At 46.0% G+C, this 142,702-nt stretch overlaps 3 protein-coding genes and 1 long non-coding RNA gene across 23 annotated transcripts; 2 read left to right on the top strand and 2 right to left on the bottom strand.

Moving 5' to 3' along the window:
* Positions 1-25,932: 25,932 nt before the first annotated feature.
* Positions 25,933-30,860, bottom strand: LOC113610982 (uncharacterized). The gene is made up of 3 exons (XR_003429313.1): positions 30,752-30,860; positions 29,140-29,412; positions 25,933-26,405 (listed from the first exon to the last, which is right to left on the bottom strand). It is a non-coding gene; the product is annotated as an uncharacterized LOC113610982 (long non-coding RNA).
* A 5,202-nt stretch (positions 30,861-36,062) lies between these two features.
* On the top strand, positions 36,063-102,283 carry SEPTIN6 (septin 6). 19 transcript variants are annotated; one of them, XM_027089607.1, is made up of 12 exons: positions 36,068-36,357; positions 41,873-41,953; positions 49,944-50,058; positions 57,472-57,667; positions 74,646-74,832; positions 77,774-77,935; positions 83,821-83,917; positions 86,628-86,796; positions 89,655-89,787; positions 92,281-92,471; positions 94,537-94,581; positions 101,265-102,283. In XM_027089607.1, exons 2-11 carry the CDS (start codon positions 41,894-41,896, stop codon positions 94,538-94,540), a joined length of 1,314 nt encoding a protein of 437 aa, XP_026945408.1. In that variant the 5' UTR covers positions 36,068-36,357; positions 41,873-41,893; the 3' UTR covers positions 94,541-94,581; positions 101,265-102,283. The 19 variants fall into 19 exon arrangements, 17 of the variants coding, with proteins under 17 accessions (XP_026945413.1, XP_026945415.1, XP_026945398.1 ...); XM_027089605.1 differs by having other exon boundaries at positions 36,069-36,357; positions 99,235-102,283; XM_027089606.1 differs by having other exon boundaries at positions 36,069-36,357; positions 97,993-102,283.
* A 7,034-nt stretch (positions 102,284-109,317) lies between these two features.
* Positions 109,318-123,173, top strand: NKRF (NFKB repressing factor). The gene is made up of 3 exons (XM_027089618.1): positions 109,318-110,000; positions 119,018-119,148; positions 120,199-123,173. The coding sequence occupies exons 1-3, from the start codon at positions 109,735-109,737 to the stop codon at positions 122,154-122,156; spliced, it is 2,355 nt and encodes a 784-aa protein (XP_026945419.1). The 5' UTR covers positions 109,318-109,734; the 3' UTR covers positions 122,157-123,173.
* A 2,848-nt stretch (positions 123,174-126,021) lies between these two features.
* On the bottom strand, positions 126,022-135,645 carry UBE2A (ubiquitin conjugating enzyme E2 A). 2 transcript variants are annotated; one of them, XM_027089619.1, is made up of 6 exons: positions 135,358-135,645; positions 135,138-135,218; positions 134,719-134,744; positions 128,749-128,838; positions 127,659-127,747; positions 126,022-127,315 (listed from the first exon to the last, which is right to left on the bottom strand). In XM_027089619.1, the coding sequence occupies exons 1-6, from the start codon at positions 135,399-135,401 to the stop codon at positions 127,187-127,189; spliced, it is 459 nt and encodes a 152-aa protein (XP_026945420.1). In that variant the 5' UTR covers positions 135,402-135,645; the 3' UTR covers positions 126,022-127,186. The 2 variants fall into 2 exon arrangements, with proteins under 2 accessions (XP_026945420.1, XP_026945421.1); XM_027089620.1 differs by lacking the exons at positions 134,719-134,744; positions 135,138-135,218; positions 135,358-135,645 and adding an exon at positions 129,034-129,767.
* Positions 135,646-142,702: the final 7,057 nt, after the last annotated feature.

The raw sequence follows: 142,702 nt of genomic DNA, 5'->3' as shown, positions 1-142,702 counted from the left end.
AAAGATAGTTACTATAAGATATTGGCTATATTCCCTGTGCTGTACAATATATCCTTGTAGCTTATTTATTTTATACACAGTAGTTTGTACCTATTAATCCACTGCCCCTATCTTGTCCCTCTCCCCTCTCTCTCCTCACTGGTAACCACTAGTTTGTTCTCTATATCTGTGAGTCTGTTTCTTTTTGTTATATTCACTAGTCTGTTGTATTTTTTAGATTCCACATATAAGTGAGATCATACAGTATCTGCCTTTCTCTGTCTGACTTATTTCACTAAGCATGATACCCTCTCTGTCTACTTTCACCTATTGTTAGGGCAGGTGTGGGCAGTCCCTCACGACTGGTCTGCTAAGAGCAAGATCCCTTTGTTCGGTGTGCTGGGGGTTTGGTCCAGGTTTGTAGAGGGGCAAGGAGGACCTCAAGCTGGGCACGGGCTTTCATGAGAAGACACTGTCCCTGGGTCAGCTCTTCCAGTGGGTGGCTAGGGAAAGGGAGAAGGAGAGAGCATCGCGGCTGGTCGCAGTGCCATTGCTAAGGGATTTGCATGCCATCTTTGGCAAGCATGTCACAGGTTGCCAATCCCTGGAAGAAAGACAACCCTGCCTGACCCTGCCAGGACAGTTGAGGGATCAAGGTCAACTGCCTGCTGGGTGCACTAAGACCCTGGAGGCGCCAGTTCAGTAATCCCTGTCCCGGGGTGGTTCCCATTCTTTTGGAAGTTTAGCTGCTCCCTGAGGGCACAAGGAAGAACCCGCCCCAGTTTGGCCACCCTTTCCATTTGGCCAGCTGGCATCATCAGGAGTTCTGTTCTTAGGGTCCCCTGGCAGCCAGTTTGGCAAGAGCGGGCTGGGAAGAATAGTCAGTTGATTTGTTTCCTGTCTGCCAGAAGCTCAGAGCTGCTGGAAATCCAGGCGGATGCAATAACCCGACAGGGTTTCATTCATCAAGATCCAGAGGGAGGACACACTCCTTCCGAAGACAGATCGGGCGCACATGCCTAATCTAGCAAGTCGGGTAGGGTTCACATTTCTCCACACATTTCAAATTATAATTAAATGTCAGGGCTGCCTCATGCACCTCCTTCTGTGCTCATAGAACACTTGTTTCTCAGGGGTCCTGGGGACAGAAGATTTTATAAAGGAACAAAAGAGACCAAAATCACATATACAAGTTATTCATATTTATGAGTGAAAAACGAGTAAGACAACAGATTGGTGAGGCTTCTTTGCCAAGGCAGGAATTGGATTCCAGGCTGCGGGAATGGCAGGACAGCGCCCAGAGCAAAGCGTGTGGGGACACAAGAAGAATATTGTGCTCAGTTTTTGGGACCCATCTACAGGGGTGACCAGCAGTGAAGGGACTTCAGGTGAGAAGTGATTGAAAGTTGGGAATGTTTAGCTGGAAGAGGAGAAGGCTCACGGGGAACATGACAGCTGCCTTTAAAAAACCAGACGGCTGGGCTTCCCTGGTGGCGGAGTGGTTGAGAGTCCGCCTGCCGATGCAGGGGACACGGGTTCGTGCCCCGGTCCGGGAGGATCCCACATGCCGCGGAGCGGCTGGGCCTGTGAGCCATGGCCGCTGAGCCTGCGCGTCCAGCACCTGTGCTCCGCAACGGGAGAGGCCACGACAGTGAGAGGCCCACGTACCTCATAAAAACAAAAAACAAAACCAGACAGTCTGGCCTGTGGGAGAGAGGAGGGGACTTAAGGCAGAGTGGAGGAGTGGAAAGTGTGGGCTATGGGTTCAGGAACCCTCAGTTGAAGTCATTGCTCTGCAATTTACTAGACCTGCTCTCTTTGGTCATTTAATCTCCTTGAGCCTCAGTTTTTTCATCGGTGCAGTGGCTTGGAAGATAATACCTTCCTCCCTGTGCTGTAAGGATCCAGTGAGAGGGGGTCTATAAAAGAGTGCTTGAAATCTGCAAAATGCTTAGCAATTGATATTACTATCAGTCTCTGTGGTCCTGGAGCACAGAGCCTGGTCCAGTGGGTGAAACTGACAGAGAGGCAGACTGTGGTGCAGTACAGTTATGAAGAGGTACCTAACCACTATAGGGGTCATAAATGAAAATAACTGCTTTGGGTAGTAGTCAGTTCATCATCACTGGAGATGTTCAGGCAAAGGCTGGACCAGCATTTTCTGGGAGGCTGTGTGGGGGAATTACTGCATAAGGAAGAAAGTTGGAGTAATCACCTCTAAGGTCTTTTCCATCCCTTAGGGTTGAAGATTCTATACTGAGTTTCTGCCAAGACCTGTTGGCGCTCGATGCCATTCCCTCTCACTTACCTCAGGACCTTGCTCCAGCAGTTGCCCTCTCTCTCCTGTGTCATTTTTTCCCTCTCTACTGGATCTTTTCTATCACCACACAAATATGCTGTTTAAGCTCGAATCGAAGAAAAAGAAAAATGGTTTCCTCTAGCTATTGCCCCATCTCTCTCCTTCCCCTTTTCTAACACTTGCAGAATCATGATCTGCATTTGCTTCCCCCCACTCAGTCTATGTCCTCCAACTCTCTCTTTCACATACTCTCGAAACTGGCTTTTGTCCCCTCCACTCCACCAAAGTTGTTCTTGTTAAGATCACTGTGAGATAATAGAGAATATATATATTGCTCTCTGTCCTGGTTCCTGGCACGGAGCTCCTAAAAACCTCACAATTTCCTAAGTGATAAGAATACTCGGAGCATCTCTTGTTCTAACATCTGTCTTCGACCCCATCCATGACACAGGGCTCTTAAAACCGTTATAAATTCCTAAGTGACGAGAGCAATGAGGAACATCTTTTGTTCTACTGAGGTGGTTCTGGGTGGGCTCTTGGATGGGGGCTGGTCACCAGAGAGACCAAGCCATGATTAAAATCTTGGGATTTTCAGCTCCTCCCACATTCTCCAGAGAGAGGAGAGGGCCTGGAAATGGAGTTAATCATGGATCATGCCCATAAAATTTATGAAAGCCTTCATAAAATCCCAGTTCAGGGGGTTCAGGGAACTTCCAGATTGGTGAACACATCCATACCGGGAGGATGACACATCCCAGCTCCACAGGGACAGAAGCTCGTGCACTTGGGTTCCTCCCAGACCTCAGCCTCTGTATCTCTTCATCTGGCTGTTCTGTAGCCTTTATCATATCCTTTGATAAACTGGTGTTTCCCTGAGTTCTGTGACCTGCTCTAGAAAATTAATAAACCAAAGAAGGGGGGCATTGGAACCTCTGATCTATAGCTGGTTGGTCAGAAGCACAGGTGATAACCTTGGCTTGCGACTGGCATCTGAAGTTGGGTGTGTGTGGCAGTCTTGTGGAACTGAGCCCTTAACCTGTGGAATCTAATGCTATCTCCGGGTAAATAGGGTCAGAATTGAGTTGAATTGGACACCCCACTGGTGTCCGAGAATTGCTTGTTGGTGTGGGGAACACCCCCCGACACACACACATTTGGTAACCAGAAGTGTCAGAAGTGAAATGTTCTCTCTGTAGGTAAAGGAGACGTACAGGGAAGAAACACACAGTGGGGAAGAACTGGGTTTTTCCCTACATGTGAAGGAAAAAGACTGAGGTTTTCCCTATATGATCATCAACAACTTACATGCTGTCAAATCCAAGGGTCAGTTTTCTCCATCTTCCTGTGACTGGTCCCATCTGCATAACTGACAAAGTTGACCTTTTCTTCTTCCTCCTCCGGGACACCACACTCTCTGGCTTTTCTCCTACCTCCCCGGTTCTCAGACTCCTTGGCAATTTCCTCCTCATCCCCTGACTTGTAAATCGTGGAGTGGCCCAGGGCTGTGTCTTCAGATCTCTGTTCTTTCCTAGTGTTTCCTAGTGGTCTTATCTAGACCATGGCTTTAAATATGTACTGGATATGGTTCTTGCATCTGTATACTGGACAACTCTCACAGTCATAGTTCCACCAGGGACCTCTATCTTTTTTTAAAAATTATTTTATTGAAGTATAGTTGATTTACAATGTTGTGTTAATTTCTGCTGTACTTCAAAGAGATTCAGTTATACATATATATAAATTGTTTTCATATTCTTTTCCATTATGGTTTATCACAGGATATTGAATATAGTTCCCTGTGCTATACAGTAGGGTCTTTTAAAAAAAATATTTTATTTTTATTTATTTTTGGCTGTGTTGGGTCTTCGTTGCTGCGCGCAGGCTTCCTCTAGTTGTGGCGAGCGGCGGCTACTCTTCATCGCGCTGTGCGGGCTTCTCATTGTGGTGGCTTCTCTTGTTGCGGAGCACGGGCTCTAGGCACACAGGCTTCAGTAGTTGTGGCACACGGGCTTAGTTGCTCCGCGGCATGTGGGATCTTCCCGGACCAGGGATCAAACCCGTGTCCCCCGTATTGGCAGGCGGATTCTTAACCACTGTGCCACCAGGGAAGCCCTACAGTAGGACCTTGTTGTTTATCCATTCCATATGTAATAGTTTGCTAATCCCGAGCTCCCGATCCATCCCTGTCCCACACTCCTCTCCCTTGGCAACTACAAGTCTGATCTTTATGTCTGCGAGTCTGTTTCTGTTTCGTAGTTAAGTTCATTTGTGAGGGACCTCTGTCTTGAACTCCACGCCTGTATAACCAGAGGCCTCCTTGGCATCACCACCCGGATGTCTTGTTGCCGCATCACATTTAGCAGGGTCAGCACCAAATCCTCGATGCCTTCCCCCTAGACCTGCTCCTCCCACAATCCTCTTCATTTCCAAAATGGAGACTCCATGCTTTCAATCACTCAGACCCAAAACCTTGGGGTCATGACGGGGTTCAGGGCAGGCCACCCCCAAATATACCACTTTGGTATATTAATTATTTTGATTTAAAGTTATCTGAGAAACAGCCAGTGCAGAAAGGACCCTATGACCCTCCTCTCTGTCCCCCTGAAAACAGGAAATACACCTCCCAAGGGAAAGGTCCTCTCCCTGCACCAGGAGGTAGAGAGACATCCTTATTGCCAGAGATAGGGAGGTTTCTTCAGTTCTTAGAACAGTGCCTGGCACAGGGTAACAAACTCTGCTTAGTTTTTTCACCGATTAGTACCCAAGTCTAAGTTTCTTTGTCTTGTCAGTTCTTCACACATTTATTGTTTCTTTGTCTAAAAGGTATAAAATCTGCCTGCTTTGGTCATTTCTTTGAGTCTCATATTTCTATGAATTTCTGTAAGTACCAAATTAAAATTTGATTTTCTCCTGTTAATCTGTCACACTTCAATTTAATGACTAGATCAGCCAGAAGAACCTAGAAGGGTAGAGGAAAGTTTTTTCCTCCCCAACAGTCATTACGCATCCCACAGACAATTCCTCAGCAAATCCCGTCAGCTCTATCTGCAACGGGTATCCAGAGCCCGGCCACTTCTCACTTCTCGGTAAAACATAAATCCGATCAGATAATTTCTCTGCTCAGAGCTGCCCAATGGCTACATCTTACTCCAAAGCCAAAGCCAAAGTCCTCATCTCCAACTATTCTCCCCATCACTCACCCTGCTCTGGGAATCAGTTGACCTTTTTGTTATTCATTTAACATGCCAGCCAAGCTCCTGGCCTGGAATGCTCTTTCCCCAGATGTCTGGTTGACCTGCTCACTCACCTCCTGCACATCTTCTCGGTGAGGCCTTTCCTGACCATTCTATTTACAATTGCAGCCCCTCCTGCCATCCCCTCTCTTTTACTTTCCCTTCTCTGCTTCCCTGCTTTACTTTTCTCCTTAGGACTCATTATCACCTAGCATACTATATGTTTTACTCACTTATTTTATTCCCCCCTTAGAATGTAAGCTCCGTGAGGGCAGGAATTTTTGTGTTGTACACTGAAGTCTCTCCAGCTCTTAGAACAGTGCCTGGCACAGGATAAGTGCTCAATAGATGTTTGTTAATCTCCCAGACGGACTGGTAAGTGACAAACGCAAGTTGCAGAACAAGAAGAATCAGTGTGATCTAATTTATGTAAAAGAATACCCACAAAGCACCACTCTGTACCTGTATATATTCATGCATATGGATGTCAATGCACGGAATAGGCCCTGGAAGGAGCACACCAAAGCACTAACAGTGGTTATAACTAGGGCTCTTCTCAATGGGCCCAGGAGTGGGAGAGGGGTGTCCAAGGAGATTTTAGTCATATCTGTAATGTTTTCTCTTTTTTTCCAAGGAAAATGTATCCCTGTATTACTTTTGTGGGATTCAAAAGAAATAAAAATGAGTCAATTAAAAGTTATAATTAAAAGTTATATTTTGCAATAGTTTCTGGAAAGTGAACAGAAGAGTTTAAAGGACTCAGTAGTGCTAAAAGCCATTGTCAGGGCTGGGGCATCTAGGAGGCACCCCTCCTCCACTCTCTTCCTACCCCCCCACCCCATAAGACACATGATTTTTGTTTGCTTGTTTGTTTCTTTTGGCCACACCGTGCAGCTTGTGGGATCTTAGTTCCCCTACCAGGGATTGAACCCGGGCCTTCACAGAGTCCTAACCACTGGACCACCAGGGAATTCCTTCTTTTAAAAAATTTATTTATATTTTAGTTATTTTATTTTGGCTGTGTTGGATCTTCTTTGCTGCGCGCAGTCTTTCTCTAGCTGCTGCGAGCGGGGGCTACTCTTCGTTGCGGTGCGCAGGCTTCTCATTGCGGTGGCTTCTCTTGTTGCAGAGCACAGGCTCTAGGCGCGCCGGCTTCAGTAGTTGTGGCACGTGGGCTTCAGTAGTTGTGGCTCGCGGGCTCTACAGCGCAGGCTCAGTAGTTGTGGCGCACAGGCTTACTTGCTCCATGGCATGTGGGATCTTCCCGAATCTGCCAATGCAGGGGACACGGGTTCGATCCCCGGTCCGGGGAGATCCTACATGCCATGGAGCAACTAAGCCCGTGCGCCACAATTACTAAGCCCTCTTGCTGCAACTACTGAAGCCCATGCGCCTAGAGCCCGTGCTCCACAGCAAGAGAAGCCACTGCAATGAGAAGCCTGTGCACCACAAAGAAGAGTAGCCCCTGCTTGCCACAACTAGAGAAAGCCCGAGTACAGCAACGAAGACCCAACACAGCCAAAAATAAATAAATAAAATAAATAAATTTATATATAGAAAATATATATATATGCCACCCCAGAATACGCCTCTTTGGCATATTGATTATCTTTACCTGGTTATTTTTTATTTTATTTTTTTGCGGTATGTGGGCCTCTCACTGTTGTGGCCTCTCCCGTTGCGGAGCACAGGCTCTGGACGTGCAGGCTCAGTGGCCATGGCTCACGGGCCTAGCCGCTCCGCGGCATGTGGGATCTTCCCAGACCGGGGCACGAACCCGTGTCCCCTGCATCGGCAGGTGGACTCTCAACCACTGCACCACCAGGGAAGCCCTACCTGGTTATTTTTAAGAAACAGCAGACACAGGTGAAGCTCTGAAAACTGAGTGGAAGTTACCCTTTTGTAAGAGACTTTTACATTTGTAGGGGACGTCTCCAAATGTAAGGATGTCTCCCCCTCTGTACACGCTTCTCTAAGCGTGACTCTAAATCTCTCGAAACTCTTATCAATGCAGAAGGCAATGACTTGAATCTGCATAACACCCTTAATCTGGTTTACTGTTTACTGTGCTTTTCCTGGTAACCTCCCCAAACTGTTTCCCACACCCCCATCTCCCCAATATATTTTGTCTTTAGCTGGAGATGGTATTTAAGATGGCAGCTTGGGCCATTTCAGGGAGTTACTCCGTTTTCCTGGTTATCTCTCACGTGTACAGGAGGCATATATATTATTAAACTTCTGTTTGTTTTTCTCCTGATAATCTCTTTTATTACAGCCTGTCTCAGCCAAGCACTTAGAAGGGTAAAGGGAAAATAATTCTTCCTCCCCTACAGTCTGTAGGGAAAAACCCAGTTCTTCCCCACTGCACGTTTCTTCCCTGTGGGTCTCCTTTACTACTCATGTCAAACACTTCATTTCTGGTCACAAAATGTGTGGATTGTTTTTTTCTTTTTTATAAATTTATTTATTTATAGTAGTGGCACATGGGCTTAGTTGCTCTGCAGCAACTAAGGGATCTTCCTGGACCAGGGATCGAACCCGTGTCCCCTGCATTGGCAGGCAGATTCTTTTTTTTTTTTTTTTTGCGGTATGCGGGCCTCTCACTGTTATGGCCTCTCCCATTGTGGAGCACAGGCTCCGGACGCGCAGGCTCAGCGGCCATGGCTCACGGGCCCAGCCGCTCCGCGGCATGTGGGATCCCTCCGGACAGGGGCACGAACCCGTGTTCCCGGCATCGGCAGGCAGACTCTCAACCACTGCGCCACCAGGGAAGCCTGGCAGGCAGATTCTTAACCACTGTGCCACCAGGGGAGTCCCAAATGTGTGGTTTTTTTTCCCCACATCAAACAATTCTCTGTGACACCAGCTAGGTGTTCTACAATTTAATTCAGTTCTGATATTGTGTACCAGTGATAGCCTCAGACCCCACGGGTTAAGGGCTCAGTCTCACAAGACTGCCCCCCACCACTTCAGCTGACAGTGGCGAGCCCAGGGTATCACTTCCGCTGCTAGCCAACAGGCTAAAGGGCTATAGGTCTGGGAGGTTCCAATGACCCCCTCCTTTGGTTCAATTAATTTGCCAGAGTGGCTCACAAAACTCAGGGAAACACTTACCTCCGTTTACCGGTTTATCAAAGGATACGATAAAGGATACAGATGAACAGCCAGATGAAGAGATAGGCTGAGGTCTGGGAGGGTCCTGAGTGCAGGAGCTTCTGTCTCTGTGGAGCTGGGATGTGTCATCATCCCGGTGTGGATGTGTTCACCGACCTGGAAGCTCCCTGAACCCCCTACTATCGGGATCTTATGGAGGCCTCCTCATGCGGGCATGATCCATGATTAACTCCATTTCCAGCCCCTCTGCACTCTCTGGAGGATGGGGGGTGAGGTTAAAAATGCCAAGCTTCTCATCATGACTTGGTCTTTCTGGTGACCAGGCCCCCATCCAGGAGCCCTTGGGCAATTTGCAAAAACTGGGCCCTCTTCCTCATTCTACACAGAGGAGTTTCCGGTTTGTAGAAGGAAGGTGGTAACGACGATAATACCTACTTCTGAGGTTGTGGTGGCAATTAAATGAGTTTTGTACTGCGTGCAAAAGCTCTTAGAACAACGTCTGGCATATAGTAGGTGCTCAGTACAAGGAGGCAGTTATTTTTACTTTTATTGAAATCACCTTTTATTTAATTTACTGGTTATAGGGATTTCCCTGGCGGTCCAGTGGTTAGGACTCCACATTCCCACTGCAGGGGACGTGTGTTCGATCCCTGGTCGGGGAACTAAGATCCTGAAAACGCCCCCCCCCCAAAAAAAATTTACTGGTTATACAGCCCTGCAGGAAAGAATGAACAGAGTGGGCTTTGAAGTCAGACAGACCTGGTTTGAATCCCAGCTTGGGGACTTAACTAGGTGACCTTTGTAAGGCACTGCACGGTTCTGTGCCTCAGCCTCCTCCGCTAGATAGGTCATAATAATTACGTCTGCCTTCTAGCAGTGTCCTAAAAATTGAAGTTGCTCCTCCAAAGACAGCAAATGATGCTGGCGTGTGGCAAGCCTTAGTTAATGGGAGCGGGGTTTGGTTTTGGTTTACGATCTCCATTTGGCTGTGAGCTTCCTGTCTGGCCTTGGGCTCGCCGTCCTCTCCCTGGAGCTTGTCTGCTTCAACTGTCATTCAGAGAGTAGTGTCTGGCTCTCCCCTCCTGCAAACCGAGCCACAGCCTCGGCACGCCCCTTGGCTCCTGCCTGATGGGCTGTGACAGGCCCTGCAGGAGAGTTGCTGGCCCTGCCCACCCTCTGGCCCCCTTTCCAGCATCTGGGTCACTCAGCTCCTCCGGGGAGGGGACTTCAGCGCTCCTGGTCTTGACTTTGGTGACTAGACATTGAGTGCTAAGTCTATTTGTCACCGAGATGTCGAGATGGCACAAGTGCGGCCACCTGCAGCCCCAGCTCCTAGCTTAGGAGGAGGCGGGAGCAGGGATCACTGTTGTGCCCCCTGCCATTCCCAGGCCTGCAAGTGACAACTCTCTGCTCAGTTCACTGTCACACAGGAGGGTTCATGTGCGGTTTTCTCCAGAGCCTAGACTGCCCTCCCACCCACTCCCGCCACTCAGCTCAGCTTGTCACTTCCATCCCTCAAGCAGCGCCTCACACTGCCATCCCGATACAGCCTCAACGCGACAGCCACTGTCCTGGGCTCACTTCATGTGCCCCTTTGCCCACGCCTGCTCAGCAGCCGCATAGAGGAGGAGACTTCTCCGGGGCAGAAGCACACAGCCTGAGCTGGTTGGACCCCGGGTCCCTGCAGTGTCCTTCACAGGGCTGTCGGCTCCAAGTGGGTCCTCTTCATGAGCCCCGCTGGCTGCCAACTGGCCCACTCCAGGGAGGCAGTCCTGCCAAGGGCTGCCGCAATCGTTGTTGTGAGAGAAGCAGCTTGTCCCCCATAGACACATTGGCTTCCATACTCACGGATGTGGACATGCCTCAGGAATTTGCTTCCTCCACTCCTCGAGTTTTGAAAACTGGCTAAAATGGGCAGCCGAGGAGAGAGGGAAAGACCTTACTGTGATTGGAGCCCTAGGTCTGGCGGTGACCGGCTGTGTGATCTTGGGCCATCACTTAACCTCTCCGAGCCTCTATTTTTCCATCTGAAAAATGGACATGAAAGGAATGACTTTATTACCTCCCAGGCCTTTTGTGAGACTCGAACGAGATCATGGATGTGAATGCTCTTGGCCAGATTACAGGTGATGAGGGCTGCTGCTGTGTGTGTGGTGTGGGTGCAGCATTTCCACTATGACGCAAAATGCTGATTTTGTGTGTGTGTGTGTGTGTGTGTGTGTGTGAGAACAAGTAAAATTTGCCATTGATTCTCCTCTGAAGTACTCAAAGACTTTGCTCGAGCAAGTGTCCCCTCCTGTTCTTACATCATCAACTCCCCCCAATGGAGCATTGCCATCCATATTCAAGCATACTGTGCTGTTCCCTCTCTTTAAGAGAACCACAACCTTCTTGAGCCAATATCCCTGTCTACCCACCACTCCATTTCTTTTTTTTTTGAAGTACAGTTGATTTACAGTGTAGTGTTAGTTTCTGCTGTACAGCAAAGTGATTCAGTTTATATATGTACTTTCCCATATTCTCTTCCATTATGGTTTATCACAGGATATTGAATATAGTTCCCTGTGCTATACAGTAGGACCTCATTGTTTATCCATTCTACATATACTAGTTTGCATCTGCTAACCCCAAACTCCCACTCCATCCCTCCCCCACTCCCCTCCCCCTTGGCAACTACAAGTCTGTTCTCTATGTCTGTGAGTCTCTTTCTGTTTTATAGATATGTTCATTTGTATCAGATTTTAGTTTTAGTTTTTCGTTTGTTTGTTTCTTTTGGCCGAGACTTGAGGCTTGTGGGATCCTAGTTCCCTGACCAGGGATTGAACCCAGGCCCCGGCAGTGAAAGCGCCAAGTCCTAACCGCTGGACTGCCAGGGAATTCCCATTTGTGTCGTATTTTAGGTTCGACATATAAGTGATATCATATATTTATCTTTCTCTGTCCAACTTACTTCACTTAGTATGATCATCTCTAGGTCCATCCATGTTGCTGCAAATGACATTATTTCATTCTTTTTTTATGGCTAATATTCCATTGTGTGTGTGTATATATATGTTTGCATATAGTCTTGGCTATTGTAAGTAGTGCTGTTATGAACATAGTGCTGTTATGAACATGTATCTTTTCGAATTAGAGTTTTGTCTGGATATATGTCCATGAGCCCACCACTCCATTTCTGTGCCCTCTTTTGCAGCAGGACTGCCTGGAATTCAAATTGTCTTCTCTGGCAGTCTCTACTTCTTTACCTCCCGTTGTCTCTTGAACACGTTCCAATAATGTTCATACCCCACCAAGCCTCAGAATCCGCACTTGCCGAGGCAGGACGGGCTACACCATTTGCAGGGCCCAAGGCAAAGTGAATACGTGGGGCTCTCTGTTCAAAAGTGTATTTTTTCCCTACAGTTATCGTAACAAATTACCACATGCCGGGTGGCTTAAAAGAACAGAAATTGATTCTCTCACAGTTCTGGAAGCCGGGAGTCCAAAATCAAGGTGTCAGCAGGGTAGGTTCCTTCTGGAGGTTCTGAAAGAGAATCCATTCCTTGTGTCTCTTCTAGCTCCCAATGGCCACAGACAGCGCTTGGCGTTCCTTGGCTTATAGATTCATCACTCCAATATCGGCCTCTATCTTCACCTTCTCTGTGTGTCTTTCCCCACTCTCCTCCCATTAGGACATCTGTTGCTAGGTTTAGGGCCCACCCTAATCCAATCTGATCTCACCTCAAGATCTTTACCTTAAGTACATCTGCAAAAACCCTTTCTCCTAATAAGGTCATATCCGGGTGGACATACCTTTTGGGAGAGGGGTCATCATCCAATCCACTGGAAAAAGTTGCTTAAGAGTTTCCAGATGGCGACAGAAGAGCATTAGACTAGCGCAAGACCCTGCTGAGAGCGGACTGTCCAACTGCACAGGTTGCGTGCCCGTGAGGCAGGAGCGTGCCAAGGTCATCCACGGCCTCCCTGCCTGCTGTCAAGTCCAATGGTGAGTTCTGAGTCCTCATCTTACTGGAGCTCTCCGGGCATTTGATGCAGTCCATCATTCTGTCCTCTCTTCGACCCTTGCTTCCCTTGGCTTCTGGGACAGCAAGCTCTCCTGCTTTTCCTTTGATCTCACTAGCCAGTCAGTGAATCCTCAATGCCTTCTGCTGGCTCCTCCTCTCAGCATCCTCTAGCGTCTGGAGATTGCAGAGCCACAGGGCTCTGGCTTTGGACTGCTTCTCTCTGTGCATTCCCTCCTTTGAGGGTCTCATCTGGTGTCAGGTTTTTAAATGTCCCCCCTGCTGCTCTGAACCCTCCTCTGGGTGCTAGACAGACAGATCCAGTTGCCTGCTCGACAGCTCCCCTTCGAGGTCTAATAGGCCTCCCAAACTCAGCGCGTCTAAACTGGAGTCCTCCCCAGCTTTCCCCGGGTCTCCTCCGCGTCACTTAATGGCATCTCCAGCCTTCCAGTTGCTTGGGTGAAGACCTTCGCATCACTGTAATGCCGCACTTTCCTCTCATAACCCAACAAGTAGTCTCAGCAACAGCTCGCCATCCCACTCAGAGGGAGGTCTCCACTTCTTGCTGTGCGTGGCTCACAAGGCCCTCTGTGATCGGGTCCTCCTCTACCTCACCCACCCCATCTCCTGCTAACTTCACCCCGACCTTCACTCCCTCATGCTCTTCTAGCCCTCCCCCACCCCACCTGCTTGTTCCTTGATTATGCCAAGCACACTCCCACCTCAGGGCCTTTGCACCTGCAGTTCCCTCTGCCTGGCGTGATCTTTCTCCATTCATTCAAGATCCTTTTGCTCCCTCACTTCATCCAGTCCTGTTCAAATGTCCCCTGACCACCGTGTCTAAAATGGCACCCTCTGGTCTCTCTCGCGTCCCGTCCCCTGCTTTATTTTTATCCCTTTTGCTCTGTGTCAATCTTTCCAACTAGAATGTGAGCTCCATAGGTTTAGGGACTTGTTTTTTTTCACTGCCATCACCCCCACTACTAGCGCAGTGTGTGACACACACACACACACACACACACACACACACACACACACACACATATTTGGCCGCGCTGCACGACATGCAGGATCTTAGCTTCCCAACCAGGGATCGAACCAGTGTCCCCTGCAGTGGAAGCGCAGAGTCCTAACCACTGGACCTCCAGAGCTATTCCCGTGGCACACGTATATTGAGTCAAAGAGTGACTCAATCTGACCATGTTGCCCTCCCAGCTTAAAATCCAACAATGCTCCTTCACACCTAGGTGCCTCTGCGCATGTTGCACTCTTCTCGGAAGGTGCTTCCTGCTCCTAGTCTGCCTGGAAAACTTTTATTCATCCCTTAAGACCCAACCCAGCTGTCACCAGCTTCGTGAAGCTCCCATGTCTCCAGGCAGTTAGCCAGTCGTTCCTCGTGACCCTGCGGTACCCTGCACAGGCCTCAGTTAATGTCTGAGTCTCATGCGATTGGTCTGTCTGTCCTCTCCAGTAAGCGGTGAGCTTCCTGAGGGCAGGCGCTGGGTCTTCTCATCCCTGTATCCCCAGAGTCTAGTCCGGTGCCTGCACAGCTATCAGTAAGTATTTGGAGAAGGTTTGCTGTCTGAATGAATAAATGAACCAACAGATGAGGGAAAAAGGGAATAGAAAGGAGGGAAAGGGGAACTATTTCTATCTCAGTAGGTGCTCTCAGGGTTCCTGGGAGCCCTGTTCTCCAGACTAATCCTGACACGCTCCCCTCATCCAAAGTTTCTAGAAACAGGTGCTAACCTCTCTGCCACAGTGATTTAATTTCCACCACCCCAAATTAGGACCCACGATCTGACAAGTTTAAGCATGGGTTTTAGAGACAGTAAGACTGAATTCTTGAAATCTGTCACCTGCAGGACCTATGGCTATTCAGGTTTATTTTCTGGTGAATGTGACCAAGAATCAGGGCTTGTGGATCTAATATATATTTGCTAGAGATTATTTGAAAATACAGGTACGTGCAGGGAAAACCCATCCACAATCCTACATCCTAGATGCTAAACATTGTTACTATTTTGACATAACTTCCTCTGGCATGTATGTAGGCATCAACATATGTGCATGTGTGTATATGAAACATAATATATACCTGTAAGTGCATATGTGAAATACATGAATGGAATCTCCCTGCACCTTCCATTTCATACCAATGGATCATATTGTAGCAGATGCCTGCCCACTCTCTTCATTCCATGAGTAGCTGACAGTTGGGTGTCCACACCAGACACCCCAGGAGACCTGGCTCTGCCTAGACTCCCCATGCTGCCCCCACCTACAAGCAGGACCTCTAGATGTGCCAATGTGCCCAGAGGGCCAGGGCCAGCTGTGGGTAAATAGAGCAACGGGGGGCAGAACCAGGAGTTGGGGTGACCCTCCCACCTATTCCTCAGATCCTTCCTGTGAGGTCCAGGAGCTGAGGCAGGGGATGGAAGGAGAAGACATTTCCACAGAGATGGAAACTGGGACCCTGCTTGGAGAAATCCAGCAGTGGGGGGCTCTGCAGCCTGAACTGTCAGAATGCTGTGTTGCCGTGTTGCTTTTTTCCAGACATTTCTGGCGTATCATGCTGGATGGTGTAAGAGACACTCAGATTTTCTCCTCTATGTTAAAAAACAGGCAAAAAACCAGTAACAACAGTCTCCCTCAATCACTCTTTTTCCTTGCCTCTCCCAAGGTAACACCTTTCCTAGAGGGAAATTATGGGAATAAAAAAGATGGTTAAAGAAGATGTGATACAGGGACTTCCCTGGTGGTGCAGTGGTTGAGAATCCACCTGCCAATGCAGGGGACATGGGTTCAATCCTTGGTACGGGAAGATGCCACATGCCACAGAGCAACTAAGCCTGTGAAGCCACCACAATGAGAAGCCTGGGCACCACAACGAAGGGTAGCCCCCGCTCTCTGCAGCTAGAGAAAGCCTGCACACAGCAACGAAGACTCAAAGCAGCCAAAAATAAGTAAACAAACAAATTAATTAAAATATGCTGTACATATATACAATTGAATATTTCTCAGCCATGAAAAGGAACGAAATTGGGTCATTTGTAGAGGCATGGATGGACCTAGAGAGTGTCATACAGAGTGAAGTAAGTCAGAAAGAGAAAAACAAATATCGTATATTAACACATATATGTGGAATCTAGAAAAAAAGGTACAGATGATTTTATTTGCAAAGCAGAAATAGAGACACAGACGTAGAGAACAAATGTATGGATACCAAGGGGGGAAGGGGGGATAGGAGGAATTGGGAGATTGGGATTGACACATATACACTATTGATACTATGCATAAAATAGACAACTAATAAGAACATACAAAAAAAAAAAAAGAACATACTGTATAGCACAGGGGACTCTACTTAAGACACTGTGGTGACCTAAATGGGAAGGAAATCCAAAAGAAGAGGGGATATATGTATATGTATAGATGATTTATTTTGCTGTACAGTAGAAACTAACACAACATTGTTAAGCAACTATACTCCAATAAAAATTAATAATAATAAAAAAAGATGGTTGTTTTTTTTAATAAAGTGGAACCTGGGGGTAAGAACTTGGCTGGACACTAGGGGGCAGCAAAGTGCGCCTATTCTTGGAGGAAGACAAGAAAGCCTTTCACATCCAGCCGGTAAGGGGAATCAATCTTTAGCCATATAGCAATAATGGCTCAGGCACTGAATTTACAAATGACTGGCCATCACCCACTCCAGCGTCAATATTTGGAAAAGAAATAAGAGTTTAAATCTCAGCTGAGCCACTTAGGATATGCCCTTGGGCCAGTCGCAATCTATTTCAAGTTACTCATTCTTTTATTTATTTATTTATTTTTGGCTGCGTTGGGTCTTCGTTGCTGCGCGCGTTGCTGCGCGCGTTAGTTGCGGTGAGCAGGGGCTACTCTTCGTTGTGGTGCACGGACTTCTCATTGCGGTGGCTTCTCGTTGCAGAGCACGGGCTCTAGGCGCGCAGGCTTCAGTAGTTGTGGCGCACAGGCTCAGTAGTTGTGGTGCACGAGCTTAGTTGCTAAGTGGCATGTGGGATCTTCCCGGACCTGGGCTCCAACCCGTGTCCCCTGCATTGGCAGGCGGATTCTTAACCACTGCGTCACCAGGGAAGTCCCAAATTACTCATTCTTAAACTAGGGATACCTGCTTCCCAATATCACACCTTCTTCATATAGTTTTCTTGATAATTAAGTGGATTAACTAAGGTAATAGATAAAATGCTTGGCATAAAGCAAGTGTCCATATGTTAAATATTATTATTACCATATAAAGAACCAAGGGAATAGTTATTTGAATACCTATTATGTGTGAAGCACTTTGAATCCTTAGAGCAATCAAGTGAGGAATGATGACAAATTAAATGAGAGAGTGAATGACAGATTAGAGGTTAAAGAATATGGCCAAGGCCAAGTAGCTAGCAACAGTAATAGCAGCTAATGCGAAGCAGTCACTAATTATGCGCCAGGCACTCACTGTTCTAAGTTGCATGAATTATCTCACTTCTTACAGAAGTCCTCTGGAGTGGGTACTATGATTATGCCCATTTGTCAGAAAGGGAAACTGAGGCACGACAAGTAACTGACCCAAAGTCACTGCTTTTCCCTAAGGTTGGCTCTGTCTTCTTGATCTCCAATTCCCAAGTAAACCCTTATAAAATAATCATCAACGGGTATTTATTTTATGCCAACTATTTACAAGACATCGTGTTGAGCACAGTGAAGACTTGCACTGTTACTGAGGAACATAAAGGAAGACCTGAATGTTTGGAGGGATGCACCATGTTCAGGAATGGAAAGACTCAATATCATAAAGATGTCAGTTCTGGCATACAGAATTCATAGTTATGAGATAATAAAAAATATAAGTATTGGGCTTTGACCCAGTTGCTGGCACAGAGCTTCTGAAACCCTGTAGTTTCCTAAGTGACGAGAGCAGTAGGAGCATCTTTTGTTCCAATATTTGGTTTTTAACCCTGGTTTCTGACACAGGGCTCCTGAAACCCTTGTAATTACCTGGGTGGTAGGAGTGTCTTTTGTTTTCATGAGGCGACTCTGGGTGGGCTCCTGGATGGCTCCTAGATGGGGGCTGGTCACCAGAAAGACCAAGCCATGATTAGAAGCTTGGGATTTTCAGCCCTTGTCCCCCGTTCTCTTGAAGAGGGAGAAAGGCTGAAAATGGAATTAATGTTCAATCCTGACTATGTGATAGAGCCTCCACGAAATCCCAATAGTATGGGCTTCAGAGAGCAACCACATTGGTGAAGAGCTGGAGATGCCGGGAGAGTAGTGCACCTGAAGAGGGCATGGAAGCTCCACCCCCTTCCCACAGAACTCGCTCTGTGCATCTCTTGCATCTGGGTGTTCATCTGTATCCATATCATATCCTTTAATAAAACTGGCAAACGTAAGGAAGTGTTTCTCTGAGTTGTATGATGAGCTGTTCTAGCAGACTAATTGAACCTGAGGAGGGGGTCATGGGAACCTCTGATTTATAGCCGATTGGTCAGAAGCATAGGTGACCTGAACTTGCAATTAGCATCTGAAGTCGGGGTGGGGGGCATCTTTTGATACTGAACCCTTAACCTGTGGGATCTGACACGATCAAATTGTATCAGAACTGATGTGAGGGAGTTCCCTGGTGGCCTAGTTGTTAGAATTATCTGGGCTTTCACTGCCATAGCCTGGTCTGGGAACTGAGATCCCACAAGCCACCTGGCACGGCCAAAAAAAAAAAAAAAATTGATTTGAATTCTCAGTCACCCTGCTGGTGTCCAAGAATTGCTTGTTGGTGTGGGGAAGCACCACCCCCCACACACATTGGATTTGTGTCCAGAACTGAAATAATAGCTAATGAGGGTTTAAAAAAATGTTGTGCCAGACTGTAAATACTGTTTTGCAATATTTTTTCGTTTAACATTATATCTGAGTTCACTCCCTTTCAGTGCACATATAGATACACATACAGAGTCAGCGCTTTAGAAGGATGTATGTCAAACACTGGTAACCTCTAGGGATGAGATTAGGTTTGGAGATGACTGATGAAAGGGAACTTTTACTTTATTCTTTTGTTTTTGTTTTCTTTTTAAAATAAGAGTGGAGGGGCTTCCCTGGTGGCGCAGTGGTTGAGTCCGCCTGCCGATGCAGGGGACACAGGTTCGTGCCCCGGTCCGGGAAGATCCCACATGCCACGGAGCAACTAAGCCCATGTGCCACAACTACTGAGCCTGCGCTCTAGAGCCCGCAAGCCACAACTACTGAAGCCCGCATGCCTAGAGCCTGTGCTCCACAACAAGAAAAGCCACCATGATGAGAAGGCTGTGCACCACAACAAAGACCCAGAGCAGCCAAAAAAATAAAAATAAATAGAAGACATTTAAAAAAAAAAGAATGGATTCATGTAGGATGGACCTAGAGATTATCATACTGAGTGAAGTAAATCAGACAAAGACAAATATCATATGATATCGCTTATATGTGGAATCTTTAAAAAAGGCTACAAATGAACCTGTCTACAAAACAGAAACAGAGTCACAGATGTAGAAAGCACACTTATGGTTACCAAGGGGGAAGGGGGAGGAGGGATAAATAGGGAGATTGGGATTGACATATACACACTACTATATATAAAATAGATAACCAACAAGGACCTACTGTATAGCGCAGAGAACTCTACTCAATACTCTGTAATAACCTACATGGGAAAAGAATCTAAAAGAGAGTGGATATATGTATATGTATAACTGATTCACTTTGCTGTACAGCAGAAACTAACACAATAGTGTAAATCAACTGTACTCCAATAAAAATTAATTTAAAAGAAAAAAAGAATGGATTCATGTGTTACTTGTGCCATTAATAATAAATTTACATTTATAATATAACGATACAAACTTAGTGAATGGGAATTGGAATCAAAAGGGTTTGCTGTCCTTCTTAGAATGTTCTAAAATGTCAAGGCAGTTGCTTGTGTTTAACTGTGAACAAATAAAAATTTATTGTTTTGTACTAAAAAAAAAAAAGCATGACTCCTATGATTCTGATCTGTGTGACAGGCTAAATGGTGGTACCATGCTCTGAGAGGTGGGACACTGATGAAAATCAGGTTGAGGGTCAAGAGCAGGGAGGAGATGATGTATTTGTTCTTGAATTTGTTGAGTCTGTTTCTTTTGAAATATCTAAGTGGCAATGCCAGACGGGCACCTGCATACATGAGGCTGGAGCTGGACAGTTTGGGCTGGAGGTGCAAATATGTACTATATTGGATATTGTCCTTAACAATATTTTTTAATAGCAAAAAAGCATTTTACATGACTCTTTATTGTAATGATCAAAAGTGGAAGGTATATGGCCTTCCCTGGTGGCGCAGTTGTTGAGAGTCCGCCTGCCGATGCAGGGGACACGGGTTCGTGCCCCGGTCTGGGAAGATCCCACATGCCGTGGAGCGGCTGGGCCCGTGAGCCATGGCCGCTGAGCCTGCGCATCCGGAGCCTGTGCTCTGCAACGGGAGAGGCCACAACAGTGAGAGGCCCGCGTACCGCAAAAAAAAAAAAGAAAAAAAAGTGGAAGGTATAGCATTAGAAGTAAAACTCAGGGAAAGTGATCCTGCAAAGGTGACCAAATACACAGGTTTCAAGTGCTCTAATTTGACTGAAGAAGAGGACTTAGAGTACCCAGGAGAGTGAATGGACATCCAAGGTGTCTGACACGAAGCTTGCAGACCCAAACATGGCCTGGGAAAGGGGGAGTTGTTGTTTGTGCCTGCCTGAGATTTTTAGCTAAATTAACTAATCTAATTTACTTAATAACTAATACTTAACGGCTTTTATTATATGTCAGTACTGTTCTAAGCATTTTATAAATTTTAACATATTTCATCCTCATAATAACCCCCTAACATAGGTAATCTTATTATCATCACCTGAATTTTACAGGGAAAGAAGAAATTGGGGCACAGAGAGGTTAAGCATTTTGCCTAAGACATATAGCTAGCAAGAGACATACTGAGATTTAAACCTAAAGGGTCTGGCCCCAAGGTCCACGCTTTTTTAAAATTTATTTATTTTGGCTGTGTTGGGTCTTCGTTGCAGCATGCGGACTTCTTAGTTGCAGCACGTGGTATCTAATTCCCCGACCAGGAGTCGAACCCATGCTCCCACTGGACTGGGAGGGAAGTCCCCATGCTTTGTTTTTAAGGCCAACGCACATGAATTAGGAGGTCCCAACCAGCTTTTTTTTTTTTTTTTTAAGTATTAACTTTTTTTTTTTAATTTTTATTTATTTATTTATTTATGGCTGTGTTGGGTCTTCGTTTCTGTGCGAGGGCTTTCTCTAGTTGCGGCAAGCAGGGGCCACTCTTCATCGCGGTGCGTGGGCCTCTCACTATCGCGGCCTCTCTTGTTGCGGAGCACAGGCTCCAGACATGCAGGCTCAGCAGTTGTGGCTCACGGGCCTAGTTGCTCTGCAGCATGTGGGATCCTCCGAGACCAGGGCTCGAACCCGTGTCCCCTGCATTGGCAGGCAGATTCTCAACCACTGCGCCACCAGGGAAGCCCCTAACCAGCTTTTTTAAAGGACTTTAAAAAGTTCTAAACATGGAAAAATTCACTTGTTATACATGGAGCGCCTGCTTTGAAAGGCAAATAAGATTTAAACAATGTATTCAAGCCAAGAGAAATTTGGGGGCCTAGCTGTCATTGCCTCATACCTCATGCCATGAATTTTGCAAGTCCAGTTTACCACATGGTGGGATGGAGAGAGCAATGAAGATTATGAATTTCCTCTGTGCTCACGCCTTTAATCATGAGCAGTTTAGGAGCTGTTTAGAAGAGATTGATCCCAAGTATGGAGATTTACCGAGCTGCCATCTCCAATCAAGGACTTTTTGGAATGAGTCCCCAAGTCCAATTTGTTAGACTTCCAGTGATTCACAAGCTTATATTTTCTTATGGATGTGACAAGACATCTGAGCACATTGAACTTGAAACTGCAGGGGACAAACAAAAGCTCTGTTGATTTGTTCAAGGAAATGCAGACTCCAACTGGACATGTGGATTGGGCAGATGGTGACTGGAAATCCCTCATTTTCCATCGCTGAGCCTTCTTGAGTTCAAGGCATTCATAGATTTTGAAGAGTTCTGCACTATATTGGTGGAAAATAAGTCACCATTGTGCGAAGATCCCTTCCCTGGGTGCAAGGGGAGGGGTGCAGAGGAGAGTTTAGACCACAGGATCCTGAGAACCCAGGACTGGAGGAAGGAGCCTCTTACCTTAGTCCAGATACGCAGAGTCAGGCATCTGTAAGCCAAAACAGCAAGAGCAATAACAGCAGGGTCAGAGGCAGCTTCCAGGCCTGGGCCATGCTTGGCCGGTGCCAGGAATTATTGATTGTCCTGTATTTCGCGTAGCCCGGTAGGATGCAGAGGGCCCAGGGGAGTTTAAGGCACAGTGGTGAGGTGGTCAGAAGAGGCTGATAGGTTTTATTTTTCTCTAGTATAATAGGTTTTTTTCCTGGCCAATGCCACGCAGCATGAGGAATCCCAGTTCCCTGATCAGGGATCAAACCCGTGCCCCCTACAGTGGAAGCACGGAGTCTTAACCACTGGACTGCCAGGGAAGTCCCTCTAGTATAATAGTTTTTGTTTTTTGGTTTTTGTTTTTTTTTTTGCGGTACGCGGGCCTCTCACTGTTGTGGCCTCTCCCGTTGCGGAGCACAGGCTCCGGACGCGCAGGCTCAGCGGCCATGGCTCACGGGCCCAGCCGTTCCGCGGCATGAACTCGTGTCCCCTGCATCGGCAGGCGGACTGTCAACCACTGCGTCACCAGGGAAGCCCTAGTGTAATAATTTTAATGAGATATAATTCACACACCACACAATCCGTCAGGTTCATAGGTTTTGGTGAGCACACACAATCCTTTAATTTCATAAACAAACAAAATATACTTTATTTTTTACAATTTTATGTATTTATTTATTTATGGCTGCGTTGGGTCTTCGTTGCTGCGCGCGGGCTTTCTCTAGTTGCGGCGAGCGGGGGCTACTCTTTGTTGCGGTGCGCAGGCTTCTCATTGCAGTGGCTTCTCTTGTTGCAGAGCACGGGGTCTAGGCGCACGAGCTTCAGTAGTTGTGGCGCACGGGCTTAGTTGCTTCGCAGCATGTGGGATCTTCCTTGACCAGGGCTCAAACCCGTGTCCCCTGCATTGGCAGGTGGATTCTTAACCACTGCGCCACCCTGGAAGCCCCAAAATATACTTTAAAAGACAATTTTATGACTGTCTTGGGAGTACAGGCAGTATTAGGTTGTCATTTATTCATTTATACTTTGCTTACAACTAAATTTTCAAACCCACTACTAGTGTGTGTCAACGTTCAGCTCAGTGAACTGGATTCACCCAGAATTTTGCAGGTGAACATTATCCCAACGTCTTAGGTTGGATGGCCAAGCTCTAGACAAGGTTAAGTAAGGTCCTCCTGATGCAGCTTAGAGTGTGTTCTCTTTCTTAAAACTGCCAAAATTGAAGCCCGCATCAAGAGTCTGTCTCTGAAGTCAGCATAAGACAGCCCCAGACTGAATTAGGTCTCACTGTTCCAGGTCATTTTGTTAAGTGTCAGTGTTCTACTCTTATTGTTGAATCAATCAAAACTGACCAACGACCAACAGACTTACAAATGTGCGCTTTTGAATGAATACAGTTGGTTAAACTTTTGGGGGATGCTTTTGTATTACTGTCTCTACAGTCCATATAGTTGACCAGCCAACAAGCCATATTTCACTATTACTATCAATGTATGCAGCCTGTACATATCTCCATCTTTTATCATGTGACCTACAATGGAAAAAATGTGGATGCCACAACCCAAGCAAACTTCCCTAAAATTTCAGTTCTCTTATCTAGATTTGTGATCAGAACTACATGGCAGGGGACTTCCCTGGCAGGCCAGTGGTTAAGAATCCACCTTCCAATGCAGAGGATCTGGGTTTGATCCCTGGTTGGGGAACTAAGATCCCACATGCCGAGGGGCAACTAAGCCAGCAAGCCACAACTAGTGAGCCTGCGTGCCACAATGAAGAGCCCATGCATGGCAGCTAAGACCCGACACAGCTAAATAAATAATTAATTAATTAATTTTAAAAGAAGAACTGCATGGCAGGCCATTTAAACCTGTCATCTCTGATAATGGCTTAGCTAGTATTTTCTCTCTGTTGTTTATGGAGGACTGATCCATTTATTTTGGAAACCTATAGAGGAGGTGGTTGGTAGATATTCTGTTACGAAAATTGAGAAGCTCGACCTCTGGTCTCACCTAAATGGAAGGTCATATGCCTTCTGGAGGTGGGCCATGAAGCTACTTATAGTGAAGCCCAGATCTTCCTCAGGAAGCTACTTTGACTATTTGCCAACAGGTCAAAAAACACTGCGTTCTGTCCCTGAGTTCTACAATATGGAGCATGACATTAATCAATAACCTGCCATAATCCTAGCAGAACCTCTGTACTATTCCAGCTCAGCAAAGGTCACATATGTCCCCTCCAAGGAGTGGGAATGGGGCATTCCATATAAAAGCAAGCTTCCAGAAAGGGTGTTTGTCCTTTCTGCTAAGATCTTACCTGCACTTGAGGCATGCTTATTTTTGCCTTGCTTACTTTTTTTTCAAATTTTATTGAAGTATAGCTGATTTACAATGTTGTGTTAATTTCTTCTGTACAGCAGTGACTCAGTTATACATATACATATTCTTTTTCATATTCTTTTCCATTATGGTTTGTCACAGGATACTGAATATAGTTCCCTGTGCTATACAGTAGGACCTTGTTGTTTGCTTACTTTAAAAAGTACTTGCTGGGACTTCCCTGGTGGCACAGTGGTTAAGACTCCGAGCTCCCAATACAGGGGACCTGGGTTTGATCCCTGGTCAGTGAACTAGATCCCACATGCATGCCGCAGCTAAAGAGCCCGCGTGCCGCAACTAAGACCCAGTGCAACCAAATAAACAACTAAATTTTTTTTTTTTTTTTTTTTTTGCTGTACGCGGGCCTCTCACTGTTGTGGCCTCTCCCGTTGCGGAGCACAGGCTCCGGACGCGCAGGCTCAGCGGCCATGGCTCACGGGCCTAGCCGCTCCGCGGCACGTGGGATCTTCCCAGACCGGGGCACGAACCCGTGTCCCCTGCATCGGCAGGCGGACTCTCAACCACTGCGCCACCAGGGAAGCCCTAAATATTTTTTTTTAAAGTACTTGCTCTTCAAAGTCCCCACGCCCCATGTCTCTGCAGGAGAATGAAAGGTTCTTAATTCTGGAACCTACTCCCCCACCTGCAATATACACATCCATGCTCACCCTTGTTTTTTTTTTTAATTAATTAATTTAATTTATTTAGTTTTGGCTGCATTGGGTCTTTGTTGCTGCGTGCGGGCTTTCTCTACTTGTGGTGAGCAGGGGCTACTATTCGTTGTGGTGCGCGGGCTTCTCATTGCAGCGGCTTCCCTTGTTGCGGAGCATGGGCTCTAGGCGTGCAGGCTTCAGTAGTTGTGGCGCACGGGCTTAGTTGCTCCGCGGCATGTGGGATCTTCCCAGACCAGGGCTCGAACCCGTGTCCCCTGCATTGGCAGGCAGATTCTTAACGACTGTACCACCAGGGAAGCCCCACCCTTGGTTTTTGACTCTAGCTCAAGATAATGGACTCACACCACTGGAACCCACCTCTGAACCTTTGCTGACCATCTGGCATTTCTCCACCCATTTCTGGTTACTAGTGTTTTCTTCTTAGACCTCAGCTTGATGAGATGATCATTGCCTTTGTCTTGTTCGCCCAACTCCTACTGCCATTCAGGCCTCAACTTAGTTATCACTACCTCTGGAAAGCCTTACTTAATTACCAGAATTAGGTACCCATCCCCTGAGGGCCCCGTAGCATCCAGTGGTTCTCTTTATCACGTTGTATTATAATAGCCTGTATGTCTTTCCCTCCACGCCCACCTAGACTGTAAGTTCCATAATAGCACTTGTTCACTGCTGTATCCCCAGCGTTATGTACAGTGCTCTGTAAACCTTTATTGAATAAACAAATAAGTGAATTCATTCCACTGGCTTCCCAACCCTGGAAACCCTGGCCGTATCCATTTTTTTTTCTTTTCTTGCGGTACGCGGGCCTCTCACCGTTGTGGCCTCTCCCGTTGCGGAGCACAGGCTCCGGACACGCAGGCCCAGCAGCCATGGCTCACGGGCCCAGCCGCTCCACGGCACGTGGGATCTTCCCGGACCGGGGCACGAACCCGTGTCCCCTGCAGCGGCAGGCGGACTCTCAACCACTGCACCACCAGGGAAGCCCTGGCCGTATCCTTGACTTGATCCTGCAGCTGGTGATTGACACTATGGGATGTCTGATTTTAAGTAACATGAATTACCCATGAGCAGGCTTGGTTGAATTAGCTGCAAGTCAATATGGCCTGAGGTGAATGAATCTACTTTATCAAGTTATTTAATATTGACCAGTTGAGTATGGAAAATATGTGCTAAAGTCAATGGTTACAATTTTACTTTACTTACTTCTATTAGGAGCAAAATACTAGGTCTGATTATCTCTTGAGGTCCTTCTCGGCAGGTGATGATAGAATCATGTCACTAGCTTACTAAAAGTCCCTGAATGTCTTATTTGCCGTGGTAGGGAGAATATCTGTGCAGGTGATTGAAACGCAGATTCAAATTATTGGAGTAGAAATTTTAAAAGAGAGGGCAGGCTCTTGGCAAGTGCCTTCTGTCTTAGTATGATATCTGAAATAAGGAATTGAAAAGATGAGGTTAGAGGTGTTACCTGGCCACCAGAAGAACTCACAAGATGGTTAGTACCTTGGTGGATTCACTAAGAGCCACAGTCTGTTCATCACCTTTGAGATTTAAAACACCTCAGCCTCAGGAAAGCTAGTTCATGAGAGCCAATTTCACATAAATCAAAGCAGAGGGCCAATTTACTAATTCACAAAGAAGGGCAGAACACCAAGGGAAAAAATCATAAAGGGAAATACTGATAGATTTTGACTGTACAAATATTTTAAACTTCTTTCCACAAGTCTGCTATAAATAAATGACAGTGTTAATATCCATATATATAAAGAGCTCATATGAATTAACAAGGAAAAAAGTGTTCCAGTATAAAAGCAGGCAAAGGACACGTACAAGAAATTGACAAAAGAAAAAGGTAACTGATAAATATTTCAATGCTTTCTGCCGTTGGTGGTGTGCTGGAGCCTACTTGCAGGGCTTGAGAACGCACTCACATTGAGAGCTTGAAATCAGTTGTGGTGAGAATATTTACACCACGGAAATAAGCAAATGCTGCATATCAGGGTTGCTTTTTTCTTTTTTTTCCTTCTCAGAGAACCAGCTGTCAAACATTTAGCAGCACATTACTGCACATCTTCTATCACTCTCTCACCTGGATCCTTTCCAACAACATTCAAACCTTCGCAGGTCTTTTCTGCCATCTTTAAAGAAACTCCAACCTCCCACATCCTTCTCTAGCTACCATCTCTGTTTTCCTTCACAGCCAAACTTCCCCAAATAACTGACTATATTTCCTGAATCCATTTAGTCATTTCCCAATCGTTCTTCCACACGCTCAAGCCATTTTTTGCCACCATGTCTCCCCTGAAACAGCTCTTGTTGAGCTCAATGACCTCCATGGACCCTAAAGTCTGTGAACAGTTTTCCCTTACTTCCTTTGACCTCTTGGCAGTATTCAATTCTGTTGACGACCTTCTTGAAATCCTCTTGTCCTTGGGCTTCGGCAGCCCATGATCCTGGTTTACCTCCAACCTCTCTAGTTTCTCCTTTGCAGTTCCCTTCTCAGGTTCTTCTTCTCGAAATGCTGGTGTTTTTCAGGGATCAGTCTTGGGTCCTTTCTTTACTTTCTCCCTAGGTCATTTCATTTATTCCCATGGCTTTACACACTACCTATACACCAATGACTTCTAGATTTATAGCTCTGGTCCTGGCCCCTCTTCTGGGAGCTCCAGTTGCCTACTCGACATCTTCCCCTTCAATGTCTCAAAAGCATCTCAAACTCAAGCTAATCCCAAACTGGAGCCAAAGACTTTCTCTCTCTTCCTCGAACCTGAGGTTCTCCAGTGTTCCCCATTTCAACGAATTGCAGGACCATATAAGTCAGAAACTTAAGAGTCAACTTCGGCATATCTGTCTTCCTCGTCTCCCACATCACCAAATCTGGGTTGTCTTTACCTTCTAAATAGCTCCCCAATAAGTTCTCTTCTCTCCATCTCTACTTCTACTGCCCTAGTACAAGCCTCCATGATCTTTCAGCTGGAAGACTAAAAGAGCCTCCTAACGGTTTTTTCTTTTTTTCTTTCTTTCTTTTTTTGGCCGTGCCGTGCAGCATGTGGGATCTTAATTCCCAGACCAGGGATCGAACCTGTGCCCCTGCAGTGGAAGCTCCGAGTCCTAACCAGGACCGCCAAGGAATTCCCCTAACTGGTTTTCTGCCTCCATTTTCTTCTCTTCAATATGCTCTCCATACTGAAGCCAAGGAACTTTTCAAAACACGAGTCTGATCATGCCACACTCCTGTCACAAACTCCTCAGTGGCTCCCATTGCTTAGGGTAAAAAAGTCCAAACAGCTCTGTACAATGGCCAAGGGCCCTGATTATCTGGCTCTGTGCCTATGTCTGCAGCCTCATTTCATTCCCCTCCAGTCTGTCTGTACTCCAGGAACACCAGCTTCCTTTCCGCTTCTTTTTTTTTTTTTTCCTTTCCGCTTCTTGAACAGAGCCTTCGAACATGCTCTTTCCTTTGCCTGGAATGCCCTTCTCACTCCCGTCCTCCCTTCACCTAGCTGACTCTTATTTAATCCGCAGATCTCGATTTAAACATCACTTCCTCCACGAAGCCTCCTACACTGACAAGCTAGACTAAGTCAAATCTGCACCGCCCCCCCAATAAGTATGTCCTTAATTGCTCTTACTGCAGTTTTATTTCTTCATTTTATGTGTGTGATTATTTGATGTTTGTCTGTCCTCCCTACTAGATCATAAGCTCCATGAAGGCCAGGACCAAGTTTGTTTTTACTCACCAATGATCTCCAGCACCTAGTCTAAGACTTGGCACACAGTGGGTTATCTATTAATATTTGTGAGATTAATGAATCAGGGATCCCTGTGTACAGAAAATATGTAAAACTAAGCCAGCTAGTATTTCTCCTTTTGTTATATCTTCCAAGAAGCTAAGAATCCTATTTAAAGCTTAATCATGGCAATTATATCAACCCACTAGATTCAGCATATCTGAATTCTCCTTTTTGATACCGACGTTCTATTCCCAGTTTATTGATCCATAAAATCTGTTTTGGAATAAGACGCTGTGCGTGTGTGTGTGTGTGTGTGTGTGTGCACATGTACGCGAGCACACGCCTACATGTGCACATGTATATGAATGCAAAGCTAAATCAATACCTAAATGCAAAGCATTGACAGATTGATAAAAAAAAGACTTCACCTTAACCGATGACTAATGGTGGTGATGGTGAGGCCAGTATCTCACTGAGTGTCGTTACCATCTTGATTCCATCTCTGTGGCTCATTTCAATCCTTTCACAGTGCTGGTGGCTCATCTGTGGAAGACTGCAGGGTCACTGGGTAGAGACCTTCTTTCTCTAGATTCTGTACCATGTCTAGGGGCTGTGGGTGAATGTCATTCAACTCACAGAACTTATTGTCTTTTTAAACCTTCTTTTATCTCGTGAAATGTAACACATATCCCAAAGAGTTCCTAAAGCAGAAAGATAAAGCAAAAATCAATATTTATAAATCAAACACCCATGTGATCACCACTAGGTTAAGAGCTAGAGCCCTGGGGGAATTCCCTGGCAGTCCAGTGGTTAGGACTCGGTGCTTTCACTGTCGTGGCCCAGGTTCGATCCCTGGTCGGGGAACTGAGATCCTGCAAGCCGCACGGCGCAGCAAAAAACAAAACAAAAGAAAAAGAAAACAGAAATAGAGCATTGTATTTATTGTCTATGCTTCATATTGGATACTGCCTTAAGACACATTTGTTATTTACTATTTGACTTTTAGTGCATATATATCTCGTCTCCCCAGTTAGACAGGAACTTCCTTCAGAACAGAAGCCATACCTCATATTTCTCTCTACCTCTCCCAGTGCCTAGTGCAGTGCCCTGGTAGGTACACAACGCATTTGACATGATTACACATCTTAGACTAACTCTGTGATTCTGGGAAGACCACTGAGGACTAATTGTGGTGAACAAGAATTGTTTGAGGGGGACTTCCCTGGTGGTCCAGTGGCTAAGACCTGGCACAGCCAAAAAGAAAAAAAAAAGAATTGTTTGAGGAAACACAAGATTGTATCATTTGTCTAAGTCTATGTGTACAAATCAGGGTCTAAGGACAATTAGTATCCCTGATATGGGCAGTGTGCCCAGCCTTCTCTTGAGTTCTGGCTCTTGCCCAACACAGAAAGCCAGCCTAGGACTATGGCAGTAGCCTCCTAACTGGTCTCCCTGTCTTTGGTCTTGCCCTCATTCAATGAGTTCTTCTGTGGTGACTCAAGTGTGCTGAGTAAACATAGATCTCACTGCCATGTCACTGCTCAATAACCTTTACATGGTGGTTCTCCAGCTGCGATGCACCTCACAACCACCTGGAAATCTTCTTACACACCCATACTTCTACCAAACAAAGATTCTGTCTCGGCAGGTCTGTGGTGGGGTCTAGGCCTTGGCCTCTATAAGAAGCAGTAAGGGTGATTCTGATGCAGCTCGGGTACCGTCCACCAAGAAACACTGCTTCAAAGGCTCTTTATTCCCTACAGGGTGAAACCTCAGCATCCTTAGCAGGGCACACAAGGCCCTTAATGGGTGGCCCATTTTAAAGCAGACTCTGTTCCCTCCATGCTACTCCAGTCCCATGTCACTGTCACCATCTTTTCTTGCCTGAACTGCTACAACAGTGTTCTGGTTCCTGAGTCCTAATCGCTTCAATTGCTGTCTGCTCCAATCTTCTCCCCAACCTGGAGCCAGAGTGACCTTTCAAAATTGCAAATGTATTCATATCGCCCCCCTGCTCAAAACCCTTCGGTGGTTCCTCACCATCTAATGGACAGTTTCTCCAACTGGTTCAGGTGGCACGGCAGCTGGAAGTCATGATGGTCTTTCTAGAATGCCAGGAAATAATTGATATAGGATATCGCATCAGATGAAATAGAACACTTTTCAAAAGAACACTTCTGCTAGCAGAAAATACGTCTACATTATGTGTGTGCAACACAAAATCATAGCCACAAGCACAGATGTCCATGAAAAAAAAATAAACTGTTGAATTAAGCATAATCAGTCCTGGGATTGTCTTTAATATTCTTTTGCTACATGTTCATTCATTTTGTTGCTTGCTAGCAGATAAGAAGGAGCATCTGTCGAAGACTGAGCAAAACTTTATGGTTAAAAAAATTAAAATAGAGAAGTTTCTACCCATTAACTGATTTGTTTTTCACTGTGCGCATCCGTCTCATTTGCACCGGGCCTGGTTCCAGAACGAGCAGGCGTTGTCCCTGGAGAGCACAGCTCGAGAATCCCTACTCTTGAGCATGAAGGCTAAGCTCTTTGGCATATGACCAATGTGCCCCTTCCAGCTCTGACCCCACCTTCTCTTCCAGCCGCATTTACAACCGCTCTCCTCTCCTCCACCATTCCCTCTGGCCAAGAGTTGGAATTCCCTAAATGTTCTGTCCTTTTCTTCTGTAGTTTTACATATAGTGTTCTTCTACTGTTCCCCCCACCCCTTGATGGCCAGATAAGCTACTACTCTTTCTTCAAGATTCAATCCAAATGGGTCTTTTTTTTTTTTTTGGCCACACCGCACGGGCATGTGGGCGCTTAGTTCCCCGACCAGGGATCGAACCCACGCCCCGGAAGCGTGGAGCCCCAACCACTGGACCACCATGGAAGTCCCCAAATGGGCCTTGAGGTGCCTTCCCTCACCTCTCTGGGTCTCCACCTCTCCAAGGTCTTGCTCCTGACTGATTATATCACTTATCACGTTACTGGTTGTTTGTGGAACCATCATCTGGCACCTGGCCTGGGTGCTCCCTCAGGTCATGGCAAAGGTGCTTGGCACCCATTTTTCTTGAGTCCTCTGGCACTGAGCACAGTGGCTGATATGCAGCTCATATTTGTGGAATGAAGAGTAAAATTTCAAAGGAAGCAAAGTTTATCTTTAGAAACTTTCAGCTCCCTACAGGGGTCCCCTCTCCATCTTTCTGGTACCTCTTCTCCAACCCTAGGCACTCTGTACTCTCATGCTGCCCACTGGTAGAAATCCACCAGGATCTGCCATTATCGCTACAGCCCAGGCTTCAGAATTTTCCCTCAATATCCTGCCAAACTTTACCCAGTCCTGTGTCCCATCCCTCCATGGCTAGATTTCAGATAAACCAGTGGTTCTCAAACCTTAGCATAAATTAGAATCCCCTGGAGGACTTACTTATTCAAAGGGTCCCAGTCCTCAAGGTTCTGATTCAGTAGGTCTGTCTGGCCTGGGGCCTGAGAATTTGCATTTCTAACTTCCCAGGTGATGCTGAGACTGCTAGACAATGACATATTTTGAGAAGCACTGGAATAAAATAATGTAAAGCCAGGGGCGACAGGTAATGATGCACAAAGGAATCCTTACTTCATCCTGACTCAGCCCTTCACTGAGTTTCTGGTTCTATCAGCACTGTCTGCATTTGGTTAATCTCAGATCATTTTCCCTCTGCTTCACCCTGTCCTCTTCCTCCAGCTTTCTGAATTTACTTTTCAGATGCTTCTCAGAGCGTCTCCACTTTAGACCAACGCTAGTATCCTCTTTCTCCTTTCATAAAGCCACAGTTTCAGGACAAAGCCCTTTGCTGAGCTCTTAGCTCCACTTCACGGCCCTCCTCCCCTGCCCTGTCCCCTTCCCCCATCCAGTCTGAGCACCCCCTGCCCCAGCCGTCAGGGTGACTTTGCTAAAGCTTGACTATAATTAGGCCCCCTCCTATCTAGCAGGGAGGGCCATTTCCCCTCCCCGGGGAGTCCGGTTCCACAAACAACATTAGCAAATTAATGACAGTCACCTGCTGGCCTGGGGAAGTCGCTGCTTGCTCCAGCTTCCTTAAGGACAGTGGAAACACTGAAAACACCACATTTACAGGCTTCCGTTTATTCATTCACTCAACAAACATTGAGCACCTGCCAGATAACTGTGTTGCGCCCAAGGGACCCCACCAGGACACATCGAACATGAAGACATGTTCATGGCAGGGCCTGAGGGTCCACAGTGCCTCTTCAGGAAGGGGATCTTTTGGTCCCACTCATCAACAGGGACAGACATGCAAGAAAGCAACTGACCACTCGTCAGTTGGTCGGAGCAACTGACTCTTGCCTCGGCCCTCCCGTGTCTGCTCCGTGCCTGGGCAAGTGACCCAGCACCAAAGACAAACCCAGCGAATTTCCAAATTTCTTTGTTTTCATTTTATTTTTTCCCCTCCCTCCCTCCAAGCTTCTTTGTTTAAATAAGTATTATAATCCACAGCATTCAGTTACTGGCCTCCTGCATTGAGTCAGGTAAGGTATGTAAAGCCCAGAACGCAGTGAGCTAAAACCTCTCTACACATACGCACACAGCCACTGACACACACATTGACATGTACACACACACACACACACAATACTGGCACGCACACCTTCTCATACATACCAACACACACCAAAAATTCACACTGACACACACACATCGACACAGACACACTCACTGAAACACACACACTGGCAGGTACACAAGAACAAATACAAACATAGGAGTAAGCACATGCCCGTACACACACACACTGACATGCACTGAAACACACAGACACAGCTGACGCACACTGACACAGACAAATGCACGCCTACTCACACATCAACAGCAAGCCACACCCCACGGAAACCGGGAAGCCCAAGCCCCGGGAGGCACTTGCAGACGCAGGTGACAGGTCTTGCAGGGACCAAGGGGTTGAGGGAGACTTGAGTTACACACTTGGTTCCAGTCTGCGAGGTCTAGCGTTTTGGAGGCGGAGGCCTCCGCGAGGTTCTGAGGGTCCCTAGGGACAGGTGGGCAGAGGGGGGCACACTGGCGGGGCACCAAGGGTTCCCCGCTAAGGTACCCCCAGCGCTGGGCCGAAATGCACGGAGCTTTGGGGAGCGTGGAGCGCTAAGGCGGGAGGGCGGTGCTGCTGGGGGCAAGCAGGATTCCCCAGGAGCCCCGCAGTCAGCCAGACCAGCTCTGCTGGGCCCTCCGCCGGCTCGCCGAGGCTCCGGGTATCAGCTCTCAGCTCTGCTTTCCAAATGTGCGCCTCTCGTCCCGCAGTCACCCAGATCCCACGTCCGGGTCAGAGCTAATGAGCTCCAGCCCCTCCCAGTCCTCCATGCCCCAGTCTTTGCAGGGAAGACCTGTCTCCCTGCCAGACACCCAGTCTGGAAGCGGCCAGTCCCCTCTGACTCCCCGCCCCCATCCGGTCCCGGCCCAACCTTACAGCGGTTCCTCATATACAGCCCTGCCCCCGCACATGGCTGCCACCCCAATCCAGGGCCTGGCGCCTCGCCCAGGCCCTGCCCCAGCGCCCTGGTGGGCCTTGGAGACAACAGCCGCCCCTCTTCTCTGCCACCACCGTCTGCCCTGTGGGCCTGCGCTGTCTGTCTACAGAACTCCCCTGTACTGTCCCAGATTGTGCCAGGCCCTTCTCTTTCGGCGCCTCCTAGGTCTCCAGCACAGTTGGCACCTCCAATACTTGGCTCTTCTGTCCCTACAGTCACCTCTTGATTGTGTCTCTTCTTTCTTCTGTACCCCTCCTCCCAATCCAAGTCTTCTGCCCGCTTGTTCAGGAAATGCTTAATTGGGCGCTTGGTGGATGCCAGGCCCCGAACTAGGCACTGGGGGACGCATTTTGCGGAGTCCTTGTTCTCAAGGTTCACACGCACGTAAAGAGCTCCCTGAGACAGTGTGAGCAGCACTGTCCCGGCAGGTGGACACTGCCAGGGGAGCGCTTCATATGGCCACCCCAATTTCTCTGCCTTCCCCCCTCCCCGCGCGCACGGGCCTCTGGGTTGGGTCCCTTCTCCTTCTCTCTCGTTGGTTCCGTTTTTCTTCTTTCCTCCCTCCTGCCCCCGCCTCAGCCGCTCCCGCCTTGGGCCATTTCCCACGCTGCATCCCAGCCCCCTCGCGGGCCCAGCTTTCGCCCATGGATCTGTCTCCCTCCGCGGTCCCGGGTTCCACTCGAGGGTCTGAGTCCCTCTCCGAGACCAGGGCACCTGTCCTCTTAAGGAGTGGAGTGGAGTGGATTGTCCCGCCCGCTCGGGCCTCGGGCACGCCAAACCTGCCAGGGTTCGCCTGTCACTAGAAGCTAACAAGGGGCCACTCCCAGGAGAGGGGGTGCGGGGCGACAGGCCGGAGACGGGGAGAGGTGCCGAGGGCAAGGGAGGGGACCCGCGGTGGCGGTGGGCCGGGAGGAAAAGGAAAGCAGGCGGGCAGAGCCTCTGCCTTCGGAAGGTCTCCTGCACGCCGCGGCCGCCTAGTCTCGGGCTGACCCAAGGTTAAGGGGAAATCAGGGGGCGGGACAGAGTCACCGGAGGCAGCTCCGCGCTCCTCCCCAATATCCCCTTCAGTTGAGCTGGGAGCCTTCAGCCCCAAGCCCCTCCTCTGAGACTCCCCGGCGGTCCAGGCACTACGAGGGAGTGAGTCGTCTGAGCCTCCGTTCACACGCTGAGCGTCTAGGGCTCGGTGGGGAGAGGAGGCGTGGGGTCCGTTTGTATGAAGTACCCAACGGTGGTGAGCTCGGAAATGACAGCCCACAGCACCCGCCGCGTGGAAACCCCAGGGCAGAAGGGGCGTCTCGTCTCAGGACCGCTGGCCTCGGACTCCGCAGGTCACAGCTCAGCTGCTGGGCCCGCAGTGCGGCTCCCCCCAACCGCCTCCTTTCTAAGCTCCACCGTGGGGCGGCAGGTGCCGCAACTCGCCCCCGCCCCAACAGCACTCCCTGGCCGGGATGGGGGAGGTGGGGGGAGGTGTGGTGGAGCAGCGAGACTCCAGCGGCGGGCGCTCCCCTCCAAGCACCCAGAGATCTCGGTGAGGAGGAAGAGGGGGTACAGGGGGCGGGGATGAGGGAGAGGAGGACCGCAGGGCTCTGCCGCCGAGTTGTGCGCGACGGGGGCGAAGGGCGGGGGCTCCCTTCCAGCCTCCGGGGTCTGGGGACTCAGGGATGTAAGGCGAGAGCAGGGGGGTGTGTGACAATTCAGCAGAGGTCGGGACGTACCACGGAGCCCAGTGGCGAAGGGGGGGGCAGAGGACGTGGTCACCGAGGGGAGCCCCCGCCCCCCTTCGCAAAGGCCTACAACTGAGGCTGCAGGGAGAGCCGGAACTAGGCTCGCGGGAGAGGGAAGCGGCGCGTTAAATCCGCCCCCTCCCCGCACCCCACTTCCGAGGGGGTGGGCGATAGAGGAGAGGTTGGAGCCGCGGTGAGGGGGCCCCTCCCTTGCACCTCCCCCCACCGGACTTGGTCGCGCCCGAAGTGTAACACTTTCTCTTTGTCGGAGGAGCTCAACGGTTTCCTGTAGCTCGCGCTGAAGCTCCCGTTGCGGAGGCGCCGGTGGCAGCCCTGGCGGAGGCAGGAGCGATGGCAGCGACCGATATAGCTCGCCAGGCGGTGAGTGCGGGGCGTGGGTGCCAGCGCCGGGGCCGGGGGCCTCGGAAGGACCGAGGGGACCTGGCCGCCGCCACCTCCACCGCGAGGAGGGCAGTGGGCAGCGTCCAGGAGCCAAGGCGCGGGGTCAGCGACTCAGTCCCCTAGCCTCCCGTCCCCCAGAACCGTGGTGGCTGGCGTGCGGGTGGGGGGCCTGGTCCGGGTTGCGGGCCAGCGACTGAACTTGCATTGCCCAAGAGCTGCAGTCGGCGCCGCCGCCTCCCTGGCTGCAGCTGCGGCCCCGCCGCTGGGGCGTTGCCGAATGAACGGCCGCACTGGCCGCCAAGCCCTCCGGGTCCCGGCACGCTGGCCTCGCTCCCTCCGGCTGCCGGGCCGCGCCCCTGCGCCCCGCAGCCCGCCGGGACCCGGGCCTCCTCAGCCAGAGGGGCTCGGGGCTGGGGTGAGCCTGGGGCAGGAGGCGGCGAGTGGTGAGGGGGGCGGGGAGGTGACTGGCTGGGGTAGGGTTTCTCCATATGCATTACATATGTGACTGCGTCTGTGTGTGTATCACTGTGTGCGTATGAGTGCACGCGCGCGCGCTCCTGCCTCCCCGGGCGGGCGGCGGTGCCCGGCTTGTCTGTGACCCTAGATGAGTCCGCCAGTTTCTTGGAGTGTGCTCGCCTCTCTGGTGCTTGTCCCTGTGTCCGGACGCTTCTCTCGCCGTCTGCTTGTGCTGTGTGCCTCTGGGTCCCATTTGTGCGTTTTGTGGGGTGCAGTCCGCTGGCCTGTAGGTGGTTGGCTGCGTACTTTGGCGTGTTTCTGAGCACCTGACCAGGGTTTTGCGGGCCTCTGGGCAGGGGGATCTGTCTCCGGTGCGTGTTCAGTGTAACTGGCTTGTGTGCCAAAACCTGTGGAGCTGGCTTCTTGTTATGGGGACTAAGGAAAATCAGTGCGACGCTTGCAAAAGCGGTGCCCTCTCTCTCTTTTTGTTGGCAGTCGACTCTGGAAAAAAAAAAAATCTTCATTTAACGAACTGAAGTTTTCCAGACTGGGATGTGCAGAGAAATTATACTGAAGTGACCCGAGCCTCCATGTTTGTTTTTTTAGACCAGAAGTTTCGTTGCCAAGGGAGGGGATGATTCCATTTGAGGGAACAACCTAGCCTTTCTATTCATCCATGGGTATCTGGGATTTTAAGAAGCCCACAATTACCAGCACCCTGAGGTGAGGAAGGAGAGTGAAGTAGAGGAAGGTCAGATCCCATGACACTACACACACATACACACACATACACACACACACACACACACACACACACACACACACACACACTAAACCTTGTGGCTTACTTATTTAGGGAAATACTCCATGCAATGCAATTTCAGTGCAAAAAATATACATAGCCTCTAGATATTTGGTGTAATTGAAACTGATTTGTTTTCAAAATCTGAATCCAGAGTCTGATAGCATTTCCTCTCCAGGAAATGGATACATTTATTCCATCCTCTTGTTCTTGTTTGGAAGGGCAAGGTGATTTCTTTGGAACCTCCCCCACCCCCCTGAAAGACCCCAGCATGGAGCTCCTTATGCAGTCATGATGTGGAAGGACCAGCAGAAGATGGGAGGCAGTGCTCTGTGATAATGGAATCTGAGAGAATTCTCTTCTCCCCAAGATTGGCACTGTAATATGTATTGCTTTAGTGTTTTGAGGGTTCCCAGAGTACCTTTCTGCTCCTCCATTATCTGCATTTTAGAGATGGCATGCCTTAAGTAGAGGACTTAGTCTCCTGGATTACACTTGCTCCATCCTTAGTGACCAAGAAGGACACTAGTGATTTTTCTTGTCAGCTAATTAATTTGCATCGACCTGCCCATACTCTCTCACCAGTCCCCCTAACCTGAATTAAGATTGCAGGGCCGTTGTAGCAAAGGGGAACATTCCAGAAGGTTGTGTTTCACCTCCGGCAACCCAGAGATCCCTTTGTTCTGCAAATGGAGGTGGGGGTGATTTAGGGCCACTTGGTTTGCTTTGGTTGTTTCCAGTTTGCTCTGGCGGGCCTTGCCCTACTGTATGATGAAGAACATAATTGTATGCCAGATTCTGAAGCTGAAAGAGCAGCCCGAGCACTTGAGACCTTGTTATCGTGATAAATGGGTTTCTGGGAAAACTGACGTCACTCTCCATGCCCCCCTCCCCCAGCTAGTGAAGCCCTTGTTTATGTGTCATTTGTCTCTCTGCCTGCCTTTGTGTCTGCAAGAAGTTGTAATTCACCGGGGGAAGATGGAATTAACTCGGGAGGCCTTTGGACGTCTGGCTGCTGATTGTTTCTTCCTGGGAACGAGTATCCAGGATTTGGGAAAAGAAGACTGGAGACTAAACCTAAGTGTGCCTGGCTTAGGAGTTCTTTTTAATGAGCTCTGAGACATGGTGCCCTGCAAGTAGTGCTCTGGTGTGTGTGTGAGGGATGGGCTGTCCTTTCCAGAGTCAGTTGAGGGTCACTGGCTTGTAATGTAACATCATTAGTGACAAAAACAGACCTTAGAGTTGCTGGATAGGATCCTTATTTGGGCATGCATGCAACTTGGAAGTTCAGCTTTTGTGTACATAATACAATCCCATCCCATCTGAATGAACACCACAAAGATTCTGTAGGACAAAACTGTTTCTTCATCATGTCCACAAGTGTTTATTTGATTAACTGCTAAGTGTCCAGCACTATGGCTGGCTCCGGTTAACTATACCAGAAAAAAGTAGTAGACATAGTTCCTGGCTTTTACGCTTATTGCAGTCTAGTTGGAGAGGCAAATTGTGGACACGGTGAAATAATTAGAGAACTATAGAAGATTCTTGGGATGTTTCCATCCCCAGCCCCTGCCTGTGAGGTGGCTTGGGCTGCTGTTAATATATACTCTGAGAGGTTCCATGACTTGTCCAAGGTAACTTGGCAAGGCACGGTGCAGCCAGGTAATGGTCTTTCTCCCTAAAGAAAGAGCTTGCAGGGCCTAACGCTGCCCTAGCTGTGCTGGTCCTGGGGCAACTGTCCCGGGGCAGCTATCCCAAGGCAACCGCCTGTAGGTGGCTGCACTCTGGTCTTGCTATCAAATGACACTTAACCTTGATTCCCATTGAAGTGCCCTGCCTCAGCCATCTCCCCACCTCGCACTAAAAGTCATATGGTGCCCCAAGCAGGGAGAGGAAAACCCCAATATCCACCCATACCTCTACTGTGAATACAGCACTGAAGAAAATTTGCATGGCCCCAAATATTAAAAATTCTTGAATCTAGGTCGTGGGTATATGAATGATCATTGTACTATTTTCCAACTTTTCTGTGTGTTTGAGACTTTTCAAAATTAAAAGTTGGAGGGAAATTACAATGTCCACCCTCTTCCCCACAAATGCACATGGCCCCTGCCCTCCGGGAGTTTACAGTCTAGTAGTGGAGGCAGACACAAATAATTATAATTATCTTTGTGATGTGCTGCAGAGGAGTGCTACTACCCGCTAGGATAATTCATTACAAGGGGACCTGATCCAGCAGTGGACAGGGGCGGTGGGTGACAGGAAAGGCTTGCTGAGGGTTTTAACTAGGAAAAGGGTAGGTGTGAAGATGGGTGAGATCTCACTTCTGCTCCCAGGCTGGGAACATTTCATTTGTTAATTCACGCACTTTTATTTTCATTCATTCCTTCAACATGTGTTTATTGGGCACCGACTCTGCCAGGCCCTGTGCCAGGTGCTGGGGATATAGTGGTGGACACGGCACACACGACAGCCCTCTCAGAGCTTCCCCGTGAGAGGCCGGTATAAGCCCCATTTCCTCTTCATATCCTAAAACCTGGAAATGTGAGTGTTCGCGGCATTATTACAAAACTGCATTACAGCCGAGCGATTTGTCTGTATAGTATAATGAGATTTTGATCTGCAGTCATGTGCACAGCATTTACTTTGTAGAGTCTCTGCTGTAAATTTTCTATTAATTGCTGGCTTTGTTACCCAGTATGGCCCCTCACTTTTTGTGCTGTAAGGGAGCGAACCCGTTGCATTAGCCTGAGCAAAACTAATTAGAAAGATAAGTCCCCTGGATAAAGGTATTCCAGAACTAAATAGGACTGATTTCTGGACTTGCATGGGTTTCTGGATTATCAGAGCCTTGGTTTTGTATTATCGTGCGCAATTGAGGAGCGCTTTCAGTTGCATTTACGTTAAAACCACATTCCAGAAAGAAAGAGACAGAGAAAAGAAAAGAAAGAAAAAGAATACTGTAGATAAGTGTAACATGTCTCTTTCAACGATCTCAAAACGCTTCCATCTGTATGATTTCATTTTCCCCAGCAGCTTCCTGGATGAGTATTACTGTTCTTTTCATTTTATGGGTTCAGGAAGACCAAATGACTTAGTCCAAAGTGTTACTGCTGGTCAGTGGATGAAGCAATGAAACACCTTCCAGATGACACAGATTCTTTTTTTTTTTTTCAGATTCGTTTTTATATAAAAAAACTCTGGCCTTTTCATCATGTTTCCAAGAAATAAAAATCCTGCCATGTCCCCTCTTCCCCCTCTTTTCACTGCGACACCCCCACCCCCACCTCAGTATACTCATGGAGGTTGAGAAGAGTATACTTGGGTGCTTTGAAGACTCTGATGTTAAAAAAGATTCTCAGCTTAAACCCCAGACAGCACAGTCATGGCTATGTGGGCTTCCTTCCTTCCTCCCCTCCCTCCCCTCCCCCCCCTCCCTCCCTCCCTCCCTCCCCTCCCTCCCTCCCTTCCCTCCCCTCCCTTCCCTCCCCTCCCTCCTCCTCCCTCCCTTCCTTCCTTTCCTTCCTTCCTTCCTTCCTTCCTTCCTTCCTTCCTTCCTTCCTTCCCCTCTCCCTCTCCTCCTCTCCCTCCCTCCCTCCCTTCCTTCCCTCCCCTCCCCTCCCTCCCTCCCTCCCTCCCTTCCTTTCCTTCCTTCCTTCCTTCCTCCCTCCCTCCCTCCCTTCCTTCCTTCCCTCCCCTCCCCTCTCTCCCTCCCTCCCTCCCTCCCTTCCTTCTTTTCTTTCTTTCTTTCCCATACTTTAAATAAAAATCTTGGAGCCACCAGCCACGTAATGATGGATTATTTTAAGTAACAACTGGAGGAGGCGCGCAGAATAAATTTGAAACACAGACCCTTCCTCCTCGGTGTGGCAGGAGGAGGCTTCTGCTGCCTGCACAGAGGAAGGACCACATGCTCGGGAGGGGGAGATAACGTTCCCGCTTCTGCAGTGTCTTCTCATTAGAGGCAGCCATCTGCTGAATTATGCAGCACGCTCTCCGCTGGCCCTGCAGTGGGGTCATCCCTTCCACTCACTTAAAGGTGACTGGGCAAAAGATTCACGGGCCTTCTCGGGGACAGGACCCAGGGCTCAGGTTTCTCCTGCCAGGGCCCTCTCGGGAGCAGAGCTCTGCGCTTTCACGGCCCTGATGAGGTGTGAGGTCGTGTTCAGTTTCCTTTCGCAGCAGAGGCCCCCAGCTCTGAGCACTGGCGCTGAGGCAGGAACTGGGTTTCTTCAGATCCCCTTTAAATGAGACCAGATGGAGGCAGAGGCAAATTCAGGCTCCCCAGAGGACAGCTGGGCGTTCATCCAGAGGCCTGTGAGTAAACCTTTTTTTTTTTTCTCTTTTTAACAGATTGGAGATAACAATGACCAGAACACCTAGGAAACTCTAAATGGCCTGATTTGAAGGGAATCTGTCAGGCCTTTGTGGGAAAGTTGACCCACCCTGGGCAAGGGTCACCCCTGGCTGAGGTGGAGCTATTTCACCTAGAATCTGGCTGGCTGGGTTCGGTAGCCCTGGGGCTCTTGAGCAGAGGCCAGGCTGAGGCTCAGGCTTGAGTCAGCAGTGAAGGAAATGGGAGCTAGAGGTGGGAGAGAAGATGCAGAAGAGGGGCACCAGCGTCTCCTGGCCTCCACCGCCTCAGTTGCCTTGTGTGGGCCAGAGGTGCCTTGGTGAGCCCACGGGCTTCTGGGTCATTTTCCATGACCCTTCTCCTCCCGACTGGCATCAGCACAAGCCCAATGTCCCAGAATTCTAGCAGCAGAAAGAAATCTATGCGCCACTTGAGTCAGCTTTTCCATTTGAGAGCGGCGGTCTGCTTGACAGGGCCCTGGGTCCCAGCACCACTCTCTGCCACTAAATCACTCTGTGACTCGGGACAAGTCACTTCCTGCCTCTGAGTCTCTGTTTCCCTTTTTGTCAAATGCGCGGGTTGGATTAAGTGATCCGTAAGGATGTTTCCAGCTCTGACATGGTACACTTCTTGTGTTTCCTCCAGCCTGATTTCTTTTAGGTCCTTGCCTGCTTCTGCTTCTGCTTCCAAACGAGGTGGCGGAATTTAACTCCACCCCTTCCCTGCTTTGACTCCTTGAGCTGGGTGGGGAGACGGCTGTAGAGAAAGCAAGTCTGTGCTTTTAGCTCAGCAGGGTCTCTGGAACTGGAATAGAAACAAACAACCCTTCGCATATTGTCTGTCCGTCCGTGTAGGTGTATATAGCTATTGACTTCCTATAAAGGTACGTGACAGCTGAATTTTTGTCTGTTGAATCCCCTTTTACATGCACTAGGAGAGCTGGCTATCTAATAGCATCCTGCTGTGAATCCTTCTATAGAATGAAAAGCCACTCTGGAATTGATCCGGTGTATTAAAATCCAGAGTTCCATCTATTGGATTTGCCAAAACTGGGCCTTCTCCCTGTATGGTGAGGATGGTTTCCTTTGTGCTTCGTCAGGATCCCCTAAGCTGCTCCCCCACTGAAAGGTACTGGGGCCCCTAAGGGGTGCTGCTAGCTTTGGCAGGTTTTATTTCTCCTCCGAAAGGCCCCCAGATTTCTCTCTCCCAGTTCAGGGCATCGCTACTACTGTCAGTTTCCTCTCAGCTCAGCTTAATTGGAGCCAGGGAAATCGTGACGTTTGATGTGTTAGGCATACTGGAGTTGTTGTTGTTTTAACCTCTGGGAACTTAGCAGTGCTCTTGTGGTTCTTATGGCTGATAATATGGGATAATAAGTGGCATTCACTCCCTTGGTAACACCGGAGGTAACAGATAGGGCTATCATCCACCTGATTGTTTCAGCAAGACTTTTTGCTGCATGTTTCAGGGTATGTGATTTGACTTTGACTTCTGGTTCACATGAATCTTTATAAGAATAAGGCATACTGTATAATAATGTTATATTGCATATAAATATGTTATAATAAGAAGAATAATAAGGTTTTATTGTGTTATTGGGAAAATAAATGTTTTATATACAATAAAACTGCCAGAAAGCTGAATACTTCACCAAATTTTCTGGTTATCTGTACATAAAGCAACTTTTTGGCTGTAACTAAAGATTTTGCTAAAATATCTGAGGCCACTTTCCTGCCTAGGAAAGTATCATCATAGAATCTTAAAAAAATAATATTTTAATTCTGATTATAAAAGTAAAATATGGGGCTTCCCTGGTGGCGCAGTGGTTGAGAGTCCGCCTGCCGATGCAGAGGACACGGGTTCGTGCCCCGGTCCGGGAAGATCCCACGTGCCGCGGAGCGGCTGGGCCCGTGAGCCATGGCCGCTAAGCCTGCGCGTCCGGAGCCTGTGCTCCGCAATGGGAGAGGCCACAATAGTGAGAGGCCCGCGTACCACAAAAAAAAAAAAAAAAAAAAGGTAAAATATGCCTACTGTAGAAAATTTGGAACAGAAAAGCAGCAGCTCCTACAGCCCCTCCAAGCCAAAAGCAACCATTCTCACCATTTTGGTATATATTCTTCCAAGTTTTTAAAAATGCATGCATACTTTTTTTCCTCATGATTGGGATGATCTTGTATACACAGTTTTTTATCTAACAGTATTTGGTGATCATTTTCCTATGCCATTAAATATTCTTAGAATATGTTTTTATCAGCTGTTTAATATTCCATCATGCATCATTGAACTATTCATTGAGTTTGAGCGTCCTGAAGATTTGCAGGGTCTCTCAGAGATTGATAGTCAGAGCTGGGGAGGGAGATAGAGGAAGGGAAGGTGTGAGAGATCGGGCCCACCAGTAAGTGACACATGGGGCTGCCGGAGATAATCCTATTTCAGTGTTTCTGTCCTTTCCTAGCATCTTTGTGCCAAGGCCAGAGGAGAAAGTTAAGGACAAGCCCGGTCTTTGGCCATGAGTTCCAAACTTTTTGTTTTGATCTTGTCCTTCAGAATGACAGCTACTAACTTGGCCACCCCGGTTTTAAACGGAGGCCAGAAATTCTCCGTCGACACAGATGCGCCCTCGGTTTCCGGAGGCTTCCTACATGGCTTGCGTCCTGTGCCACAAAGGTTGGAAGGGGGGAGGGGGGCAGGGGTTGCCCACTTGGGTGCTTATGGGACCCTTTATTTTCAGAATCACAGCAAGGGGAAAACGATGCACAGCTGGAACTGCCCTCACTCGTACTTCATAACACGAACCTCCGACTATTCAATTAAAACGCGCAATCGGTGTGTCCTCGGGGGAGGAGGCGGAAGAGAAAGCGTTGTTTCTGCCTGTGATATGAAATGTGGTATATAACGTATTTCAAGACCGCAGGTGACTGCAGATGAGGAGAAAACAGGAAACGTAATTGGGGAGGGGAGTGGGGCCTCTCCCAGTTCTCAGGAGCACGCTTTCATTTTTGCCTGCCTTTTAGCTCCTCTCAGACGCTGCAGCCTAATTACCCCTGCTGCAAAGCTGAACCAGAACTCGCTTTTCGTGTATTAAAAATGGTTTTTAAATTACACAGGTAATGTGTGAATACATTCATGCTGTAAAAGAATCAAACAATGCAGAAGCACACTGACTACCCCCCGAGGAAGCCCCTAGTTCCAGTCCCCTCCCCTGAGGTACCCTGAGTTCTAGGTGTGGTGGGTGCCTTTTTAGTCCCCTTTCTCTCACATACATTTAAGTGCAAATACACGCAGAGGTTTTTTTTGCATATATGGCCTCATACTGTGCTTATTGTTCTGCAGTTTCTTTTTTTCTATATTATAATATGTCTTGGAGATATTCCGATCAGTACTGCATTCTTTTTTTAAATTATTAGACCTACTGCATTCTTTTTTTAAATTATTATTGGAGTATAGTTGATTTATAATGTTGCGTTAGATTCAGGTGTACAGCGAATGAATCAGTTATACATACACTTACATCCACTCTCTTTTAGATTCTTTTCCTATATAGGCCATTACAGAGTATTGAGTAGAGTTCCCTGTGCTATACAGCAGGGCTTTATTAGTTAACTATTTTATATATAGTAGTGTGTATATGTCCATCCCAGTCTCCCAATATATCCCTCCCCACCCTTACCCCCTGGTAACCATTAGTTTGTTTTCTACCTCTGTGACTCTGTTTCTAGATCTACTGCATTCTTCTTAATGGCTGAGGAATATTCCAGAATATGCACGTACCATAATTTAGTTAACTGGTTTTTCTGTCACAACATATGAAACACCCGAACGAACTTTTTGGCCAACCTAATATTTTTTCCCATTGTCGGACATTTAGGTTTTTTTTTTCTAGGTTTTCAGTATTATAAATAATTCTGTAATGAGTTTCCTTGTACTGTACGTGGACCTTTGTACAGGCATGTGAGTCTCTGTAGAGCAGATCCCGAGGGGAGGTTGCAGGTCACGGGAGGTGGGCCATTTAACATTTTGGTGGCTGTGACCTTTCTAGCCTCTCAGTTCAAAGCGTCAAACGTGGCACCACCTGCTACTCAAGATGATAACTTAAGGTTTTAGTGTCAGATGTCCTGGGCCAAGTTGCCAGTTCCATCTCCTTTTGTGCACTTTGTAATCCAGGGAACATTCAATTGACTGCAATCAAAGCAGTCAGGACCTCAATTAATCAGGCCACGTTAAGGAGAAAGAGGAAAGAGATAAGCTATCGGAGGTTTAGAGAGGGAAGAGGGAAGAAACTTCCAGGGGCTGTCCAGGGGTCAGTGTCCATTCAGCCCAGTGTCCTGTCGTTTTCACCATTACGTATTTACCTCTGAACAATGAGGACTGATGTTCATAACGGTGACCTTGACATCTTCTAAGATTCATCAAAGCAGAAGTGAATGGTGCTCGCTAGGCAGGATTTCCTAAAGCAGGAACTGCATATACAAATTCATTTTCGAAGCTTTCTCAACTACAAGGATTGAGACATACAGTTTGCTGCTTAAATCTTGATTAGCAAGAAAGACGCATTACCCAGATTCCATGTTCCCTAGTCCCCAAACCTTCCAGTTAACTTAGGTGTATTGGACACCGGGTAAAAAGATACAGAAGAAAAAAGGATTCTAAAAGTTACCAGTGGACTTTACCAAATCCAGACCAATGGTCGTTTCTCTGTAATTCTTCCTGACTTCAATCTTGGCCTCTGGTGATAGAAAACTACTGGGTCATCTCTTACTTTTCTGATCATCCCCCCACCCCTTGGAAGAATTCTCTTCATCTTCCCATTCCTTACTTGTGGGCATTGCTTATATTCAGTCCTTAATTCTTTTCTCCCTGTACTGTCTCTTGAAGAACACATCCAGTTTCATACCTCTCACTGCTAAATTTATATCTCAGTCCTGAATTCTCCCTGAGCCTACAATCCCATATTGCTAAGTACTTAGTGGGTAGATGTGTCACCATAAAATCAAAACTATCTTGTTTTCTTTAGTATAGAAAATGCTTTTACAAATCCAGAAGAGAAAGACAAGCACCCATTTTAAGAAAATGGACAAAGACGTGAATAGTTAACTCGCATATACATAGACACAACATACATATGTAGTTGAACAATAAAAAAAGTTCACTCTCACCAATAAAATGCAAATGAAGTTACATGATGCCATTTTGCAGTGATTCAATTCACAATGGTTAAAAAGCCTCAAACTCAGTGCTGGTCTAAGTATGTGTAAACAGACACTCTCGCATACTGGCGTTAGAAATAGACATTTGTAATATTCTCTGTTGAACGATTTCTCGGTGTGTACCAAAGTCTTTCCAATGTGTGTGGCCTTGCACCCAGCAGGCTTTAATTCTAGGAATTTAGCTTAAGGAAATAATCAGAGACTATGCAAACCTGTAAGAACAAGAATTATTACTTATAATGTTGAAAACTTGGAAACACGCTAAATGTCTAGTAGTGGAAGACATTTCACTGGTTGAGAAAATGTGGTAAATTCCCACAATGGAATTCTATGTGGCCAAAAAAGTAATGTTTTAGAAGTATACTTAATTACTCAAGAGAACATCCATACTATATTAAGTGTCCGGTTATTAAGCCAGGTGATGAAAAGGAATATACAGGATTATCCCTATTTTGTAAACAAAAAAAAAAAAGAAAAAAAGTATTATATATAGACTGTAGGGAAATACATGTAAATACTAATAGTGACTGTCTCTGGAGAGTGATATTATGGGTGATTTTTATTTTCTTCTTTATAATTTTCCATATGTTTTAAAATTTCTACAGCGGACATGGATTACTCTTATAAAAAACCTGATAAGTGTAATTTTAAAATAATGGCTATTTAAAACTAGAATCTTCGACTTTTCCGCTAAAGCACCCTCTCCTGGCTTCCCTCTTTCTGCCCTTGGTGCCATCGATCCAATCTCCCAGGCGCAGGACCTTGCAGCCTTACAGCTTTGATTGCTCCCGCACTCTCTGCCCAGTCATTCACCGAGTCTCATCCTTTCTTTAGGACGGCTCTCAAATTTGTTCCTCCCTCCTGAGTCCCAAGTCAGATCAGTTCACTTCAAGCAGCATTTATCGTCACAGTGCCTGGCTGTCACTCTGCCAGTTCAGCGTTATTGGAGTCCTCTCCTAATATGTCTTCCTGCCCCTTCTCCCGCTCTCCTCCCATCCATCAAGCGCCCTGCAGCTGGAATGATCTTTTGAAAAGACTACTTGTGTCATGGCCCTTCCTGCTCAAAACACTCAAAATGCCCCTTTTAAACCCCATTGCCTAGGGAATAAAGGCCATACTCTTTCTTCTGCTATTTAGGGCTCTCACAGCACTGGGCTAGGTGGGAGATAACTGTGGGCACGTGGGAGGTGCTTGGGTGAGACTTGACAATGAAATAAATCTTTAAGAATAAGATGTGGAGTTCTCCCCGCTGCCCTTCACTGTCTTCAGTTTGAAAATTCCCTTTCCTCATCTTTTGGCACTTGGACCAGACGCCCTGGAGCACTTGAAGTTTCATGGTGCTGAATTTGGACACAGGAAGAGGCAGCCGGGGGTGATGATATATGGCTCAGGAAACCTCAACTCTGAGTCCCTCCCAATTTCCGATGCCTGCTGAGTAGGAGACTCCATCGAGAAAGCATATTGGCTCTTAGGTTTCTGTCTCCCCTGCAGTCTTGAGGACCAAGAATGAACAGTGGGAAACTTACATCTTTTTTAAAAAAAAAATAATTAGTTAATTAATTTTTGGCTGTGTTGGGTCTTTGTTGCTGCGCGCGGGCTTTCTCTAGTTGCGGTGAGCGGGGGCTACTCTTCCTTGCGGTGCGCGGGCTTCTCATTGCGGTGGCTTCTCGTTGCGGAGCATGGGCTCTAGGTGCGCGGGCTTCAGTAGTTGTGGCATGCAGGCTCAATAGTTGTGGCTCGCAGGCTCTAGAGTGCAGGCTCAGTAGTTGTGGCACACGGGCTTAGCTGCTCCGTGGCATGTGGGATCTTCCCAGACCAGGGATCGAACCCGTGTCCCCTGCATTGGCAGGCGGATTCTTAACCACTGCGCCACCAGGGAAGCCCCTTACATCTTTTTTTGATTGCTTTGATAAAAAGATGGCGAAAAGGGTGAGGGAAAGCAAAAGGGGGTGAATGTAGCCCTGAGTGATGCAGGCCACTCATAAAACCCAGCTGTCTTCAGGTACCCCTCTGGGGCCCAGAATATACCACCCAGGACTGAATGATGGCATATGGTTGTCTGTTGAGACTACTCCACTGGAGGGTGTGGGGTGAGATATGTGAGGGTAGCAGTCTTGCCAGATGGCAGTCACGGGCATGAGGGATCTTTAGTTGTGGCATGTGTGTGGGATCTAGTTCCCTGACAAGGGATCAAACCTGGGCCCCCTGCATTGGGAGCGAGGAGTCTTACCCACTGGACCACCAGGGAAGTCCCAAGAAGAGAAATTGCTTTTTGAAGTCCCTTTGTCGTATTTACTGAACACTTATACATATTCCAGGCATTGTACTAAGCTCGTTACATGTGTTGGCATATTTGAGTCTCCCAATCATCTGTAAGGTAATATTATGTCATTTGACAGATGTGAAAGGAAACTGAGTCTCTGTGAGGAGAATTAACCCAAGGCTGGGAACCTTCTCATCCCCTGACCTCCCCCCCCGCCCTCCCACCCCTTACAAGCCGCCTCTGTAGTTTGCTGTGTCTGGAACTATGTGACGTTCATTATGGAGCCTCAAGGATGACTGTACCCAAGAATCCATGATTTCTAAGCGAATGGGTCATTTTGCTTTGGATCAGGGACTAGCTAAGGGGAGATGGGCCCCAGTGGGTGTTAATTCCTAGCACAGAGAGCATTTGGATGGGGAAGTGAGACCCAGGTTGCTTTTAAGCACATTTTCATTTTCTCCCCTCCCTCCCCTTCCAAATTAGGGTGAAGGTTGCCGAACTGTCCCCCTGGCTGGACATGTGGGGTTCGACAGCTTGCCCGACCAGCTGGTGAATCAGTCAGTCAGCCAGGGCTTCTGCTTCAACATCCTGTGCGTGGGTGAGTATTTCCATAGCAGGAAATTCTATTACAGAATATGGATCCTTAATGGCTGGGTGTGGCTCTGCAGGTCATTAGGTTCAATAGTGTGTCATTCTGATCTATTTGCAGGAATTTTTCTGCCCCTCTTCTTCTTTTGTCCCTCTGCTTGTTTTGGTGAGCAGCTGGCTGTAGTTACATTTTTCCCTGCCCAGACCAGAATGCGGGGCCATACCTTGGGGGGAGCTGAGCTGCGTGACACCCAGTGGAAATTCTGTAAGGGAGCTGGCTGGCTCAGCTGCTCTTATCAGGTTTGTTCTGACTGCAGAAAATAGGAGCCAGGGCAGAATTGGGAGGGAGGTAATGGCTGTGGAAAGATGCCTGCTTACCAGCTGTGGGCAGTGGGTTGGGTCTGTCTGTTTCCTCTGCAGCCCTGCTGTGCTTGGTACAGTTTGAGCTCTGTGCAGGCACCACACAGCTGTGTGCCAAGTTCTTTTTATTCCCTTTAAGTGTATCTGTGCCTGGACCTTTAGTCTCAAGTGTGGGAACCATGTCTTAGTCACCTCTACTGTGCTAATTACAGCACAAAGAGAGTTCAATAATGTATGTGAAATGAACGCATGAATTATCCCCGCAGGAACCACTCACTACATTTCTCAAACACTTTCCCATGTTAACAGTTTGGGTCCTTACTAGGACTCTGGGAAGTGAACAGACCAAGTGGCATTCATATCCTCATGGAACAGACGGAGACCAAGAAACTCGGGCGGGGGGGATAAGGGACTTAGCTGAGGCAACACAGAATAAGTGGCAGAGCCATGACAGGGACCCAGGTCTGCCTGACCCTTTGTCCCTCCCACTGCTTTGGTAACCGCTGCCAGAGACATCTCTTGAGAATGCAGAGGCACTTTGGAAACTGTCAAGCACTAGTCAAGCAAGTCTCAGGAACAGCGGTTCCTTGACATTCTTTGAGAATCTCTCCTTAGACCTTAAATAATCCCAAATTTGCAAACACGATCACAGTGTAAAATTTTCACTATACAGTGCAGCAAGGCGTACCTGCATATTTTTAGTGACATACCTCCAAACCTTAATGATTCTATAAATACCATAATAATGGCAGTTTTCATGCCCGGTCGGAACACTCAAAACACTTTTGCTAATTGCCTTTTCCTGTTTTTGTACAGAGCATACGGGGAATTCATTCATACTGAGGGTGTGAACCACTACTGAATTGGATATTCTACTCTCTAATGTAGTCTAAAGTTCTGTTTTGTAACTAAGGTCATTCATTTTCTTGGACTCTGTTTTTTCTTCTCCCTCCCTGGCACTCCTCAGATCATTTTCTGTCGGAGAATTAGCTACACACTCGAGGACAAGTAGAGAAAACAAAGCCACTTCTAAGTATGGTTGACAGGCAGTCAGCTAGGCTCACTCACTAGTGAAATGACTCACTCTCACGCACCAGCTTTGGAACCTATGAGATGAAAATATGTGCTTCACGGATTTACATATCATGGGCCTGAGAGTCCAGATCTAGGCTGTTAATTCTTCAGATGCCAAAAGTCTACCCATGGTTACGATGAGGTGCTATTAGGAGAGGGATACAAAATAAACAGCAGTCATGGTGATCGACATCAAGATCGAATACCATCACGTCCAGTATTAGCACTGCCAGATCGCTCCCATCTTTGGCTGATGGCCAACTTATTTCACATAACATTTGATTACTGAAAACCTTCCACACAAACATATTGGAGTCCCTTGGCATTCCTCCCAGAGCTCCGGGTGACCTGCATTGAAGCTGAGGGGGTGAGAAGTGAAGTGACAGGCCCACCCCCATCAGCCTCTCAAACCACGTGCAATTGGGTGGGCTAGTAAAGCTTTAGGAGGGAGGCCGCATAGGTCAGGATGGGTCTCTGAGGGCGGCAGCGTAGGGTAGTTGGACATGTGGTCCACAGGCTCCCCTAGGGCCTGGAGGAAGAGGCAGCCAAGCTCAAGGCAAAGTGAGTGGAAGAAATATTTCTTTATTTCTTTATTATTTATTTTTATTTTTGGCTGCGTTGAGTCTCCGTTGCTGCGCGCGGACTTTCTCTAGTTGCCGCGAGCGGGAGCTACTCTTCATCGCGGTATGCAGGCTTCTCGTTGCGGTGGCGTCTCTTGTTGTGGAGCACGGGCTCTAGGTGTGCAGGCTTCAGTAGTTGCGGCTCGCAGGCTCAGTAGCTGTGGCTCGCGGGCTCAGTAGCTGTGGCGCATGGGCTTAGTTGCTCCGCGGCATGTGGGATCTTCCCGGACCAGGGGTGGAACCCGTGTCCCCTGCATTGGCAGGAGGATTCTTAACCACCGCACCACCAGGGAAGTCCCAAGTGGGAGAAACAGTAAACCCCTACCCACCCAGGCATCGTACATATGCAGCTGCTTCACTGTGCACCTGCAGGCATGGAATCGCTCAACTGCCCAGGACAGACCCTCCAAGAGGGGAAGGGTAGAAAGGAGACCCTCACACCCAAGGAGTCCCCTTCCCTTTCTCTCTCTACTTATGAAGTTTCAGGAAACGGCTGCTCTAATAGCTCCCCTCTTAGCCGTGCAGGTGCACCCCTTGCATGCACCCGCCCAGGCTGGTTAACTGCACTCCCCATCCCTGATCCAAAAAAGCCTGCAACTCATGCATCCCCCGCTCTGGCTGGGCTCAGAAGCCTGTCATTGCTCTGAGAACCCACAATTTGGGCCAAAGTCACAGGCGGCTTACGGTGGCTCTAAGGCTGCAATCTCAGCCCAGCCGTGGGACTGGGTAGCGTCACCGACGTGGCGAAGGATCCATAGCTTGGCTGCTGAAGGTGATCGTTTCTCTCGCAGGACCTTCAGCGACCATACTTTCATGCCTACTGCCTGTGCATAACGGTCAGCTTTACTCCCTTAACGACGATTATAAAACGGTTCTGTTTTGGGCATAGAATATGTTTCCCCAAAGGATTTTCTTTTCTTTTCCGATAGGGCATTTTAAGTGTAAAATTATGGTAACACTGGCTTTGGTTATTAACAGAGATCTAGAATATTTTTATCACCGTATTGTTTATTGTGGTGCTGGGCTGCCGATCAGAGGCCCCAGCCTAGCGGAGTGAGTACCCTCCGTGTGTAAGTGCGCATGTGCATGCTGGCATGGAGAGGGAGAATTTTTATGAATCAAGAGTGTAATTTATGCATAAGGGCACTGATGATGACACCTACGATCATTATTTTTAGAGGGCCAGGCACATGGGTGTGAGCATATTATGGCTCCTCTCCAACAGACGCTATGGTTGACAGTAATTACCGAGTGGGCTGAGGTCCCCCTCCTGTTCTAAAAAGTCTACTAGCCCACTCCCAGTCTACTAGCTTAGCTTTGGAAATCACTCGGATCCCAGGATTCTAGATATAGCACAGGAGGCGTTGGAGGAACGACTAGAGTCAGCAGTGCAAACGTTCTGCTGGGAAAGAGCCCCAAAGAGACTCAGCCCTCGGAACGTGCCAGCAACAGAGAATGCCTGACGAGCGCGAAGGGTCATAAGGCTAATATTTACTTTGAAACTGCTCAGGATTCCAGGCTCAACTAGGCTCTGTTGAACTTGGAAAAACAAAACATACAAGAGAAGCAGGATTGAGGCTCAGTGCAGGAGGAGGGGAAGGGCAGCTAGCATTCTCTCAGGGTTAGGGAGCGATGGTTTCTTCTCTCCATCTCTGGGAGAGGCAGCCGTCCACCTGTCTGAGACAGGCTGCCAGCGGTGGTGTGCTGGTCAGCGTCAAACCACCCACTCTCAGGAGAAAAGTTGCCGTGGTTTGTAGCATTTACCAATTTTTGTGCTGTCATTATTCCCACCATAGCTGGTTTTAAGCTGCCAACATGACATCACTGCACATGGGCTTGGGAAGAACTGCAGGAAGCCGGGCGAGCCGGCTCCAGCACACCCCTGTTTGCCAGGTCTCTGCAAGATCAGGAAGAAGTAGAGGGCAAGGTCACAGAGCCAGGCAGGACCTCGCCCCCATCCATAGGCTCCCTTGGCCAACAGGAGTTCCTGGAGAGTTCCCTTTTGGACACCTTCCGGTTGAACTCAGAGACGTTTCTCTTGGTTTATTCCAACGTTCGGAGCCGGAAGAGACTAGCTCCTGATCATTGCTGTATCCCTGGCTCCTAAACCTGCGCCTGGCTCCTATTAAAGGTTCTAAATATTTGTCGAATGACTGAATGAAACAACATATCACACCTATGGGACGCACTAGAACATGCATGGGCTCCAGTGTCAGACTGCCTGCGGTCAAATGCTGGCATTGCCACATACTACTTTTGTGACCCTGGGCCAGTTTCTTCCTCCACATTTTATAGATGAGGAACGTGACGTGCAGAGAGACTGAAGAGCAGGGGCACATTCACACAGCTAGGAAGTGGCTCGGTTAATCCACCTGTAAATTAAGGACAAATAGTAGTATTATCTAATACACAGTCTTATTTTAGGGAATAAATAAGGGAATATATGTAAGGTATTTACAGTGGTGCCCACGTAGTAAGTGCTCCAGGAGCAATAGCTGTTATTATTACTACTCAAACCTGCTCATTTTATGGAAAAAGAGACTAGAGTCCAGAGAAGGGGAAGGGCTAGGCTTAGGTCACAGTCATTTAGTGATAACCTGCCTGGGACTCTGCATTTCATCACTTGCAAGGACTTAATTGCACAAGGTACCAGAGGATGCAAATGTTAACAGCAGATGAGGAAAAGGGCTTAAGCTTTTCTTTGTCACAGTGGTTTTGAACTCCCGGTAGAGAGGTCAACATCAGACTAGCCCAGGGAGTATAGTTTGAAAAAGCAGATTTCATATTCCATGTTTTAAATTGAATTCTTTTTTAAAAAGCTGGTGTTTCCAGGATCCTATCTACATTAAGTCAAGTGAGAGGAAATCCTCTGGGCTGGTGGAGATAACTTAAAAAGGGTTAAGAAACCCCGCTGTACACTCTGAGGAGGGAGGAGGAGAGAGAAATTGACCCCTCGGGACTCCTCAGGTTTCCTGCTGGAATCTAATTGCCAAGTCCCTACCTTCCTGCAGGGGTGTGGAATCTGCTGACCTGATCTGAGTTGAGCCGAGAGTGGCTCCCCTCCCCCGCTCAGTACCGGGCCCAGGACAATATCCCAGGCTCAGGCTGGGTCTGTGGCAGCCATCCAGAGAGAGAACTCCCACCCCTCCCCGCCCCCGGGCTCCACATTGATGGAAAACTGGAACGGGACAAGCACACTTGATTTTCTGCCCTCTTCTCATGCTGCATTTATCACAATTCCCTAGACACCCGCCGGGTCTTTTCTTCCAGACACTCATCATTGAGCATCTAATTTCCACAGCCCTTTTGCACTGGCAGGCGTCCGGGTGGTCATTTTCTCCGTTGCCCTGCCCTGCCTGGCCCACCCGGCCTGCCTTTCTACAGCTGCGCAAACAGGGCGGGCCCTTCCCTCTGTGGTACTGCTCCTGAGGCCTCTGTGTGAGCCTCTTGCTAGGCGCTCCGGGGAGTACCAGAAGTTGCCCATTCCCTGCCCTCTGGGAAGTCTTAGGATCAGGGAGTCAGGGAGCCAGCTCTGGGTGCTGGGGAGTCAGGGCCCGCCACGATCTAGGAGCTGCGGGGCGTTCAGCAAAGAGCTCACAGAACGGGAGAGAGGGTCTGAAAGTGGGGATGTACATGGACACTGTATTAGGCACGGACAAAGACCGGCGAAAATGTAGCTTAAGCTTCAGCGCCCAGAGGGAAGGCGAGTTAGGGAGAGGCAGCCACCCTGTGTTCCCGTTTCAGAGGTGCCGGCCCCTTTGCAGTGGAGCGGCACCGCACCTTGGGCGGGGAGGGGGGCGATTTCTTCCGTTGCTTAGCCAAGTCTGCCACTTCCCATGGCAGCCAAGTCTGCCACTTCCCACCTCACCAAGTTTTTCTGGGGACCCAAATACTTCCTGTTCCTTTAGGGAGGGAGAAAAGGGCCTCTTCTGGGAGAGTCTTTGCTGCTAGTAGGTATAACAGGCCCTGGCTGGAAGCAGGATCTGTGTGAGGAACCATTTCCCTGCACCCTGGCAATCAACCACATTAGTCAGACCTGGCTATGAAATCGGGCTGGGGAGCCGGGTAGCCAGGCTGAGTTGAATGTTCTCCTTGTTTTCTCTCTCTCTCACACTGATCCCTCCACATACAGAAAGCTCTCAGCATAGACAGCTATTTTTAAAAGCACCTCCTGTATTCATAGCTCATTATTCCGGATAAAAGAGGTTTGCAAGATGCAAAGCTAGACACACCCAGAGGTGGGAGGGGAGATGGACCATTTACGGTTATGGGTTGTGCAGCTCGAACCCTAGCCCTGGACTGCCCTGCAGATATGTGCTGTCGGCCACAAGAGGGGACCTTCCAGGCCAGGATTTGCCCAGGGCAAACCCACTCCCCCCATTCCCAACTGGGAAGGTGTGCCAATTCCCACATCTAAAGGGTTGTGAGCAGGGAAAGGGAGAAGAGGGGTGATGGTAGCGGAACAGCAGGGTAGCCCGGGTCTTCAAAGCGCAGTCCTTGGTTCCTGGCAGTGACTTGACATCCTTTGCGTCTCTCAGGAATAACCTCCACAAACCTTCACCAGTCCCCGCAGCCCTTCCCCGACTCGTTGCCCTGGTGCGAAAGCCAGTGGTTTTGAAATTCCAGGGGTTTAATTCATTAGTATCCAGCAGCCTGTTAGTTAAACAAACAACTGACTGGCTTGTTTGAAATTTAAAGGGAAGAATAGCTTGCGGCCTGCTAAATTCCCTCTCCATTAGCTAAAAATGGTCTCCCCACTGGGATGCGTATGCGGGTGCTGTCTGGGCCTGGCTGGGAGAGGTGGGGACTGAGAGGAGAGGACACTTATTTGATGAGGGACTGCTGTCCCTTTCTTGTAAACTTGAAAATAGCCCTTAAATTTTTATTATGAAAGCTATACACGTTCCTTGTAGAAAACTTGGAAAATAGAGAAAAGCATAAAGAAAGAAGTGAAAAGCGCACATAACCCCACCACCCAGACATGACCGTTGGTAAGAGTACATTGTACGCCCTTCCAGTGTTTTTCTAGGGGTAACTCTACCTCGCCATCACTGCCTTTAACACCGTTTATTTTTCTGACTATAAAAACAATGCATACTCAATTTTCAAATAACACAAAAATATGAAGACTAAAAGAAAAATGACCCCAGTTCCACTGTCCTGAGATGACTACTGCTAATATGTTGGTGCCGTTCCTTATACTCTTTTCCACTTAAGTGAGATGAAATAGTCCATGTAGTTCTACGTGCTCCTCACTTAGTGTCTTACCGTGTACATTTTCCCATGTCAGTGAATATGCATCCAAAACATGTGTAATGGCTGCGTGGTCATTGTGTGAATGCATCATAATTCATTCTTTTGTTTTTCAGGAGAGACAGGTTTGGGCAAGTCCACCCTCATGGACACCCTGTTCAACACCAAGTTCGAGGGGGAGCCAGCCACCCACACACAGCCGGGTGTCCAGCTCCAGTCCAATACATATGACCTTCAAGAAAGCAACGTGGGGCTAAAGCTCACAATTGTTAGCACAGTGGGCTTCGGGGACCAGATCAACAAGGAGGACAGGTAAGGGAGGCGGTGGGGTGGGGAGGCTACTGGGAGGCCACGGGGAGGAGCTCACCACTGGGGTCCCGCTGGACCTCTCAGATGACGCAGGCAGGCAGCAGAGAGCTCACTAGCGCCGCCTCCGCCCAGGGTCCCCGTCTATTTCAGTGTTCTACTCCACACGCTTTGCCAAAAGCAGGCTGTTTTTCTATTCCATTCGACAGACATTTATTGAGCCAGGTACTGCCGTGCTCCAACAGTCTAAAAAGGAATGACCTTGTCTCTGCCCTTGAGGCAAAGACTCACGGGAAACCTGGTCTTAAACAAACAAGTTCCTTTGAGTGTGACCTGCTCTGTAAAGGACAGGGTACACAGAGGTAAAGGACAAGCTACAATGAGAACATGAAGGAGAGAACAGTCAGCTCCATGCAGGGAGGTCAGGGAGGCCTGCACAGAGGAGGTGCCCCTGAGCTGGCCTTTGAAGGGTGAACGATTTTGCTGGACAGACAAGGGAAGGTTGGGAACCCCATCCCGGGCAGGGACAGCTGCTTGTACAGAGGCAGAGGGATGTGGAAGACTGTGGCATGTTCTAGGGGACTGAGCTTGCTCTGTTTGGCTAGACCAGGGGTAGAGTTACTGTGAAGCTAGTGAAGCTTGTTTCAGGGCCCTCAGTTGCTCACGCACCTCCAAAGCCCTGGAACTAATTTCTAGTCATTGTGTTGTTTGATCTTTCTTGGAGGGCCCTTCAAATCGTGTAAACCTAGGGCCCCGCAATGCCTGCTGTGCCCCTGGGCCGGTGCTTGGCGTGAGCTGGGGGAAAAGTGAGGGGAGATGAGCCTGAAGAGGTAAGCAGCGACCAGATCATGGAGGGGTTTGTAGAATGTGTGGATAAGGAGCCACTGAAAAGCTTTATGAAGTAGAACGATGTAGTCGAATTGGCCTTTGAAGAGGGGGCTTTGGGATAGTATGGGATGGGCTGGAGAGCAGAAAGACCAATTAGGAGACTGTTGGACCAATTTGATCGAGGCCAGCGATGACACAGGTGCTGAGACAGGGAAGAGGAGACAGATTTGATAACTACTGAGTAGGTAGACTCAACAGGACTTGGGGGTTGGGAGGGCAAAAGAAGAACCTAGAATGAGGCTTGGATTTCTGGCTTTGGAGGGTGGACAGATGGTTGGCAGCATTCAGTAAGAGTTGCCATAAGAACCAGGTTTAAGAAGAATCAGCTCTGTTTAGGAAGTGTTGAGTTTGAGCTGCCTGCGGACCATAGAGGATAGGCAGCTGAATATGCAGGGTTAGAGGTCAGGAGAGGGTCTGCGCTGTAAACAGACTTGGGTTATCAAGGTATAGGTGATATGTTCCAGCCACAGACACACGTAAGATCATCCAAGGATTGGAGCCGAGTGAGATGAACGCTGGGCTAAAGATAAAAACCTGAGGATGTTAAGTCAGCAGATGGAGGAAAAGACATCCTGGAAAGAGACCGAGCTGGAATAAGCAGAGAGGTAGGAGGAGAGACTGTGGGTGGTTGAGAATGGTGTGCCAGTGAGGGCTGGAGTGAGGCTCAGATGAGGACGAGATGAGGGCTGGGTTGAGGGAGGGGGAGGGCGTCAGGCACCGTCTGCATTTAACTAAAAGTCACATGGTTATCACAGGTGCTCTTCACAGAAAAAGTCATTCATCATTTTGAGCAGTGCTCATCCTTTGAGGATTCCCTTGCTTCTCAGATGAACTGTATCCCAAATTCTTCTATTTCTCCCTTAAAATAACAACAGCCATACTCATTTCCTTATAATGAGTAAATATATTTAGCTCCTTAATAATTGAACTGAATTCTGTTTTCCATTTGAAATTCTAGACGAAGGACACCTCTGCTTTGTATAGGTCTGCTTATTGTGCTAATCTTGTTTGGTGGAGAATAAATTAAACCCTGGGGAAAGGGGATATTTGGGTCACAATATGAGTGATTAATCTCAGCTGCAGATGGCTCAGCATCTCGTCCATTAAATTTTTCACAGTTCTCAGTAACATATAGTCGACATATCTAACATTGGAAAACACCTGCATAATGATTTTTTGGGAGGGCCAAACTGATAGAGCCCCTTAGAGGCTAATCTACTTCTCTTGCCCCTTAGAGGCTAACCTACTTCTCTTATATTTTTAATATCCTTACTGTTTTTCCCGATTATAAATGTGATACGTGCTTATATCAAATAATACAAACTCGCATAAGTAAAAATGAGAAGCCTCCGGGAAATGGACTGAGGAACAGAAGTGGAGTAAGCTCCAGGGATTTGTAATAAAAAGCTGTGTTTTCTCCATTCTGACAGGGCCATGAGGACATAGATAGGTCAGTGCAGCTGCACTGAAAAAGAGCATCAGAAGGCCCTGCTTTACCCAGGGTGCAGGGGCAAACTGAGAAGAGCAGTGACGAAGGCCATATCGTGAAGGGCACCATTTGAAAGCTGCTGAAGCAAAAGGAACTCAAGAGGGAGACAGAGGACAGGCTGGAAAGGGGTGTGCTTACGAACTCAGGCTTTGGTCTCAGACAGACCTGGGTTCAAATCCCATCCTGCTACTTATTAGCTCAGGGATCTTGGACAAGCGTTTTGTGCTGGTCTCGGCCTATCCATAACCAATGTTGCGGCTGGACCGGCCCTTGTGGTTCTTATTATGATTGCAAGACGCCCTCAGTAATAACCGTCAGGAAACTTGGAGGGGAAAAAAGGGTTTATTACTCACAGGTTCTGGAAAGGACAAGGCACACCCAGGGCTACACAGCGAGGTCGAGGGTAGAGAAAGAGAGAGAGAGCACCTGGGCTTGGGGTTCTGCTTTCATAGGGATCGAGGGTAGGCGGCCTGTGGTTTTGCGGGCTTACTCTTTATTGGTGAATGTAAAACATAAGAGCGGGAATTTAACACGTGGGGAGAGAAAAAAACAAGTGGCCTAAATGGTCAGTTATAGAAATCCACCAATATCTTTAAAACAAGGACGCCTGGGGTGGGGGGGTGGACGGGGCTGGTTCCTTATCTTTCTGTGGCTGGCAGTGTGTTTATTCGTGATAGCTGTCCTTGAAGTAGGTGCCTTTTTGAAGTGGATGCCTCCGAAATCAAAGCTTAAATCAGACACTTGGGTTACAAAAATGCAAGTTACAACTGTCAGGGCTTACACTACAACTAGGCACTTAAATTCTTTATGCCTCAGTTTCCTGTGAAGTGGGGATGGTGATAATACTGATATCTACCCAGAGGGTCATGGGTGAGGCATACTCCACGTGTATGGCATAGGAAACGCTTAAACAGTGCCTGGCACGGGGTAACTAACGAATAGAAGATACTGTTATGATCGTGACTTTTATTGGTAGAAGAATCAAGGGAGAGTTGTATTATGTAGCATATGTGAGGGAATGATAAATAGTGTCTGGAGAGATAAAAACTGAAAAATATCCATTGGGTTTGGCAACATGAAGGTCATTAATACACTTAGGAATAATAATTCCAGGGAAATCGTGGGTAGAAACTAGATTGCCATGAGTGAATGGGAGGTAAGGAAGTAAAGGCATCAGAATAGCAAAAGGAGGGACTTCCCTGGTGGCACAGTGGTTAAGAATCCACCTGCCAGTGTGGGGGACAGGGATTCGAGCTCTGGTCCGGGAAGATACCGCATGGCATGGAGCAACTAAGCCTGTGTGCCACAACTACTGGGCCTGCGCTCTAGAGCCGGAGAGCCACAACTACTGAGCCCTCGTGCCACAACGATTGAAGCCTGTGCACCTAGAGCCCGTGCTCCACAACAAGAGAAGCCACCACAATAAGAAGCCCGTGCACCACAACGAATAGGAGCCCCCGCTCGCCACAACTAGAGAAAGCCTGTGCACAGCAACGAAGACCCAATGCAGCCAAAAATAAATAAATAAATTTATTTATTTATTAAAAAAAAAAGAATAGCAAACGGAACAGTTGAACAGAAAAATGAGTCCAAGATCAAATTCATGTTTCTATGGGCATTTAGCATTTGTAAGTTAGCAAGGAAAGAATGGACTATTCAAGAAAATGTGGGCTTCCCTGGTGGCGCAGTGGTTGAGAGTCTGCCTTCCGATGCAGGGGTCACGGGTTCGTGCCCCGGTCCGGGAAGATCCCACATGCGGCGGAGCGGCTGTGCCCGTGAGCCATGGCCGCTGAGCCTGCGCGTCCGGAGCCTGTGCTCCGCAACGGGAGAGGCTACAACAGTGAGATGCCCGCGTAACACAAAAAAAACAAAACAAAACAAAAAGAAAATGTGCTGGGAAAATAGGCCATCCGTTAGGAAAACATAAGATGAGACCATCCCACACAAACACCATTCACAAAAATAGATTCCAGTTGGATTAAAAACAACTTCTAAAAATATGAGGAAAAAATATAAGAGAATATTTTTATAACTTTGGGGGTAGAGAAGGCTTTTTTTAAAACATCTTTATTGGAGTGTAATTGCTTTACAATGGTGTGTTAGTTTCTGCTTTATAACCAAGTGAATCAGTTATACATATATATATATTCCCATATTTCTTCCCTCTTGCATCTCCCTCCCTCTCACCCTCCCTATCCCACCTCTCTAGGTGGTCACAAAGCACCGAGCTGATCTCCCTGTGCTATGCGGCTGCTTCCGACTAGCTATCTGTTTTACGTTTGGTAGTGTATATATGTCCATGCCTCTCTCTCGCCCTGTCACAGCTCACCCTTCCCCCTCCCCATATCCTCAAGTCCGTTCTCTAGTAGGTCTATGTCTTTATTCCTGTCTTACCCCTAGGTTCTTCATGACATTTGTTTTTTTTTCTTAAATTCCATATATATGTGTTAGCATATGGTATTTGTCTTTCTCTTTCTGACTTACTTCACTCTGTATGACAGACTCTAGGTCTATCCACCTCATTACAAATAGCTGAATTTCGTTTCTTTTTATGGCTGAGTAATATTCCATTGTATATATGTGCCACATCTTCTTTATCCATTCATCTGTTGATGGACAGTTAGGTTGCTTCCATGTCCTAGCTATTGTAAATAGAGCTGCAGTGAACATTTTGATACATGACTCTTTTTGAGTTATGATTTTCTCAGGGTATATGCCCAGTAGTGGGATTGCTGGGTCATATGGTAGTTCTATTTGTAGTTTTTTAAGGAACCTCCATACTGTTCTCCATAGTGGCTGTATCAATTTACATTCCCACCAACAGTGCAAGAGGGTTCCCTTTTCTCCACACCCTCTCCAGCATTTATTGTTTGTAGATTTCTTGATGATGGCCATTCCGACTGGTGTGAGATGATACCTCACTGTAATTTTGATTTGCATTCCTCTAATGATTAGTGATGTTGAGCATTCTTTCATGTGTTTGTTGGCAATCTGTATATCTTCTTTGGAGGAATGTCTATTTAGGTCTTCTGCCCATTTTTGGATTGGGTTGTTTGTGTTTTTGATATTGAGCTGCATGAGCTGCTTGTAAATTTTGGAGATTAATCCTTTGTCAGTTGCTTCATTTGCAAATATTTTCTCCCATTCTGAGGGTTGTCTTTTCGTCTTGTTTATGGTTTCCTTTGCTGTGCAAAAGCTTTTAAGTTTCATTAGGTCCCATTTGTTTATTTTTGTTTTTATTTCCATTTCTCTAGGAGGTGGGTCAAAAAGGATCTTGCTGTGATTTATGTCATAGAGTGTTCTGCCTATGTTTTCCTCTAAGAGTTTGATAGTGTCTGGCCTTACATTTAGGTCTTTAATCCATTTTGAGTTTATTTTTATGTATGGTGTTAGGGAGTGTTCTAATTTCCTACTTTTACATGTAGCTGTCCAGTTTTCCCAGCACCACTTATTGAAGAGGCTGTCTTTTCTCCACTGTATATTCTTGCCTCCTTTATCAAAGATAAGGTGACGGTATGTGCGTGGGTTTATCTCTGGGCTTTCTATCCTGTTCCATTGATCTATCTTTCTGTTTTTGTGCCAGTACCATACTTTCTTGATTACTGTAGCTTTGTAGTATAGTCTGACGTCAGGGAGCTTGATTTCTCCAGCTCCGTTTTTCTTTCTCAAGATTGCTTTGGCTATTCGGGGTCTTTTGCATTTCCATACAAATTGTGAAATTTTTTGTTCTAGTTCTGTGAAAAATGCCAGCGGTAGTTAGATAGGGATTGCATTGAATCTGTAGATTGCTTTGGGTAGTAGAGTCATTCTCGCAGTGTTGATTCTTCCAATCCAAGAACATGGTATATCTCTCCATCTATTAGTATCATCTTCAATTTCTTTCATCAGTGTCAGTCTTTTGTCTCCTTAGGTAGGTTTTTTTTTTTTCCTTAGGTAGGTTTATTCCTAGATATTTTATTCTTTTTGTTGCAATGGTAAATGGGAGTGTTTTCTTAATTTCACTTTCAGATTTTTCATCATTAGTGTATAGGAATGCTAGAGATTTCTGTGCATTAGTTCTGTATCCTGCTACTTTACCAAATTCATTGATTAGCTCTAGTAGTTTTCTGGTAGCATCTTTAAGATTCTCTATGTATAGTATCACATCATCTGCAAACAGTGACAGCTTTACTTCTTCTTTTCCGATTTGGATTCCTTTTATTTCTTTTTCTTCTCTGATTGCTGTAAACCTTCCAAAACTGTGTTGAATAATAGTGGTGAGAGTGAGCAACCTTGTCTTGTTCCTGATCTTAGTGGAAATGGTTTCAGTTTTTCACCATTGAGGATGATGTTGGCTGTGGGTTTTTCATATATGGCCTTTATTATAATGAGGAACGTTCCCTCTATACTACTTTCTGCAGGGTTTTTATCATAAATGGGTGTTGAATTTTGTCAAAAGCTTTCTCTGTATCTATTGAGATGATCATATGGTTTTTCTCCTTCAGTTAATATGGTGTATCACATTGATTGATTTGCGTATGTTGAAGAATCCTTGCATTCCTGGGATAAACCCCACTTGATCGTGGTGTATGATCCTTTTAATGTGCTGTTGGACTCTGTTTGCTAGTATTTTGTTGAGGATTTTTGCATCTATGTTCATCAGTGATATTGGCCTGTAGTTTTCTTTCTTTGTGACATCTTTGTCTGGTTTTTGTATCAGGGTGATGGTGGCCTCATAGAATGAGTTTGGGAGTGTTCCTCCCTCTGCTATATTTTGGAAAAATTTGAGAAGGATAGGTGTTAGCTCTTCTCTAAATGTTTGATAGAATTCGCCTGTGAAGCCATCTGGTCCTGGACTTCTGCTTGTTGGAAGATTTTTTTTTATTATTTATTTTTGGCTGCGTTGGGTCTTCATTGCTGCACACGGGCTTTCTCTAGTTGTGGTGAGCGGGGACTACTCTTTGTTGTGGTGTGTGGGGGCTACTCTTTGTTGCAGTACGTGGACCTCAGTAGTTGTGGCTCGCAGGCTCTAAAGCGCAGGCTCAGTAGTTGTGGCACACGGGCTTAGTTGCTCGGCGGCACATGGGATCTTCCCAGACCAGGGCTCGAACCTGTGTCCCCTGCATTGGCAGGCGAATTCTTAACCACTGTGCCACCAGGGAAGTCCTGTTGGAAGATTTTTAATCACCGTTTCAATTTCAGTGCTTGTGATTGGTCTGTTCATATTTTCTATTTCTGCCTGATTCAGTCTCAGAAGGTTGTGCATTTCTAAGAATTTGTCCATTTCCTCCAGGTTGTCCATTTTATTGGCATAGAGTTGCTTGTAGTAACCTCTCATGATCTTTTGTATTTCTGCAGTGTCAGTTGTTACTTCTCCTTTTTCATTTCTAATTCTATTGATTTGAGTCTTCTCCCTTTTTTTCTTGATGAGTCTGGCTAATGGTTTATCAATTTTTTAAATCTTCTCAAAGAACCAGAATTTAGTGTTATTGATCTTTGCTTTCATTTCTTTTTGATTTATTTCTGTTCTGATCTTTATGATTTCCTTCCTTCTGCTAACTTTGGGGTTATTTTGTTCTTCTTTCTCTAATTGCTTTAGGTGTAAGGTTAGGTGTTTATTTGAGATGTTACTTGTTTCTTAAGGTAGGATTGTATTGCTATAAACTTCCCTCTTAGAACTGCTTTTGCTCCAACACATAGGTTTTGGGCCGTCGTGTTTTCATTGTCATTTGTTTCTAGGTATTTTTTGATTTCCTCTTTGATTTCTTCAGTGATCTCTTGGTTATTAAGTAGTGTATTGTTTAGCCTCCATGTGTTTGTATTTTTTACAGATATTTTCCTGTAATTGATATCTAGTCTTATAGCATTGTGGTTGTAAAAGATACTTGATATGATTTCAATTTTCTTAAATTTACCAAGGCTTGATTTGTGACCCAGGATATGATCTATCCTGGAGAATGTTCCATGAGCACTTGAGAAGAATGTGTATTCTGTTCTTTTTGGATGGAATATCCTGTAAATATCAATAAAGTCCATCTTGTTTAATGTATCATTTAAAGCTTGTGTTTCCTTATTTATTTTCATTTTGGATGATCTGTCAACTGGTGAAAGTGGGGTGTTAACGTCCCCTACTATGATTGTGTTACTGTCGATTTCCCCTTTTATGGCTGTTAGCCTTTGCCTTATGTATTGAGGTGCTCCTATGTTTGGTGCATAAATATTTACAATTGTTATATCTTCTTCTTGGATCGATCCCTTGATCATTATGTAGTATCCTTCTTTGTCTCCTGTAATAGTCTTTATTTTAAAGTCTATTTTGTCTGATATGAGAATTGCTACTCCAGCTTTCTTTTGATTTCCGTTTGCATGGAATATCTTTTTTCCATCCCCTCACTTTCAGTCTGTATGTGTCCTAGGTCTGAAGTGGGTCTCTTGTAGACATCATATATGTGGGTCTTGTTTTTGTACCCATTCAGCCTGTCTGTGTCTTTTGGTTGGAGCATTTAATCCATTTACATTTAAGGTAATTATCGATATGTATGTTCCTATTACCATTTTCTTAATTGTTTTGGGTTCGTTATTGTAGGTCTTTTCCTTCTCTTGTGTTTCGTGCCTAGAGAAGTTCCTTTAGCATTTGTTGTAAAGCTGGTTTGGTGGTGCTGAATTCTCTTCCCTTTTTCTTGTCTGTAAAGGTTTTAATTTCTCCATCAAATCTGAATGAGATCCTTGCTGGGTAGAGTAATCTTGGTTGCAGGTTTTTCTCCTTCATCACTTTAAATATGTCCTGCCACTCCCTTCTGGCTTGCAGAGTTTCTGCTGAAAGATCAGCTGTTAACCTTATGGGGATTCCCTTGTGTGTTATTTTTCCTTTGCTGCTTTCAGTAATTTTTCTTTTTCTTTAATTTTTTATAGTTTGATTAATATGTGTCTTGGTGTGTTTCTCCTTGGATTTATCCTGTATGGGACCCTCTGTGCTTCCTGGACTTGGTTAACTATTTCCTTTCCCATATTTGGGATGTTTTCAAGTATAATCTCTTCAAATATTTTCTCAGTCCCTTTCTTTTTCTCTTCTTCTTCTGGGACCCCTATAATTCAAATGTTGGTGAGTTTAGTGTTGTCCCAGAGGTCCCTGAGACTGTCCTCAGTTCTTTTCATTCTTTTTTCTTTATTCTGCTCTGCAGTAGTTATTTCCACTATTTTATCTTCCAGGTCACTTATCCGTTCTTCTGCCTTAGTTATTCTGCTATTGATCCCTTAGAGAAGGCTTTTCTAATCATGACACAAGATCCAAAAGTCATGGAAGACTGACAGATTTAAATTTGTTAAAATTAAAAACAAAACAGAAACAAAAACCTTTTTCTTGTGGGTGAAAAGTGTCGCCTGCTTTTTCAGTAAACAAAGGATATTGAGGCCATCAAGCCAGCAGCCACTGAGGCCACCTGCAACAGTGCACCCTGCGGGGACTCAGAATGGATGTAGAAAAGCAGGATACTGGCCCTAGATAGTTAAGATGCCTGTCAAAGGCATGATTTCAGTGAGCCCAGCCAGACTCTTGTCTCTTCCCATACATAGAAAAGTGCTACATTCATTAACTTGAGATGTCTGGTTTTCTTTAATTAACAGTAATCTTTTGATGTTCTGACTACCTGGTTTTTGTTGCAAAAACCCCTGTATATCCTGGCTCCTCCCTTACCTCTTTGGAGTCAGTCCCTCAGAGCAGTCTGAGAAGCTGTCTTCTGGGCTTAAGGCCTCAGTTTTGTCCACCAAATAAAACATAATTCTCAACTTTTAGGTTGTGCATTTTTTCAGTCAATAGTCTATTGAAACATACTATAAACAAAAGTAAAAACAAACTACAGATGGGGAGAAAATATTTGCAACCTGTATAGCAAAGGATTTTTCTAAAATGTAAAAAGAGCTTCTACAATTCAATGAGAAACAAACAAGTAATTGACAGAAGGGGAAATGTAAATGGCCCATCAACATATGAAGTGATTGCCATTCAACTTCATCAGTGAGTAGGGAAATGCAAAAGGAAACAATGAAGTATTTTTTTCATCTATCAGATTTGCAAAAATAAAACATAAAAATATAATATCCATTAATACCAGGTAATTTTATTCATGTTGCTGGGAGTATAAATTGACACAGATTTTGTAAAGGTCAAATTTGATGGTATCTGTTAAAATTTTAAATGTGAATATCTTATGATCCAGCAGGTCCACCTTTAGGAATATAGCCTAGAGAAACAACTGTACATGTTCATAAAAAGCATAGAAAAACGATGTTCACTGCAGCATTGGTTATGGAACAAAAAAAAATTTTTAAACAGTCTAGATTTCCACCAATAGGGCAACTAAATGATCTATAGTACAACCATACCATGGAACTGTATTTGGCAGTGTAAAAGAATGAGTTAGATCTATATATACTTACATAAACATGTTGTTAAGTGAAAAAAAGAAGTTGAAGAATGATACACAGATCATGACGCCATTTGTATAAATCTGCCCCTTCCCAGTAAAACAAACATTTCTCTCTCTGTTTATAGAAGCAGAGAAAAAAGTCTGCAAGAATAATCAACAAACTAAAAATGGTAACTACTATTAGTAGTTACCTCTGAGGAGGGTAGATTAAGTACATGTATTCTTTGCATAATTAAAAATAAATTTTGGGGACTTCCCTGGTGGCGCAATGGTTAAGAATCTGCCTGCCAATGTAAGGGACACGGGTTCGAGCCCTGGTCTGGGAAGATCACATATGCCGTGGAGCGACTAAGCCCGTGTGCCACAGCTACTAAGCCTGCGCTCTAGAGCCCACATGCCACAACTACTGAAGTCCGCGTGCCTAGAGCCTGTGCTCCGCAACAAGAGAAGCCACCACAATGAGGAGCCCGCTCACCGCAACGAAGAGTAGACCCTGCTCGCTGCAACTAGAGAAAGCCTGTGTGCGGCAATGAAGACCCAATGCAGACCCAATTAATTAATTTAAAAACTAAAAAGAATTGAAAAAATTTAAAAAGAAGCAGATAAAGTGGATATACATTGCTCCTTTAAAAAGCTTTTCTGAGCTGGGAAAAAGATAAAGCAGTGTATGGAGGGAAGCAAGAAGGTCACAGGTGAGTTTTATGAGGATGGGAGAGATGACAAGGGCTTGAACAGGAGCAGAAGCTTCCAGGATGGAGAGGAGGGGGCAGATGTGAGAGATAGAAAATAGTAACCAATTGATGCGGGAGATCTAGTTCAGTTTATAAAATACTAAATGCCTACTGTGTGCCAGGTACAGTGTGAGGTGCCAGGGCTACTGAGAAATAAGACACAGTCTCTAGTTAAGGAGCTTGTAGTTGAGTAGAGGGGGCAAATATGTATACAAACTCTACATAATGTGGTAAGTACAGTAACAGAGGTATGTGGAGGGGGCCTGTGCGCACAGGAAGAGCAGCAGTCAAGCCTGGTGGCGGGAGTATAGGGTGCAGGTTGCTGAAAGGGGAGAGGAGGTGATCAGGAATGACTGGGCTAAGTCTTGAAATCTTGCAGGATGAGTACAAGCTAGTGAACTGGCTTAGAGTGGGTATTCAGTACACATTTGTTGAATGAATGAATGATATATACATTGATGGGAAAAAGAAAATAAACACCTCTAACTTTTCATCATTTAAAACCCGAAGTATCCAACCCACAGACATAGAAAACAAACTTATGGTTACCAAAGGGGGAAGCGGGGGAGGGCTAAATTAGGAGGTTGGGATTAACAGATACACACTACTATAGACAAAATAAACAACAAGGACCTACTGTATAGCACAGGGAACTATGTTCAATATCTTGTAATAACCTATTATGGAAAAGAATCTGAAAAAGAAGATATACAGTATAACTGAATCACTTTGCTGTACACCTGAAATTAACACAACATTGTAGATCAACTATACTTCAAACAACAACAACAACAAAAAAAACCCCAAAGTATCCATTGAAGGTTTCAACTAGGATGCTGGTGAAGGTGGAAAACAGTCTACAGTGCGTTGAGGAATGAACGAGAAGTAAAAATAAATAAATGAGTAGATTATTCTTTCATCTACTCCATCCATGCATTAAATATTTATTGGGCACCTGTTACATGCCAGACCCTGTGGTAGGTGCAGAAAAGAAACTTGACTGCTAAGGGAAGAAAAGACACAGGGCAGTAGTTGGGGAGAAATGTGTGGTTGAGGAGGACTGGGCTGTGGAAAGATCTTTCTTTTTGGTCGTTGTTGTTGTTGTTTTGCGGTACGCGGGCCTCTCACTGTTGTGGCCTCTCCCGTTGCGGAGCACAGGCTCCAGACACGCAGGCTCAGCGACCATGGCTCACAGGCCCAGCCACTCCGCGGCATGTGGGATCTTCCCGGACCGGGGCACGAACCCGTGTCCCCTGCATCGGCAGGCGGACTCTCAACCACTGTGCCACCAGGGAAGCCCAGATCTTTTTTTTTTTTTTGAGATGAGGGGAGACTTAAGCCTGTTTATAGGTTGCGGGGAGGGAGTAGTCAGTAGTAGGTGAGGAGCTGATAGATGAAGCCAGGTTCTCAAAGAGCCTGAAAGAAATAAGATCAAGTACACAAGGGATGGTGGACCTTGAACAGGATGAGGGACCCTTCATCCTCAGAGACCAGAGGGGAACAGGGAAGGGGAGGGAGTGAGGTGGGTTGGGGCAGTGTGAGCCTGGTGACCTTGATTTTGTTGATAAAGTAGAAGATAATACCCTCTTGTGAGAGGGAAGGGGTCGTGAATAAGTTCTGAAGCTTGAGGAAAGTGTTGAAAGTTTGGCATGGTCAATGAAAGCAGTAGGAATGGAGCCAATCAAGGCCGGGCAAAAGGATTGTCGTGCTGTTTTAAAGGCCTATAATGAGGTTGGAGGCCAGGAATTTGGGTACCAAGACCCAAAGGTTTTTGTTTGTTTGTTTGTTTAATATTTATTTATTTATTTATTTTGGCAGCGTTGGGTTTCAGTTGTGGCATGCACGTGGGATCTAATTCCCTGACCAGGGATCGAACCCGGGCCCCCTGCATTGGGAGCGCAGAGCCTTACCCACTGGACCACCGGGGAAGTCCCCAGGACCCAAAGTTTTGTGATTGCTTCGAGTCAACTTCAGCAGCAGTGGTGTAGGAGCAGAAAGCAGATCCTGAAATTTATTCCGCCCAGCAGGTTTGCTAGGCAGGGAGGGTAGAAAGCAGGGGTGTGGTGGGAGATGAGCCGATAAAAGAGCGTTTTGGACAATCAGTTATGGGGGTCAGCCTGGGCCGAGAAGGAGATGAGGCCAGGAGGGGGTTGGTATCCTGTGAGATAACGGAGAGGTCAAGGTACCAGAGGATTCTATGAGGTGAAAGATCAGGTTTAGGCAGACTGAAAGCATAGGAGAGCTGGGAAGTTGTGCAGTGGTGGTCAGATAGTGGGGCGTTAGAAGCTGTCTTGGGTGAAGCTGGCCTGGCAAATGCTTTGATGTGTAGGTGGCTGAAGTAGAGGGAGCTGGAGGTTGGTGAAGTTGAGGCGATCAAGGAATAAAGAGGCTGAAGGTTGATGGCCTGTCCTCAAGCACATTGCAGTCACCAGAACAGGGAGGACGGGGTCAGGCACCACCAGAAGAGGATGGAACAGGCCTCAAAACGGAGACAGTTTTTTACACTGAGGTAGAGGAGTAACGCCCTAGAAGTGGCGCTGAGGGGCTACCTGAATGCCCACACACTGAGCCCAATGTACACAGGTTGTGGGAGAATAAGAAGCCTACACAGGGGGCTTCCCTGGTGGCGCAGTGGTTAAGTATCCGCCTGCCAATGCAAGGGATACGGGTTCGATCCCTGGTCCGGGAAGGTCCCACATGCTGCGGAGCAACTAAGCCCGTGCACCACAACTACTGAGCCTGTGCTCTAGAGCCCGTGAGCCACAACTACTGAGCCTGCACGCCACAACTACTGAAGCCCGCGCGCCTAGACCCCATGCTCCACAACAAGAGAAACCACTGCAATGAGAAGCCCGCGCACTGCAGCGAAGAGTAGCCCCCGTTCGCCACAACTAGAGAAAGCCCGCACGCAGCAACGAAGACCCAGCACAGCCAAAAAAAAAGAAGCCTGCATAGGAGGGGGCTGCCAGGCAATGGGGTCCTCAGGGTTGCGGGATCCTCAGGGTTGCAGGGTCCTCAGGGGAGAATTGGGTTACCAGTAGTGTGAAGAGGTAAGGCAAGTTCTGTGAAGAGAAAGATGATATAGGCCAGCACTTCTCAAACTTTAAAGTTGCATACAAGCCACTGAGGCTCTTACTAAGATGTAGATTCTGATCCTGTAGGTCTGGGTTGGGGACTGGAGAGTCTTGATTTCTAACAAGCTTTCAGGTGACCACAGTGCTGCCTATTCAGGGACCACACTCTGAGTGGCAAAGAGGTAGGCAGTTTTGTTTACCATGGTTCAGGGGTTTCAGAGCGCACAGTGGACACATTTTTGAGGGGTGATGAGTCCATGAGGAGAGAGTGGAATAGCAGTGAGCATAGAGGGAAGAGGTGGCTGGAAGGATGGAGTAGATTAGGTGTTGTCACTCTGGGCACTGTTCCGGTAGACCTGACCTTATGGTATCTTGGCTTTGATGGCTGAGATGGTGCTGTTCAAGTATAATGTCTGTGACCAGGCCTTCTGGGTTTCTAGCAGGGGAGCTTCTGACAGCTGCGTTTGCACTGAGGACTGGCACGTGGGAGAAGGAGACTGGGATGACTTCCGGGTGTCTAGGAAGCAGATAGGAGACAGTGATAACTGAGGCCATGGGAGTGACCAGGACCACGCAGGGCTAACGGGCATGTGATGTGTAGAATGACAACAAAAGATGGTCCAGGGGCTTCCCTGGTGGCGCAGTGGTTGGGAGTCCGCCTGCCGATGCAGGGGACGCGCGCGGGTTTGTGCCCCGGTCCGGGAAGATCCCACATGCGGCGGAGCGGCTGGGCCCATGAGCCATGGCCGCCGAGCCTGCGCATCCGGAGCCTGTGCTCCGCAATGGGAGAGGCCACAACAGTGAGAGGCCCGCGTACCGCAAAAAAGAAAAAAAAAATGAAGTAAAAAAGTTATGTAATGGAGGGAAAAAATGTAGCAGTGCCATAATTAGATCACTCAAGTAAGCCTGTCACCTGAAAATTAATTGGATAAACCTAAGGGATGTATCCCCCCGCCCCCACTCCTGATTCTTCAGGAACCTTCTAAGGATCTCTGCAACCAACAGATTCTTTGATGCTCTTACCCTTCAGAACAATTGTTTGACTCATGGGGTCAAAGGAAAAAGAAAGGACTATATTTTTAGATTTTTCTCTGAGGCTCCAGAGGTACCCAGCATCTGGCGCTCTCTGTATGTAGCTCTCAGAATCTAGAATTCTGTGATTCTTTTTAAAAAAGCTCTTTTGCCTTCTCTACTAGGGGGATCTTTCAAAAAGGCTCACGGCGGGAGCTGCTGCTCCTCCTTCAATCGTGTTCCCTTCCCACAGTGGTCTCTGCAGACTCCCTGTCCCGGGCCGGATGCTAAACCTCTTCCAGCCTGAAGGGAGAAGCCCTGGAGGGAGGGGCAGCTGACAGACAGGGAGATGAGAACAGAGGCAGGGCGGAGGCTAAGATGACCTAGCTAGAGCAGGAAGAGGCTGCAGGGGTGGCAGGAATGGCCTGGGAGAGAACAGAGAAGCTTCCCAGGACAGATAGGAGACTCCCAGCAAGACTTGGAGCCAAACGGGAGCGCCGTGCCTGGAGACTCAGTGAGCTGGGGGGTGGGGCGTGTGGAGTGTGTGTGTGTGTGTGTGTGTGTGTGCGCGCGCGCGCACACATGTGTTAAGGTTGTGCAGGCGGGACTATCTTTACCAAATTTTGTCCGAATACGTAGATTTTAAAGTCATGACCTTAGAGGAAATGAGAACTGGAAAAATATCTGGACCTTAGGGGAGCCAAGTGGGGAGCGCCTCGAACCCAGGAAGATTGAGCAGAACCCACTGTGTTCTGGAAGATTCCCCAGCAATGGGTCAAGGAGAGGTCCTGACCACCACTGGGTACCAGCTTGAGTATTAGGCACTGCGGGGGAGACGCAGGAAGTGGAGACATGAGCCCAGCCTGGTGTGCAGTCAGCCCATCCACAGATACTGCCAGTGGGCTCCACACTGCATCGGGGCCCCATGGGGGCAGAGAAGGGCCCTTCACTGTCCCTGCCCTTCACAAGGACACAGTCTATTTGAGGGAACACTAATCCTTGTGAAGCAACAGTAAGCGATCCAATAGCATAATTCTTTTTCACACTCCTGGGTCACAGAAGGGATTTCTGGCATAACTGGGGAATTGTGGAGGAGATGGGCATTCATCCAAGCCCTGAGGCCTGGGAGGGCAGGATTGGGATGAGAAGAGAGAAATGCGTATTCTAGAGAGAGCGCGCCGACAGGCATATGGTTGGCTCACGTGGGGACCAAAGAGGTGGCCAGTCTGACGGAGTTGGAGGCCCCACTGAGAGGAGATGGAGAAATCCAGCTGGATGGGGAGAGTCGGATTACCAAGGACATTTGCAACTTCTAAAAGAGTTTCGAAGCCTATCAAAATGCAGGTTTTTGAAGTGGTCTGGCCATTCCCCTACTCTCTCCTTTAGCTACAGGCCCATTGTGGAATTCATCGACGCCCAATTTGAGGCCTACCTGCAGGAGGAGCTGAAGATTCGCAGGTTACTGCACAACTACCATGATTCCCGCATCCACGCCTGCTTGTACTTCATTGCCCCCACGGGTCATTCCTTGAAGTCTCTGGACCTAGTGACGATGAAGAAGCTGGACAGTAAGGTACCGAGGCCTGGGAGGCAGGGACCAGGGCAGGCGGGAGGCAGGGCAAGCTGGGCTCCCTCCTGCTGGTCTCTTGTGCAATGCAGATGCCAGAGCTCAGGAGAGGTTTTGTGGCATCTTCATCCTTCCCTTCATTCCCTGTCCCTCCATAAAGATGGTGTTGATTGACCCAGCACCTGAGTTGTATGCTTTGCGATGTTTTCCCAGCACTGGGCATGAGTCTCCCCTGAGCTGTCTTTCTGCCCTGATCCCTCTTGGGAATAAAGGTGGATGCAAGCAGGACGGCTGTCTGGGTCTAGGGCCTTAGGCTTTGGCGATGCAAAGGTGTTTTTCCTTTGTCCTGATGTTAACTGACCTTTACTCGAATCAAACATGCAAACTTGACTTCAAAAGTTACTATTCTTATTATCAATAATAATTTTATCATAGCAGCTAACATTTTTTAAACCCTTATTATATGTCACCACTGTAAAAGTACCTCATGGAGTATCTCATTGAATCTTCACAACAACTCGGTAAGGCAAACACTATCATTACCTCCCATTTTATAGAAGAGAAAACTGAGGCTCTAAGAGGTTAAGTGACATGCCCATTGTCATATAGCCAGCTCCTGGCAGAGCCTAGATTTGAACTCAGATCTGTGGCACCAGGTTATATTGCCTCCATACCCAAGGAAGATGGCTGTGGGAATCAGGCACATCCTGCTTTAAGATAAACTGAAAAATGCAAGTCCCACATCCAATATAAATTAGACAGTGATTCTTCACGTTAAAGAATTATTGGCTGTGCAGAAGAGTCGACCACAGGATTCTTTTTTTTTCTTTTCTTTTTTTTTTTTTGCGGTACGTGGGCCTCTCACTGTTGTGGCCTCTCCCGTTGCGGAGCACAGGCTCCGGATGCGTAGGCTCAGCGGCCATGGCTCACGGGCCCAGCCGCTCTGCGGCATGTGGGATCTTCCCGGACCGGGGCACGAACCCGTGTCCCCTGCATCGGCAGGCAGACTCTCAACCACTGTGCCACCAGGGAAGCCTGACCACAGGATTCTTTAAAAAGCCTAATTACTAGTACGTTTCCTCCCCTAACATTTCATATGTGTCTGGCACTGTGATGAGTACTTTATAGGCATTGTTTTTATTTCCTCCTTCCAATAATCCAGTGTGGTGGGTACTATTATTATCCCCATTTTACACAGGAGGAAACTGAGGCACAGTCAAGTAGCTTGCTCCAGGTCAGACAACTTGTAATGGGTCTGGGATTCAGACCGAGCTCTCTCTGACTCCAGGGAATTTATTTTACAAAAAAAAATCTACTTTATATGCAGTTGTTTAGTAGCACATTCACTATAAAAACGGAGTTTCAGCTAGCATCGAAATAGGAGCAGTTTTTCGTTTTTCACAGCAGTGAGTTCACTGCCCACGAGTAACGGGCCGCTTGGGAAGTGTCGCCACATCCTGCATGTCTTGAAGAGGGTAGCAGAGTGATGCGGCTGGCAGCCTGGCGGAAGAGCTGAGTTAGGTAGGCCTGTGTTTACAACGTGCCAGTGGGGGACGTGGCGAAAAGTGTTGCCACCTTGCCAAGGGCTTCGGTCCCCACGCCCCAAGGCTTTAAGGGAGGTACCTCCAAGGTGCAGTCTTTCTTTGACCAGCACCTGAAGCTGCAGTGTCAGCCTTGAGAGGCGCTCCTGAGGCAAAGAGCAAAGGAGGTGGGATTTGTCTTAAGTCTAGAGCTCTTTTCAGGGCCCAAGTACCATCCATGCCAGCCCATTGGAGTCTGCTGGCAGGACCAACTGTACTTTCTGTGTGAACTTGAGCTTAGCTGTGCTGTGTCTCACTCAGGCATGTAGGTTTCTTTACCCTCCAGCAGTAAAAGCCTTGTCACTTCTTGGAGGTATTTCAAGGATTGAGGTTCAGGTGGATTGAACTTTGGGTAGCATCAGTCTTTTCTCCTGCTGTCCAAAATTGGGCATTTGTACCTACTTTCTTTTTTTTTTTTTTTGCGGTACGCGGGCCCCTCACTGCCGTGGCCTCTCCCGTTGCGGAGCACAGGCTCCAGACGCACAGGCTCAGCGGCCACGGCTCACGGGCCCAGCCGCTCCGCGGCATGCGGGATCCTCCCGGACCGGGGCACAAACCCGCGTCCCCTGCATCGGCAGGCGGACTCCCAACCACTGCGCCACCAGGGAAGCCCTGTACCTGCTTTCTTTATGCAGAAATTAATCATGAGACTCTGGCAGTATAACTCTTTTTGGCTAAGTCTCAGATCAAATTGGTAACACAGGGTCATCATCACGTAAGTGGGTAGGTTCATCAGTGTTTGCTGCCAGAAAGAGGGCCAGGTGTGCATCTTCACAGAGCCCTGCCCTTCTTCCCTTCGCATGTGGTTCCTTTCATACTGGCTGGGGCTAGCCTGCGCCGATGGGCTGGGACAATTTACTGTTAGCAAGGAGTTGCCACCTCTCCCCTTGTCCACTGTCGATTCCCAACTCTCATCTTTGTGCTTCAAATCACCCAAGCAGTTCCCTTGATATTAAGATATCACATAGCTCATCAGTTTGGATCTGAGCTGGCAGGTTAAGACCGTGGACTTAGGAATAAGGCTAAACTTGGATGTGGATCCCAGTTCTGTTACTTACCTGCTCTGTGGCCTTGGACAAGCTCCTTAGCCTCTCTGTGCCTCAGTTTCTCATTGTGGTACTAATACCTCCTGGGAGGGTTTTTTGTCAGGGTTAATTGTGTTAATTCTTGTAAAGCACTTAGTTCAGTGCCCAGCAAACAGTAAGCACTCATTGTCGTATATTATATTGCTGTTTGGCCATGGAGGTGGCCAGTCCTGGACTACTGTGTTGAGCTGCTCCCTCTGGTAGCTGGTAGAAGTCCTAGGTTGTGCCGCTATCAGCTGCAGATTACCAACAATGACGCCGCTTTGCTCCTCCCTTCTCTAGGTAAACGTCATCCCCATCATTGCCAAATCAGATGCCATTTCTAAGAGCGAGCTAACAAAGTTCAAAATCAAAATCACCAGCGAGCTTGTCAGCAATGGAGTCCAGATCTACCAGTTTCCTACAGACGATGAGGCGGTGGCAGAGATCAACGGAACCATGAACGTGAGTGGGAGTACAGGGCTTCAACTTTCTGGCCATTTGCTCTTTATTATTATTTTACCAAATAGCAGTCAGACGTCACCATCCAGTGTAGTCAACTTTCATTATCCGAGTCTCAGGGATTCAGACCTCTCCTTCCACCCTCCTCTCTGATGCCACACTGGTCTAGGCCAGGCAGCCCCCATGGGACTGCCGGCAAGGCAAACGGTCCTTGTCTCTGACCAATTGATGCGGCGAAAGAAGGCAAGGCTGAAAAAGCTGGCTGGCTTTGGAGACTCGAGGCTAATCTGTACTCAGATAATCAAGCCCTTTGCCCCTGGGACATGTAGCCTCCAATTTTTCTGGTGACTAGAGAAATGTTATTTTTAAATTTCAGGGTTACGCTCTGCTTTATGAAGTGTGAATGAATTGAAGAAAAAAACCACAACCAACCGCTTGCCATCTTTCCTCTCACTCCCGCATTCCCCCTTCTTTACAATGTGTCGACGCTGTTGCCGCGAAATCGTCAATGTTGTGATTTCAAGGAGACAGATAATAGCTTGCAGAAGGCCTCTGCTTTGGGAACAGATTTCTTTTTCTCTGTTGAGAGGCATCAGTTTTTCCTAATGACATAATGCCTGGGTATAGCCAAACTCAGGAATGCCTTGTAATAAAAGCCATTTTTAGAAAACTTTCCTGCTGCCGCCACCCCCGAAGTTATCATTAGAGCGTCAGCTGCCACCTCCTATGAATCGGCCAACAAATTAGCATAGCGGGGCAGCAAGTCACTGTCTCGCCTGACTTCCTGCCCATCAATACACCCGAGATATGTCTGTGATGAGAGGTCCCTCATCATCTTTGACAGAAATCTGGCTCAAGGGTAGAGCTGTGTGGATTGTGGGAGGTGGAGTTGTAGCCTCTCTGACCCGTCATGAGCATTAAAAAAAAAAAGATTAGTGTTTATCCTCTCCAGCAGTCAGGGCGTTTTGATGGAAACTAGCTTCTGTCATGATGAGAAAACCTGAAAGGGTGCCTAGTCTGCAAGAAAATTGGAGCCTAGAGAGAAGCGTCATCAGGCACTGATGTCTGGAAGCGCCTAGTCACCTCAGAACAGCAGGCCCCATAGATACCTTCTGAACGTGGATTCCATAAGTCACTAGGCAGCTTTCAGGCTTGTGGCTTGCTTTGCTAAGGACAGATAGGGGCGAAGAGTCCTCAGCAATCTCAGGGCATCACACAAAACGACCTCTGGCTGCATTGTGGGTCGGGAGTGGCAATCCCGTTGGGCTCTGCTCTCGACTTAGCTCTGGGCCCTTGCTTGGAGCTCGGGCAGCCTTGGCCTCAAGGTCAGAAACTTCCCGTGCTATGAAGCAGCAGTCCTCAACCATGCTGTTTTGGCTGTGAAGGGGTTCTGGGTCCTTTCTTACATTAGTCCAGTGTTTCACTTAGAAAAACTAAATTTGAGTGGGTTCCGGGTTAGCCCTATAACAGCATCACTCAGCACTCATCCCCTTGCGTTCCCCCAGGCTTTTTTGAGTGGGAAAGACGGGTGGCTCACAGCTAGCGTGCCTGAACTGGGCATGTGCACGGGAGGGGGCGTGCATGTGAACGCTGTGTGTTACATGTGTCGTGATGGGGGAAGGGTGGGGAGTTGCTGCTATAAAATATATACACAGGTTTGCTGAGCCTGCCTGCCACTGGAGCAACTGTGTCAAACTGGGTCTTCGGACAAGCCGTGCATATGAAGCTGCATCATCAGAGAGCCGGGCTTGGCTGGTAGGAGGAATGGGTGCTGGCCTTTCAATTCTGAATTTGACTCTAGCCTCACAGCCTCGGCCACCCCAGCCAATTGTCATGGGAACTGGATTGGAAGAGGGGAAGAAGCCTCTTGCCCAAGTGCAGAAGAGCCCCCAGTCATCCTGCAGCTCCCCACCAGGGACTTTCATGGCAGGAAATGAGAGTCGTGAGGTCTAGCCTTCCCCTGGGCTTCTGGGTGGCTCTGAAAACCCTTATTTCAGCTTGAGGGGCAAGAGAAGGGAGGGAAAGGTCTTGTTGCGTGCTCCTTTCCACCTATGCTCTGAGAGCTCTCAAGGTTGTAGATTTTAATGCTTAAAATTGCTGTGTGGTTCAGATTGAATGTTGTTCTTTGAATGCTTCAAATCATGGCCAGGGACCAGGGACTAGGCCCAGTTACTCGACTCGGCTCAGTCAGTTGGCTGCCTATGAGGTCTTGGGTTTGGCCCCCGCAAAGGCATTTGGGCCCAGTGAGAGCGCATGGGTGACCGGGAGGGTCACAGGGAGACCCATAGGCACAAGCCTGTCTCCTCCTGAGGCAGCAGTGCCATTTCCATTGTTGGCACATACTTTTGTGGGCATCACCACCAAGGGTTGACTTGAGAGAATCAGACAATTCTCGGTCACTGGTAGGAGCCTAGAATGGAGGCCAGCATAACCGGCAGAACGACTGGGAAATACTGTCCGCCTGGGAGGAAACCACACCCATTCGGGATATTACCAGATGAGGGATAAACGGTGGTCCTGACACTCTATTTCACGAGGCTTAGGGGGATGGTCATCTAACCTCCCTAGCAGAATGGGTGTCGTGGAACCAGAATACAATAATCATGCCAGTTGGATCATCAAACACTTTAAAATGTACCGAGAGGAATTTAAGGTACATATGAGGCTGCAAGGGTAGTGAGTCTGGGAACAGACTCCCGGGAGGAGGCTGAGACTGGGGCATCCGAGGTCTCTTGGGCGAGAGAGGGTAACACGGAGTCCCCTTAGGAACTTGTCCAGGTTTCAGCAGCTGCGCCGTCTTGCATCTCCCCTCTCCTCCCTGGGCCCACACATACAGAGTGTCAGCCCTGGAGGTGGGGTTGGTTGGAGGGTTTACCTTTTCCCTGCTCTGCTCGACTCTATTCTGGTTTTCAGAGCCATCAGTGTCTCAAGAGCAGCATGGTTAAAGCTGAGCTGACTTCCAGCCCTGGGTGGTTGGGAGAGGCTGGCGGCTACAGCGCGGTGTCCTCACTGCTCCCTGGGAAGATCTGGGCACGGGACTTAGGGACCTGGGCAACTCGGTTAACTTTTCTCTGCACCAGTTTTCCAAATCACGAATGGGGTTTATACTAACCGCCCTGTAAGCCTGTTGTAGAATCGAATGAAATCTGCCTGGGAGCACTTGGAAATGATATCCTTGCATGTACTTATCAGGACAGACTTTGACGCCAGTTGCAAAGGAGTGTGTGTGAGGCCTCAGGAGCGCTCTGGAGCTGCCGTGGCAGGGGCTGTGTGTCTTAGAGCAGGGAGGGATAAAATGACAGCAGTTTAAGGAGGAGGGAAAGTAACTGACCCTGGCATTCTAACTAACAATGTTTTCTGGAGAGAAAAATAACAGTCCCAAGGGAATACTGACATTTTTTTTTTTTTAATTCCTTTATTCTCGTCTTGGATTTTGTTTTCTTTTTTTTGCTCTTAAGCCCAGAGAAGTACTTCCCACTTCACATGCCCTCCTCCTCCATCACTTTCAGCCGAGAGCCCAGGATGCGTGAGAATGATGCAACATCTCCTCCCTCGGTCTCGCCCTCTGCTATGGCTGCCCCTTCGTGTGACTGAAGCTTTGGGCTGTCTGCAGGAGGGGCAGCCTTTTCCTTGAGAGTGTTTGGGGGTGGATTTGAGGCTCCCGATGTGTCTTGGGTCTCTGAGGGGGAATGAGTTGTGTCCAGATGACCCCCCCCCCCCCCCCGCAAAGCCAGCTGGCAGAGGTCACAGACGCTCTGGCACTTAGGCAGAGTTTTCAGGATTTCATTGCCCCCCATCCCATGCTCTATATGTCGCACGCCCAGTGATCCTCGTGATCGGTCCCCTACTAGGACTGATGAAACATTTCCCACCTCCACCCATCACCCACCTTCCATATCCATAACCTCATCTTTCCCTCTGTCCTCTGTCCGCACTTCGGGGACAGTCATTGAAGTGGGAACACCTGAGAGGATCATTGGAGAGCAGCTGAGAGGGGGTGAAGGGGGAGCTGCTTCAGCTGGATAGCCAAGCACCTCGGGGGGTTAGCAGGTGTCCTGGGGCTGAGCTCCTGACTAACGCCTGTGTTCCTCCACTCTGAAGAACATTCTTGGGGTGCAGAGTTAGAGGAGAATGGAAAGGAAGGATTGGCTGTGAGATCAGATTTCAACTGCCTCTTACAATCTGGCCTTGCATGGCCAGTTCACCCCCAGGGTTTAGAGTGTTCCCCTCATCTGCTGCTCGAACCCCCCAAAAGGGAGTGGTAGACCAGCAGGGGTGGGCTTTGAAGTCAGAGAGACCTGGATTCCGCCCCTAGCTCTGCCTCTTACTGCGGTGTGGCTGCTGGCAAGTCATTTAGCCCTTCCGGATTTCAATTTCCTCTTCTATAAAATGGGGATAATAAGAATACCTACATCCTAGTGTTGTAAAGATTCAGTGAGATAATACAACGTAGAGCACCTGGTATGTGGGAAACAGAGCTGCTGCTAATATCAGGTCCATAGCTCCCAATCCCGTTAGTACGATTGCTACTACCTACTCTGTGAAGCCTGCTTTGACTTCCCACGGAATTAGCTTCTCCTTCCTCTGAGTTCCTCCAGCCCTCAAGCCTCTGTTCATAGTCTGGACCTTGACTGTATTATCACTGTTGGTGCGTCTTTCCCCTACCACACTGTGCACTCGCCAGGGGGAGGCTCTGAGCTTTTTCGGCGTTGTATTCTTCTTAATGCCTGGCACATAGTAGGAGCTCAGTAAATATTTGTAGACTGGATGAGTGAGCAAGTGGGTCAGAATATCTGAGATTGAAGCCTGTTTCTCCAAGCAGGCTAAGAAAGCTTGTTCCAGTGGACTTTTTCCTTCTCTGTGTAAAGCCCTTTTGGCTAAAACTCCACCCAGGATCACCTGGTTTGTAAACAGTATTTATTCAGTGCTTCCATTTGGCCGGTGGTGACTCAGACTTATAACCTGGCCGGCTCCCTGTGGAATGGGGTGTAGTGCCGGTGTCCCAGGTCCCACGCTACCAGATGGGGGTGGCTGCCTCTCCTCCAGGCCTCGCTCCTTGTTACCCCCCTCCCCTGCGAGCATTTGTACTTTTCTTTCCTCTGCTATTCCTGTGGTCGTGCCACTGCCATTCAAGGAGTATTTATTAAGCACCTACTGTGTGCAGGGCACCAGACCATACACTTGAGCCCTTGGGCATATTCTGTCTTATGTGATTTGGGGTATGTAATTCAGTCTTCCCCAACCAGAGTGTAAGCTCCCCGAGGGCGAGAGAGTGTGTCTTCTACTCCTTTTGCTTCCCTTACAGCCCCTGACACAGAACCCCGCACAGGGATGGGCACGTGGGTAAATGCTTGGGGACTTGACTTCTAGGCTCAAGAGCTCAATGCGAGCTCTTGCTCTGGGGAAGGAGCGTCCATCTCAGTCAGCAGTGTGGTCTCTGTATGTGCCTATTCTCGGCGCTGTCACACGCCGGGAAGGGGGGGCAGTGATCCCAGCCCCTTGGTTCTCCTTTAGTCTCTCTCCACACATAGCCCCCCTCATCCCACTCACCTGCGCTCCAAAGGCTCTTCCCCTCGGCAACTGTGAAGACTGACCAGCTGGCTGATCTGCGTATCTGCTTATTATCCTGCTTACTTACTGTCTCTGTTCCCTACGCACTCGGCCGTGTCCTTGTTACCTTCGATTGTGAATTTCTGAACAGCAGGAGCTTGGACTAAGCCTATTCTCCCTACACGGCTCGGGAGCTTAAGAAAGGTCTCTTGATAATGGCGACAGCGAGGGACACTGCAGCTGGAGCGCCGAGGCCCCGGCGATGACCAGCAGCTGAACTGGGGGTCGCTCAGTGCCTTTCCCCGGAGTTCAGAGCTTTTGTCTGCCTCCCGTTCCAGGCCCACCTGCCGTTTGCTGTCATTGGCAGCACAGAAGAACTGAAGATAGGGAACAAGATGGTGAAGGCGCGGCAGTATCCCTGGGGCACGGTGCAGGGTGAGTGAATCTCCAGGAGGGGGGCTGCGCTCAGGGATCCCCTTCTGTCTGTCTCTGCTTGTCCTCAGCCCCTGTGTGACCAGTCCCTAGCTTGTCCCCAGTCTCTACTCATTCAGCTTGGGCCTCAAACATCCGTAGGTGTTGCCAGCAGGCAAACTCTGGCTCCATACCTGGATTCTCTGCGGTGAGCAGGCTCTCTTTGTCTGTAATGGAGAAAGCATTCTTAAAACAAAAATAAATGTACTTGGAGTAAGGTAGCAAGGAGTGTGTGAGAAAGCATGTGTACTCGCCTGCGTGTACCAGGAGACTGACAACAGTGTCCACAGCAGCATTGTTCATAATAGCAAATAATTAGAAACAAGTCAGATAGCCATTAAAAATAGATTGGGAGAATTGTGGAATGTTCAAATAATGCAATATTATTCAGCAACGAAAATGGATGGACTTTAGTTACATCTACAGCAATGCATCTCAGAAACATAATGTTGAGCTGAGTAAATCATAGAAGAAGACAGGCCGTATGATTCCATTTATACAGATTCCAAAAGTAGATAAAACCAAACTTTAGGAATTCATGCATATGTGGTAAAACTATAAAGAAAAACAAAGGAAGGATAAATCCCCAACTCAGGCTAGTGGTTAAGTCTTGTTGCAGGGAAGGAGAGGCATGAGATCAGGGACTCAAAGGGACTTCTAGGGCCCTGGTAACGTTTCACCTGGGCCATGGATACATCGGTGTTCTTTTTTTTTTTTTTTTTAAACCTTTAAATTGTACATTTCAAGCACTCTTTTGTATGTATGATTATTTTGCAAATTAAAAACAGACGTATTGCCTACGGGCTCGGGAAATTTCCTTTTGTGGTCTGCCTGACACACATTATGTGGTACTAGTCAGTTCAGTGGATAAGGCCCAGGACATTGCCATGGGTGTACGAGGTGTCTGGTCCTCCGAGTCTCCAGCCATACGCTGGGTGGCAGATGGCAGGGGCACCGTGTGTGAGAGGGTGGCTGGTTTACTGTAAACTCATTCCGGCCACTGAGCAAACAACCAGAAGCTGGTGGGAAGTTGTCCACATCACATCAAAGGCTGGCAGGCTCTGGGGCACGCCAGACACCCTCCGGCGATAGCTGGCTTTTCCGCAGGTAAGGACAACGCTGGTCATCAGAACCATGCTAGGTTTTGGTCTTCTCTACCATTTGGGTCTGGGGATGCTCCTCCCAGAACATTTGCAAATGCTTTCTGGACCAACAGTCCCACCCTGGGAGTGAATTTTGGAGTCTGAGAGACAGGAACCTGAGGTGAAATGAGGAGAAGCTAGCAGACGTGGTCCCAATGACATACTCCGATTCAGACCACCCCACACCCAACCAACAAAGGGGGTTTTCCAAGTGTTTCTTGTAAGTCGGAGTTCGTGGTTCTGTTTGAGTGAGAGAAGCCATGCATTGTCTGGGCCTTGCAGGGCCTTGGAGTCACTCCTTGTGACTGGCCATCAGGGACCACTCTCCAGGGATGGAGGAGGAGATTGTCCTGAGGAGTTGCCTGACTTAACGCTGGTATGTTCTATGACAGCGAGGGGCTTTCTCCCAGAGGCACTGTGTCTTAGGCAAAGGGTTATGTGAGCTGATTTGGGCTTTGGAAAGATTGCTCTGATGACCGCAATGCAATCTGCTGCAACCCTGCCCCACCCTGTCATCCTCGTGTCCCTCCCTGTCCCCACGACCTTCTCCCAGACCCGTGAGACAGAATCTGGGGTGACTGTGCCTGTTCATCATCTCAGATGCTACTCTTTTGAGGAGGGGGCTTGTTCACTCAGGCTGGAAAGTGGGGCCCACTCTGTCCTGGTCATCATTGCTGCCATCAGGCCATTATCCACCCTCTGAAAACACCTCCTTTGAAGCTTCTACCATACAGATGGGCCACACCTGTGGTCCACATCCCTCCTTGTCACTGTCATCTATTGATGTCCTAATTCTTCTCCCTTATCCTTTGGACTTTGGCGCCTGGTCATAGCCTTTGTCTCTCCTTTAGAGGACCTGGATTGCAATCCTAACCCTGCGACTTCTAGTTGTGTAACCTTGCCTGACCTCATTGAGATCTTGCAAGGATGAGTCCCTTATCTGCCTGATTAATTCCTAGCCTTCCTTCAAGAGTCATCTTAGGGGTCGGTCATCTCTTTGTTGAAGCCTTTACTCTCCCTGGAGTTCTCAGGCCCCCGGGCTTTTCTGGGCTTTTGTTGCACCTTGGCTACATACCTCCATGTTGGTAATTTTTGCATTGTATTATGTTCTTCCACTAAACTGGAAGCTCCTACGGGCAAGACTCCATGTTTTTGAATTTCCAGTGCCTCACATGATCCTGGGAACAGAAATTTTGCAAGTATTTATCAGATGGATGGTTGAATGTGCATTTGCCATCGTCCTAAAAGTGGTGCAGAGCAAACATTTCTGTGAATGTCTGGTGGGTGAATTTGGGTTGAGGTGCTAATGAATGTCTTCTTAGATATTTTTATGGTATTGCAGTTTTCCATTAGTGTCATTCTTGTAACTTTTCATTTGGCTTTTTAGTAGAAAAGCCAATTAGGAGGCAAAATTGCGAGCTCTATATACACAGATTGAAAGGCGATGTCACTGTTAGACATTTCCCGTCTCATTTTGTCCATTTCTGCTTCTTGTGACCTTCCTTTCCAATACCCCAACTGCTGCTATGCAGTTGAAAATGAAGCCCACTGCGACTTTGTGAAGCTGCGGGAGATGCTGATCCGGGTCAACATGGAGGACCTCCGGGAGCAGACCCACAGCCGGCACTATGAGCTGTACCGCCGCTGCAAGCTGGAGGAGATGGGCTTTAAGGACACCGACCCCGACAGCAAACCCTTCAGGTACCTCTCCCACCAGCCCGGCCCAGCTCAGCTCAGCGCACACGATGCGGGGCGGGGCGGGGGTGCGGTGGGGAAGCCTCGCCCTGGAGAATTCACAGGGGAGGTGAGACACGGGTGCCCAGACCTGGAGCCACAGGGCTAAGTCGCTCGCCACTTCCACTTGCCCGTCCCTTCTCTGCCTCGGCACACCTGCCAGGGGGAGCTGTGGCAGGACGGGCTCGGTAAGCATTGCTGTCCTGCTTATAAGGGTGGGGGCAGGGAGGAGGCCAGGGGATGGGCGAGGCCGATTGTCTCGCCGCCACAAGCATTCACACGGCAGCTGCGAGCCCTGAACCCGGGCCTTGTTCAGCCACGTGGCAGTTTGTGTCTGGCCACTGCCCTACTTTCTACATCAGGCTCCTTCTGCTCTGTTGGGTTTCCAGTCTGTTCTTTAGCCCCCTCCCTGTTATCAAAACCAGATGGGACCAGGCAGCAGTCATTGCACAAGTGTTGATGAACTTCCGGCTCTTCAGTCGCTGTCCTTAGTGTTTGTGTTCAAGGGCAAGTTTTGTTTTGACCACAGGATGTTAATAATCATTGACATTTCAAATCAGAACCAAGATGCTTTCAGAGAAGAGGAATGTTTTTGAAAACATTGCTTCAAATGCTTTCAAATAACTATGCTGATGGGAGCTATATGTTTAAGTGTTTGATCTAGATGCATGGTGTGTGACGTAAGCCCCACATTGTAAATTACCATGTGGTGTTCTTTATTGGAGCTCAGGTCCCCTTTCAGGAGCTGTCAGGCCTCGATAAGCAAGTTAGGGGGATGCTTGTGGGATAAGATGGCCTTCAAATGGCCTCTGAGATCCCACAGTACTTGTTCACAGCAGAAAGCCCACCTGGGGGCAAAGCATAGCCATTCCTTTGGGGATGCCTGGTTCTGGAGGGGCGAATGAATGCCCCTTTCATGGACAGGGGCTGCCGGAGCCCCTGGAGTTGGAGGAAAACATGCTGGTCTCTCTGGTGGGCGTTGCCTTTGCTTTCTCCCTCCTTCCCTTCCGACAGCTTTAACTGCACCTGCGGGGGAAGAGGTGTCATCTAGTCCCCTCCCCTCCTAGGTCGCCTCCAGCCTGACTACCTCTGTTTCCCGCGTCTTTGCCCTCTGCACGTTTTCTCTGCTGGCTCCTTTCCATGTTGCAGGCAGACATTCTCATCCTAAAGAAACTCTCCCTCACCCTGCTCCTCGTCACCAGCCTCCGCCCTGTCAAGGAGTTTGGCTGTGATGGGAAGGGGAAAGAATTGTTCCGTGTTTACTGGCTTCCGCCTCCACTGCACCACTGAATGCAGACGCCTCTCTCCAAGGTCAGCAGTCACATACTCACGGCCAATTCCACTGTGGCCTCTGAGTCCCATCTCTTTTTAATCTCAACATAGCATTTGATACTCGTCCCCTCTGCCTCCTCCCCGAAATTCTCTCTGCCGTTCGCTTTTCTAGCACTGGTCTGGCCGGTTTCAGTCCTCTCGCGCGCGCTGCTACTCCTTCAAAGCCTCATCGACAGGTTCATTTTGTTCAGCTTCTGCCTTTCCCCGTTCTTTCTGATGGCCTCTGCTCCTTTCACTCTCTATGTTCTTTGCAGCTGGTTCTTTCTACTCTCACAGCCCTAATTACCACCTAGAAATAGATTACTCCCAAGCTAACATCTTACTTTTGAGCTCCAAACCCAGTGATCCCACTGCTTACTGGATATTTTCACTTGGCTGTCCCATAGAGGATGTACCTGAAACTCAAGCTGTCTCAAATTTAATTCATCTCCTTAAACGTACTCCTTCTCCAGTGTTCCCTGTCATAGTACATAGCACCACCATCCACCTGGTTGCCCAAGTCGAAAAACCAGAATCACCTTTGACTCCTCCCAAGTCCTGGGAGTTCTGCTTCCCTCGCTTGTCTCCCATTCCCACATTCCTTCCCAGCCCTTGACGTTAATTAAGATCCTGTCATTTCTTACTTGGATTGTTGGAAAGTCCGTCCTTCACACAATGCCCAGAGTGGTCTTTCCCATTTTCAAAACGTATCAAGTCAGCCCTGCTTAAAACATCTAAGTCTTAACATGGCATCCAATGCCTGCTCTCTCCTGCCACACTCAGGAGCCTCGTCGCCCACTACTCCAGCCAGGTGTGCCGTTCCTTCTCCACATGTGCCCTTCCACAGGCTGCCCTCTTCGGAGCACACATCCTCTTCATGTTCACCAGGCTAACTCCTATTTCTTTAAAGCTAAGTCCAGGCCGGGGGCAGGGAGACTTAACCCAGGCATCTCCCACTAGACTGTGAGTTCCTTGGCAGGCACAGTGGCTGTTGGCTCTAGATATTGAGTGACTAGCATAGTATCACTTATTTCTGTGTCCAGCACATGGTGGAGTCTCATCAAGTGTTTGCTGAAATCGTTCATCAATGTGATCAGTTTCAGAGCCAGGACCTGGCAGCATAGTGCAGGTGGAAGGACCTAGATTATGAGACGAAACCCAGCTTCCGGTCTCAGCTCTCCCTCTAACTAGCTGTGTGATCTTGAGCGAGTCACCTCACTTCTCTGGGCCTCTCTCTTTATCTGTAAATCAGGGAATAGAAGCAGATGTTCTAAGTCACTCCCAGTTCCAGATATCTCTCGGGTTCACCGGGGTGGCCCCATAACCCCGCAGCACCCTGTGACCCTGCTGTCACGTGCCAGTCCAGGTGCCCACAGCTCTGTGCTTCTGCTTTTGCACGTCCCACAGAATTGAGGAAGAGAGGGTGGGAGAACCCAGGGAGGATCACTGGGGCCAGTTTTCAGTGAGCAGGAGCCATTCCAAAGGCAGGGGAATTAACCTGACCATGTTCGCAGCTTACAGGAGACGTATGAGGCCAAAAGGAATGAGTTCCTAGGGGAGCTCCAGAAAAAAGAAGAGGAGATGAGACAGATGTTCGTCCAGAGAGTCAAAGAGAAAGAAGCTGAACTTAAAGAGGCAGAAAAAGAGGTAAATGTGAGCCTGCGTGCCAGGTGGGAAGGAAAAGGAGGCTGAACTTGGGCAAGACAGGGGTTCCTGCCCCAAGAGAGCAGCTGGGGGAGTCTTGCAGCCTCCGGGCAGGAATGGGGCGCAGCATCTGTCGCCGTGCCTTGGCTGGCACAGAGGAGGCTGTGAGATCTGTGTCTTCTCCATCCCTCATTCCCCAAGGCCGGGATGTTTTCTCGTTCTCTGTTACTTAGTTCACTAGAGCCGCACTGTCCCATAAGGTAGCTGCTAGCCCATGTAGCTATTTAAATTTAAATGAATTGAAATTAAGTACAGTTTAAAACTCAGTTTATAAGTTGCATTAGCCACATTTCAAATGCTCAACCCTCATGCCACAGAAAGTTCTATTGGGCAGCGCCACTCAAGAGTCAAGACCTGACCTAGCCCCTCGAGGTCAGGGGCGGGCTGATATTCCCCCCCCTTTCTGGGAGTTCGGAGCCCAGTAGGGACAGTTGATCACTTTCTTCGCAGTCCTGCTCCATCCTGCTTGCCCTGAGGGCCATGGGGAAAGATGGTCCCAGGGAGTCCTAGGTACCTTGCTGAATCCTAAACCAGTGACAGCTGCTGCATTTCCCCATCCACTTGAATATTCTATTCCATTTCATGCTAGCATTAAAGAAACATTGGTGCGGCTCTAGCAAGTTTTTAAACTAAGGCTTGATGGTCTGTCTGGAGTTTTCATTACTTAAGCCGTGACTAATAGAGTAGAGTGCATTTAGCCCTCTAACCATTGCCTTGCCTCCGAGGTCCCACTACCGATTCCCCTACTGCTGCCAGATTAATTGGCCTCAGACACAGTTTTGGTCACGTCAGCAACTGCTTCAGCTCTCTGGGCCTCGAAACCCATAAAGAAAGGAAGCACTTAATTACTTCCCAAGCCTCTTCCTCTTTTAATCTGCTGTCCGGTGTTATTGCCAAAGCCCATGGCAAGAGAATTGACTTCATTTCAGTTTCACTTTTCAGAAGAATAATATCACCCAGTACTTTTAGGAAGACAGGTGAGGGGATCTCAACGATAAAGAAAATGAGTGAAAGGCCAGTGAACAAAAGCCAGACGAAAGCAACTGATCAGCAGAGCTTCCACCACCAGCCTGCCCCAAGTGACTAGCAAAAGCTGGTTTACACAGCAGGTCTGTCATCCACCACCCCTTACTCAGTGACAGTCCCAGATACCTGTAGGACACGTGACCTCCTTCACAATGTACTGTGAGTACTGCAGAACCCTCCATTCCCTCCTGAATCCTCAAAAGAAAGTGAAATGATGCTTGGGCTGCTCTTACTATTCAGGGTAGTTTATCACATTCTAGTTTGTTACCACCTACACCCCTAGCGCTCTGATCCACTTATCACAGTGGCATGCCAGAATATTCTTGCTCTTCTCCTTTGGGTCTCTGGCTCTATTCAGGGCTAGTTAAGCCTCCCCTTGATCAAAGCTGAGGTTTCCGCAATCATCCCATTTTCTAAAATTCTTTTATCTCCTTCCATGTCCAAGAACAAGTCTTGTCTTTGACCAGCTTCGGCACTGCTGAAATTTTCTCTGCAACTCCCCATGATCTCCCTGATTGGAGGGAATAAGAAAAGGCAGGGGCCCCTTTCATATTGAGAGAGATGTCATTATATAATCATCTAAAGAATGAGTTGAAGGACTTCCCTGGTGGCGCAGTGGTTAAGAGTCCGCCTGCCGATGCAGGGCAGGGGACACGGGTTCCATCCTTGGTCCGGGAAGATCCCACATGCCACAGAGTAACTAAGCCCGTGTGCCACAACTACTGAGCCTGCGCTCTACAGCCCACAAGCCACAACTACTGAGCCCACGCACCTAGAGCCCGTGCTCTGCAACAAGAGAAGCCACCGCAATGAGAAGCCCACGTACTGCAGGGAAGAATAGCCCGCGCTCGCTGCAACTAGAGAAAGCCTGCACGCAGCAAGGAAGACCCAGTGCAGCCAAAAATAAATAAATAAATAAATAAAAAGAATGAGTTGACCTTGGGCAAATTCCTTAACTTCTCATACCTTCTATTTCCTTATAAAATTCAGACAATAACAGAATCTACCTCATAGGGTTGTTGTGATGATTAAATGAGTTAATACATATAAAGTGCTTATAAAAGTCAGTGCCTGGCCTATAATAAGCACTCAGTAAATGTTCTATATTATCACTGATGTTATTTTTATCCACATGTAGTAACTCTCGGGACTCTTTTAAATAAAATGCTTGATTAAGCAGAATGCACGGTTCCCTGACCATATTCCGCAGCAGAAACACAGAGGTAAGATGGCAGAAGGGAACTATCCAGAACATGGTGCCCTTTGGCGCTATCATAGCCGTCCCTGGCAGAAATGGCTCGTCAGGTCCCAGGGTCCTGAGGGTCGCAAGCCTGCCCATCCCCCCCCCCCGGGCTCAGCTGGGATCTGCTCACAGGGGGTCTCCCCAAACTCCCTGTGCTTCCCTGCCAGCTGCATGAGAAGTTTGACCGTCTGAAGAAACTACACCAGGACGAGAAGAAGAAGTTGGAGGATAAGAAGAAATCCCTGGATGATGAAGTGAACGCTTTCAAACAGAGAAAGACGGCAGCCGAGCTGCTCCAGTCCCAGGGCTCCCAGGCTGGAGGCTCACAGACTCTGAAAAGAGACAAAGAGAAGAAGAAGTAAGTAGTGGGCTGCTCTGGGGCGAGGGCCTCTCTCCCCTCCTGCTCATCCCCTCAGGGCGGTGACCGAGGCCAGCTGTGGGCTGATCTCGGTGTCCCCACCGGACCTTCGGATTCCCTGAGTTTGGGGAGCTGAGAGTAGGGGAGGGCGGTGTGTGGCCCCAGAGGCCCAGCCCCTCTGCTCGGCCCGCTTGGGAAAACCCTGCAAACTCAAGGTAGGAGGAGAGGGAGGGAAAGGGGGAGGAAAAGCAAAAGGAATGTGAGACAGGAGAAAGAAGAAGGGAGGAAACAACGAGAAGCTGCAAAGTTACAGGAAAGAGAACAGGAAGAAGCGCAGAGAGAGGGTAGCAGGAGCCTCTGGGCACCCTCTTTCCCCCGGGAGGCTGGAGCCGATCCAGCTCACAGGCTTCTGCTCGCTTGTCCTAGGTCTAAGGTGGTTCACCTCTCCATGCCTGGAGACCCCCCCCTCGCCCCCCCGCTCAGTTCTCACGGCTGCGGCCAAGAGGGTTCAAGTGCTGCCGCTGAAGGCTGCAACCTGGTCCTGATTTCTCACCCCTTCCCGTCCCTCCCTCTTGGCTGCTTTGTTGTTCCCAGCCTGGGGTACCGGGGACTTGGTGGGGAACCCTCAGATGCTAGTATCCTCCGCGGGCACCATCCTCCACACCCGGGATGACTGTACAATCCATCTGTCTCCCCTGGCGTTTGGTGAGGCAGGATAGCATGAGCTCTTGGTTACCATGTGGGTCAGTATCCCTGACCCAAGCCCAGACCTTGCTTGCTGAAGTTATCCATCCCTTATCCCAGAACCAGAGAAGAGAAAAGCATTTCCGACGGGACCTGTACAACACCAGGAAAACATCCGGTGGTCCCTTGCGCTCTAGTTGTTTGTGCAGTGTGACTGGAGGAGCCCTCATTTGCAGTGTCAAGCAGTGTCCTTACTAAAGCGGCCCGAGGATCTGAAACATGTCCCTGGTCATTGCCTTCTGTTCTTAGCCACTTGTTGCTGGACTCAACTATTGGATATTTGCCAGAAGGCGGAAGCATCCTTTCTTCTGTGCCTGACTTATCACTTAAGGATAAAACAGTATAACATTTCACCAACAATAAAATACAACAGTAAAATAGCTTATATTTAAAGGCACTCAGTTTTGCCATCTGAATATTCTTTTTTCAAAAGTGTAATTTGGGTATTTTCACCAATTAGTCCAGAGATTTTTTGTTACTGAATCTCACACTCTATGTCAAAGTCACAGACTAACTTTTTGTGGTATTACCTGATAGATAAAGTTCAGGTAGCCCGAAAAAAACCTCTTTGGGCGCACTGTATATTAACTGACTTGTGTTAGTTGCGCCGGCAGGAATGGATTCCTATTTTTAAGATCAGAAAAGTCTAAATTTGTCTTCTGGCCTTCCGTAGTCCTGTGGTGTTTGTTAACTCAGTCCCTGGGGCAGTTTCACGGCCTGCTGGCAGGAATTAGGAGATTCATTTGTTGGGACCCCACTGACACTCAACTATAAATAGTCCCTATTGAGCTGTTCAGTGGAAGTTCCTCCCAGACCAGGCTTTCTCCTCGTTGCCCTCAATTAACTGACTGCCACCCCACCCCCAGGCAGAGGACCCCAATAAGGGGTCCTCTTCTGTATTTCCAGATATATAAGTGGCCCCAGGTGTGGGCTTTTTATGTAATTCCCTGAACAGTTGGCTAACCTCTGGAAGACCCATCATTAGACCTGTGTCACCCTTGTCCCGTGGTGATGATGGGGGGGCGGGGGTTGAGGGCGGAAGTAGGGGTAGAAGCATTTCTTCTTGAGAGATGGTGATCGGATCTAATAGAGTCACATACTGAGAACTTCCTTTGGCTGCCCTTAAAGAGGTTAAGAAAGAGTACCGGTGTTTCGGGGGTCCCTACCAGCACACCCTCCCTTCTTCCCCTCCCCACTCCTCCTAATCTCCTCTGACCTCTAACTCTTCATTGTGTGTGTCAGCATAATATTATGTTTGATTCATAATACTTGATTTCTCCCCAAGCTCACTCCACCTTCATCAGCTTTTACTGTTTTACAGTTAACTCTGCTGTTTGCTGCATGCTGCATGAGACCCAGGGTCCCGGTAAGCTTCATTAACTCTAAATAGAACTGCCAGTGGCTTCTAGAACACACCTCCCCGAATCCCACCCCCTGCCCAACACACGTATCTAATATCAAAGAAGCTGCTTCATTGTTCTAGCTGGTATTCTCTTGTGACTTATATTATGAAAAAATAGGCTGGTGTGATTTCAGGTATACATGTGGGAATGTTTGCCTTCCTGAGTACAAGTGGGGTGTTTTCAGACTTTTGCTGCTAGAACAGCTAGGTAGCATAAGTAGATCCTGTGATCAATATTTGAAGTTTCAATTTTGGCCATTTTTTTTTCTAAAGGCGCCTTCATCATTACTTTCAAAATTAACTAAACTGCTGTGACGAGGGGAACTGTTGAGTTCACAAGCCCTGTTCTGCAACGTCACGGTCAGCCTTGGCGCCCAGGTTTGGGAATGTTTTGAGCCAACGGAAACTTGCTTCTCTGTTTCCCTCTGGTGGCTGTTTCTTACCTGAGGGGTTCAAGTTCTCTAATTTCGTTTGGCCCCCAAAACTATAATAAAAGTGGAAGAAAATGAAGGTTCTCAGATATTATAGAATATTTAATTCTACAAGTACCAGCTTCATGAACACCTTTGATAAGTAGGTAAGCAGGTAACCGTTGGTAAGGTGGATTCCTCAGGGCTAGGTGTTGTGTCTGCAGGAGTGAATAAAGCAGCCCCTGGCATCACATAGTTTATACGTTGGTTATAGCGATGATTAAGTTGCTTCTATCTTTTTAACTAGACTCAGGTAGTGAGTGGGGAGGAACATAAATATTTTAAATCTAACATAATTAGGCTTATTACCATTGTTAAACTTTACCATAGAAACTTTCAAGCAGGAACGAAAGAAGAGAAAGGACAGTACAATGCAGCCCCATGTACCCACAACACAGCCCCCAAACAACTGTCAACATACACCAATCCTGTCTTATCTATTGCTCCAAACCGGCTGGAGTACTGCAAAGCGAAACCCATATCATTTCATTTGTAAATACTTCAGCATGCATCTCTAAGAGCTCATGACTCTTAAAAAAAATAAATAACGACAACGCCACCATTATCACACCCCCAAAATGAACAATTCGTTCACATAAAATTTCTAGTCAGTGTTCAGAATACCCCGGCTGTCTCATAAATGCCTTTTACATTTGCTTTGTTTGGGTCAGGGACTATAAAATATTGAGAAGACTTCTCCCCACTCACCCATGGAACTTATGATTTAAATGGAGAGCCTGCTGTTAGTCACCGAACTAATCGCTGCAGCTACTGCCCTGGGGACTTTGGGCAGCTGGCAAAACATCCTACTTTCAGGCAAATCCCGAAGAGGAAGTCCATAGAGGCTTCTGAAGCATAAGGCCCGTGAAATTGGGCCAAAGGAAACAACCCGAAAAGAACAATGAGATGATGTATTGTCTGGCTTAAAAGCAAGTCTCGGCGCCCTGGTAGTTGACTTGAATGAAACAGCAGGTTTCCACCTAGGAAGACTCACAACTCCGAGAGTGTCTGTCCATGGCTGCAGTCCCAGTGCCCAGCACAGAGGCCGGCACTCAGTTCATGTGTATTTTCTTTGCCCCCTCCCCCATTTTCAATGAGGACAACAGGAAAGTTGCATCCTGTTCAGTTAGATTTCAGTTAATGAAACCCAAATTAACGCTCTTTGACACACTTTGGTTCAGCCTTCCCAGAGTAAATCATTGGTAATGGCCATTACTAAAATGAGTCCTGGCAAAACTATAATTAAAGCCATACTTTCCAAGTGAGAGGCAATTGGCAAACAGTGGGAACAGCCAACCCCGACCCTGAGTAGGTTGGCTTTTTCTGGCATGCTCCTCGCCAGCACACCACAAAAGCCGTTCCAAACCAAATAGGGGAAGGAGGCCTTGGCTCCCTGGGGTCTGAAAGCAGCAAAGGCAACCCGTCCATCCCCCAAAGCCCTCATTTCAGGGGTGGATCACAAAGGCCACCCCTCATTAACTAGAGTGCAGGCAGAGTGAGGCTTACTGTTCCTTGCTGGTTTTGAAATGGCTTGAGGCACTGCTGGCAGCTGTCTGCAGTTGCAAGAGAAATCCTTCCTCTGTGACCCGCACACAGTTGCAGGTGCTATGTCTCAGTGGTTGCTGGCCCCTTGACCCTTGGTTGGGGGTGCCCAGTGCATGGACGGTACACACATATCAAAATATTTCAGCCTTCCCGTGCAGCCCAGGACGTAGGCTGTTGCAGTGTTCTATAGGTTTCTCTTCCCCTAGGAAGTAGACAAAGAAGAAAAATAGAGCTGAGCATTTGTATTACATTTTCACACTCTTCAAAGTGTTTTTCCATATGGTACCTCATTTTCACATTACAACAGTCCCGTGAGGTAGAGGAGAAAGGGCTGACCTTCAGTTGACAAGATGAACAAATGGAGGAGTGGGGAATTTAAGAGACTTGCCAATGCTCACATAGCGAGGAACAAGAATGCAAAACGCCTAGTTCCTGGTATACACTGCCACTCACGTGAGTGTGTGTGTGTGGGTGTGTAGGCGTGGATGTATTCACTCCGAGGAAGTGACTGTACAAACATACTTAGCATATGCTTTTAACTGTCCCTCCCCAGTATCTTTATTTAATGAGATAAATGTGTTCAGGTAAAAAATAACCAGGGGCTTAGATCCACAGGCAAGGAGTTCTCAGGGACACTGTGGCGTGAAGGAAAGAGTCTTGATCAAACAGCCAAGGGATTCAGGTGCTGCGCCTTTTGGTTGTGACTTTCTCTGTGACCTCAGGCAAGTCCGTTGGCCTCACCGTGTTTCTCAGCCTCCTCATATGTCAAACTTGCGTCACAAGGATGAAGTTTAAATGGGAGAAAGTTCAAAGTGCAGTGTGAACACAAACCAATAATGGATTTCCGTAGTTCGGACCCTAGTGCAGAGCCCAGTTACTGCCCCCAGACACGTCTCGAACAGATCTTTCCCCAGGGGTACGTGGTAGTGGACTGGGACTCTCCGAAGGTGAAACCTCTACCTCCTCTGCTTTCCCTGTGGGGCGAGGCACTCAGTGGCTGAGAGCCTGGCGCTGCGCCGTGGCCTGAGGCCACCTGGAGATTTGCTAAAGGTATTCCTCTACAAGGTGTCTGGGTGGGGGGCACTAGTCAGGACCTAGGAATTAAGAAGAGAGAAGTATTCTTGTGGCTGTTGATAATTGTTTTGCTAGCTAATGCCACTGTGGTCGCCACTCAGAGGTGTGTGGGTGAATGAGAGAGAAAGCATGTTCCCAGAAGCCAGTGCAATAAGGACTTAAGACCATCTAACACAGCTATATTCTAATTTATCCATTAGTCATCAAGACATTTTCTTCTAACCTTTTTTTTTTTTTTGACATTAATCCATCCATTCATTAACCCAACTTCTGTTTTCATTTTCAGTTTGGGCTTCCTGTAGACGCCCTTTTCCTGTGCAACAGAGCTGAGCTTCCCTGTCTCTAATTCCCCCTTAACACGTCTGTGGGCACAGAACCCGTGCCCTCCCCTTTCTTCCTGCCAAGGTTTATAGAAGCCGAGAGTCTGAGGACGGCGTCTGGCCTCTGGTCAAGAAGCCATCAGTCACGTGGTCCAAAGATGCATCCTGCATCCCAGTGCCCCTCCCAGCGCCCCCAGCCGGCCACTCCCCACTCCATCTTTGCTGGACTGTAACATGTTCAGGGGTCCCACCTGCTCTTCTGTACCACCAGCTTCCCTGTTCCAACTCTGGCTGCTGCTTGTTCCCCTGAGGTATTTGCATCCACCATGGCTGGGTGAGCACCAGTCAGCACGGCTTTCCCCATTAGTCCGCAGTCACTTGGCTTCCCCAACCATCCCTCAGCCCCCAACAGAAGAGCCGCAGCCTCTTCTCAGAGGGTTCCAGAAGGAGAATCCTTTGGTGCCTTCTCCTCCTGGCCTGTCAGCCCAGCCCTCTCCAGTTTTGATTCACTCAAAATAATTGCACTCAAGCTGTGTTAAAAACCTGGAACGAGTTTGCTTACAGCCAGCCCTTCCCAGACAACACGACTGCTGAAGAAAGTAGCATGAATTTCCCCCCTCTGTTATTCTGAGTACCCCACAGATGCAGAAGGCAGAATAAACCTGAATATTAGTACCAACCTAGTGTCTTAGGGAATTGTTACAAGGTGTCTCAGCATCTCCTCTGTAAGTTCCCTTAGGACGCCACACCATCCCAATAAGGCAGGGCCAGTAGCAGGTATAATCATCCCCTGTCACAAACTGCTAAACTGAGTGGTCAAAGAATCAGTGTTTTCAGTTTTGCTCTGGTGAATCTTCCAGTCTGTTTGGTGAATGTGATGATGAGTTTCAATCTGTATTTTGCGCGTGCCCCACAATAAGAAGAGGTGAGACTATCAGTTGGAGAGGAGAAAAGAGGTGTGCCTTGGAAGGTCCCTAACTTTGTCTCCAGTCTAAGGATTTGTTATTTTAAAAATCTTCCAGCCCTGATTTGTATGATGGGGCCCATCCGATAGTGGCTTTGGGAGCCCCTTTGAAGTTGAGAGCCCTCCATTGTCAGGGCCATGAGGCACAGTGGCCTTTGGTGTTTGGCCAGTGAGAGAGTGAGAGCTGGAGTGACCTGGCAACGATCTGTGGCTAACACGCCGTTTCTCTGCCCTTCCTTTGCAGTAATCCATGGCTGTGTACTGAATAGTATTCCCCGCTACAGCTGGACTGGACTCCATTTAGCCTTTTAAGCCAAGGTTCCTATTGTAACTGACAGCTTTCCTTTGGAGCGCCAGGCAGCTGGGTCCCCTGCCCCTGCCATGTACTTCCACTTCAAGCCCCACCTCTTCTTTTGATTTCTGCCTCACAGTCCCACTGGCACTGACCATGACCTTCTTTTTTATTTTTGAGGGTTTTTTTGTTTTTTGGTCACTTTCTTTCAAAACACACAAACAAGGCTATGTGAAATTTTCAGGCCTTTTTGAAGTATTGTGAATGGGAAGGGGAGTTCTCTCTTCAATAATAGATAATGACAGGAAGCAAAAAGCAGAAAAAAACGAAAAGCAAACAAATGCACACACTTTATCTTTTCTTGTTGGCAAAGCAAGAGTGCAGTTTTGACATGTATTGTTTGGTGAGTCACTGATTGGTGAGTGGCCAGAAGCAAGTATGAAGGTGGTGCTGCGAAAGCATAAGCTAGTTTCTTGAGAAAATCCAAGTCACACCGTGGAGCATTTTCGGAGACCCTGTGCTCGGAGATTTAAAAAACAAAAAAGCTTGGGTACTCAGCCAGTAGCTCAGGGAGATGCTAAGCTAGGGCTGTCAGGTCTTGGGAAAGGCTGCTTATTTGTAGCTTTGATGTTTCTGTGACCAGTTTCACGGCTGCTTCCCCAGAATCCCAAACATAAACAACGAATCGGTCTCCATCCGCTGTAATTATTTGCATTACAAATCGGAGGCTCCCTCATTTGCATTTGTTTACAGATTAACTGCTTGAGGCTTGAGGAGCTCTGAAAACTTCAAAAGGTATTAGAGCCACCCAGCCTTTGAGAGACCTTCAGAGACTAGGCAGGAATTTCGTATGAGGGGAGACATTTTGGTCCAGAAGACAGATAGGACCCACTTTCTTGTAAGAGAAAATTGAGGCCCCGAGAAATGAAGGGACTTGCCAGACGCCCCAGTCCTGTTTCATGGCAGAAGCCAGGCTAAATGCAGTGTGTCCTGAGTCCCGAGCCATTTTATAGATGGACTCAATGTGTTCATGTATGTTCCTAGAGACAAGTCTTTTGATGTTCCAGAGAAAATGAATAGTTAGTATTAGAGGGCCTTTGAGGTTTTTATCCCATAAGAAAATATTCGAGGATGGGGTGGGTAGGGACAGGCAAAGCAGAGGGCTCTAGGCCAGCACTGAGCACTTCCGCTGACGATAAGAGTCACAGGCACCTGTTAGCTGCTCAGCTTTCCTGGGAGTCTGGAATGGGGCGTGCGGACGGATGTTTAACAGGTGCCCTAGATGATCCTTGTCATCAAGGAAGTTTGGTAAACAAAAATCTACCCTGTGAGTGAACACGAGACCTTTAGGAAGTCAACCAAGGCTATTAAAAGAATTAAAATGCTTATTTTATTGGGTAGCTTGTCTCACTGTAGACAGAAAGGTTTTCTTCCTTCTTCAGTGAAAAGACTTTTTAAGTGGTACAGTTATTACTATTTTAAAAAATACCCTAAGTACTCTGTTTACTTCTGGTGAAACAAAACCAGTCGTTAGAAATGGTCTGTGTCTGGCTCCACGCCCACCCCAGCCGAGACTGGGATAGAACGGTTTTCTTGAAAAATCCCCATGTGTACACACACACACCCCTCATGTCTCTTAAGCCAGAAGTTTGCTTTTCCTAGCTGCAGTACAGATCACTTTTTTGTTGTTTATGTTTTTTGTTTTAATTATTTGGCATTCACATGTGGCTGTTAATATGTGCTCTCTCTCTCTCTTTTTGTTTTAATTAAAACAAGAAGCTTTTAACTGGTGTGTGGTGTTCTTAAAACCTCAGCACATTTCCCTGTGGTGATGGCCCATCAGCGACCCCATTTCTCACCTGTCTTCTCCAAGTATGCTCTGTGCTACCTCACACTGCCTACTTCCCTCACCCTGTCTTATTCTGAATATCCTTTTTCTTTAGCTAATTTCATGTTTTCTTTCTTTCTCTCTCCCTCTCCAGCTTTTTTTAATCTTGTCTTCAGCAGCTGCACTAAGTCTAAAGGAGAAGACTGCCATTGTAGAAGAGTTAGGGTTCCATATTGTCTCAAATCAGAAACCAACCAATTCCCTCTCCCTCCAAAGTGCGTGCGCATACACACACACACACACACACCACACAACAAGTGTTCATTGTGTCCCTGTGTCCAGGCAAGACGCTCTCTCCCGACTTACGTGGTATTTTAAATGGAAGTGTCTTGTCCTAACCTAACAAGGCATGCAAAGAACCATCCGAGCTGGAGAATGGACCAAATGTAGCCTCAGAGAGACAACTGCAGGACGACTCACCCAAGTGTAAGTGACTGAGGCAGGAGACCTCAGCTGTGGGTGTGGAAGTACTGTTCACAAGTTTTCGTTTGAGTTTTCTGTTTTTCTTTTTAAACACCAATTCTCTGGTTCAATGGGTTGACTGTCTACAGCCACTATTAAACATTTCTGAATATGGATGAGAAAGTCGAGCAACATTCATGTCTTCTTCAGCATTCACAGACCTTCTGCAGACCCCCCAGCAAGTGGGGGAAGTGGATCTACTAACTCTCAGGTGGAGAAGGGAGAGTCGGGGGAGTTTAAGCTTAGTGAGAGCAAAATGACTCCGTTCAACCTTCCAAGGCCAGTTGGGGTTTTGAGAGAAGTTTCTGCTCAACTTGGGATCTGGAGGGAGAGCTTTGATGTTGATAAATCTGCCTTGAATTCATTGGTTTAACTTGCATCAAAATACCATGTGAGTGTGCTCATTCCCATATATCCCTACAACCATTGCCATTCCACTGTTCTGTGTCTCTTGAGAGAGCCTCTTTGCATGTTTTCCAGAGTCTGTTTTTCCTTTCTTCTCCTTTGTTCTTTTTGCTCAGAGATGTGACCAGTCATTGGCCCTCTGGGGCTTTCATTCGCCAGGAGAAACATCCCGAAACCAGCATTGTTTAGCTTGATACCTTTCTAATGTCCATGCCAATTTTCAATAAAATTCAAAGAAATGCTCAACGGCTGTGTGATCATTAGGTGATGGGCCCACCGCGGTTTGCCTTAGGAGGAGTGGGTGGCTTCCTTTCAAAGGGGGTGACCGAGGAGCTCAGGGAGGCACCATCAGCCAGTTTGCAACCTTCCTGGGTAGGCTGCTGGGCCTACTCCCCCCACCTGGGCTTGAAATTTCCATGGGGTGAGGTGGAGATGAGCAGGAAGTCCTTTACTTTTCCTTCATTAGCATGGACTTAACTGATGCGTTGAGCTCATTATCTTACAGGATAATAAATAGATGGAGAAAGTGGAGTTGCCAAACCCTACAGAATAAGATTCGGGTGAGTTTTAATTCCAGAAGGAAAAGAACTCTGCGCTGCATGTCTTATTTAATACTGTGATATGAGCATCCCTAAAATTCATGGATATGACTTGAAAAGCCTTCTATGGATAGGGTCTCCTAGGGAGGGAATCCTCCTTTTGTCCCTGCCAGCATTAAAGCGGGCAAGAGGGAGAGTGGTCAGTTTTCATAGTTCTGGTCGCCGTCGAGGTGCGGTTTCCTTTCCTCAGCTTCATTTCCCGAATGGCCAGATGCTGGAGACCGGAGGGTGGTGGATACCCTCTTCGAACCGAGGCCTGGAGGCGTCTGAGCGGGTACCGGGGGAAACGACACTGGCCTGCGTCTGCGCAGCTCGCACACTAGGGGGCAGCCGAGCGGGAACAACACTTGCCTGTGACGTCACCGAGCCCCGGCAGGCACTGAGGTGTGGAAAAATACCGGCTGTGGAGCCAGACAGACTTGCCAGCTGTGTATGCTCTGGGGCAAGTTGTGGTCAAAACTTCCCTGTAAAAGAAGAATATCAGTAACTCCCTTGCAGGGTGATTGCGAAGGTTCCATGAGCTAATGTAAATTAAAGATCTGGGTGTTCACTAAACGGAATCCCTGTTAAGGATGGAGTTTCCCCTTTACTAGAAGTATCTTAGGTTCTTCCAATCCACGGTTTCTCAACCTCAGCACTATAGTCTTTTGATGCCAGATAATTAGTTGCTGTGGAGGCTGTCCTGTGCACTGTAGCATCCCTACCCACTAGATGTCAGTAGCACACTATACCATCCCATCCCCAGCTGTGACAACCGAAACTGTCTCCAGATAATGCTAAATGTCCCCTGGAGGGCAAAATCGTCCCAAACTGAGAACCACTGCTCTAGGGCAGGGACCAACAAACTTTTTCTGGAAAGGGCCAGCTGGTAACTATCTTAGGCTTTGCAGGCCACGTGGTCTCTGCAACTATTCAACTGTTAGCTATAGAACAAAACCAGCCATTGATAATATGTAAAAGGATGAACGTGACTGTGTGCCAATAAAAGTTCATTTGCGGACACTGAAATTTGAATTTCACGTGTGGGTTTCATTTTCACATGTTCTGAATTATTATTATTTTGATTTTTTCCAACCATTTAAAACGTAAAGACCACTCTGAGCATGAGGGTCATAGAAATGCAGGCAGATGGACGGGATTTGGCCTGTGGGCCACGGTTTGCTGACCCCACCTCTAATGCATTTTGGTGCTTGTTGATATCGAGCCTAAAGGTGTTAGAAGTGACTGGCTGGGGACTTCCCTGGTGGCGCAGTGGTTAAGACTCCACCTGCCAATGCAGGGGACGCGGGTTGGAGCCCTGGTCTGGGAAGATCCCACATGCCGTGGAGCAACTAAGCCCGTGTGCCACAACTACTGAGCCTGTGCTTTAGAGCCCGTGCTCTAGAGCCTGCGAGCCACAACTACTGAGCCCTCATGCCACAACTATTGAAGCCCACGTGCCTAGAGCCCGTGCTCTGCGACAAGAGAAGCCACTGCAGTAAGAAGCCCAAGCACCGCAATGAAGAGTAGCCCACCCCCCCACCCCCGCTCGCTGCAACTAGAGAAAGCCCGCGCACAGCAATGAAAACCCAACGCAGCCAAAAATAAATAAAATAAATTTATTTTTTAAAAAGTGACAGGCTGGTCAAAAGAAATCAGAAATGAAGACAAATGGCTGATGTTTTAATGCAAGTTAGTGGGGAAATGGGTTTGATTAACTAAAATTTGCATATAGTTTCGCTAGAGCATAGATGGGGGCAAGGGTCTGCTGGGGCTCTGAGAGCCAGTTGCTGGGGCCCTGCTGAGCAGTGAGAAGGCCAACTACTTCTAGGGACAGAACCAGGCCGCTAATACCCTCAAAAAGGCTGAGCAAACTGGGCTCCAGTTGTAAGCACTGAGGTTAAGCAGTGTCCTTTTGTGTTCAAAATGCCCCGGCTCGGGGAGATTCATCCCTTTGCTAAAAGGACAGATTTCTTGCAAGGCCATTCTTTTAAAATGACGGCGCCTCTTGAAAGACTTCTGCATTAGAACAGTTAATACCTCACGTTGGCTTTGCCACCTGGACCTACTACCTTCCGTCAATGTCCAGCCAGGTCCTGTACTATCTCTTAGCTTGTTTGGCTTGGACTTTAGAAAGTCCCTGCCCTCAGCTCAATACCTATAAAAATTATATATATATTTGTTATGTATAGGATTGGGGTCAAACTTCTTATCTTGGTTTTAGGCTCAATGAAATTATTTTTTCTTAATCAAGTGATAAGGGTGTATTGGACACCACCCGTGAATTTGGTCCAGTGCCCTCTGCTGTGGGGGATACTTTGCATGAGATCAGTTAGACACTGCTCTTGAGGAACTTACAGACTGGCCCTATCTTATTTACCCAACCATACTTTCCAATAATTCCTAATAGCCGTTTCCATTCCAGTCCATTCAGTCTCTGCACAGGCCTCTCCCTGAATTATGCAAACTATTTGTTGACATTATCTGAAATATCCTCTACTGATTTAAATCCTGCCTTTGAGGCTCAGGCCTACCTTCTCCTTGAAGCCCTTCTTGACCCCATTCACCTATCTTGATCTCTTCTTCCTTTTCTAACCTCCTGGCTGAAATTTTCTAACCTTCTCTGCTTCTCGTTTGAGGGACTTCATTCCTAAAGAGAGGTTAAACTTCCTAAGGGTAGGAACATCATTTCATAGCCCCCCAGAGGGCCAGGAGAGTGCTGGACACACAATAAGAAGTGATTAAGAGGTAGCTAGATTGAGATTCTTAACCAATGTAGGGAACTATTGCACTTCTGAAACATTTAAATTTGAAATTAAGCTACAAGAATAATACCAAGTATACCCACATCCTCTTGACCCAGATGCACCAACTGATAATATTTTGCCCCATTTGCTTTATCATTTATACTCAGGCTCTCTCTGTATCTAGATAGATAGAGATACATAATATTTTTTTATGAACCATTTGAAGGTAATTTACATGTATCATGGCCCTTTACCCCTAAATATTCCAGTGTGTACTTCCTAAAAATAAGGATATTCTCTCACATAGCCACAGTCACCAACTTCAGTAAATTTAATATTGTTACACTGCTTTAATCTATTGAATAGTATACTTTACAGCAATTTTTCTTGTCATATAAGATTGGCTCTAGGATCACCCATTGTGTCCTGTTTCTTTAGTCTCCTTTAATCTGAAACAGCCTTTCTTCGTCTTTCCATGACATTGATATTTTTGAAGTCCCATTTAAAAAATAGACTGTTCTCATTTTGGGTCAAGGTGTTGCCCAGTGTCTGCACTATATAATCACTGTTTTTTCCCCTTCTTTGCTACTAGTAAACAATCTGTGAGGAGAAAGTATAAGTCCATGCAAATATCCTACTCCTCACCAAACATTTCCCCCTAGATTTAGCATCTATTGGTAATTCTTGCCTGAACCAATCTACAAAATGATGATTTTCCAACTCCAGCATTCCCTTCATATTTACCAGTCAGCACATGGTATTCTGTTGTAAGCAAAGGCCCTCCCTTCTCTCTCATTATTTCTTTACCTACTTGGTATCACTGTGGACTTATGACTTCCTATTTTTTCAGTGGCTCATAACTGTCCTTAATAATTTTTATTTTATTTATTTATTTATTTATTTATTTTTTTGCGGTACGCAGGCCTCTCACTGTTGTGGCCTCTCCCGTTGCAGAGCACAGGCTCCGGACGCGCAGGCTCAGCAGCCATGGCTCACGGGCCCAGCCGCTCCGCGGCATGTGGGATCTTCCCAGACCAGGGCACGAACCCGTGTTCCCTGCATCGGCAGGCGGACTCCCAGCCATTGCGCCACCAGGGAAGCCCTTTTCCTTAATAATTTTGGTGCTCAAATTACCGGGATTTGGCCAGCTCCTAGCTATTGCTTTTAATCCATTTAGTAGCCATTCCTCAAGAGGCTATTGTAGTGCAGAATACTCTGGTCAAGAACTTTTGGTGATCTAATTTCTGGGATAGTTTATGAGGGTGGTGCTTAGCCAGGTTCCCCTCCTCTCATCACGCACTGGCTTCCCCACGGGAAAGGGCAGGGAAGGAAGCTCAGAGCTGTCAGACTCTGTGTGTGTGTTTCATGTAAAAACAGTGGCAGGAGCCTGTGTTAGAACAGAGAAGGATGATGGAGGGGAGGAGGACAGGTGATTACAGGAGATTTCTGGATTGTTTTAGGATGGCAATGGCTGCTGTTATCAGAGCCCCCTCCTACACCTCTCTTCAACCATTATTCCGATAATCTACTTCTGCTTAGGGGTTTCAATTCCTGCTCACTGAGAAAACATCTGTGGCTTGTGAGAAGGGAATAGGCTGAGATAGGTTGGCTGAAGGCTTTTTTTGATCAGAAGGATTACCAGGGAAAGGTCATGGAGAATCATGGGAATTTTTGTTTTGTTTCCTAGAGATGAAACTGCTTATTCCATAGCAGGATTTACAAATGGACTCCAGCTATGGCTGTTCCAGAGCAAATGGCCTCTAACATCAATTTCATTGCCTTTCACTCTGTAATCCATATTCACAAGTCAGATTGGAATTATTTGTTCCTGTATGATGGAAGAATTTTCATCCAAGGTGAGAGGAAGGCATTTTTATTTTCTCAACTCTTTTTCTAAGAAACCTGTGTATTTTTTTAACACTATGGTCTTTTGGTATAATTATCTGTACTTCTTTTTAAAATTTATTTATTTATTATTTATTTATTTCTGGCTGTGTTGGGTCTTTGTTGCTGCACGTGGGCTTTCTCTAGTCGTGGCGAGTGGGGACTATTCTGTTGCGGTGTGCGGGCTTCTCATTGCGGTGGCTTCTCTTGTTGCAGAGCACGGGCTCTAGGCACGCAGGCTTCAGTAGTTGTGGCTCTCGGGCTCAGTAGTTGTGGCTTGTGGGCTCTAGAGCGCAGGCTCAGTAGTTGTGACTCAGTTGCTCCGTGGCATGTGGGATCTTCCCGGACCAGGGCTCGAACCCGTGTCCCCTGCATTGGCAGGCGGATTCTTAACCACTGCGCCATCAGGGAAGTCCCGAAAGCTGTGTATTGATTGCAATGTTGATTTTGATGAAAGTTGGCATCTTAGGCTGAAATTAATCTAACTGTAAAATTACAAATCAGCTTAAAATGTAGGCCCCAAGAAAATGAATTTCACAAGTTTGGGACAACAGAAAGAGCCTTCATTCATTCAATCATTCATTTAATTCAACAAATACCTGTGGAGTTCCTACAGGAGCCAGGTATAGGTGCTAAAAGCAAGACAGATGAGTTCCTTGTTCTCATGGGGCTGTCACGGGGGGTGGGGAGGAGTCAAATTTTTTTAAAGTTCAGAAGGTGGTACACACTGCAAAGAAAGAAAACACAGACAGAGCAATGCAATGGCAAGTGACTGGGGGAGCACTGGATGATGAGTCAGGTGACCTAGATTCTGATCTCAGCTTTGCCGGGAATGGTCTCTACAGTCTTCAGCTATCATTACACCTCTCTGGCCTTATTTTTCTCACTCATGCAATGATGATTTGAGTTTATGGTCTCTACGCTTCCTTTCTAGTATCATGTTCTTTGATTTGATGGTCCAAAGACTGTCATTATTTCAATAAACATGAATGCCTATCAGAGTCAAAGACAGCACTCCCTGTGTAATGGGAGAGACAGGCATGGAAATAGATCATTATGAAACAGTGTGAACAATGCTGTAATTTGCTCTTCTCAGTCCAACACATCCCTACACATAAATGTGTCACATAATGAGAAATACATCGTTAAACAAAAGGGGACAGTGGGTCAAAGCTACCTCATCCAACGGTCCTGCTGCCGTGGGACATTGAGTTCTGTGCAGGACTATTTCTCCCCACTAACACTATAATCAGTTCCAGGACAACAGAGAAAACCCAGTTTCTTTTTCCTTTGTATTGACTATACTGAGCACACAGTAGGTGCTGTGTAAATTCCCGCTGACAGACACTCATTAACTACTTTCATAGCACAGATTGGCAGACAGGGATTGAGGGATTGGGCTGGAGCAGAACCGCGCGTCTAGTAACAACGTTTGCCTACAGAGTGATTGAGCCATTTGCTGCTGTGCAGCTTTTAACCCTCTTTTGGGGGCTTCTTTTGCATTTTGTAATATTCTGCACGTTTTAAATTGATACAGTTAATACAGAATTATTTGAAATCGTGATCACTACTGTGTAAACACGATGCTTGTCAACAATTGGGACGCAGTATGGATGATAAAAGTGGTTGACTAGAGAAGTGGCGCTGTGGATGATTTTCTAAGTATTTCGTTTTTAGTACTACTTCACAGTAAAACGCAAAGCTAATCCTCTGAAGAAAAGGCGCCTCGGAGAGCTGACATTTAAAAAATAAAAAGGGTAAAATACATTTCAAACCCAAGTCCCTCCCAAAGTACACGGTCCCACTGTCAGAAACCCAGGGAAAAGCATCAGGCGAGCTACTGCTGCCAAGAATCACCTATAAGAGCCTTCCAGGGACTTAACGGAAAAAGGTTCCCAAGCCTCAGAGAACCTTCCAAAAATCCCCTTCCTGGAGCCCCGCCCCCCGCTTGTTATCACAGTGCGTCAAAGGCCCGTAGTCGTCAGGAAAGGGAAAAAAACGTACGTCGCGCGAGACTCAGCGACGGGATTTCGAAGTTAGGGAACAGCCGCGGCGCAAGCGCACTGGCTTCACAACCTCGGGGCTGCACGCGGGTAGGTAGACTAGAGGAAGGGGAGCAAAGCGTGCTGGTGTCTTTTTTTTTTTTTCCTTCCCAGTGCAGTGCGTGAGTCTGCGGGTAGCCGGAGGTGCGGAGCGCGGGGCCTGGCTCGGCCTCCCCGGCGCGCGTGTGATTGCGGCGGGTGCCCTCCTCCTGCTCCTCCACGAGTTGGAGGAGTGCAACGGGCGTGCTCCCCGGTTGCCGGGACGCGAGCTGGTGCTCGCCTTTTCATCGACTGCCCGTCACGCACACACTCCAGTCCCCTGAGAGTTGGTCTTCGCGCCTCGGCGCGCCCCTCCTCACCCAGCCCCTCCCACCGACCCCCGTTCCCGCTCTCTCCTGGTAGCGAGTCGGCTTCATCCCTGGGGTCCCTGCTTGGGGGCGGAGAAGATGGCTGGCGGACGTCTGCTGTTGGGGGGCGACTTCCTGTCGCCGCCGCCGCTGCCCCCCCTCCCGCCGCCGCCGCTGCCGCCCCTCCCGCCGCCCCCGCCCGAGCCAGTGCTGGAGCAGTGGCGCTATAGCCACGAAAGTGACTGGCAGTGGGCTCTGCGGCGCAGCTTCATCTGTCGGCACCTGCACAGCTATCCCGGGGCTGCCCTAGACCAGCTCCTCGCGCTCTCCGCTGCCTGGACCAACCACGTTTTCCTGGGCTGCAGGTGAGGAAGGTGTGAGGGTCGAGTTAGGGACCCGGGTTGGGGGGGAATCGGCGATGAGGGTTGGGATAGGGACGGGGGGGGCGGGTATGGATGAGGGCTTAGAGACTGGAGATTTGGAGGTGCTGGAGGACTCCAGAGGGCTCACTGTTGGCCTGGGCGGGTTGGCCGAGCTAGGTGGCAGGGGATGACATAACAGCTAGAAGGGTGCGGGGATCGCGGGAGCGGCCCCTCCAGGACCAAGGATGGAGATAAAGAAGCGCCTGGGAGAGGATTATTGAGAGGTGGTCATTGTGATGGTGTTTTTGGACGGCGTGGGAAATGACGAATAGCAGAACCTCGGACCTGCGTAGGACCTTCCAGGGATGCGGTATCCGCAAAGAATATTCAACAGTCGGGGCTTTGAGGGTCTGTGGGGGGAGGGGAGGGGGACTCTTTGGTTCTAATTCTAGTCTCCTCCTGACTGGCCTCCCTTTCCATCCCCGTTAAATTAAACAACACCAGCCCCTCAGCTGGGTTGTACTGTCTTCTCCTGGGGAGGCGGTTTGTATGAGGTCTCTCAGCCGCAGGGCCCGCCTTCCTGTAGATTTGCGCATAATGTGTATGGATGCAAACAAAGAAATGGATATATCTGCTGTAAAAAAGGATTGCCCTCATTTCCCCTTCATTGTGATCAGAAGGATTAACATTTGGCCTCTGGGTGAGGTTTTAGGTATGAGTCCCCTACCCGCCTTTCCTAGAACCTGGTCTGTGTTCTGAACAGGCCTCTTTGAAAGCTCTTTGCATTCAATGGAGACTGCGGTATGGTTCCAACGCATTTTTTTTTTCTCAACAGACTACTTGGACCACTGTCATACAGAACCCTCAAACAGGCCCTATACTAGACTAATCATTCCTTTGATAGACTAAGAGGCTTCTTTTTTTGACACTCTTGCCTCACGGTGAATTTTTTATTAGGAAGGATGAGAAATTCTGGAAAATGATCAGATCAATTTCAGCCAGTTCAGTTCCAGGAATGACTGTAACAGATATAGATAAATAGGATTGTCTACTGTTAGTGCTTAATTGTTGAACATAGCATCCAGCGTGATACTTTGTTTTGCTTTCATAACACAAATGTGTTTTTTTCTACTCTAGGTTAGTGTAATTTCTGCCTCCAGAGATAATGATTATTTCACTGGAGGAACTGGTTGCAACTGGGGAAGCCTCAGTAATTAATCAAGTCAGATAAATCTAATTGACCTTCACTTAACAATATTATTCTGGCAGTAGAAAAGGTACCTTTATCCTGTAATCATAGATCTCCTTAATATCACAGAAGGCCATGGGGAATCTGAATCCTTAAAGAAAAAAGTTATAGGTGAGGAGAATAACCATCCTTTGTGTTAATGATAAATCTTACCTTCCCATAAGAATGTGAGCTCCTTTGGGGAAAGGGTTTTTGCTTTCTTGTTCACACCTTTATCCTCAGTGCCTAGAAGAGTGCCTTCTTCATAATAGCTGCTCAGTAAATATGTGTGGCATGAACAGATGAATACAGCTTTGTAATGTACAAAATACTTAAAACATTTATGTATCTCATTTAATACAACAACCTTAGAAATTGAGTGGTATCTCGTTTTTACAGCTAAATCAACGGAAGCCAAGAAGTTAAGTGACTTTTCCAAGGTCCCATAGTTGGGGCTGGGACCCAAGTCTTCCGATGTTCTTTGCACTGAGACACAGCTGCTATAGGGAAGGATGGACCAGGAGTGAAAGCAAGTAACGGACATAAGTCATCATTATTTCTCAGGATTTCATCCCAAGAACAACAGCAGCCTTGAGCATAACTAGGGCATTAAAAACATAAACCGGGCCAGTGATAGTGTTAAAAGCTCAGGCATCCAGAGCATTTGTGTGTATGCACTCACCCAGGCACATTTGTGTATCGTATATATCAACACATGTATTGTCATCATGTTGCATTGTAGTTAAGTCAATTCAATCAATACAAGAATTGCTATAACATTATCCAGTAGCTTAACTGAAGAGTAATGTTTGCATTGTACCTGATAACTTAGATATAGGAGAAATGGAAGAGGCAATAAAGAATCTTGGAAGCTAGGGGCCAAGTGCAGTCTTCCACTTTAGGCAGGCTTTATATTAGCTGTCATCTTCAGGTGGGTAAAATCTGTATTCCAGTACTTGTTAATGTCGATGTTGGCAGAGCTCTTGTTTTCTGGTCTATTCTTCTGTGACGGAAGACTCTTCTTTTCTCCCAAGGGAACTGTGGAGTACATGGTGACACAGCCCATTCTACTCTAAAATTGTTAATTTGTTGTTCGAGGCTCATCCCTTGACTTACAGAACAGATTATAAACAGTAGCAAGAAGGGAACTCTTTGCCTTTTGTTTCCCACTCGCAGGACTTTCTGTGTTCTGATTTAGCTGGGGCTGAAAGAACGCCTAGGTTAAGGACATCTTTGAAAACTCCTTGATCATAAGACCAAGCCAGGAGGAGGAGCTCAAATGTGCAGGGAAGCAAACCACGTTTCATTCTTTTTGGTTATAGTGGCGATTGTCAGAGAACAAGTTTGAATATCTTCTTGACTATCTGTAACATGTTTCTCAGACTTAAGCAAGCATCAGAATCACCTGTTAGGCTTGTTAAAACACATTGCTGGGCTCCACTCCCAGAGTTTCTGATTCAGTAGGTGTGAGGTGGGACCCCAGAATTTGCATTTCTAACTAATTCCCAGATAATACTGTTGATCAGAAAATTCTCATCCAGGGTCTACACTATAAGAACCGTTGCCTTATAGGATAAAATAAAGCAATGTTTTCCAGTCTGCTTTTTGATCATTTTTTCCCTCATAGTCTAGGCAATGAGGAAGCCCAAATAGCTGAAATTATTTCTCTTCACTTTTTCTTGTCTGCTTCATAAAAGTAAACAACCTGTCAAGATTGTTTTCTGTAGGCAATTTCTAAGATTGTCTTGTGGTTAATGAAAAGTTAGTGCAGTCTTCTAATCAACTACATCTACAGCACTGACATAATTGTTCATATGAATGCCTAGGGACCTCTGCAGTTTTTACTTAAAATTGTCAATAGTGTATGTATATTTAATAAAGCAGAATGTTTGGTTAACTGGAGCATTCAGTTTTCCAATCATTCTTCATCAGTAGTATTAGAAACAGAATCCTGGCCTAATTACCTTTGATGAGATATTAATTAATAGAGAAAATATACCCTAAAATGAAATCAACTTTGCCACCTTGATTATTTGTCTCTTCCTTGTTGATTGAGATTGGTGTTTGGAAGGTAGATGCTAGCTGGGCTCATGTTGTGAAGCTAACCTCGCACATAGTAGGTAGAGGGCATCAGTCACCAGCTAATGAAGTATGAGTGGGAGCTTTCAAAAGATGTATCAATAATCTTGGTTTTATGTTATTCACTGACTATGTTAGGAATCTTAAGAATAGTTTTGCATAAATAATTTTATACTTGGAAATCCTAATCTTTGCTTAGTTTTCAAACCTCAACTTTTTAATTTGGACCTAGTAGAGCAGTTTAATAAATTAAAAAAATTGAAAGCATCTATTACTGAATATTCATTAAATTTCAGGTGCCATTGTATATCATAAGTATACACCTATATGCACGTGTCTTTTTTCAAGAATGTAAGATTCATGAAGTCAGATGTCTTTGTCCATTAGACATCATCTTTTTGTATGCTAGGTATGGTGGGACAGTTGTGATTTCCTAAAGCTTGGAACATAATAAACTATCTTTGGAAACCTTAAAGACTTGCTGGGGCTTTTTGGTTTTCTTTTTTAAGCATTTACAACCAAATGGGTGAATTAACAGACTTAACTACATAATATGCATGCATCTTAAAATTACTCTATTAGACTTGCCTTACTGACACTTTACATCATGGTCCCACCATAAGATAGAATACTATATAGCCATTAAAACTCATGTGGTAATGACATGGAGAGAAAGTTTATGACATAGTAAATTAAGAAAAACAACACCCGCCCCCAGCAGATTACAAATCAACATAGATGATCTGATAGTGGTTTTTTTTGGGGGTGGTGGGGGGACGTGGTATGGGAAGCATAGAAAAAGGAATAAAAAGTAAACCCCAAAATGTTAGTGAAGTTATCAGTGGTTGGGTTTGTAGGTGCTTTTCTTGGTGGATTCTCTAAAATTTCTGGAGTGAAGGTGTTCCTTTTAAATCCACTACAACAACAACAAAAAATACACTACGGAAAACTGAGTAATGAAAGCTTTACTGCCTTGGCTTATTTCAAATTTGTGGAACCACTTCTTTATCCCCGGGTAGCTACTCTCTGGAGACAGAAATCCTAGTGGTCTTCATAGTAAAGATTAATGCAAAGATTAATATTTGCATTGTTCTTTGAATAGTCAAGTGTTAGGCACTATACGGTCTGTTCCATTATTTTTTCAGCTGGTTGGGCTTCTTCAGTATTATGACTTCCTAATAAAGGGCTGAGAAGACGACTGTGTTGGCAACTAACACAGAGGTTTATTTTTATAGCCTATGGGTGATGTTGAATTTTGTGGCAGATGTAATGAATAGAGAACAGTAAGTAGGTATAATCATTACTAACGCTGGAAGAAACCTGAGAGAAAAAGTGAATGAATGGAGTAGGCCCCAAATGTATCATTCATGAACACTGTATGGCATACATGCCATTTACAGTTGTATACCGTATTTGGAATCAGACTATAATTTAAGGTCTGGCGAATTTTGACTGGAATTCAAGGTGAGTGGGTTGGTTGTAGTACCAATTTTGGTAGCAAGAGTGGCAATACCAGTTTAAGATTTGTAGACTTCATCTCACTTTCATAGTCTTTTGTTTTCATCACCTTGGAAATTGGACTCCCAAATCTTAATGAAAGTGATATATACAATGTATGACGTTTTAGGCGATGTCTTTTGATGTTTAGATAAGAGTAAATAAAAATAAAATTACTCTTGGCGTTTAAACACTGGTGCTAGCAGCAGCAGTTATCAGTGGGAAGTGCGGGTTACAACTGGGCTGGCTTCCAGGTAATCTGTCAGTGAAGGCCACCATGTCACTTCTCTGCTTTGCAAGGAAAGACATCTGAAGGGTGTGGAACCTATTGTGTTGAAAATGGAAAATGTTATCCTCCTTCAAGTTCAGAACCTATTCATGTAGAGGTGTGCTAGTCACTCATTTTCAGAACTTGCTTGGGGAATTCCCTGGCCGTCCAGTGGTCCCTGGTAGGCTGGGAAAGGCTCTGAAGGTAGGAAGGGTGAGTAGATCCCCATGATAACCAAAACTTCCCATGAGCCCATAGTTTTGTTTCTCTGCAGGAAATTGATATTCTGTCAAGCTCCAATCTACTTCATAAAGGAGTCCTTTTAAAAATTGTATGTTTTAAAGCTTTTTATTATGGAAAAATCAAACACACAAAAATAGTTTAGTGGACACCCATGTGCCCATTACTCAACTTCAGCAATTATCAAGTCTGTCATGCTACCCTTCTCATTTCATCTTGCCCCCAGTTTTTTTGTGGGAGACAGTCTAGAGTATATTAAAGAAAATCTTGACATCATTTCTCCTGCAAATACTTTAGTATATATCTGTACCAGGTAATTTTTCATAATACCATTATTCATACTCAACAAAGTTAACAATAATTTCTTAAAATCATCCAATGCCTAGTCCATGTTTAGTTTTCTGCATTTGTCTCAGGATACCTTTTTACAGTTGGTTTGATTCACAATCCAAACAAGGTCCACGCATATCTGGTTGATCTGTCTCCTTTAACCTATAACCATTCCCTCTCCTTTTATTTCATGCTGTTTATTTGATGAAGAAATGGGCTGTCACATAGTGTTTCCTTCATTATGGATTTGGCTGGCTATTTTTTTTTAATATTTATTTATTTTGGCTGCACCAGCTCTTAGTTGCGGCATGCGGGATCTTCATTGCGGCATGTGGGATCTTTAGTTGTGGCATGCGGGCTCTAGTTCCCCGACTAGGGCCCCCTGCATTGGGAGCATGGAGTCTTACCCACTGGACCACCAGGGAAGTCCCTGGCTGGCTGTATGCTTGTGATGGTGTTTAACATGTTTCTAGGAGTTAGGGGCTTGATGAGGTTTGAGTTCAGTTATTTGGTGGGCAAGAACACTTTTTAGATCTTTGTCCTGTCATATCACATCAGGGACACAGGTCTGGTTGTCCAATTTTTAGTGATATTAAGATTATAAAGTTCTCCACCAGCTTTTTTTAATTGAAATTTTTATTGAAATAATTATAGATTCACGTGTAATTGTAGGGAAATAACACAAAGCAGTGCCCTGTACTCTTTACCCAGTTCCCCCCAGTGACAACATTTTGCTAAGTTATTGTATCATATCATAACCAGGATAATGACCTTGTTACAATCCACTGATTCTACACAGATTCCCCCAGTTTTACTAGTACTGGTGTGTGTGTGTGTGTGTGTGTGTGTGTGTGTGGTGTGTTTAATTCAATACAGTTTGTCACATGTAGGTTTGCATATCCACTACCACAGTCAAGATATTGAACTGTTCCAGTACCACAAGGATCCCTCATGTTGCGCTTTTATAACCACATCCATCTCCCTCCCACTCATACACAATATTGTGTGTATCAATAGTTTTTTCCTTTTTATTGCTGAGTAGTGTTCCGTGGTATGTGGTACCAGAGTTTAACCACCTGTTGAAAGACATCTGGGCTGATTGCAGTTTTGGGTTGTTACAAATAAAGCTGTTTTGAACATTTGTGTACAGTTTTTTGTGTAAACATAAGCTTTTATTTCTCTGAGATAAATGCCCAAAAGTACGGTTGCAAGATTGTGAGGTAATTGCATGTTTAATTTTATAAGAAACTTCCAGGTTGTTTTCCAGAGTGTCCATACCATTTTACATCCCCACTAGCAGTGTACGGGTGATCCAGTTTTTCTGCATCCTTGTCAGCATTTAGTATTGTCACTATTTTTCACTTTAGCCACTCGGATAGGTATGGAGTGATATCTCATTGTGGTTTTAAATTGCATTTCTTTGGTGGCTAATGATGTTGAACATCTTTTTGTGTGCTTCTTTGCAATCTGTATATCCTCTTTGGTGAAATGTTCTGTTTATATCTTTTGTTCATTTATATGTATGTGTACATATATATATGTGTATATACACATATATGCCCATTATATATATGTATATATCTTACTGTTGCATTTTGAGAGGTCTTTATACTAGATACTAATCTTTTGTCAAGTGTGTGGTTTGCAAATGTTTTCTTGCAGTCTGTAGCTTGTCTTTTCATCCTCTTCATGGGGTCTTTTGAGAACAAAAGTTTTTAATTTTGGTGAGGTCCATTTTATTAACTTTTTCTTTTTTTTTTTTTTTTTTGCGATACGCGGGCCTCTCACTGCTGTGGCCTCTCCAGCTGCGGAGCACAGGCTCCGGACGCGCAGGCTCAGCGGCCATGGCTCACGGGCCCAGCCGCTCCACGGCATGTGGGATCTTCCCGGACTGGGGCACGAACCCGTGTGCCCTGCATAAGCAGGCGGACTCTCAACTACTGCGCCACCAGGGAAGCCCTATTAACTTTTTCTTTAATGGATCATGCTTTTGGTGTCAAATGTAAGAACTCTTTGCCTAGCCCTAGATCTTGAAGATTTTGTCCTGTGTTTTTTGTAAAAGCTTTTTAGTTTCACGTTTTACATTTCAGTCTGTGATGCGTTTCGAGATAATTTTTGTGTAAGGTATGAGGTTTAGGTTGAGGTTGTTTGTTTGGCTTAAGGATACCCACTTGGTCCAGCACCATTTGATGAAAAGGCTGTCCTTCCACCATTGGATTGCTTTTGCAGCTTTGTCAACAGTTGAGCACATTCGTATGGGTCTGTTTCTAGGTTCTTCTCCATCAACTTTTCATCTGATAAGCTTAGCAGCCATTGATGATCACTTATTGTTGCATTATGGGTCGCAAAATGGTAGTAATCTATCATTCCTTCATTTATTAGCTGGAATGCTTCTGTAAAAGAGATTTTCCTCATCAACTCTCTAGATTCTCTGAGGTACAGTCTGTACAGGAAAATGCCAGATAAATGCTTGCTTTCATTACCTGTTTTTGGAATAATGTTTTGATTCCCTACAAAGGTGACCAATAATGAGTTTGTAAGTATTATGAACTAATGGATTTTTTAAATATTTGATGTGTTTCAGTCCACTGTGATTATTCTTACTGATACTCAAGTTGGCTCACTTCTGAGTCCATTTGACACAACCCCTGAGGTCTTTGACAGCTTCCTTGTTTCCAGGCACAAAAATATCTCCCAGGTTCACCTTATACATTTCTTGCCCCAGACTTGGATCCGATGCAACCATTTCTCTCGGGACTCTTGATTCCTTTTGGTGGGAAGTGATAGAAACCACAATCTGGATGTTAACAACCCATCCCTTATTATTTATTTATTTATTTGGTTGCACCAGGTCTTAGTTTCAGCAGGCAGACTCCTTAGTTGCAGCACGTGGGCTCCTTAGTTTCGGACTCCTTAGTTGTGGCATGCACGTGGGATCTAGTTCCCTGAGCAGGGATCGAACCCAGGCCCCCTGCATTGGGAGCGCAGAGTCTATCCACTGCGCCACCAGGGAAGTCCCACAACCCATCTCTTATTAACACTCTTAGTACTTCTGTAAATATATTAATGTAATTATTTACACATAATATACATATATGATAGAGAAAAATTATGAGTTTATATGGATACTTTTAGTTCAAATTAAAGATAAGGTCTTCACCTAAATTTCTTGATTTTTATGTTTGTATGTCTCCTAATGATAGTAACATAGTTACTCATTTGATACATAACTATTTTATGGCAGATTCTTCAGTTTTATAGCCAAGACACTCTGTTGGTAAAGTCCTGTGGGAGCAATTATAAGACGGGTCATCTAGAAACTTTTTCAAAAACTGCATTCTTATCTGTTTTAACTGTAGATTATATTAATTTAAATAGGTACAGCCCACGCTTGATGGAAAAAATTCTCCAAATGGCTGAAGGTATTGATATTGGGGAGATGCCTTCATATGATCTGATGCTGTCCAAACCTTCCAAAGGTCAAAAACGTCACCTCTCAACATGTGATGGTGAGTATACTTATTTCTGGAAGGTGGGATTTGAAGAAACAGTGTGGCTTTTTTTTAATGATATGAGTGTGGTATATGATTTTAAATAACATTGGTAACTTTGGATCTTACACAAATGTAAAATTTTAACTTTCAGTTTATACATTTTTTTTTAGGATGCTAAATAGAACTGAAAACTAAGAATACTGAACTCACCCTATAATGCTGTCCTTGAAGTCCGTGCCATGGAACCTCCCTTTAAATAGAACAACCTTATACTCTAGATCATTTGAGCATCTAAGTAACTAAATCCTCTTGGATGGGTCCAGCGTGGACCAATTTTCTACTAAACAGTGTTATAGGGAGAAAGCTCTAGTGTCTGGTATAGCCTCAACAGAGTTCTTCCATAGCTTTAAATTTGATATCCTCCATAAATCATTAGTTTCCAGCTGTTCTAGAAATAAAATATAGCAAACACCTTTTTGTGCAGAATAGGTCAGAACTAAGATTTTGAAGTTGAAAACCTTTGGGATCTTTTGACAATTTTTTTAATTTGATTTTTCAGTCACAACCATGTAAAGCACCATCACAGAGTCAGTCACTTCTGGTACAAAAGAGAGGCTTTGTAAATGCCTCTGCTCATCATCTCTGTTGCATTAGAGCCATCTGTTCCGTTTGCAATCCTTAAGAAGGGAGCTTTTCAGCACAGGTGGTATGAGATCGTAGTGGAACAACCTCTCACTCGGTACACTTCACCTGTGCTTTAACGCATTAGATGTAGAAGCACCTAGCAGTCATGCATGGTGGTGACCTGCATACTCGAGTCAATGGCATATTTTCTATCAGGTCTCTTCCCTTACACATGGAAAGACAGGGAGCATCCCTCCTTATGCTGGAATCTTACATTGACATTTGAGTACCTTCACCTAAATGACCTGAAGTTTTTGTGATGGGAAGTATCTTGTACCAACAATATAGTTTGCGAAAATAATATGGTTGGTACTATTTTCCTGCTTGGTTCTTTTGAAATATTCCTTTTTTAATGAATTGTAAATTTCACTCATTCTGTAGGTCAAAATCCTCCTAAAAAGCAAGCCGGTTCCAAATTCCATGTGAGACCTCGTTTTGAGCCTGTGCATTTTGTAGCTAGTAGTTCAAAAGATGAAAGACAGGAAGATCCTTATGGCCCTCAAACAAAAGAGGTAAATGAACAAACACATTTTGCCAGCATGCCAAGAGACATCTACCAAGATTATACTCAAGACTCTTTCAGTATACAAGATGGAAATTCTCAGTACTGTGATTCATCAGGATTTATTTTCACAAAAGACCAGCCTGTAACAGCCAACATGTATATTGACAGTGGAAACCCTGCCCCCAGCAGCACATCACAGCAGGCAAACTGCCAGTCAGCTCCTGAGCCTTCACCATCACAGACGTTTCCTGAGTCAGTGGTAGCCGAGAAGCAGTATTTCATTGAAAAATTAACAGCAACTATCTGGAAGAACCTTTCTAATCCAGAGATGACCTCTGGATCTGATAAAATTAATTACACATATATGTTAACTCGTTGTATTCAGGCATGTAAGACAAATCCTGAATATATATACGCTCCTTTAAAAGAAATCCCTCCTGCTGACATCCCCAAAAATAAAAAACTTCTAACAGATGGTTATGCTTGTGAAGTTAGATGCCAAAATATCTACTTAACTACAGGTTATGCTGGCAGCAAGAATGGTTCCAGGGATCGAGCTACTGAGCTAGCTGTAAAACTCTTGCAGAAACGTATTGAAGTTAGGGTTGTCCGACGGAAATTCAAGCACACGATTGGAGAGGACCTTGTGGTGTGTCAGATTGGCATGCCTTCATATGAATTCCCTCCAGCTCTGAAACCACCAGAAGAGCTGGTGGTGCTGGCTAAAGATGCTTCCGGGCAGCCGATTTTTAATGCTTCTGCCAAACACTGGACCAATTTTATCCTTACAGAAAATGCAAATGATGCGATTGGTATCCTTAACAATTCTGCCTCATACAACAAAATGTCTGTTGAATACAAATATGAGATGATGCCAAATCGTACGTGGCGTTGTCGAGTGTTTTTGCAAGATCACTGCTTAGCTGAAGGTTATGGAACCAAAAAAACAAGTAAACATGCAGCTGCTGATGAGGCTTTGAAAATCCTTCAAAAAACACAACCCACTTACCCATCTGTCAAAAGTTCACAGTGCCAAACAGGCTCTTCACCCAGGGGATCTGGGAAGAAGAAAGATATAAAGGATCTCGTAGTTTATGAGAATTCTTCAAATCCTGTGTGCACGCTGAACGACACAGCTCAGTTTAATCGAATGACAGTTGAATATGTCTATGAAAGAATGACAGGACTCCGATGGAAATGCAAGGTGATTCTAGAGAGTGAAGTAATTGCAGAAGCAGTTGGAGTGAAGAAAACTGTCAAATATGAAGCTGCTGGGGAAGCTGTGAAAACCCTCAAAAAGACCCAGCCGACTGTCATTAACAACTTGAAGAAAGGAGCTATTGAAGATGTGATTTCAAGAAATGAAATTCAGGGTCGCTCAGCAGAGGAGGCTTACAAACAACAAATCAAAGAAGATAACATTGGAAATCAGCTGCTGAGAAAGATGGGTTGGACGGGTGGGGGTTTAGGTAAATCTGGTGAGGGCATTCGGGAGCCAATCTCTGTCAAAGAGCAGCATAAGCGGGAAGGGCTTGGTCTTGATGTAGAGAGGGTAAATAAAATTGCCAAGAGAGATATTGAACAGATCATCAGAAACTATGCCCGCTCGGAGAGCCACACGGATTTAACCTTCTCTACAGAGCTGACTAATGATGAGCGGAAGCAAATACATCAGATTGCCCAGAAGTATGGTCTTAAGAGTAAGTCTCATGGGGTGGGCCACGATAGGTACCTGGTGGTAGGTAGAAAAAGACGGAAGGAGGATTTACTAGACCAGCTCAAACAGGAAGGCCAAGTGGGGCATTACGAGCTTGTGATGCCCCAAGCGAATTGAGATCTTACTAATTTATTTCGTAAATGCCTAATGAGGCAGAGTTATGACTTAAAGAAATGCTACATGTTCTGGTTGCAGAGTATATTCATTCTTAAGATGTTTCACCTTGTTCATTTCATATAGTGCTTTATTAGATATTGGAACTTGAAGAATTCTGTCCACTTGTATTAGCTTAATCCAGCAGATAATATTGTGCAGTTACTGTTTGTGTCTTTGATATTGCTGTGTCCCTCAGATTTTAGTAGTTTGTACAAAGCAAGAACACATATCCAAATGGAATTTCACCCCGAGAAAGAAATTCCCATTTTAAAGGGCATAGCACAGCAATTTGCAACAATATGTAAAGTTGATATTGACTACAATAAAACTACAGTCTTAATTCCAGACTTCACTGAAAATGTCAGGTCATTTTGTATTATCTATTTTCATCTTTATGTGAAGCCAGTTATAGAATGTTTAATAGTAAATTGTGCTGTATGTGTAAATGTCCTTACCAACTAAATGATGTAAAACTTTCTTAAAGTAATTTTAGTGTTCATTTATTTATAACTTCTACCATGTGGTTTCCAGAATATTGGAAGTGATATACTGTATCTTGTGATATATGAGTGTTAACAAATTCTAGTCTTCACGCTGAGAGAGCACTACTTAAGAGAGCAATTGAAAAGTTCCCAAAACTTTGATTCAGTCTGAAGAAAGGAAGCTGGAACTGTCTGTTCTTGGTGCCTTGCAGAGAGACTCGCAGCAACTCTCCGTTATAGCTTTCACATGATTTGGGTGTATAGCACATCCAAGGTGGCCACAGCTGTGGTGGAGCTTGGTAAAAGACTGAAGATACATTGGTGCTTTGATGAAAAGGTTAGTTGGCTGGTCCCTCTCTCAAAAAGCTTATTTAGCCCCCAAAGCCAACTTTGTAACATATTTAAAACTGCTATTTTCGCTTATTTCTGGAATGTACAAAAAACTGTATAAAAAGGATTAGTGTATGCTTCCTGAATAAAAAGGAGCCAAAGTTGATCAAAACGGTGGTGTGCTTGTTTCTGGGAAGCAGCCTGGTAGCGACACTTCGGGTCTTTGGAGAAAGGAAGTGGCGTTTGCACAAAATATTTCAACACTTAGAGCACATGTGGATGAACATAATGACTTAGCAGATACGAACAGCCAGTCAGCCACCCATCACGTTTTCTCTGGGGACCAACCTGCTGGCTGCAACCAAATCTCAGGCTGTTTACTTTTACGTGACTTTGTTTTTGTATCTCAGATAAATCAAGTGTTAATATTCAGAGATAAATACTGATATTGATAAACACTTCCAATGACTTCATATTTAGAACAATTAGGTTGTTTACAGTGTCTTAAAACATTTAGCACCAAAGTTGACATGTAATTGGCTCACAATGAACAATTTCCTTTCCCCTCTTATTTATATTTTACATTAAGCAGCTGTCCATTGTAGTTAAATCAGTATTTTAAAAATATAAAGGGATTAACTTTTATGCCTGGACCTCTGTGACTTTTAGTCACCTACAGTGATTAACACAGTAAGTGATGTTTGCTTTCCACTAACTCTTTTGTCCTGCAGTATATGGCCTTTCCTAATGTTGGTAGGAAGGGAAATGAGGTGTGCATTTTATTTTGGCACTTAATGTTTTAACAGTGGCAAAGGGAACTAAGCTAAAATGTTTACAGATTTTATAGGATTTTTTTTTTTACCTACAAGTCTCATGCCAACTCTGAGAAGCTGTGGTTCAATTAGTGTTAGAAAAGCCAGGCTTCAACTCCCTTGGGTAAGAGTGGCTTTGGGGATTAAGGAGTGTGAAAACTCATTTCTCTACATTTCTTTTCTCTTCCCAAAATGATTTGGGGGCTGGAGGAGTAGGGTAGTGTTACACAAATCTGGTTTATCTATATAAGTTCAATAGAACAGAATATTAATATAGTTAAGCTCTGAAATAATGGGGCCAAGTGTGTATTTGGTTCTCGATTGGAGAGTCCAGATTTCCTAACTTCTTAGATCTGCTTTGGTATAGATGTGGAATTAGGGTGAAGTCATTTAACTCTTGCTTGAGAATAAAGAATGTTGAGAAATGGGTTTGGCAAAAATGAGCTGCTCACAACCCTGCTGTTCTGTTTTGTCCCCTTTTTGTTGGTTCTTGTATTTTCCCTTTCTTTGAGATGGCAGTCGTTTTAACCCAGTAACCTTGCTATAAAACCTGCGCAGGTACATGAGCAGTTTTAAGTTTTATTTGAATCACTTAAATATATTATACTGAGGAACTAACTCTGCTTTCAGTTATATTTATAGCTTTGAGGCTCACAGACCTATTGTTTAGATTTTTCCCCTCCCCTTTGATTAGAAAATGAATAGAAATTTCCTGCATTCTGTTGGGATTCTTTTTAAAATAGTATAGGTGCATTCACTGTGCTATGAGTAACTCCTGAAGCTGGAGATCGGTCCTAAAGAAAGGACTTTAATTACAGCTTTGGTTCTTCATCATACCCTCTTTGCCACACCAGCAGGTGCAGAATTGAAGGTTCAAGTTCAATTCTGCCATTTAAAAGGGGACCTCACAAATCTGGTTTATTGTTGTTATAAATTATTGTATGCAGGCAGCCTGTGGCATTTGTTTAAAAAAACTGTAAAGAAAAAAGCCAAATCAGCATTAAACTTTGAAATGAATGATTTGTGGTGCCTTTGACCATGGATATGATGCTTTGGGAGGTCAGCTTGTTGACGCCGTTGTAAGATTTTAAAAGGATTATCCCATGAAAGCAATTGGGAATAGTGTTTCTCAGGAGGTGTACAAAAAAAAAATTAAACTTGCACATTCCCAATCTCACCTTAATTTTTTCAAGTATAAGTAACAGTGTCAATATTTAAGATACCCAGCCACAGGACTTCCCTGGAGGTCCAGTGGTTAAGACTCAGTGCTTTCACTGCCGTGGACCGGGTTCAGTCCCTGGTCGGGGAACTAAGATCCCACAAGCTGCACAGTGTGGCAGAAAAACAAACAAACAAAAAAAACAGAACAAAAAAAAAGATACCCAGCCACAGTAGGATGAAGAAATTTATGTAAAACTAATCTGCCAAATAAAGACCAATTTAATGTCGTTCTACTTTGAAGTAGAAATGGACTTAAGAGAAAGTAAGTGCATTTAAGGATGTTGCTTCTAGGTGAAACGAACCAGTTCATGTGTTCAGTGTAGGATGAGCTCCCTCACGTTGAGGCTCCTTTAAGTGCCATGTCTTAGAGGATGTATGGGTACATACACCATAAGGACTTAATTTCAATTAGCGCCCACCCCCACTCCCCAAGAAGTGAGTTTCCACAGTCACTGTCCTTGTCTCTAAAATGAGATAGATTGCTCCTCAGAAGAAAGCAGAGTTTTGTTTAAACAAGGTAACATTGAGGATACCTGTACTCCCAAGCTTTACATGAGACTTAAAATACCATTTTATTATTTAGCTTGTTTGTTAGGCTAGGGCTTTTTTAAGAGGTGGAATGTCAGGATCAACAAGTTAGATCTTGGTCTCTGAGGATGCTGGTAAATCTCCAGGTTACTTCTCCCCCCTTACCACAATTTCGTTCCCTCGATTGACTGTAATATGTGCTGAAGTAACTTTGTTTTACCTAATAGATTTACAATCTGTTAGCATGTTTAAAAAAAGCATTAAACACTTATGACTGAAAAGAAAATACGTCCTCTCCAGCAGTATCTACTCTTCTCCCTCTCCCAGAATCTGTATTTTTGCTTTTACCATGATTTTTATTTTAAGGGGGGGAATAAGTAGACATGAGAGTCCAATAAATTCATACTAAAAGTTCATACTGAGCTAAAATATAATTATACCTTGACTACAAAATTTTAAGGTTATTTTTATTTACAAGTTTTGAAAAATGTACATTTTTTACATGGGTTACTTGTGCAAAGTTAAATTCAGAAGAGTGATAAATGCACAAAAGGTGACAATGGAACATCAGACAAAACAAGCTTTGTCCCACACTGCTACTTAAAGGTACTGTCAATCTGAAAGTATAAATATCCAAAGAAAGATTACAGACATTGACTTTAAGGTTCTTATAATACTGAAAGGGAGGAAGAAACTAAAGCATGCAGCATTAACAGAGGATTTGAGTGGAAAATAGTTTACCACAGACACGTTCCCTTCCTTGGGTTAATTAAAACTCTAAAAAAAACAATGATTATAAATTTGTTCATCTAGGGTAGCACTGCTCCTTTAAAAGGATTAAAGGATCTCCAACCTTCCCTAGCTTAAAAACTAATGATTGTTTCCATTCCTCTGCTCCCACACCTCTTTAAAAAGTGAAAATCCAGAAGACTTCAGTATTCTGAATCTTAGCTTGGGTGTGTCCATTGAACACCTTGCAAGGAGAGGAAGTGTCAGTTACTATGCTGCACTCCTTTGGCTGAGCCCTTTAACATTCTCCTTCCTACCAGTACAAAACACAACTCATGTTAGTTTGATATTAGTATCATAGCCTTTTTAGCTTCCATTGCTCTTTCAAAATGAGTGTTTATGTGGATTTGTTTCCCTGTCTTCTATAGGCCATATTCCAAAAATTCACTTCTAAATCCAACAAAAGTGAAGGACCAGCCAGGGTGAAACTCTTCAATAATCATTCTGTTAAAAATAACTTTCTGGTCATCAAGCTATGCATAAGCACCACTTGTAAATTCATTCATTTTAAAAGCTTAGTGTAAAGTACAGTAACACAATACTGCCATAAAACTGGAAATGAGATACAACAGAAAAGGAATTAATTAAGCATTAGTGACTTTTTGCACGTAACCCAGGTACAGTACATTTGATCTCATAGAGGGTGTTTTCTGATGTTTAAGGAGAGGGTAGAAGGGGTAGGAAAAGCCTGGCAAGGGAAGATGGAAACAGCACAACAGCTATTTTGCTTTTAATAAAGTAAATGTAATGACACTGATGAATAGGAAGGTGACAAACACATCAATATATATTTTTCTTATGACCAGCTGCTTCTTTTCCTGCACCCGGGTCAACAGTCACGCCAGCTCTGTTCTACTATCGCAGAAACACGTTTTTCATACTCCCGCTTGTTCTCCTGGTACAGCTGAGCAGCCTGGCTGTTTGCTGGACTATTGGGATTGGGTTCATCCAAAAGAGACTATAGAGACAATTTGTAAAAAGTCAGTTCCTCAATGCAAATATACATATACATATGGTTGGCTAAAAACTTTGTTCAGGTTTTTCGTACCATCTTATGCAAAACCTGAACGAACTTTCTGGCCAACCCAATATGTATATTCAACACACTCGAATTGTCCTAGGTAGCAGCTAAATTTGCTCTCTTAGCATAATAGTCTACAGTTACATTAATCTGCTAGTAGCTAGGCAAACGTGTATGTTTTCTGGTGGGTTAGGTCTTACCTACTTTTTACTTATGACTTTCAAAAACAATTGCTAATATAAACATATCAAAGGCCATAGTCACATTAAGGAAAATTCACCTGTATGGATGTTAAAATGGAAGACACATCATATGTTGGACTCCAACGGTTCTGAAGTATGTCCAGACATATACTACCATCTGCATAGACTAAGAGCATAGAAGTAGGTTATGTTAAACATAACAAAACCATTAAGGTTTTAATATCATAGTCAAGACAAACACAATCAAGAATACTTTGCTTTTGAGGTTTAAAAAAGACTACTTAGCTGCCTCTTAGTTACCTTCCTAAAAGTGTCATAATCACTACTAGTGAAACAGGATGATCAGAGAATGTCAAACATAATCAGTATAAAACTGGAGGATACCTAATGCTTGTTATTCTGAAAAGACTGCCCTGTTATCCAGGAAACCACGCACAATTTTTAAGAGGGTTCCTCATCATTGATAGACTTATGGGAAATTCACTCCACTAAATTTTTAAACTTTATCTCCTATCTGAAATAACCAAGATAGCTCAGAGTTCACAAGGTTTCATTTTGGTGTGAAGATAAAAATATCTGATACCCTGGAAAATACATTATTAACCTGAATAAAAGGCAACTTGTTCTAGGCTTACTACTAGAAAAAAAAATAAAAGAGCAAAATAGTAAGTTAGAATCACCTGTGGCACTTTTCCAATATACCGTATACCTGGACTCAACCACAGAATCTGATATTTAGTGGGTCTGGAGTGGGGCCGGGACATCCATGGCTTTTAAATGTCCGACGCTAATGCTGATCTGCATCCAAAGCTGAAAACTATTGCTCTAAATGCTAGTGAAAATAATCACAACACAAAACTACCCCAATCTGGCCTTACATTAAAAGGAAACCTCAAGAACATCCTTATTTTTGTTTAGTAAGTAAATGATAAAATCATCAAAACCAGGAGGCTCTCAGATTCCAAGCAAAGGCAATGTCCCTTCACTGCTTCAGTTCTAGGACCACAGACCAAGACAGCAACAGACCACCATGAACAAGTTCAGCTTTCAGGAAACAGCAAGATGCCTAGACAAATACTCAGGTGCTACAGACAAATAGCAAATGTGGAATACCTCCCAAATAAACAGTGTAGTAGTTTGAAATACTGTATTAAAAGTGATACTTGCCATTTGGATGAAACATCTTAGAGACAAATCTAACCGTAGGTGGCTTATTCGGATATTCTTCAGTGAATTCTATTGTAAGCTTAAAGGTTCCTGTAATTAGAAAAGAAAGGGTTAAGAAAACCTACTTATCACTTTGTTCGGTAGTACTTTGTTTTTAATACTACATGACTTCTTTTTTCAAATATTATATGAAATAATGCAAAGATATAGAGTAGAGAGGAAAGAGACCAGGTAAGAGATACAGCTCCAGAGACTGCCCTAAAAATGGACAGACACTGTAAGAACCATCACTCAAAGGTGATTTGTTTTCTGTTTTTCCATTATTCTCCCCCAAACTTAAATACAGCCATTTTAAACTCAAAATTACTGCCTGCAGGATAACTTTAGCCACTGTACATTTTGAAGACATCCTTAAAATGACAAGCAACTAGAGCCAAAACGTGGCCTTCCTCCTTGAGAAGACTGAAAGACCTTAATAAAGGCCAATTTTAATCAGCTGTCATCTTAAATGGTGATTTTTAAATGCACTAGAAAGAATGAGAGCACAAAGTTCAAAAACCAATGCTAGAAATACAAATCAGTAATCAAATTATTTTTAAAATAGCAGGAAATAAGAAAAGTGTTCACTGGCTCCTCTTCATGTAATAGCAACTCTATAATGAAAACATAATTGAATGTAAGCCAGAAAAAACTTCACAGTCCCTCTTTAAAACCCTCAAGTATGACTCACAAGCTACTTCACTATAAAACCAACTCAATTATTCACACTAATGGTAGGAATTAATGGCAGAAATAATTAAAAAATCATATTAGATTGCATTCATGTCTCCAGTAAATTTCTTTCTAATGATGTTTACGCTACTATTGAAACAAATTATTTTTCTTGAATATGCGTCAACTAAGGTAGCAGGAGGCCCTAAAGTATACTAAGTTAACAGACTTATTTATAAGAAATGGACAAACTGGATCTCATTCAAGAATTGCTGGGGACTTCCCTGGCGGTCCAGTGTTTAGGACTCTGCGCTTCTACTGCAGGGGACACTGGTTCGATCCCTGGCCGGGGAACTAAGATCCCACGTGCCCCACAGCACGCCCCCGCCCCCCACCAAAAAAGAATTGTTGGATGTTGTGATTTGGGGAAATTATTTTCTTCAAAATGTTATTTTTAATTGGGTTTAATAAATTCAAGAAAACAACTGGGCAATTGTTTTTTCCTGACTGAAATTTCTTGAAGTAATCTTAAGGAATCAGTTATTATCTAAGGTGATGCACGTTCCACTATATTACTCTGGTCCATTTAATAAATTACTTATTCTAATACAATAGACCACACTTCAGATAGAGTATAATTTGTTACTGGTTCCTTCGAGTTAGCAATTTATTTCCTCCTTGCTTCCATTCCTCCTTTCCACTTAAGAAAAAAAGACTATAGGGCTTCCCTGGTGGCACCGTGGTTGAGAGTCCGCCTGCCGATGCAGGGGGCACGGGTACGTGCCCCGGTCCGGGAGGATCCCACATGCCACGGAGCAACTAAGCCCGTGTGCCACAAACTACTGAGCCTGTGCTCTAGAGCCCGCGAGCCACAACTACTCAAGCCCGCGTGCCACAACTAATGAAGCCCACGCGCCTAGAGCCCGTGCTCTGCAACAAGAAGCCACCGCAATGAGAAGCCCGCGCACTGCAATGAAGAGTAGCCCCCGCTCGCCGCAACTAGAGAAAGCCTGCGCAGCCACAAAAACCCAACGCAGCCAAATATAAATAAATAAATATATAAAAATTAAAAAATGCAACATATGGAGACATATTATATTCCCCAACTATAGTTACTCCCTAAACTTGAAAGTCAGATCTGAAGTTACTATGTATTATAACTAAGGACAAAAAGCAAAATATTTTGGAATGGATAAACATGCTATAGTCCATCAGAACACACTTCACCTTTATCACCACCTGGTCATAACTCTTCCTATTTTTGAGGAAGAAAGCATAGTTCTTTCTTTTCCGTTCTATTGATATTATAATACGCAAGAAAAAGTGGGAATGAGTGTTAGTTCAAAACTCTGAGCTTCCTTATGTATCTCAAGTATAAACACATTTGGCTCAGTGTTGATACCCGCTTAAATTATAGCTTAGAGATTTATCATCAAGAAATTGCTCTAAAAAAACTGCTCTAAAATTGGGCAGATTTAATAGCATGCAGAGCTCCCAGGTACTTTAAATTAAAACCATCATTAAATATGATACCTAAAGGTGGTAAAGTCACACAGAAGGCAGGCGTAGGTGGAAACAGTGGAGTGCAGTGGGGCAGAGCAGAAGCTTTGCAGTCAGACAGATCTGGGTTCAAATCCTTGCTTTGCTACTTGCTAGTTATGAAACCTTTGGGGAAACTGCTCAACTTGAGTAAACCTCAAGTTCCTCATCTGTAAAATAGGGTTAATAATAGTACCTGCTACATAACATTGTTGTGAGGTTTAAATGAGGGAAAGATGCACAGTGACACAAAATAAGTGCTTCATAAATATTTTAGTTACAGTAATTCTACAGTTTCATATCTCTAGACCCAGCTGAAGGAGGCAAAACCCAAAAATCCAAACTTCACTATCAGTAAGAAAAATACAATTAATGAATTCAAATATTAAATAGTACTTTCTTTCTGACCTACATCAATCACAGTGAAAGCAAGTTGAGTACATACGCTGGTGGCTCACAAAACCCTTGACTTGAACTTTCTGCCTAATGCTTGCCTAAAAGTTCAATAAGGTGGTTACCTAGCTACCAAAGAAGTTAATCAAGTCTTTAAGAACAGCTCATTTAATATCTTGAGAAGTGAAACCAAGATAATTTATATTCAATGTGAATATAAATTAGGACGTACCTAAATCTTACTCAAAGCACACATTTAAAGGGATATTTCATACTTTTAGCCACCTTAAACAATGAGAACCTCTTTAGTACAACTCTCAATCCAATTTCTGAGGTCCAAAACAAATGTTAAGGAAATTTAAAATCTGAGAATTAATACTACGCAATCGAGACTAGAGCTTGTCCTCTGAATATTTAGAAGGCTAGGCTTTAAAATAATTGGAAACTGAAGCCTCACCATTGTTGTATACAATCTGTACTGATTTTTTTATCTTCCTGAGGAGGTCACAACATTGTAAGGAAAGTATGAATTAATCCATCTATGTATAGGGACCAGGAAAATTATATAAATGAGTTAAATGGCGGGTGTATGGCAATAGGGAGTGATATGGTTAAAGCAGAGAGTGTATGTTCTGCCTGTCACAAATTCAATTTTTTGAAAATATTGTATTGGCCAAAGAAAGCACCTCTGTAGGTGGTTCCTGCCATTTAGCCACCAGTCTGTGACCCCTGAGGAGAAAGCAAAGTACATGTACCTAAAAAATTCTTTTTGGATGACTGAAAAAAGTCTGATTTTTAAGATAATACCTAAATACTCTTCATCATAGGATTTATTTACCTTAAGAACACCCCTAGTGGACTTTGATTCATTTTTTTTAAAAGACACCAAATTCTTAAGAATACATCTATTATGAAAATCAAGTACTGGTATCTTACTGTGTCTATTAACAATTTTCAGATGATGTGATGGAGGATACATTGTTCCTTGACCTTCGTATTCAGCATACATACCAAGATATTTTATGAGGAAGTATTTCCCCCCAATGTTTTGTTTGGTAGTGTAAGCTCTTGGGAACATAGTCCTCTTACCTTCAAGTGTGTAAAGTTAAATCAAATACCTTTAAGAGTTCCTTTTCTTAAAATTTCATCTCTTTAACTAGGGTCTGGCTGTTCCAGAAACCTCCACTACAAATGGTTTACAAGGAAGCAGCAAAAGTAGTTTTGGAGCTGTTGATTTATATAACACATTGGCAACAGCAAAACCAACTATGCCACTTGTCCCTAATTGGGCCTTTCCAGTAAATTCCCTAACTGTAAATAACAGGGATTTTTAAATGGTCAAAAAATTTCTTGTAAACTTGGTCAGTGTTCTAGACACCTGAGAAAGCATCCATGGATAGCAGACTGCTCAAAAGAATGAATGAGAAAAGGGTACTGTCATTTAGCCTGAGTAATTCCTTTCAGCAATGTCAGGGCGGAGATACACATCATCAAAAAAAGAGCCAGTAATGTCAAGGGGGAAGGTCCAGGTAGATAATGGATTCCACAAGTACCTTTTCAACTCATACCACTTAAAACGAGAGAAGCACCCTTGAAATATTTAAGTTGCCAACCCCAGCAAAGTGGTGTACTAGTAATAAAGCTGTGCCCAGTGTAAAGCAGTCTGAGTAAAATCAGGAGGAAAAAAGAAGCCAATGAAAACAAAGCCTGCTGGAGCTAAAGCAAATACACAGCTAATCTGCACATAAAACTTAAGTATGAAGAACTAGCACCAATCTAGTAGAGGAAAATTAAGCTTAGCTAGCTCTTGCTACAGATCAGGATCAGTTCAAATGATTTACTGCACCAAAGTATCAATAGTATGGCTTGAGGATCACACTCCCCTGCTGTCATTTCTTTTTATTGCAGCACTGAAGAGCAGTGATATCCACCCAGTGGGTGAAGGTAGAGAGGAAACTACAAGTATTTAGGCTATTGTCTACAGTCTTCTAGGGAAATGTGAGTGTTTGAGACAAATCATAGAATTGGTTAATATTGACCTACCTCACAACATCTTGTGGTTGGTAGCATCAAAAAGCAAACTGACTTGGCAACATAAGTTTGTACTTAGTAGTTTGCAGAAATGTTTTTGTTCCTGCCTTCAAACTGAGTTATGTGCATATGTGTGTGCATATGTGTACAATATCTCTCAAATGCTACGTGACCAAAGGAAGGTAAGTCATTGAGAAAAAAATAACAGAAAGATCCTTTTCTTTTTAAAAATACCTCAAGATATTAAAGATGTCGATTAGTAGTTCAAATACTTTTAATCATCTTTTTAAATGTATTAAGCTTTCAAAAACAATTAACTACATACACACAAACACACACACACACATAACTGAATGCACTAAAACTATATCAATGTTAATTTCCTGGTTGTGCATAGTCATTCAAGATGACTTGTTACCAAAGGGGCGGGGGCGCAGGTGAAGGGTATACAAGGTCTCTCTGTAATATTATTTATTACAACTGCACATGAACCTATAATTATCTCAAAATAGGAAGCTTTAAAAAATCCTTAAAAAGCAACTAACGTGTGTTTTTAAAGGTCAAACCTAAACCCATTAAAAATCAGGTAACTATAAGTACATGTAGTACCTTGAAGTAGGTTGGACACTGGTCAAGACAGTACATTAAGGCTCCCCTCAACTGTGAAACTGCTTTGAGATACTGACCATCAAGTCTTGATAAAAGCACATACTGAAAACTCATTTAAAAATTAGAAACATTATGCTCAAACTGGCTATTAAAGGTGCCATTAAAGACCATCTTAAAGCAGTGAGGCTGACAGGCACTCAATGCCAGACGGTAGAAACCAGACAATTGTGTGCAAGGGATTCTTGCATCCATTCAACATCCAACAAACACACATTAAGCACCTGCTGAACACAGTTCCCGCCCTTGTGAAGAATTCTGAATCAAATGGTCCCTGGGGTCTCTGAGCCTATCAGCAAGTGGTTGGGTTGACACTTACTCAGTATCTTGATGGGGGGCTGAATTTAGCAGGATCACAGCCCAAACCTCACAGACCCTTAACATCAGTGGTATGATGCTCCTTTTACTGCCTTACCCAGATTTTTTTTTAAGAAGCAATAAAAAAGATGCAGTTCTAGTCAAGCGGACAATAGCCAGAACAACCTGCCACAGATTGGATTCCACTCAAGCCTTTAGTAGGCAGAGGCTAGGGAGAAGCGGGTTCCTAAGTAGGAGGCACTTCCAGGATGACTGGGAACCCTTTCCCCAGATGATCAGGCTCCTGAAAGGTGGGTAAAGAAACTCTCTTACCATCCTCAAACGGGGTCCCTTCAGGCCTGCAACACAGAGAAAAAACAATCAGTTCCCGCTTCGGGGCTCCCCTCTCCCCGATTCATCTGAGGAGATGGCTATTACGAGCCCTGCTCGCTCCACCGCTGGTAAACCACCGCTTCCCGGGTCGCAAAACCACTACCAGCAGAGGTCTGGGGCTCAGAAATCCCGGGCAGGCCGCCGCGCCGAAGCGCCACCACTCCCCGCCCCGCCCCCCTTAGTACCCCAAATGGTTCCCCTGGCAGCGGGAACCGAGCTAATCGAGGCACAGGCTCCGGGGAGGCGCCTAGGCCCAGCCAGCCCCAAACACTCTCCCTCTGCCCCCGCCTCCGCACCGGGCCGGTCTCGGAGGGCACATGCGTCCCTAGCCCTCGCCGCCACCCGGAACGCAGACTCACCCAAAAATGACCGCGTTCCAAACCATTATGTTGTTCTCGGATGGAGCCCCGCTGACTCCGGCTGGAGGATCCTCCTGCAACCTTCAAGGAAACAGACAGGGGGCCCGAGATCCGGCACCCGCTCGCGCCGCCAGCCGCCCCGCCGCCCGCCCGGCCCTCCGCCGGCCCCGCCCTGCGCCCCGGCCGCAGCCCCCGGACCCCGGCGTCCCGGGCGGGTTACCTCTTGAAGTCCCTCATGAGGCGCCGCCGAGCCGGGGTGGACATGTCTCTAGCGGGGTCAGGGGTGGGGCATACACCGAGCTCTCGCGTCCCCGCGGGCGGTAAGGCGGCCGAGGAGGCTGAGGAAGCTGAAGGAACCGAGGGGGACGCTCCCAGAGGAACTGCACTGCCTCTCCGAAGTCGAGGGTCTGTCTGGCGCCGGCTGAGCACCACCCCTGAGTAGACGGGGGCTGAACCAACCTAGAAGGAAAGGGCGGGGGTGGAACGCCGATCGCCGGACAGGCCGTACCAAGACGGGGCGGGGGGGGGACGGAAAGTTGCTTAGGTCATTAAACCCGGGCGGGAGGCGGGGGTGTGGTGAGAGGCGAGCTGCGGGCCGCACGTAATTGCCTGGAACTCACTAGGATCGGGTGGTGGAAGGGGGTGCACCTCTATTTGCCAATTCTAAGACGAACCCTGGGAAGCTCTTTTCTGTTTTCCTTTTTCTTTTCCCTTTCTTTCTGTTTTTTTTTTTTTTTTTTTTGAGATCAGATCACTTATTAAAGTGAGCACAGTGGCTGAGGGGGGAGAAGAACGATGGAAGTCCCAATCTCGAGATCTCGAGGTGGGAGTGGGTGGAGGCAAAACCGGTTGTCCAAAAGCCGGAAGTCTAGGGGACACACCCCCTGCGGACACGGGAGACTGGGGAGGATGTGTGACTGCTTAAAATGACTGAAAATCCAAAGAATAAATCGACCTCGACTATGAGGTCGAGGGTCCCTTCTCTATGGAATGTGGGTCCGTTCTCTATGGGGTGAATGTGCGGGATTTGGGTCCCAACATTTAGGCCAATGATCACCCCCAAAGCAGAATGAAGTGGTGTTGTGTGTCCTGGGGGAGGGAATGAGAGCTGCAGGCGAGCAGAATGAGGCTTTAGCTTTGGGCACTCACAATTTGGCTCTGGAACCACATTTCCCCTTGGCAGTTCAACAAGCCAAGCAGCTAATATATGTTCAGAAGAGTCCAAGGTATGAGAATATCCGACTGCAGAGAATTGGAAGAGCAGTGAGTCTGAAGTAAAGTAACGGTAAGATGCACGTGAAAAAGCTGCAGGTTGCAGGGAAGAGTCACAGTTAGTATGTGGACCTGCAAAAGCAATAACAGTTTTAAAGAATATTTTTTAAAAGGTCAACCCAAGGGCTTCCCTGGTGGCGCAGTGGTTGAGAGCCCGCCTGCTGATGCAGGGGACACGGGTTCGTGCCCCGGTCCGGGAGGATCCCACATGCCGCGGAGCGGCTGGGCCCGTGAGCCATGGCCACTGAGCCTGCGCGTCCGGAGCCTGTGCTCCGCAACGGGAGAGCCCACAACAGTGAGAGGCCCGCGTACCGGGAAAAAAAAAAAAAAGTCAACCCAAAATAACATAGAAGGTAGGCAAAATACTCATTTAAGGATTTTTGAAAATATGAGAAAGGTAGGTTTGGGTTAAGTCATGGAGAGTTTTGAATGCCAAGCTAATGGCTTCCTTGGAAGGTGGTTGAGCAGAAAAGCGACATGATCAGAGCTGTGCTCATCAGAGATGGGTCCCAGGACAGCAACTAGGAGACTCTTGAAGTATTCCAGGTGAGAGATACTGAACCAGGCAAAGACAATAAACATGGAAAGGAGGGGATAAATGGAGAGGACCTGGCAACAGATAGAATGTGGGGGCAAGAGAGAGAAAGGAGTCAACTATGGCTCAAGTTCTGGGGACTTCCCTGGCGGTCCAGTGGTTAGGGCTCCGCGCTTCCACTGCAGGGGGCACAGGTTCGATCCCTGGTCCGGGAACTAAGATCCCACAAGCCCCACGGCGCACTGCAGTGTGGTGTGGCCAAACAAACAAACAATGGCTCAAGTTCTAACCTCCAAGATAATTGGGGGTTTGAAGGTGCCATTACCAGAATTACAGAATAGAGAGGGAGGGGCAGTTTTGGGAGAGGACATTTGGGGACTTACTGAATTCATGGGACTAGTGAGACATTCGCATGAAGATGTCCAGAAGATATCAGATGTGCAGGAAATTGTTTTTAACATGGGAGGCAGGAGGAACTTGACAGTGGTAGTGATTCTAGCTGCTGCTTTACAACAAGTACTCTCATGGCCAAGGATTTATATCTCCCATTAACTCCAACGTATCAGTTAAGGCAAATCTCCCTAATAGCATCACATTATGGCTGTGATGGGAAGGGGTTACAAAAATAAATTAAAAACCTCCTTTTCCTCTAATCTAGGAGCTTGCAGTCTACTAATACGCACATATGAAATCAACAAAAGCAAGGTCTACGAAAGCAAGTGCGTTAGTTTTCTATTGATGTTTAACAAATTACCACAAGCTGTTAGCCAACTTCAGTTCCTTGTGGCTGTAAGACTGAAGGCCCCATTTCCTCAGTGGCTGCCAGCTGGGGACCAGTCTCAGCTCCTAGAGGTTACCTGCATACCTTGCCACGTGGCCTACTCCATCTTCAAAGCCAGCAATAGAGAATTTCTCTCCCATCAGATCCCTCTCACGCTTTTTTTTTTTTAACGTATATATATTTTTTCATCTCACAGTTTGAATCTCTTTCTTCAGGAAGAGCCCAGTTCACTTTAAGGCCTTATCTGATTAGGTCAGGCCCACCCCAGATAATCTCTTGATCCTAAAATCATCTGATTTGGGACCTTAATTACGTCTACAAATTTGCCTCATAGCAGAACCTAGATTAGTGTTTGACTGAATAGCTGAAAGAAGTGACCAGAAATCTTGAGGAAGGGGGTGGCATCTTAGAATTCTCCCTCCAGAGCAGCAGCAAGATACATAGCAGAAACATGTGAATCCACAGATGCTGAGGGGCTGTACAGCAAGGGAATCATCAGTCTGGTGGGGTTAGAAGAAGCTTCCTGGAATGGGTCTATTTCAAAGTTGTTTCAGAAGAGATGAAAGCAGGGCTTGGGAGGGAGAAACTCAAGCAGTTTCTATGAGGGCAACAGCACGAGCATGGACATGGAGCTTAACCAGGATCTGGGGATAGTGGGCAGATTAGAGTGGCTAATGCAGACCGACGAGACCTTGGCTTGGAAAAGTGAGGATGACAGAAGTTAATTAAATGCCCTCAAATGCGAGGATGAGGAATTTAGGCTTGATAGGCAGCTTTTGTAGGTGTTTGAGTCCAAGAGAGATGTACTGAAAACATCCTACTGAGAAGCAGCATATAATGTACTGGAGAGGAGGAGAGGGTCTGGGAGGCTCCTGGATATAAGGGACTGGGTATAAATGTCTAAAACTCATTGAAGGCTAGAGATGTGTTTGAGTTTGTTGCAGGCCTGTTTTCTGCAACTCCTTTGCTGTATAGCTAAGGAATAGCTCTTTGACTACCTAATGAGGAAAAATCAAGAGCATGAACCGAAGCAGTTTGGAAGCCCTGGGGCACCGGGATGTGGGGAGAGTGTTCCCTGACTGCACAATGGAATTGCTTTGCAGGAACGCTGTGCCCTCACATTCCCCATCAGAAGCAGGGTTGTCATAGCAAGCAGCACACAGAAGATTGTTCTCCAGCACAGGTGATTATAGGGCTGGAATATACTAACTATAGCAGAGCTGGCCGAGCATCCCTTCCACCCCATTCTCACCTTGACATCTTGAAGAAATACCCTCTTCACAGGCAAGCATCCCCCCTTCCCCCCAAGAACAGGGGTCAAGAAACTAGAGGTCCTTTTCAATTTAAAGAAAAGTGTGTTAGCAATGCAGCTGCAGAGAAGATTAAAAATTCCAAATTGTTCAGAGGCAAGGATCTGAGCATTTTCCTAAAAGGGAGGAAAAATATGACTAGGGAAATTGTGGAATTTTGTTCTTGTTTTCAAAATGCAGAATAGATTGTGATTTTCCTCGACTATTTGGGGTTGGAGAGAGAAACCAAATAAAATATCATTTCCTGCCTTATGAGGCTGGGAGTTTGTATTTCTGTTAGCCAGTGAAGGCAAGGAATTTTATTTTTCTATAGTTCCCACTTCTATCAATAAAATTCAGTACAAATGACAACCAAGGAACAACAGAAAATAAAATCAAAAGATTTTTCTTGACTCCAATAATCTTGGAAGACAAATCAAGAGGATCACCTACACAGGAGACACCAGTGGTCACAGTGTGTGTTCTTGGCAGTAAAGGTAGTAGTATGCTGTCCATTTATAGCCCCTAGAACACAAAGAGAGAAAGAGATAGGGGGAGGGAGAGAGGAGAGAGAAATGGTGAAGCTTAGAGAAATGGGGAAATTAGGGCCACGAACATAGGCTTTCACTACCTGCTGAACTGCTGAATAGAGGAAAACAAAGGCATGGCTGAATAATGCACCCCTCCTCAAGATCTCCATGTGCTAATCTCCATGTCCTAAACCTGTGAACATGTTACCTTATATGGCAAAAGGGACTTTGCAAATGTGATTAAATTTAGAATCTTGAGATACGGAGATTATCCAGGATTAAACAGGTGGCCCTGATAATAATCACATGGGTCCTTATAAAAGGAAAGGAGGAGTCTGAATTCAGAGAGAAGGCCCTGTGACGATGGCAGTAGAGATTGGAGTGATGCAGCTACCAGCCGAGGAGCCAAGGGTTGCTGGCAGCCTCTAGAAGCTGGAAGAGGCAGAGAATGACTTTTCCACTGGAGCCTCTAGGAGCAGTCAGCCTGGATGACACCTTGACTTTAGACCAGTGAGATTGATTTTGGACTTCTGATCTCCAGAACCCTAAGATAACAAATTTGAATTTTCTTAAGCCACTGAGTTTGTGGTAGTTTGTTACAGCAGCAAAAGGAAACTAATACAAATGGCTACAGTGTTGCACATGAGAATTCAAACAAATCAGCCACATCCACCAGCAAACTACAACCGAATCCAGCCTGCCAGCATTCCCCCTATGGCCTGCAGGCTAAGAATGTTTTTCTGTATTTTTAAACGGTTGAAAAAAAAATCAAAAGAAGAATAGTATTTAATCATATTTCATGACACATGAAGATGACATGAAATTCAAATTTCAATGTCCATAAATAAAGTTTTCACTATGGCTGCTTTCGTGCTGCAATAGCAGAGTGGAGTAGCTGTGACAGAAAGTGTATGTGGTGCTCTCATCACTTCCCACTGTTGGTCGGTACACTACGAACCATGGTGACACAGCTATATCTCAACAGCATTTTGGGTACCACTCGTATCACTTGTGTTTTGGCATTATTATTATTTTTTTATTACAAGTGCATACCTAGCATGTCAAAACAAGAAAATAAAAGTGGATTTTGAATGTTGTGCTTTTAAGGCACAGTGGAGTGTAGATTACTTGGTCATCAATTTAGATGTCAAAACACTGTGTTTATTACACAATGACGCTGTAGCATGGCTAAAAGAATATGATATACATCGACATTACCAAACTAAATGCTCATTACAATGTTCCCAGTTCACAGGAAAGCAATGGTTAGAAAAATTAGAAAGTTTAAAATAGAATATCTTACCATAGCAAAATGCTTCACAAAAATTAAAAATGAAAATGAGGTTGCTGCCAAAGTAAGTTTCTGAGTGGCTCATTTGTTAGCCAAGCAAGGAAAGCCATCTACTGATGGTGAGTTAATTAAATCGTGTTTGATTGCAGAAGCCAAAGAAATGTGTCCAGGGAAAATAAACTTTTTAAAGACTATTAGCCTTTCACCAAGAACAGCAGCTCAAAAAGTTGAGGACATTGGAAGCAACATCAATAGTCATTTAAAAAGCAGGGCAAATTATTTCAAGTGGTTTTCCTTGTCTCTTTATAAGTTGACAGATCTTAATAATACTCCTCAGATGTTGTTGTTTATTTGAAGAGTCAATGCTGAGTTTAAAGCGATGGAAGAATTGGCCTGTATGGATAATCTGTAGATGATGGCAAATGAGAATATTTTCAAAAAAGTCAAGAGACCACTAATTCAATACAACCTGAAGCAGAATCTGCTAAGATGCATTTCAAACATGTATGAAGAAGAAAAAGGCCTAGCTGGACAAATGTACAAAGCTTGCGAAAATGTAAGTTGTTTAAATCCTATAGTTATTTGTTACATATTATTGAACAGCAGGTACTTCGCAGGAAAATATTTTAATCTATCTTGTGTTATTCAACCATTCGTGTCAATGGTGAACTTCATTCACTCTCATGGACTAAACCATTGTCAATTTCATGAATTTTTGTCAGAAAAAGAGGCTGAATATTCTGACTTGCCCTACCAACAGCAGTTCAACAACTTAGCAGTTATAAGGTTTTTTGTTGTTGTTTTGTTTGTTTGTTTTTGTATTTTTATAGCTCGTGGCTGGGATTGAGAATTTTCTGAGCCAGAAGAATCACCCTCAACCACTATTATTGAACACTGAATGGAATTAGCTTCTGCTGTAGAGGTAACAATGTTACTTAATAAATTTAACCTAAACTTACAAGGCAAAACGCTGCTTACATGTGAAATTTATACTGCAGTGAAATCACTTCGATGACAACTGACAGTTTTTGAACCACAAGTAATGTCTAGTTACTTAATTGCTTCCCGTGCTGTCAAATGTTAAAACAAAAAAATCAAGATTTGCAATCCCACACAAATTTGCAGTGGATATCTTTTCTGAGCTCAGATTACAGTTCCAGTGGTGCTTTTTGGACCCTGATGCAAGTGCAAAGGAAATTTCTGTATTTCAAAAGCAATTTAACTGTGCAGTTGAGGAGCTTCCACCTAAACTTCAGTTGGAATTGATTATTCTGCAATGTAACAACATACTGAAAGGCAAATGTCAAGAGAAGAATCTGATAGAATTCTATAAGTGCCATCTAAGAGATGAATATGCTCAATTAAAACTCAGATGCCTGTGGATTTTTTTTTACATGCCTATGAAGCCAGTTCTCTTAAACTAGAATTGGATTCATAAGCATGTAACCTGTACAATTGCATAGAGCTCTGCTTTCAGAAGGACCTTGCATTTGACTTAATGCTCAATTGTCACCATTTTGCAATTCTTTTTTTAAAAATTTATTTATTTATCTGTCTATTTATTTTTGGCTGCGCCGGGTCTTAGTTGCGGCACGTGGGATCTTCACTGCAGCATGTGGTATCTTTTAGTTTTGGCATGTGGGCTCTTAGTTGCAGCATGCATGTGAGATCTAGTTCCCCGACCAGGGATTGAACCCAGGCCCTCTGCATTGGGAGCATGGAGTCTTACCCACTGGACCACTGGGGAAGTCCGGAGGTGCCTGTGGATTGATATCAGTATATGGCAGTACTTATCTGTGTTAAGATTTTTCTCAAAGATGAAATACATAAATCTCATTACAGATAAGCATTAATGGATAAATATATG

The sequence above is a fragment of the Aethalodelphis obliquidens genome, unplaced genomic scaffold (assembly GCF_003676395.1).
Source record: "Aethalodelphis obliquidens isolate GAN/ISIS:26980383/991018 unplaced genomic scaffold, ASM367639v1 scaffold66, whole genome shotgun sequence".
Classification (NCBI taxonomy): domain Eukaryota; kingdom Metazoa; phylum Chordata; class Mammalia; order Artiodactyla; family Delphinidae; genus Aethalodelphis; species Aethalodelphis obliquidens.
This window is presented reverse-complemented; position numbering and strand designations above follow the sequence as displayed.

Bases quoted from the DNA above. Each gene is read 5' to 3' on its own strand.
- SEPTIN6 (XM_027089597.1), top strand. From the start codon at position 41,894: ATGGAGGCAGAGGCAAATTCAGGCTCCCCAGAGGACAGCTGGGCGTTC. The intron at 83,918-86,627 runs GTGAGTGAATCT...GCTGCTATGCAG, and splicing joins TCCCTGGGGCACGGTGCAGG to TTGAAAATGAAGCCCACTGC. The intron at 92,472-93,275 runs GTAAGTAGTGGG...CCCTTATCCCAG, and splicing joins AGAGACAAAGAGAAGAAGAA to AACCAGAGAAGAGAAAAGCA.
- NKRF (XM_027089618.1), top strand. From the start codon at position 109,735: ATGGCTGGCGGACGTCTGCTGTTGGGGGGCGACTTCCTGTCGCCGCCG. The intron at 110,001-119,017 runs GTGAGGAAGGTG...TAATTTAAATAG, and splicing joins CACGTTTTCCTGGGCTGCAG to GTACAGCCCACGCTTGATGG. The intron at 119,149-120,198 runs GTGAGTATACTT...CTCATTCTGTAG, and splicing joins TCACCTCTCAACATGTGATG to GTCAAAATCCTCCTAAAAAG.
- UBE2A (XM_027089619.1), bottom strand. From the start codon at position 135,401: ATGTCCACCCCGGCTCGGCGGCGCCTCATGAGGGACTTCAAGAG. The intron at 127,748-128,748 runs GCAAGTATCACT...CTATGCTCTTAG, and splicing joins TAAGATGTTTCATCCAAATG to TCTATGCAGATGGTAGTATA. The intron at 127,316-127,658 runs GTGAATTTTCCT...TTGTCTCTATAG, and splicing joins CCATTTTAACATCCATACAG to TCTCTTTTGGATGAACCCAA.